The 144,179-nt window shown below is 42.9% G+C and overlaps 1 protein-coding gene across 2 annotated transcripts; it reads right to left on the bottom strand.

The window, feature by feature from the left end:
- Positions 1-77,529: 77,529 nt before the first annotated feature.
- B4GALT5 (beta-1,4-galactosyltransferase 5) lies at positions 77,530-129,426 on the bottom strand. 2 transcript variants are annotated; one of them, XM_083447044.1, is made up of 9 exons: positions 129,190-129,426; positions 93,425-93,559; positions 89,802-89,915; positions 88,370-88,494; positions 87,133-87,249; positions 85,164-85,351; positions 84,848-84,970; positions 84,074-84,175; positions 77,530-80,572 (listed from the first exon to the last, which is right to left on the bottom strand). In XM_083447044.1, the coding sequence occupies exons 1-9, from the start codon at positions 129,203-129,205 to the stop codon at positions 80,425-80,427; spliced, it is 1,068 nt and encodes a 355-aa protein (XP_083303170.1). In that variant the 5' UTR covers positions 129,206-129,426; the 3' UTR covers positions 77,530-80,424. The 2 variants fall into 2 exon arrangements, with proteins under 2 accessions (XP_083303170.1, XP_083303169.1); XM_083447043.1 differs by lacking the exon at positions 129,190-129,426 and adding an exon at positions 125,841-126,368.
- Positions 129,427-144,179: the final 14,753 nt, after the last annotated feature.

Raw genomic sequence — 144,179 nt, 5'->3', positions numbered from 1 at the left:
CCCTATTCCCACTTGCAACCTGCTGATTTCTCACACTGTTTACTCTTCTCCTACAATTTCTTCTTCCGTTTTCCTTCCTTTCTATTTATTACATTTCACTTGCACTTCCATGCTCACCTCCAAACTCCTAGTTTCTCATTTCTCCTCCTCTTTTTACATTCACTTCTTCCTCCTATAACAGCTTCCCTATCTTATCAATTTCCTCTCTATTCTCAGTTATTACTTTTTAAAACATCAACGTTTTATTTCTCTTTCTATTTCCCTTCAATGCCTTTTCTGATCTTTCCCACTTAGGTGAGCAAGAAGAGACTTCCTGGTTCAGCAGGAAACTGGAGTGTAGAGGACTGGACTATGGCCATGGTTGTTGTTGCACGCTGAAACTAGTAGGATACAAGGCAGGGAAGCTAACAGTAGGGGGAGCCAGAGCCAATGACAGTTGGAACCAACTCATTCTAGCTTTGTCCCCATCCCCTTCCTTGTTGAATTCTATGAAGGAGCAAGATGCCGACAACCAGTACCACCCTCTGGACTGGTTGTAAGAAGGCAGGCAGATAGGGGCTGGCTGAGGCTGGGCTGGGGCAGAGCCCCATTCCCCTCTGATGGACAGGCCTGCTGTGGTAGATATGAAAAGGACTATTTGAAACTTGAAGGTCTGAAATCATTCTCCTGTACAGATTCATCTATTTGTGTGTGTTTTTAAAGAAATTATATTCTGCCCTCTTCATGGATTTGCATTGCTAAAAATGACTTAAAACAGTTAAAGGAATAAGATCAAAATGATTTACTAGTATTTAACATTCTGATGCTGTCATCCAGGTGTGCAAACTGGAAAAGTATCTTAAGGATAACAACAATGGGGGGGGGGAAATCCCCCAACTTTTGCATTGTTACTGTATTGTATAGAATAGATCATTTTCTTGTATATGGTATTATCTACTGTCATTTTGATTTGTTTGATTTCTTTTCTTTTTTCTTTTCTTTTTTTTTTTTTTGCTTTGCAACTTGTGTTTTGTCTTCCCAAAATTCAGCAGTTTGAAACTTATGGCTTTTCTGCATCTTTCTCATTTCTGCCTCACACAGTTAGCTACTGGGTGTTATAAAAATAAAGCAGCAGCCTCACTGAGACATTTGTAACACAAATAGTGCATTTGCACATTCATGCTCTCGGATTTTGCTTTGCTTTGAATAGCAGATTTGCAAATAATAGATGCAGCCAACTGGCATCCCCAATATTTTGGCAGCTAAAAAGGATAATAATTTTAACGTGCAATGTGGGGAATTTGGCATGTGCAGATAGCTCAGCAATAAAATATCTTTTTAAAAATCCCATTCACTGCTCAGAAATTGCAAAACAACATGAAGTAGCCCTGCACTGAAAGCAGATTCTGCCCTCAAAAGTACTTTTATAAAGACTTATCTCCAGGTAAGCAGGCAGAACAGAGGATGCCTGTAATTATTATTTTTTACAGTTGTCTCTTTAAAAGAATTTTAGCCAGTTCAGCTTTTCCCCACTTCTGCATTACTTGCTTTATCATTCATAAATGTACATGCTACTTCATATAAAAAAGAAATCTCTAAGTGGTTTACATAAAATATAAATTTTAAGAAATCAATTTGAATCCATATAAAAATACTACAGTGAAATTAAACTTGCTAACAGCTAAATAAAAGCAGAACAAAACTATATAGCATAGATCAATGTTTCTCATACTGAAGCCTAGGGACCATTAAGTGAGGCTCAGCTCACATGTAGGTGGGCCTCAGCACGGCAGTCCATCTCCAGGTCATGCAGTAGCTTTTGGTTAGACAGACACAGAAACATCTCCAAAAGTAAATGCAGTAAACTGGCTTCTGGAGGTGAATCTCAACCAGCTTACACCCACCCTGCTTCAGCCTTGTGGCATCCACTGGTTTCCGAATGCTAACTCCACCGGCTTCCACCCACCAACATCTGCCAGCTGCATTCCAGCTGTGATTCTGCTCTGCAAGTGAACTTGCCTTATTATAATTGTTGGTGGTAAGGGAAAAAATTAGGTATAAAAGGAGAATTCCTGGATGCCAAGATCCATTTTTGGTGCAAGCACTCTTTGGCGAAAGAAACCCAGCAGAGATTAAAAATTTCAAGATATGCAGCAAAGCAAAGCATGGAAATATAGGTTCTTGGACCTTTAAAATATGCCATTGTGAGTTTCAAAGTTTTCCATACAGCATTCAGAATAGGCTGCACAGGAAGTAAAACTTGGTTTGGTTACGGTAGTGAAAGTGCCTAAATTATTGGTATAGGAACTCAATAAAGGCTTATCAGTGCCTTTGGTTGCTCCAAGCTCAGACCTCTTTACACACTGAGCTTCTCTGGTAGATTGGGAGAAAACAATAGGCCTGGTTGCCTAGTTCCTCCCAAGGTGAGCTAAGCCTGGCAGGACAGCTTACTCTATTATCTTAACCCCTTCATACCTTAACTAGACTTAAGCATGTTGGTTATATGGGGCTGGTTATCCTGCAGTTATCACTCCATAGCATCCCACAGCTGATTGCATCCATCCACCTGCCAATTGGCTCTCTCTAAGTGGATGAAAGGGGGGGATCCGTAATGGAGGGAGTGCTGGAAACAGAGAGTATCAGTTAGCAGAAGGGGCAGGTGGAACATGGACAAGCATAATCAACACATCAAGAATAATTGTTGATTGCTATCCAGAATTCCTACCATTTCAAAATGGCTGCCATGTAACACAACTGTGGAACTTTTTCAAAACGTCTGACAACGACACCAATTTTCATTCTGAAGTATTTTTAGAGAGAGATTTTGCCTTTGGAGAGAAAATAACAACAACCACAAAATGGCAAACTCCTCTGTGTACATTTCACCTTTTCAAACTGCAGGCACTACGCACGCATTCACTTGTTTCTTGGCATAGTTGCAAATGCAGTTCAGAGGATCAAAATGTTTGAGTCATTTTGAATGGAAAAAGTGATGCTGAAATTAACAGTGTTTTGTTGTGGACTCTTTCCCAGAGTGCATGCTGGCTGCTGTGGTTCCTTTCTTTGTTTTTAAATTACTGCACAATTTACCAGATGAAATATATATTGCTTCACTTTAATAGTAGTTTCCCTTGATTTTTCTCATAAGGTTCCCATTTGTGGAGGGGAGGGAGGGTAGATTAAATAACTGTGGCTCTGATTTTAATGTCCAGTTATTGACCCAGTCCTGTAACTCCAGCATCGTTTAGAAGCAATTGCAACATCCTAAGAGGACAAGAAAAGCCCGCTGGATCAGGCCAATACCCCATCTAGCCCAGAATCCTATGCTCACAGTGGCCAGCCAGAAGCCTCTTTTATAACTGACAGGCATAGATACCCAAGATAAATTCTTAAAGTCATAGCGCTGCATCCCGAAGTAGTGACACTTTAGTTCCAGTGGGAAACATTAACTATGGATAATAGAATCCCATGGATTTCATTGGTGCTAAAGTGTGACCAGGATCACAATCCCAACCTCCCAGTATTGATGGCTTGGGGGCTGGTGGAGGGGGAGTTAGAGTAGTGTGTAGTGCAGCCAGTGTGGTATAGTGGATAGATAGATAGATAGATAGATAGATAGATAGATAGATGATAGATAGATAGATAGATGATAGATAGATAGATAGATGATAGATAGATAGATAGATAGATAGATAGATGATAGATAGATAGATAGATAGATAGATGATAGATAGATAGATAGATAGATAGATAGATAGATAGATGATAGATAGATAGATGATAGATAGATAGATAGATAGATAGATAGATAGATGATAGATAGATAGATGATAGATAGATAGATAGATAGATAGATAGATAGATAGATAGATAGATGATAGATAGATAGATGATAGATAGATAGATATAGATAGATAGATAGATAGATAGATGATAGATAGATGATAGATAGATAATTTTTTATTACAGTTGGAGACCAGCTTATAAAACACACTTGGGGGTATAGTCACAGAAGGAAAACAAACAATTAAAACAATGTACAACAATAAATTTAAAAACAACGTACAACAAGAAACTACTGCAGGGAGTTGACCCAGAGTCACCCATGGAACCAAGTTTGGGGATTTTCTTAACGAATTAGTTTGAGTTGGGAGATGGTCTGCGCCTACAGGTCTGTACACAGAATCTGGCGACCATCCAGGTCGTCTTCTGATCTTTGCCTAACAGGAAAAGGTCAGATTTTTGCTTTTCCAGGGGGTCACCGAGCCTCATCAGTAGGAGATCAGTGGTCTCACTACGTGCCTCTTCATAAAAGGGACATCTAAGGAACAAGTGTTCTGGGCTTCCTATCTGCCCCCAATGAAGAAGCGCAAAGTCTCTGAGCATCTGGGACCTTTTTAAAGGCTCCTTCCAGGACCAGCGAGGGCAGAGCCGAGCTTCTGGCGAGTGTAAAGGCCATTCTTGCATTTTTAGATACGAGAAAGAAGAGATATGCTGCCGGTGCAGATATATATCTCTCGATTTTGCCAATTTTGTAGTCGGGGCACCTTGAGCAGTCCTGTTGTCTCTCGGTGTCTTTGATCCTTTGCCTAACTGTAGCTTTTGCCTGGCCCAACCCCAGGCTTAGAAGGGCTTGAGGGGCTTGAGTGGTTAGAGTTTCTGATTAGAACCTGGGGGACTAGGGTTCAAATCTCCACTCAGCCATGAAACTCACTGGGTGAACTTTGGTCATCCTCTATTGCTCAGCCTAACCTACCTCACAGTGTTGTTGTGAGACTAAAGTGGAGCGGCGGCGACACCGTATTGCTGCATCAAGAACACATTGCAGAATGACTCCCGATGAAACAGCAGTCATCTCTCTGTTAGCCGAGAGGAACACTGCCACTGTGGTGGTAGAGGCGGTGCTGGGACTCTGCTGGAATGGAAGCTCTGAGCTTTGTCCTGAGCTACCACCAGTGATCCTTCTACTGTAAGTAGTCAGCCAAATGACCTCAAAATGGGGCATACTAGAGTGGGCTGCCAGAGGCTTGGGATCATTGGGCCCCTCAACTTAGTGTTGGTATAAGTGGGAAGGAAGGGAGACTTCTATCCTGGCCAGCAGAGCTTTGGCTGTGGTGGTGAATCTGCCACTCTGTATCTTCCCGGACCCACATTAGAATTCCTCCGTAACCCCAGACTTCAAGAAAAATGCCAATGTTTTTGTGCGCTTAATGCAACACTCTCCAGGGTACATTTTATAAACCTGTTAAGAAGAAAGTGTTGATATGAATGGATCTTAAAAACTCTAAAGCCGTTCATGAAAACCATTCTAGTTTTTTATTATTATTATTTCTTTTAAAGGACAATGTGGCTTTCATGGAAAGGATTGAACTTAAAAATAATAATAAAATACAACCCAAATGTTATTCTTTGAAGGAGAACTACCTGAAAATGATTTATAGATGGTATTCAACTCTGAATAGACTTGCTAAAATGTGTAAATCCAAATCAGGTAAGTGCTGGAGTTGTAACAACGCTGAGGGTACGTTTTATCATATGTGGTGGACTGTAAAAGAGCATTGGGAAATGATATATAATGAATTTTTTTGGGGGGGGAATGCTTAAAAGTACCTTTCCAAAAAAACCAGAGTCTTTTTTTGTTGGGGATCATTCAGAGGGAAATTCTCAGGTGTCAAAAAAGACTATTTATGCATGCTACTACTGTGGCCCATGTTTTGTTAGTCCAAAAATGGAAAGCGAGCAAGGTCCCAACCATTATTCATAAGGTGCTGGTTGCACTGAAGATGGAGATTCAAACCACCAAGATGTCAAGAACTGTACAGAAGTGAATGGAAGCTTTGGGAGATTAGTTTCTGGTACGCTGCAGATAAATATACTTAAGATGTTAACAGAGACTTCCCACCCCCTATCAAAGTTATTTCCATTTTTGTTTGAATTCTTCAGTTCTGCCTATCGTAAACGGCCACACACTGCACACCCCCGTACTGTATATCCCATGATTTTAAGAGCACCACAACCTTATTACCAAGAAGTGTAAATATTTGTCAACACTTTCTTTTTTTTCTTTTTACTAGACCAGTTTTAAAGTTCATCTAGTAGAGGGAAAGTCAGCTAAGTAAAATCCTTTGTTTCCAAGCTTACTGAGGACATGCCTGTTTTTTAAAAATTTTGGTAGCTCACCCAGATTCCTTTATAGACTTTTGACCAGGGATAGGCAGCCTAAGGCCTGGGGGCTGGATGCGGACCTGTCGCCTTCTCAGTCTGGCCCGCGGACGGTCCGGGAATCACATGTTTTTACATGAGTAGAATGTGTCCTTTTATTTAAAACGCATCTCTGGGTTATTTGTGGGGGATAGGAATTTGTTCATTATTATTTATCCAAAATATAGTCCAGCCCACCACATGGTCTGAGGGAGGGTGGACTGTCCCACGGCTGAAAAAGGCTGCTGACCTCTGCTTTTGACCATTTCTGGGAGGAAATGATACTGTAACCCAGAGACCCTGTGGCTCCTTATTCGTTCACAAAATCATGGAACTGTAGAGTTGGAAGCGACCTCGAAGGCAATCCAACTCCCTGCAGTGAAGGAAACACAGTTACATAATCCTTGACAGATGATCATCCAACCTCTGTTTAAAAACCTCCACCTTCCAAGGTAGTTCATTCCACTCTCAAACAGCTTATGAGGAACGTAAGGGAGCTGGGCATGTTTAGCCTGGAGAAGAGGAGGTTAAGGGGTGATATGATAGCCATGTTCAAATATATAAAAGGATGTCACATAGAGGAGGGAGTAAGGTTGTTTTCTGCTGCTCCAGAGAAGCGGACACGGAGCAATGGATCCAAACTACAAGAAAGAAGATTCCATCTAAACATTAGGAAGAACTTCCTGACAGTAAGAGCTGTTCGACAGTGGAATTTGCTGCCAAGGAGTGTGGTGGAGTCTCCTTCTTTGGAGGTCTTTAAGCAGAGGCTTGACAACCATATGTCAGGAGTGCTCTGATGGTGTTTCCTGCTTGGCAGGGGGTTGGACTCGATGGCCCTTGTGGTCTCTTCCAACTCTATGATTCTATGATTCTAGGTTCTTCCAAACGTTGTTGGATTATATCTCCCATCATCACCAACTGGCAAAGGGTTCATGCAATTGGGAGTGCAACAACATCTGGAATGCCACAGATTCCCAGCCTTCATAGGAACATTCCTGAGATAAATATTATGGGTGGCATTCAACCAAGTCATAATCAGAGTAGACCCTTTGATTTCAAAGGGTCTGAAAACAACATTTATGAAGGACTGCACATGTGAAATGGATTTTATATTTATGAAAAGCAACAGAGGCGCTGCATGTAAGGAAACTGTAAAGGTCGGCTGTTAGAATGGACTAACATCAAGAGAAGAATGAAGAGGAGATTAAAGAAGAATGAAGTGGCTACATCAGGAAGTAATGGACATATGTTTGCAACAGGAGCGGGAAACCTGATGTTTTAAAGAAATTGTATTAAATTTAAATAATTTGGACTGATTTTAAAAAATGAAATCAATGGATTTAGGCCAGCAATTACTATCCCCAAACATGCTCAGTCCACATTAGGGCGCTTGGAAGTTATTCATTTTCTGCCCTCTACTTTCCCAGCGGTTGATAGTAGTTAGAGTGTTTTCTGTGGACAGCTCTGAGCACAAATGTATTTGCATAAAATGTTATAAATAAAGAAACCATCCGAGAAATCCATCCCTGAGAAATCATGTTTGGCACTAATTGCTAGTTATAGTCATTGGGTGAGTTAATGTATCACTCCGTGACTGGACGGGAAAAAGCCTAAGAGTAAATGTTTGCCTACACAAGGTTGTCTGTGTTTTGGTCTTGTGGTGGTTCTTTCCCCATAAAGACCATGAATCTGATTCTACAAGCATCCTGCTAAGCAGAAGCGGATGCGCCTCTCAAGGCCACATTTTGCATAAGGATGTGTAAAGGTGGCTGCTGCTGTGAGTATCTGAACTGAGCTGTATGGAGGGAATTTCCTTTTTTAAAACCAAAAAACATAAACCACACTGGCGATTCTGTTACAGGCTAGAAACCAGTGTACTGAATCAGATAATTCATGGAATGTTTCCAGCTTGCAGTCTCAGACAGGAGTCACTGAAGGATCTACACACAAAGGGGAACTGAAGTACCTCTGGTTAACACAGGAGCCTTCTCATGAATTGTGCAAATTCACATCTGAAATTGAAATACAGTGGTACCTTGGGTTACAGACGCTTCAGGTGACAGACACTTCAAGTTACAGACTCTGCTAACCCAGAAATAGTACCTCGGGTTAAGAACTTTGCTTCAGGATGAGAACAGAAATCACACACCAACGGCGCGGCGGCAACAAGAGGCCCCATTAGCTAAAGTGGTACCTCAGGTTAAGAACAGTTTCAGGAAGATAAGATAAGATATTGAAACTGTGTTTGATGTATTTTAAATTGTTTTTGTTTTGTTTTGTTAGTTTAATGTGTTAGTGGTACGTAGTGTTTTTGTATTGTATTGTATTGTATTGTTCTTTTTTCTTTTTTTCTTTTTTCTTTTCTTTTTTCTTTTATCTCTTTTTTGTAACTGTTGGAAAAGTAATAAATATTATTATTTTTTTAAAAAAGAACAGTTTCAGGTTAAGAACGGACCTCCAGAACGAATTAAGTTCTTAACCCAAGGTACCACTGTATGGTACAGAGTCTTCTGGATCCAATGATAGTTTTGTATTGGATGGGAAAAAATTACAGCCCCGAGAGCGCCCAGTTCAGCCTGTCCCACACTGGTTGGGGGTGGGGCGTGTCCCCTGAAAAGATGGGAGTGTGATCTGGGAGGCTCTTGAGGATCAGAGAGCCTGTCCCCCGCCCCCCAAGGCTCCCCAGCCCTGCCTTTCATTGCCCAAGGAAGGCTCAGGAGATTTGGGTTAAAATCTCCACTCATCCATGAAGCTCACAAGACAAACTTAGGCCAAACACTGTCTACCAACCTAACTGACTTTACAGTGTTGTTGTTAAGGTAAAATGGGAGGGGGAGAACTATATATTGTACCCCAGACAGGGGAAGTTGGACCTCAAGGTTATGGTAGAGAGTGCTCCTCTAGGTAGCATGAGGTGGCATCAGAGAGAGAGACTGCACCAGGGGCATTGTGGGAAAATAAAATGGCAGCTGCTTGGCCATCTGGCACTAAGTGACATTTTTAAAGGCATTGATAATGGGCCCCAGTAGTTGCTTTGTTCATGAACATTATAGCCAGTTACAAAAAAAACCCCCACCCTCTCTTCAAATTGTTTATTAAAGGGGACACAACTATTCACCATACAATTCCTCAAACCCTCTAATAAATTTGTGAGTCCTTTGCCAAGGGATAGGGAAGGAATCATGCTGTAGAATGCCCTCAGTCAGAAAGCACTCTGCCATTGAAATGCACAACTTAATCCTTCTCCTTTTGGGAACACACACACACACCGCCCTGCAAACGGCCTTGAAAGTAGGAATGGAGAAATCTGGCAATTTTAGTTTCTCTCACTTTCTTATTTTTTTAGTCTTAAGTTCAGTTCTCCACAGTTCTGAGTCTGCTTGCTTTTTTTTTTTTTTAGTCCTCATAAAAATTCTTCATAATTTTGCAGTAAATTATCTCCTCATATATACATTGTATTGTTATTTATTTAAACATCAACATACACTTAAAATAACACGCAAGAACAAAAGAAAACAGAGAAAAAGAATGGAAACGGAAATTCAGCATACACACAAAAAATACAAATTTGGGTTGCTTCATGCATATTCCTTGGAAAATATTGATTAATCTTGTCAGTGTTTTGGTGGGGGATAGTAAGATTTTTAAAAATATTTGTTTTATTTATAAATATCAGGATATTGTCCTCGAGGTCTTAGTAAGTTGAGAACTTACTAAGAATTCCAAATATTCGCAGAAGGCATTTAAACACTGTTATCACCACTAATATACTGTATATAATATATATATTTGCCACATATTTCGAAAGGCAATTTTGTCCAATGTACAGATTTTTTTTAACCATTTCCCAAAATAAAGTGCATTGCTATATGTTACACACACTTTCCATTAATAATCACATATTTGTTTACATTATTTAGTTGGAGAACTACATCACAAAATTTGGGAAACTCCGAATCTCAGTTGTGTTTCAGCTTGCAACTTCTTTCGTAAAGTGCAAGTTGGGTAGGTTTGCATTAAAATCTGAAGTGACCCAAATTTCTCCCCTATCCATGCTAGAAAGGGGGGGGGGTGTTAATGCTGCCAATTGAACTGCACAATCCGCAGAACATTCCTTGCCCTCTTTTTTGTAAATAATTTTTATTAAGTTTTACATTTTTTATCATAATAATATCAGATAACAAAACATACAATTCCCAAATTATCCCCCCCCCATGACTTCCCTCAACTTCCTCTTCTGGTTTCTTAGCATATAAACTTCCCCTGCTTGTTTTATTAAATCTTAATATTAAACTCCTTAACTTAAATGTTGTTATCCTCTTATCATTCTAACATTATTGGTGTTTTGTATATTTATTTTGCCCATTGTAAGTGTTTACTCAAAACCTACTAGTGAGTCCACTTCTTTGCATTGTTTCTGTAAATACAACTTAAATGGTTCCCATTCTTTTTTAAATTCTCTATTGTCTTTGTCTCTTAGTCTTTCAGTTAACTTTGCCATTTCAGCGTATTCCATCAATTTTTCTTGCCCTTGTTCTTTAGTTGGTATTCGTTGCCCTCTTTAGCCAGTTTGAAAACACTTTGCCAAGAGAGGGGGGAAAGGGATTGTACAGTCTTTCCTGAGAAATTGCTGTATTTAACAGCTAAGCATCCATTTCCTCAGTACTGTATACTGTAAGAATAATACCGTCAGACAAATTCTCAGTTTTTGTGTCTGATGCAATCAGATTACTTGCCAGCTCTTCTGGGTGTAAAGGTTGCAAAACATTTGGGTGGGTGAAAGAAAGTTATTTGAGTCACTGTTTCATTGACATTAGTGCTGATTTTTTTTAATGGTCCATTAAGAAATATTTGACCTACAAAATTAGCTGAAAGTCCCCAATTTAGCAACTGAAATGTTAAGCAAAGCACCTGTTCCTGCAGGACAGGGATACCAACTCCAGAAAGCCCAACACTTCCCCCCAGATTGAAACTATAAATAGCTCCTCAATAGGTAAGGTAAAAGTAAAGGACCCCTGGATGGTTAAGCCCAGTCAAAGGCTATGAGTTGCAGTGATCATCTCACTTTTCAGGCTGAGGATGCTGGCGTTTGTCCACAGACAGCTTTCCGGGTCATGTGGCCAGCATGACTAAATGGCTACTGGCACATGGAGGACCGTGATGAGTGCCAGACTGCACAGAAACACCGTTTACCTTCCCACCACAGCGGTCCCTATTTATCTACTTGAACTGGTGTGCTTTCAAACTGCTTGGTTGCAGAAGCTGGGACGAAGCAACGGGAACTCACCCCGTCGTGGGGATTTGAACTGCCGACTTTCCAATCGGCAAGCCCAAGAGGCTCAGTGGTTTAGACCACAGCGCCATTGCATCCCTAGCTTCCCAACAGCTCCCACAAATCCCCCACTTCTTCTGTTAATCCTATAGATTAGCAGGATTGAGTTCCAGCTGTGACTCTGATTCTACATGTAGGTTTGCCGGCTACCTCCCCACCCCATCTGAGGTTTTGTATGAAACCTCCAAGAGGGACTGAACAGCAAAGCTTGGAGATGTGTGTCATAATAACCATTAACACCATGTTATGGCCAGAATCAACCAAACCACAGGGAATATTTTTTTCTTCACCTTTTCTTGCCAGACTGTCTTTTAGGTCTTGAAAATCCAAAGTTATACTTCACACCCAAAATCACGTAACAATAATAATAGCTTTAAAAAGCTATGGGGGAGGAAGCCAGCGACATTGTCAGAATATTTATAATAAACTTCTCATTTCATTTTTTTAAATAAAAATGTTACTATAGTGTCATCAGCTGTCCAATTGTTGAAGGAAGAACCGTTAATTAGTGACTTCATGCTGCAGTCACCCAAGAAGTAAAGTATTCCTGTCAAATTCCTTTACTTTAAAGCTCTGTTTAAATAAGCTATTGTATTGTTCACAAAACGATCCATTATCAGGTATCTTTAATAAAGAGCTCTTCATTAGCAGAAGAATGCCATCCACTCCCAGGCATGTGGTGAAGAACCAGGAGAGGACAGAAGCCCAACAGAAGTGCTGAAATCCAGAGAGGATCCTGAAATCCAGCTTCCGTTCCTTCCTCATGTCACACCTCCATGGCCTCTTCTTGCAGGGTTTTGAATAAGGATTTATGCTGCGATACATGCATGACTTCAACATTATATAAATATTTTTTTAATTAAATTTTCTAATTTACATTTCAAAATACTCATTTAAACACCTTAAACCAATGACTTCCCTTCTTCTCTTTCCATGGTTCATTTTGCATGCCAAACATCCCTGCATATTTTACATGAACTAAACCATTCAGTAAACCATTGATATATCCATCAAAACCTATGTACACTGTTGAATTTATCTTAATGCTACCAGCATTTTTAAATGAACACAATTTTCACCTATATATTCCGTAAACATTTTCCAGTCTTCTTTAAACGTATATTCTTCTTGTTCTCTTATTCTATATATTAATTTTCACCCATATATTCAGTAAACATTTTCCAATCTTCTTTAAAGTACATTCTTCTTGTTCTCTAATTCTATATGTTAAATTTGCAAGTTGCACGTATTCCATCAGTTTAAGTTGCCATTCTTCTTTGGTTGGGACCTTGCTCATTTTCCATTTTGGGGCTAACAAAACATGGGCCACAGTAGTAGCATGCATAAATAGTCTTTTTTGACACCTGGGCATGACTCCAATATTGTGACCCTCTACAACAACAAAGGTGACCGCCATGACTGTAACAACTACCATGGAATCTCCCTGCTGGATACTGTGAGGAAAGCCTTTGCCCGTGGAGTTCTGAACGGATTACAGTCGCTCTCTTACAGTGTCTATCCCAAGTCACAATGTGGCTTCAGAGCTCAGAGGTCAACATGATTTTCTCACTGCATCAGATGCAGGAAAAATGCTGAGAGCAGACATTACCCTCCGCCGCTAGTCTTGTTTATTTATGTACTTACTGTTCAGTCTTGCTCCCATTACTAAACAACTGAATCAGGAATTGATCTGGAAGAGGAAACACTCAAACCCTAAACATGTGCAATATTAATAAAGAAAGGTGCCTCTGAGCATATTCACAGAGTCTCCCTCTTCCCATTGTAAAATCATTACCAATTCCCAAACGATTGAGATTCAGGAGCACCCAGGCCCAAACTATAAATTATAGAGACATGACTGGGTTCCATTAATCTGCACCTTCATGGTAACATGCAGTTGAAGGGGCAGGAAGGGGCCAGGAACCTGCATAGCTTAACATCATCATATTAGCATTTCTGTGTCATATTGCTCTGCTTCACTGGCTGTTGCTTTTATGGATAAGGAAATGCTAAATGCTGGTTCATACTGTGCCTTCCATCCCCAGCCATACATTTGCAAAAAGATGGAAGGGAGAGGGGCCTCAGTAAGACACACACATTTCTTCATAATGTGCCATTGACATTGAAGCTTCTAAGTAAGAAGAGGTTAGTTGCAGGCAAGCTTGAACCCTAGCAAATAATTTATCTCTCTTTTTTATGGTCACTTGCATAAATCATTTTTTCCCCTTTTTCTTGTTTTTAATCAAAAGCCACATGATTTTGAAGCTATTTATCCTAAGGACACAGTCGGTCAATGTTCCCTGAACCAACAGTTGCTTTTCTGAAAATACAACTCTCCCCCCCCTTCCTTTGCTTCTGATGTTGAAACATAATCCAGATGTTATTTTGGTTGGCACAGACTTAAACTGGAAAAATTGTGCAGAAGTGATGCAGATTTTGGAGTCAGGGTGTGCCCAGCGGGCCGAACACTGTGCCAAGCTTCTTGCATACCAAGTTTGGGGACTGTGACAATTAGGGATGGATGAACCCATTAAAATTTGGTCCATCATGGTCCACAAAGGCGACAGGGCTAAGTCCATTTTGTTCTGTTTCCAGGTGGATTTTTAATGGGAAACCCTTTTTTTTAAAAAAAAACCCCACCCAGAAACACACATTGAAAACATATAATTAAAACAAAAACACACATTTTAAAGTACTTATGAGGTAGTCTGAGGATTGCATACCACCTCTGCCTCTTTCCGCCATCCTCCCCCACCCCTTTTAGAACATTTTAAATAGTACACCTAGTTGCCAGGAGCTCCTTGCCACTGTGCACTTCCAGTGCACATAGAGCAAGTTACCCTGGGAATTATGGTACCTTATGGTACCCTGTCACTCACAGGGGAAGTACAAACAAACAAACAAACAAACAGGCCTGCCCCCATGGAAATACTCCCAGAGAGACTTGCTGTATATATAGCGAAGCACATAGTTTCCTTCTTCTTCTTCTTCTTCTTCTTCTTCTTCTTCTTCTTCTTCTTCAATCACTCGTAGCCAAGTAAGATTGTCTTTCATAAACACAGTTTTAAAAGTGAGTCCGCAAGTGACCGTGGAGGCCAATTCTGGATCCACACATCTTTCACAGTGAGGACATAGGTTTCCAGGTGGGAGCTGATCATGGTGAGGGTTTGCCAAGCATGCCTTCCTCTTAGCACATTTCTCCCTTTCGTCCTGAGTGTCTTTAAAACCTATGACACCTTTGGTAAAGGCTGTTCTCCAGTTGGAGCACTCGCAGGCCAGTGTTTCCCAGTTTTCTGTGTTTATACTACATTTATTTAGATTCACCTTGCGAGGGTCTTTGAACCTCTTTTGTTGACCACCAGCATTACACTTTCCATGTTTAAGTTCAGAATAGAGTAGTTGCTTTGGAAGACAATAATCAGGAAGACAATAATTTGCCTGTCTTCCCAGGTGATGTGTAATTTTTTTCAGAGACACTGTTGATTGAATCTTTGGAGGAGTTGGAGATGGTGGTTATAAATGGTCCACATTTCACAAGCATATAGTAAGGTTGATAGTACAATAGCTTTGTAAACATGCATTTTGGTTCTCCTGCGAATGTCCTGATTCTTTCATCCAGACTGTGGGCAGCTGGATAGACTATTACAGAAGTTTTGAAAGGGGAAAGGATGGGAAGGGAGAATGATGAGGAAAAGCAACCTTCAGACTACCTGCCACACAATAGAATTGGCTATCTGGTGGATTCTGAACTAGACCATTGATCTGATCTGCATCATGCTCCCTCTGGACCAGATTAGGCAAGTCTGTTTTGGATTAGGGTACAATCTTCCATCCCTAGCAAAAATTATGTTATTGGGCAGTTCAAGGGATTTAAAGCTGCATCATGATGCCTCCTTCCACAGATGGGCTTCACAGTCACTTGGTTTGCTGGCGATAAGTCCCATGAACCAGACAGGTGTCACTCCAGGAAGCATAGGTAGAGAAGATGCTTTGGCATCTCCAGCTTAAAGAGTCAGCTAGCAGGTGATGTCCCACTGCCCACCAGAGTAGAAAATGCCAGGCTAGATTGGAGGCAGGGAACTGGATCTGACCAGTGGGACACATCCCTCTGTCCACCACCCTGCAAGTGCCAACACTGAGATGTGGGCTGGGCTTAATTTGCATCTATCCATATAAATTAGCACATGAAATATGTATGCAAATCCATGACCTCTTTTAGCCTCTTTTGAGGCAATGCATTTACTCTCTGATGGATGAGAGGCCACCCCATATGAAAGTTCATTCCTTTATTATCATAGCGAATCACCATTGATAAGCCTTTTCTCCATTAATTTGCCTAATCCTTTTTAAAGTCATCTCTACTGCCTGTCGTAACATTTTGTGGCATGGGATGCTATTCTGTTGCTTGCACATTCCACAAAGAACTATTTCTTGTTGTTTAGCATCTTTCGGCTACTAACCCATTCTGCCAAATGCTCCCAAGTTCTAACATTTTGTGTGACAAAAGAGTTTCTCTCTTTTCAGTGGCACTTCTTGCCATTTATGGTACAATAAACCTCCATCATATTCCACATTAGTCATCATTTTCAGAACTAAATGTAGCAATAATTTCCCACTGTAAAAAAGGAAGCAATAAAAGCCTCAGCGAACCATCAGGGGGAGGGGGGAAGTACCTTCTGCTTAGAAGGATGTGGTGATGCCTTCCCTTCTTAAGAGGACCTCCTTGGACTCAGAAGGGCTGAACAGCTATTCCCTCATGGTTAATATCCCCTCTAGGGTCAAGATGCTCAAGACAGTGGTGGTGGCCCAGCTTCAGGCATGCTTGGAGGAAACTGATTACTTTGATCCAGTCTGGCTTCAAGCCTGGCCATGGCACTGAAACTGTGTTGATAATCTGCTTAAGGGCATTTTTCAGGAGAGAAATGGGGGACTGCAACCATGCTCATTCTCCCTGATCTCTCAGAGGCTTTCAATACTATGGACTCTGGTATCCTTCTGAAGTATCTCATGGAGGCAGGGATTGGGGGACTGCACTTATGTGTTTCTACTCCTGCTTTCAGGGTTATTTCCACAAGGTAGTTATGGGAGGCCACTGTCCAGTGGTGTTCTGCAAGGCTCCATCTTGTCCCCTGTGTGATTTAATATTTGCATGAAGCCAACTGGGAGCTGTCATCAGGAGATTTGGAGTGACGTGGCATCACTATGCAGATGGCATCTATCTTCATCCCTCTGTTCCATTTGAATCAGAAGTGGCTGGATTGTTAGACCAATGCTTGGAAGCAGTAATCATCTGGCTGTGAGCTAATAAACAGAAGCAGAATCCTGAAGAGACAAGGGTGTTGCTCAAGTCCAGGAAATGAGGAAATGGCTGTCCTGCATTCTTCTAGAAGGAACAGGTCCATTGCCTGGGGATGCTCATGAATCCAATGTGGTTACTGGATGATCAGGTGACCCTGATGGCTAAGAGTACCTTTTTACTATACCAGCTGGTTCACCAGCTAGTTTTGGACATCAGTGATTGGCCGCTGTACTCAGTGGCTGAGCTTCATGCTCCGGCACCGGGGACGGAGAACAAGCAGGGGCAGGGCTGGCGCAGTCCCGGGGGCATGGCATGCCACCTGTGGGGGTGTGGCGCCCAGCACAGGCGGGGAGGAGCCGTGATGGCACCCCACCTGGATCGCGTTACCGGGGGTGGTGCGCTCCCACCACACTCCTCTTACTCCGCCAGTGGTTGTACTCCATGCTCCATTCACTTCCAGAAAGTTTAAAATGCCTACAAAGTCTCCATTGACCTCTTCACAAAGGAAATTAAGCCCTGGGATGTTTCACCACTTAGACACTTTCAATGAGTGTAACAGTATCCTGCAGGGAATAGGCCCCTGTCCTTCCATTCAGTTGGTCACTACATACAACTAACAGCATACACTAAGAATGAATAATAATCTTAAAAACCAAGAGGTTTATATTGGATAAGGATCAAACTTCCTTTGGAGAAAATGAAATACTTGGTGGTTCTAAGTGAACATAAACCACTATCTCTTTGTGCAATTAACATGAAAATACTTCCATATGGAGGGTCTGGTTAGGCCATCAAAGACACTGAAAATTTCCAGAGCTTGTCCTAGACAACTGTGATCCTTTTGTCTCCATCCGACCTTCAATTATAGCAGAAACTCTCCTTTGACTAAAAATAAAAATACTTTAGTAATCCAGAATTTTGGTCAGACGGACCCTGAGTACTTGGTTGGATTTCCCTGTTCAGACTGTGCCATTTTAAAAATGAGATATATTGGGTCTTTTAGGTATTATTCTTATAACAGTGGGGTGAAACTTACACAGTTACAGAGATAGTAACTGTGGTCTGCATTCACCTCCAGTTGATTTCTACTTGCAGTGTGATAGATCCCTGATATTTTACTAGTGTGCGTATTTTGAAAATCAAAACCTCCTAGAGCTACAAATGACAAAAGTTCTGAAAGCAAAAAAATTCCATCAGGCCCCTACTTCAGATGATATATAAGTTTAAAAGCACCAGTCCCAATTCAGATTCTTGCAGGACCCCACTTTCTGGGTACCTCCACTGTGAGACCCATTTACTTCTGCTGTATGCTTCTTTGATTATCTTTGATCATCAGTTACCAATCCACAAGAGGACCTGTCCTTCTTATCTCCTGACTGCTAAGTTTACTCAGGAGCCTTTGGTGATGGACTTGGTCAAGAACACAAAAGGTCCAGTGGCTGGGATGAGCAGATGAATAGTAAATAACAATAGCAGTAATAACCTGGTAGACTCCCTCAGCATTAAGCTGCCGAAAATTATGGAGATGTGGTAGCTTTTAGTGGCATGGGATTGGTTGGTTGGCATCAATCTGTCTCAGGGGACAATGGAAGAGTGCTCCTTCAGGGATGAAGTCAAACCATTGGAGAGTTACAGCACCTGCTGTGGCTGTGGATACCAATAGGGAAGAACATGTTTTGTTGCAGCTGGGGCAAATGAAGGCATCTGATTGTGCTGCTAAAGATGCATCGTGGTGTTTCTTCTCTCTGCACACCTCCCAGTGGTCGTTCCACATCTTTTTGTCAGCCACATTGGCAGACATCTTTGTAACACAGCGCTGGTCTGCCAATGGGCCTCAGTGCAAGACTGTCCCTCAAGGCAGCAATAATGCAGTAACGTTGGAGAAGCATTGCAAAACAATGAATAAAGAGGGATGGTGTGTGAATGGTCCATTGTAACTTCACCACAAACACACTATTATTGTGTCAATGACAGGTTGCAGAATACACCTGCAACCCCCTCCCCCCTGCCAAGCCTGGATGGGCTCAAAGTTACTTAATTATCCTTCTAATGAGCAGTTGGAAGGAAGTTCAGAGAACTACCAGTCTGGTGGGGACAACAGCTGGAATCCCAGACTACATCCATCCTTAGCTTGACCCAGTAAGGCAGTTCTTTGAGCCTTATTCCAAGCATGCTAGAATCCACTTCTGTTTTGAAAATGTGTATGGGGAGGTCTGTTTTGTAAAGATTGAGGGGAATTAGGTAAAACACAAATGGTCCATTGGCTTAAGGAGGAAACATAAGCAGCCAAGATAAATTCTTTGAAATGGTGGTTATCTCTAGCATCAGGCAGACCACTAGGAACAAAGACTGTTCCTGCAGTTAGCATACACCCAGACAAAATGTTTGACCATAGCTGGGACCATTTTTCATTCCTGCTTCATGTGAAGTCCAGACTCTCTGAGCAGATTCTTGGAACCATTTATTTTTTAAAACTATTATCAAATATCTCACATCCTGCTTCCAGTTGGGAGGCACATCTTATGCAGAAACCATCTTTTGTTAATTTCAGTAAGTTTATTTTATTTTGGCTCTTTAAAAAAAATGTATCACATTGACTTCCTCTGTAACCAGACCAGTAGCAAAGGCAGGCAGGATATCTAAATTTACATTGAATCAAACAGGAACAACGGGACAGAGTGAAAGCCTTACCCTCCTGGCAGCTCAAATGCCACCTCATCCGTTTCACCCACCTCCCCCACACAATTTGATACCACATTTGGGTAGTAGCCATTTGGGTTTGATTTGCTGTGCAAAACAGTGGGCAGTAAAAGGGTTAAGTGCCTCACCTCCTTGTCACTTCTCCTCTTCCCCTGCCCCTCACCCCCATCTTAATTAGTGGTACCTTGGGTTATAGACGCTTCAGGTTACAGACTCAGCTAACCCAGAAATAGTACCTCGGGTTAAGAACTTTGCTTCAGGATGAGAACAGGAATCGTGCGGCAGCGCAGCAGCGGGAGGGCCCATTAGCTAAAGTGGTACCTCAGATTAAGAACAGTTTCAGGTTAAGAACACACCTCCAGAATGAATTAAGTTCTTAACCCAAGGTACCACAGTAGTTTAAAAATAGAGTCATGATTGCTCAGTCTGCCGCTCAAACTGATCAGTTTCCCAGATCTTCTAGACTATATAGCAGGTCTCAGGATTGATCCCTGTGATTTTCTTGTTTTACTGTCTTCTCCCTTGCAAAACGCGGGTGGCGCTGTGGGTAAAAGCCTCAGTGCCTAGGGCTTGCCGATCGAAAGGTCAGCGGTTCGAATCCCCGCGGCGGGATGCACTCCCGTTGCTCGGTCCCAGCGCCTGCCAACCTAGCAGTTCGAAAGCACTCCCGGGTGCAAGTAGATAAATAGGGACCGCTTACTAGCGGGAAGGTAAACGGCATTTCCGTGTGCGGCTCTGGCTCACCAGAGCAGCAATGTCACGCTGGCCACGTGACCCGGAAGTGTCTCCGGACAGCGCTGGCCCCCGGCCTCTTGAGTGAGATGGGGGCACAACCCTAGAGTCTGTCAAGACTGGCCCGTACGGGCAGGGGTACCTTTACCTTTACCTTTACCTTTACCCTTGCAAAAAATAAAAAATAAAAATCCTTTCCTTCACATGAGCATTGTTCCCCAAGAAGGGAAGACTTCTCCTCCAGACCTCTGGAAGGGAAAGGAGATTGTTAGCAGCTTTGAGACTCCTTAGGCTAGTGATAAAGCGGGATTTCAAATCTACACACTTCTTCTTCTTCTTCTTCTTCTTCTTCTTCTTCTTCTTCTCTCTATCTAGCCCTTTGGACTGCCCCAATTGGCTCTCCCGCCCAGTGGCGTAGCGTGGGTTGTCAGCACCCAGGGCAAGGCAAGTAATTTGCGCCCCCCCCCCCCGCTGCACTGTCCCTCCCCCAGATACTCCCTCGCTCTCTCTCCGCACCGCACCGCATGCCTGGCACCCTCCCCTCCACAGTGGGCGGCGACCCGGCGGCTCGGATCAGATTCGCACAGCCAGCACTGCAATGAGAGAGAGTGAGTGAGCCAGGTAGGGGCAGAGAGCTGCAAGTGCGAGCGCGGCCCCCTCCCATATGTTGCGCCCGGTGCGGCCGGCCCCCCCTGCACCCCCCACGCTACGCCACTGCTCCCGCCAAGTGCTTTAGCTCAGCTAAAGTGTGTTCTTCAACTATGGTAGCATCTCTGTCTTGCCTGCAGAAGCTTCTGACTTTACAGTGGCTGGAGTGTAACCTACCATATAAAGGTAAAGGGATATATATGTTGGGATTTTATGCAGCTGATGCCGCTAGAGTGATTAGTATAAATCACATGAGATGTTCTGAGAAGAGTGTGGGAACGGAAGACTGTCTTATCTCTTCCATCTGAGCGTGTTATTGGAACTGTACTTTCAATTTTGCAGTATGCAACAATTGTTCTGCCATAGCCTGGAGAACACAGACATGATTATGCATTGTCTGTACAGAATGTAAATAAAACGTAGTTTAGATCTATGGATGTTTCTTTCTTCTTGTTGTAAGATGCCAGAAGACTTGTGTGCACTTCTCATATGAAAAGTGTCGCAGAGAGGCACTCTGGAGTGAAGGGACATGCCCTTCCAGAGATGTGCGTACCAGGAGATGCTTAGAGGTTCTGGGGGGGGGTCACTGGCTCCCCAAGAGTGTTTTGCCAACAATATGTACCTCGTTTTGCCTCTGGCTTCACGCACCATTGTTCTGCAAAGTTTCTGTTCTAGGAAGCCTAAGGGTGCTTCCAAACACTTGCTATTTTCAGGTGAGAATCTATCATAGAATTGTACGATTGGAAGGAATTCTGGGGGTCATCTAATCCAATCTCTGCAATACAGGAATCTCAACTAAAGCACAAACCATTTTATGTGTAGCTGAAATTGCTCCACCAGGTTCTTGGCTGTTTATAAAACCAATAAACAAATACTAGGCTGACTGCCAAAAACATGTCCATCTTACTTTGACCTCTCATCACTTGACGTTTCTGAAACAATCTTGCATTCGTGAATTCCCAATCTGAGGCTTGCCATCTCAACACAATCCTGTCCTCACAAGTAGGAGGTGCTAATTTAGTTTTAAACAGGTGCAAATTTAATATGCTCTCTTATGGCTGTAACCCCCAAGAAAGCTGAATGGCAAACATCTATGCTCCTATACGGAGAAGGCTACACCACATGCCAGCTTCACTCAACCTCTCCCTCGCTTATCTTGTGTGTAATCATAGCAAGCTCTAAACTATTGTGAAGGATGGTATGAACAAGGTAAAAAAAAATTATTTCAAAATCTGGATGAGGCTCAGACACACCTTTGGCATTGCATGCTAGTTATGAAATCATCTTCATGGAAAAATTTGTGTAACTTTTTGAGTTCAGTATTTCCAACCTAGGGGTGTCAGTTTTCGTTTGTAGGACATTTTAAGCACACTTCCTATTGTACTACACATTGGCAGGGACATGTAGCAAGATCTGCAGGTTTAGCGGTTCACTAACAAAATATCCCATGGCAACAAAAGGGTTTTGTCTCACTCAAATTATAGTGTTATGCCTGCATGGAAAACAGATACACAAGAGTGGGATATTAAAACTTTCTCCAGACGGTAAATCTTTTCTGCATTGTCTTCTTCTGATGAATCCTTCGTATTAGAATCATAGAAATGTAGAGTTGGAAGGGGACCCTGGGTTGTTTCCATACTTCTGTTCTAGGAAACCTTAAGGTGCTTCCAAACTCTTGCTATTTGCTGGTAAGAATCGATCATAGAATTGTAGGGTTGGAGGAAGAAGAGGAGGAGGAGGAGTTTGGATTTGATATCCTGCTTTATCACTACCCTAAGGAGTCTCAAAGCGGCTAACATTCTCCTTTCCCTTCCTCCGCTTCCAGCGTCATGATTCTAAGAATCTCATGATCTACCATCTGACTATCCCAGGTATGCTTGTCAGACTCAAACTCCCATCAGCCCCAGCCAGCCTGCCTAATGGTCAGGGGTGATGGAGTTGTAGCCCGGCAACATCGGGAGGGCAGCACCAGGCTGCAGGAGGCCGAATTTCGTTGCTTACCCCTTACCCAGGGATTGGGACATTGTGGTTGAACATGCCGCTAAGTTTCCTATTCATTGCTAGGTTGAGGGCTGTTCAATGAAACTGAATGCAGGAAGATTTGAAACGCACAAAAGAAAGTACTTCTTCACACAGCACATTGTCAAACTAAGGAATTTGTTCTCACAAGAGGACACCAAAGTGAAGGGCTTTGAAACAGGATGAGGCGAGTGGGTTGAAACTATGACTGGCTACAAACCAGGATGGCTGTGTTCTGCCTCCTCTGTCTGAGGCAGTTGGTGGGGATCACAGGTGGACAGAGAGGCCTGGGATTCAGGTCCTGCTTGTGGGCTTCCCATAGGCATCTGGTTGGCCACTGTGAGAACAGGATTCTGGACCCGATGGGCCACTGGCCTGATTCAGCAAGGCTCTTCTTATGCCCGTATATACTTTCTAGGGAAAGAAATGATCTGAAAATACTTCCTGGACTCCACTACTACTACTACTGACTAATGCACTTGTAAGTAAAGCCCTGAGGGAGATGAATGATGTCAGAGTTCATGCACTGAAGAAATGTGCCAGAGGGAAATAAGGATCAGAAGTTCAGCCCAAGGAACAACTGTCCTTCTGTAGATGTTCTTTCCTTAAGTGCTTAGCCTGGGGAATTCCCCATGGTTTATTTCATTTCGTAGTACAGACTCTGTTAACGTTTTCTTCCAGTGTTGTTCCTGGACATGAAGCAATGGGATCTGGGTGTTCTCCTCAGCACCTATTAGATCATTTGAAATAATATGATACTTTCATCTCATCTCTCTTTTTTGGCGCTAATGCATCATTTTCTAAGAACACCGGAAATTCCTTGGAAGCCTAACTGGCTTTCCTCAATGAAAAGATTATTTTTAAAATAAAATTAGGAGATGTGCATTGTTTTAAGCATTAATATGACTTTGGAGACTTCAAAACAGCTCACCAATAAAATCAAGTAACAAATCCAAATTAAACAGTACAAAAGACACCCCAATATAGTAGCAATATATAGTTGTCAATAGATAGTTGACAAACTGGAACATGTGCAGAGGAGGGCCACCAAGAAGATCAAGGATCTGGAAACCAAGCCTTATGAGGAATGGTTGAGGCAGTTTGGTATGTTTAGCCTGCATAAGAGGACACTGAGCAAGCTGTTTTCCCCCTGTTCCAGAGGTGGGACCTGAACCAATGGTTTCAAGAAAAGAGGGCCACTGAATTCCACCACCTCCCGCAATGCAGGAATCTCAACTAAAGCATCTAAGACAGATGGCCAGCCAACCTATGTTTAAAAACCTCCAAAGAAGGAGAGTACGCAACCTCCCAAAGTGTTCTTACTGTCACAGAAGGTTATTCCTGATGTTTAGTCAGAATTTCCTTTCTTGTAACTTGAAGCCATTGGTTCGAGTCCTACTCTCCAGAGCAGGAAAAAACCAAGCTTGCTCCTTCTTCCGTTTGACAGCCCTTGAGGTATTTGAAGACTGCTACCTTATCTCTTCTCCGTCTCTTCTTTTCCTTCAACCGTTCCTCATAAGGCTTGGTTTCCAGACCCATGATCATCTTGGTTGCCCTTCCAGGTGTGATCTGACCAAGGCGGAACAGATCTGGACACTGTTGATGCAGCCTAGAATAGCATTAGCTTTTTTGCTGCTGCATCTTAAGGTCATGGGTTCAAGCAAAAGATTCCTGTATTTCTGGGTGTTGGACTAGATGACCCTTGTGGTCCCTTCCAAATCTACAGTTCTACAAGTCTATGGAAAACTGTGCCTATGTAAGTCTCTCAACTAAAAGTTACTTACTTGCCTTACCAACTTGCCGTCAGGATTTCTGGTGCCATTACTGAAAGCCAGGTTGGTTCATAATAAAATCCATGACTTAATAATTATGGATAAGGAGGTCAGCCTGGCCTGAGCCCTGAGTTAGGGAATGTTGCTCTGTTTCTCAGCTATGCCCTCCTAAGTACTCATTTCAGCAGCAGACAAGATTCAAGGTTTGAGCAGTACTAACATTAACTGTTGTCATCTGCAGCAGCTGGTTGCATGATATAAGCTGCAAAGTATAACAAGAACATGCCATCTACTTTAGATAATTGTGTGTGTTTGTTGCTTCATCAGTCTACCACAACCCATCCACTTTGAAATCAGACAAGAAAGTGGTTAAGCACCCACCACACAGGAAAACTTAAGAGGCCTGCTTTCAATCTCCAGAATGCCTCAAGATGACCAGATGAAAAGCACTGTTGATGTTCTGAGTGCAAACGTTATTCAAAGCTGTCCCAGGCAGGAGGAAATCGACTGCATTGCTTTGCACCAAAAGACAGAGTGGAAATATCCCTTCTCTTAAAAATCTACATCTGTGACAGATTAGCCCCAAGTTTTTGGTTATGAAAATGCTGTCTGCTGCAGAACATAAATGAGGCTTCATATCTGCTCTCCCCACAGCCTTCCTTAGCTAGGATGTGACTTCATATGTGAAGGAAACAATGGGCTCAAATGTTTTCTCTTTTGAAAAGAAGGGCTCTGTTTTTGTGTGTGTTGTTTTTTAAACGGAACATTATGAAAATTTGGCACAGCCTTAGTCAAAGCCCCACCTTATGGCCCAAGACATGAAATCCAGATCAAGAGGTAGGCTACTCGTTCCTCTACCAAATATTTATACCAAATATGGTATAAATTATGTAAATAAAACTAGACTCTTCCCGACCACCTCCCAGCACACCATTTCCCTGGTGCAATTCACAACTCAGATTCTGCCCGGGGAAAACGTATGAGCACTGAAGTCGAAATATTTTTCAGGGCTGAGGTAGTGTCACAACTGTTTGCCAGAGTTTAGGGCCTGGCCTGCAGCCTGCACATGATGCGGCAGCTTTGCTGAAATTAAAAAGGTCTGGATCTGGTCTGTGCCCAATGGATTGGACAAATTCATAGAGGATAAGGCCATCAACAGCTGCTAAGCTTGATGGGTATGTTCTACCACCACTGTCCAAAGCATTCTTCAAGAGACAATGGAGAGCACTTCCGGAAGTGAAGCCAAACCACTGGAGAATCGCAGTGCCTGCTGTGGCTGCAGAGAATGGTAAATTATAACAGCTGCCTCCCACATTGTTGCTGCTGCATTAGCAGCACCAAAGTGACCTCCCTGGGATGTGAGCCTAAACAAGGTCTATGGAGGTTCTGGGCTGCCCAGATGCCAAGACTCCCCTCTCGGCCTTGCTGATATAGTCCAATGGAAAGCAGAGCAATATGTTTGGCACCAGCTCAGCTGAAGGAGTTGGCAGAAAGGGTGTACAATATGTCTTGTGAACTCCATTCTGGATTTGGGTAGGATTTACTTCTTCTGAAGATGTCCCACAAGGCAGCACGTAGTCAGAGGCACTATGCCTCTGAATATCAGTTGCCTGAATCATAAGTGGGGAGTGTTCATGAGGTTCCTAGATGTCCCATTCATAAGTGTCTGGTGCTGGATCAGTCCAAAGGCCCATCAAGTCCAACATCCTGTTCTCACAGTGGCCAACCAACCAGATGCCTATGGGGAGCCCACAAGGAAGAAAAACTGCTGTGACACCATCATTTGAGGGCCTTCTGGGAATGTGGGGTCCCAGATCTCTGTTCTGTAGCCCAGTTCCAGTGACGCCATTGAAAAGCAGCCCTCAGAATGACTGGGGGTGGGGATTCTTTCCAGGATGCTGCTATAGTTTACCCCGAGCTTCACCAAACTTCATGCTTTAAATAACCTTTGTTGCATTATTTTCGTTTCTAATAGTAAGGTAATATGGAATGTTGTGGGTTTTCCACTTCAGGAAACTAACACTACCACACCCTCCCTTGTCACTTTCTCGGGTTACCATTCCTGCTCAGCTCAATCCCTCTGTGGCTTTGTTCTATTATATGCCTCTGACATCACACCCGCTTGCTCAACATCTCTTTCCAGCCCAGTTATCCTCCCAATCCTTACAATTCTCCCTTCACTGCCAATGGCTATTACTCTTCTCTCCCTATAGTTCCTTTCCATGAAACATTTCCTATTTCTTTGGTTTGAGTCAGATTTCAAGAGACTTCAATTTCCCCTTTTGCTGATGTGAGTCGACAGTGGCTATGTTAAGAGTCAGGTGGTGTTTGTTTTAGGGAGCTGAAGGCAGCTTGCAGCCAAGATTGCTGCCTGTTGCGTATGTGTTTGACACACTTTCACCTCCAATAAACAGGAATGGCAGGTTTTCATATTATTTCAAAAACATGTTTGAGCAGGGGGCAACAGTGGGGCAAAAGCAAGGTGTGTAGATCACAGGGAGTGGAACATTTCTTAAACTACTCACAGCTTTAGCTAAAAGCTATTGCCTGCCTCCAAGCAAAATTCACAAGCACAAGATTGAGGTATAAGTTTTTAATTTTTCATGGTTGCTACTGAAGTCCATGTCCTGTAGGCATATTGGTTTCCAAAGGTCCAGTTATCTACCTTGGAGTTTCCGTAAGACACTCTTTGTGCTACAAAGCACAAATGAGCAACCTTCAGCCTGCAGGCCATATGTGGTCTTCCACTTCCTCCAATGCAACCTCCAAGACCCCTGTGCTCTGCAACCATCCTTGTCTCCATAAAAAGCCAGCACCTTTGCAAAGAAAATGTTTGTGGAGCACGCAGACGATCCCACACAGGACAAAGACAAAAGTCAGAGGATCCACTCTCATTGCATTCCACAGCGGCTGTTTATTTCTATTCTTTCTTTTTTTTTTCTTTTTTTTCCCCCACGTCCACAAGCTGTTATTTATGTTTTTTCTGTATGGGCCCATGGCCGTAATAAACTTGATTGATTGAGTGATTGATTGCATTCCACACTGATATATGTAGGTTTGGATTGCCGACTCCCAAGGCATCTTATTGGCCAACTACATACAGATCTGAAATGAATAGTGGTCTCCATGCAGCAGGTTAGCATTACAAGGTACTTCTGAGTCTGTAAGGTTGAATATGTTTCATTATATGCATAAGATTGTGTCTTAAGTTAGCTAAAAATTGGTTCCACTGAAATCAGTGCGAAAATTTAGCCATAGCTTGAGTCCTACAGATTTCAATGAGAACTTCCATAACTGATTTCAATGAGAACTTCCATAACTGGGAGATAACCCAGAGCTTTGAATATTAAACTCAAAAGCTACATTGCATCCAGAAGAAAACAGGCAAGACCTTGCAGGGGGGAAAAATGAAATTGCACATTTTAAACCCAAATTCATTTGAAGCAATTTTATCAGTGTGGTGACATTTATAGGCTGTGAGGATCTGCCATTGGAATTTGGAATTCTCCTTGCTTTAGGGATTCTCGATCTCGCAGTTTAATCACTGTGGATTGGAAGTACGGGATGCCTCCAAGCTTTCCAAGGTTGGCTGTAAATTAACGGGTTATGGTGTTTACTGGAAGGGAAATGAATAGTTCTTGAAACACTGAAGGCTGAAAACAGAACCGGTATTCTGGGTGGGGTAGTCTGTAGGCGTGTTATAACCAAAAATGCCAGAGACATTTGTTTGGCATTATGAAAACTGGTCAGAGATCTCAAAATTATTCTCTGTTTGCACATTGGACCAGTTTCAGTTCTCGGTCATGATTCTTAAGCACATCAGAGAGAAATTCATTCCATGTACCGTTGCAGTGCTTTAGATAAAAGAAAGGAATTAAAAGGAGACCAGTCAATGAGGCCAAGCCATATGATCTTCAGGAAAGCTCTGGATTCAATGAGATAGGAGTTGTCATCTGGAACTGATTTGGCCAAATCTGGCCCCACCCCAGTGACACTATCCAGAGCAGGGGTGGGGAACCTCATGCAAAACATTCCAAGGGCCCCATGACAGTGATGAAGAGGGCCAGGGGCAAAAGTATAAGGAACAACAGCTGAGACTCTTTGCAAAATAGGCTATACTCCAACCATGCAAACATCAGAGGTTTCATCTGTCTCTCCAGGTAAACAAGGCACATTATTCAGGGACACTTTCCAATGAGACAAGCTCATCGGAAGACAGTTTGGTGCAGGATAGTGAGGGGCTTAGTCTGGAAGTGGGGAGTAAGGTAAAAGGTCCGCTGGATGGTTAACTACGGGATACCTTAGGAAGGTCCCAAGAGCTGGACAGTGAAGCCTAGAGGGATGCATCCAACCCCCAATCCTGAGACTCCCCACTCCAGAACTAGAATGATTCCAACTGTCAAAACAAAAGGAAATAATGAAGTGTGGATTAGCTTTCTTTGTGACAGTGGGGACTGACAACAGGCATATGCCTCACTGCAAAAACCCTTTTCCCAGTCAAACTTCCTAACAGATGTAACAAATATGTATAGTTGCAAATGGGAATTACAGAATATGTATCGAGAAGGAGATCATTACACTTTATCCGGAATAATTGTTTTGTTTCCTGTTTGCAAAGTCACTTGGGCAATGCAGATGCACAAAAAAATTGATAATACTTTACTAGTGGATAAACTGAACAAAAACAGGATATAATGGGAAGAGAAATGACCAAAAGAGAGTTTGTCTTTTAGCTAAGGTGGGCATTGAAGCATGCAATTAGCACAAACCCAGCAATAAAAATTTGAGTTACCTCAGCAACAATCATGCCAATCTGACTGGTTGCTAGGCAATTTAATAAAAGATATATGTTGCTCGATTGTAGAAATGAAACCCTCGAAGTGGTTTACAAAAAGATGAAATCAATAAAATAAAAAAGGAAAATACTTTAAAGCATACAAAATTTAATGCAAACATGCTGGGAATGTGGACTTGGGAGAACACATCTTTGTTTGAGACTTTGTCCTGCCATTTGATGCCCATAATCTTCCTGACAGCACATGTGGAAGATGTTGAGATAACGCTCCTGGAAGTTGTAAGTTGCCCATGACTCACTTCCATAAAGCAGCATGCTCAACAGTCAAGCTTAGTAAACCATCTTGGCTTTGGGCATTAACATCACATTGCCCCATACCTTTTTGGAGAGGTGAGCTGCCTTGCTAATATACTTGTCCAGTGCAGAGTCAATGAAGAGGTTGCCAGTTATGATGGAGACCTGGTAGACAAAATCATCTACCGCCTCAAGCGTGTGGTCAACAATGCTGATGTATGGAGTGCTGGCTCGCACCTCAAAGATATCTACAAACATGACATGAAGGCTGGTAACATCAACCCTGCCCTGTGGGAATCCATTGCAGATGACTGCAGTGCCTGGAAACAGACATCCATAGCCGTGACCGGAGAAGAAATGACCACTCAGAGGAGCACAGAGAGAAGAAATTGTTAGGATATAGTTCTGTTCCATCTTAAAAGGGTACAGGCATGACTGTTGAGTGTCACATGCTTGTTTACTTCCAGCACTGTCTGCTGGGAACTTCCGTTTGTATATTGCTTTTGCTTATAGCTGTTTTGCTGGACATGAAGGGAAGAAGACATGTTTTCCTTTGTTCCTGAACTGTGTTGAATAAATGCTGTAAATATGCTTACACATTTCTCTGTCCGCCTCTTCTGCTGTGAGAAGATTTATTCACTCTACTGATAGAGCGTGCATGGGTATCTAAACATATCTGAGGCTCGTGTCGCTGATTGATGCTGTTCCAAGGGAGACCGGTGATTGCCTGGATGCCGGCCGGTGGCTGGAGCCAGCTGGGGGCCTGCCTGATGCCCCCGTCTCCCCGGCAGTATCCCAACAGAAATGCCATGGTGCATCCAAAGCAGCACAACAGGACGCATTGATCTGTCCCAGCTGCAACAAAACATGTCTGTCCTGCACCAGTCTCTACAGGCGCTGTAACACTCCAATGGTTTCACCTCACCCCAAAGGTGCACTCCTCCATTGTCTCTGGAGACAGATGGAGGCCAACAACCAACAAAAAGTTAAGATCTAAAAGTGATTAAAATTCACATCAGCATTTCGCAGGTGCTGAAAAAGAGTACAGTTATTAACTAAATGGTCCTTGCTGTTGTACTTCCAACAGTTCCTTCTCAGGTGGTGTTGAATTCTCATTCAGGATGACTTCCAGAGCACCACCAATGATGACCCACAGCCACCATAGTATTTATTCAATCACCTTGTTCATTAAAAAAACCCCTCAGTCAACGTGTATTGACTTGATATTTGTGTCCTGTCGTTTTTGTGGTTCACAAAGATGATAAAGTTGAGCCAAATGGAATAGAATGAGTCTATAGTTGCAATCCCCCATAAGACTTTGCCGGAGATGCTTTCATTTTAGCCACATTATCAAGGACCCCCATTTGCTACACCAATATGGCAACTAGTGATAGGGGAGAAATTCAGTTCAGTTTGCTTTTGAAGGCAAATCTACCTCTTTTGCATTTTCCAAAATAATACATGAACTGAATCACAGCCATCCTTCACTTCTCCATGTTTTGAGATCTAATTCTCCAGTTGCACAACATGTATAAAAATGCAAGGGGTAAAGTATGCCTAGAAACACATATATCAGTGAAAATAACATGCAAAAGATGCATTATACTATGGATCATTCCTTTGCAAAAATGTGCATATTAGGCAAAATTGCAAAACAAAAGTGTATAAATCAGGAGAAATTTGCAGTAAAATGAGGGTGACTTTTCAGAAGGGCTTTAAGCAATTTTTTTCACAAATGATGTTGAACTGTAGAGAACTGAACTTCAGGCTGGAAAAAAAAGAGAACCCAAAATGGTCAGATTCAGCCACCCCCAGCAGCAAAAGGCCTTTTTCGAGGATGGGAAGTGCAGAAATCTAAAATGGAGGCCAACTGGCTGTGCCCTAGAACAGCTGTCATGGATCTAGGCATTTTGGGGCATAACAAATGAGTTATTCAATAGTACGGCACATTGGAGCAAATAAAAAAATACTATTTTAGGTTTTCTGAAAATAAACAAAGGAAGCCAAGGCCCTGGAAGCAGATGTGGCAGACTCTGTCCTGGAAAAAGAATTGGGTTCAGTTCTAGTTGCCATAATTTGAGAAGAATGTGGATGTTGACAACTTCCTCAGGATTGAAAAGAGAGTTAAAAGGAAAAGTTTAAGAGGCTCAGAAGGCAATGAAGGCCTCAGGGGAAAGTGTGTTGATATGTTGTCAGTTTCAAAAGTGTTTTAAAAAGAAAGGGAACCATTGTTCAGCTTGCCCTGAAGATGGGATAAGAAGTAATTGGGTAAATTGCAGGGAAGATTATTTAAATGGGCCTTTAACAATCAGAGCACTGTGGAAAGAAAGCAAGTTGCTTTTACCACTCCCCAAACAGAGAAACTGGGAGAGACCAAGGAAAATGTGCTCCGAGAGAACTACAGTGCAGAAGGATTTGCTGGAGTTGGAGGGGCAGGCCAGATCCTTATCTGTCTCTACCTGACAAGCCAACATTGCCAGTGGTTTGTGTGGGATGTAATTGCTAGAGTGGACATGCAAGGGAATGTTTGGTCCAGCCAGTTGAAACTTCCTGTTCCTCCTGGCCTGGAGCATCCTTCCTCACATGTGACTAGTGGGTGGGCGTGACCTTTCCAGACCTAGTAAAAGGCCAAGGCATGTGACCACTATCTCTCCTTTTCCATCTTCCTTTCATCCTATGAACTGCTAGCCTTAGTCACTAGGTAAATCTCCCTTATGGGGTAAACCCGTTTGTATATGTTTGAAACTTCAAGCCTTAAGCCTGCCTTCAGGGATCACGCTGCGCTCTACCTGACCGTGAGTAAACTTTCTTTTTGTTACTTATGAATAAGGCTGTGGTGTCTTTATTCTTTTAGCAGGGATTCAAGGGGTCTTATCAGGAAAATATTAGAACACATTTCAATCTGGACAAGCCAGATTGAATTGCATATTGTCTTAAGAAACTCACACGAGTTTGCAACAAGTTTTCTCCTGGGTAAAGGAGAATGCACTCTGCTAAGTGAAGGAACTTGCTAGCGCAAGTTAGGAAGGATATCAATAGACATTATATCCTCTCCTGGCACCCTGAACATTCCCACAGCTTGGATGACCCATTTGCCTACCTGGTGTCATGGCAAGACAGGGGCAAAATAGTGGTGTTAGTTTAGCCAGGTGTGTGTATGTGTTGGCAGGGGACAATTGTCTCCTGGTAAATGGAGACATATCAAGCCTATATAGCCATTGGAAATAGCATATGAAGATCAGAAACAATGGAACATTGTGCCTCCCCCCAAAATTAATTCAGATTATGCAAGCCATGTTATCACACAAAAGAGGCTGTGGTAAGGATTCTTCCTCTAGTGAGAAACTGAGCTCACCAATTTGCTGTAGTGTCTGCCTTGGTTTCGCTCTTTGTAAAGACTCTCATAAGGATTGCACAGATGTTGCCTCCTGAATGGCTTTGCTTCAAGCCAGACAAAAATCAACACTCATAGAAAAAAGTAGCATGATGTCTATGATCCTGCAATGATTCAGTCGAGAACAAACCTGAAATGACTAACTGGAGAAGAGCCCAAGAGGAGATTTCTCCCACACAACTTGCCAGTGTGAAGTGCTTACAAGTAGCTATTTCCTCGGTCAGATTTGTACACTTGACCAACACAAACTACTAGAAAATTACAAAACCAGGAATGTAGATAATAATTGCAGACCCGTGGAAATGTATATGTGCAGAAGTGGGAAACCTGAATTAGTCCAGTGTTAATTTCATGGGGTATTATCATTTCAGCTTTTAGAAACATTAAAAGCCAGTTCAGCTTGTTACAGCATTGGTGTTGATAACGCCAAGGTTGCAGGTTCAATCCCTGTATGGGCCAGCTGCATATTCCTGCATTGCAGGAGTTTGGACGAGATGGCCTTCAGGGTCCCTTCCAACTCTACAGTTCTGCAATTCTCCAAATTGTCAAAATCAGTCCTTTTTTCTGGGGGTACGCAGGGGTACACATACCCCTAAACATTTTGTGAATCTACGTTTGGCCTCACTGAGGGGCAGTATTTCAATACGAGCAGGAAAATGAGAGTACCCTTAAACATTTTTTAAGAAAAAGAAAGCATTGGTCACAATGTACAAAAGCTTGATGAGTGCCATGGTACAGGCCATGCACTAATTGGAAAGGAAGCAGAGTGTCTGAATTTTCGCGGGTGCAAAAAGGAACCGGAAGCGCCCTAATACCACCAAGGGCAGAAATCAACATGAATGCACAATAGAAAGGATGTCTGCAGTAGCCCTTTAAGAATCAGTGCCCAATATTGCTGCACTATTTTCTTTGCTACTCTATTTCCACACCTGTCAGCAGCTGCTGCATTATGCAGAACAAGGAAGGGGATGCAGAACCGTTCCTTTGGTGCAGCTACAATTCAAGCACCTTTGGGCTCTGCATCCCCTTGAATTTTTCCATTCCAGCTGGTCAGTAACACCTGCAACTAATAACTTACAGCTGAGCATCCTTTTCCCCCTTCCCAATCCCATTTCCTTTATTGACATGTCCAGGAGTGGAAGAATCTGCCAATTTTGGTTTCCTTCTGTTTTTCATTGTCTCAGTCTTAAGCTCAGTACTCCCCAGTCTGTGACAGTTTACAATTAAAAGGAAAAAAAGAAAACTCAGCCCGAAAATTCATACGCTGTTTCATGTGCATTTCCAATACATTTTCTTACGTAATTCTGCCTAATACATGCATTTTGCAAGCAATTCTCCCAAATACACTGCATTTTTGTATATTATTTTCACTCATCTAAGCATTTTTGTATGCACTTTCCCAGAATATATGCTTTTTGGTCCACCTTTTGGGGTTCAAGAACTGCACTGCAAAATTTGGGGAAGTGTGAATTTTGAAAGATAGACGTGTCTCAGTTTGTGTGTTCGTTAGGGAAATGGAAACTAGGAAGGTCCACATTAAAATGTAAACTGAATGGTCCCATCCCCCATCTCTAGTTGTGTCTTTTTAGACTGGTAAGCCTGAGGGAAGCAACTGTTCTGTTTGCATTGATATGCTGGTCACACTGGGAGACATTTTTGGGTTGAAGAGCAAGAGAAAAATTCTTGGGGGGGTGGAGGAATAAATTTTAAAATTATAGGGATTGGGGAAAATGGCACAGGAGTGGAAGATGGGAATTATCCATCTCTCGCTTCACAACCCTAGCATGGGGAAAAGTAATTGAACTACTATTACGGAAAACTTGCAATCACTCATTGTCACTTTGAATTTCTACTGCTCTTCAATGGTCTTGCATTTTTCTGGCACCAGAGACATTTAGCATCTGTGCCTGGTTATGCTGAGGATAAAACCTTCATTAAGATGGAGCCTGAAGTTAGCCCAAAATTCCTGAACTCCCAAACCATTATTCCACAAGTGCATTTCTCATTTTCTTATTTCTCCATTCCCCCCCCCCCCCCGTTGCTTTGGCGAATCTAATCGGACTCCCTCCCCAAAACATCTGGAAATATTCATAGAGTTTAATAGAGAGATCTGCCATAGATGCAGTATGATTACAATGGCTGTGTTCAGAAAGTGATGAGGGGGTTAAAAGGTTTTGCTTCCACATTGGCTCTTAAGCCACAGTTTAATGTTATATCTGAAAGACAAACTGTGGTTAATATTAACTGTGGTTTGTCGAAACGAGCCAACTGCTTACATAACCCATTATTTGAAGTTGGATTGTTTATAAGAAACCATATTTAATTCTGACCACAGTTTGTTAGATTTGGATGACACAAGCCACAGTAATTAAAAATAAATAAAAAATTGAAGCAAACATTTCTGATCTCAGACACATAGAAAGAGAAGAGACAGATGTGGAATGTACAAGCCCCAAACTCATGCAGGCTCATTCAAATCATGATAGACCATGGTTTAGTGTAGCATTCAAATGCAGCCACTGTCTGATTTTGCTGTATGTAAACTAATAAGAACTGCAATTGTAGAAATTGTCCTGCTTGCTTGGGAGTGAACAGGGGCCATTTCCTAACCTTGCTCAGACCATGATAGGTCATTTTTGCCAACCTTCCTTTTGTCTTGGATATCACTTGCTTAGGGACTTTGGTGTACAGTGGTACCTCACAAGACGAATGCCTCGCAAGACGAAAGAGTTTTTTGTTTTTTGAGTTGCTTCGCAATACGAATTTCCCTATGGGCTTGCTTCGCAAGACGAAAACGTCTTGCGCCTTTTTCTTAAAACTGTCAATGCATTCCTATGGGAAACCGTCAATCCATTTCCTATGGGAAACCGTGCTTCGCAAGACGAAAAATTCACAAGACGAAAAAACTCGCAGAACGAATTAATTTTGTCTTGCGAGCCACCACTGTACATTTGTCTAATGCAAATAAACATAAGAGAAAAATAATCTAAATGAACCTAAGCTCTCAGGACATAATTTGATTTGTTAACTGTGACTAAGAACTATTGATCACACCCATACCATACATTTAAAATACATGGGTGCCCCCAAAGAATACTGGCGACTTCAGCACCCCCTTACAGAATTAAAATTGCTTGCGGCCATAACAAGCTATGTGCCAATTCATTTTGCATTTTCAAAAATAATTGCTGTATATTAATAAATAACAGCCTAGTGATGATGGCAACTGTGTGGGGGATAAGGAAAATTTGTAGTGGTAGGTTTTGCAATATCACATTTTTTCACCCAGTAGGAAGGAAGCCTCATTTATCTCGAAGTAAAACATACCCAATCCAGCCAATTGTGGTTTATATTATACAGAGACCACACCTGGGGAGTACATAAAAGAATGTGGACTTGGAGGAAAGAGCTTAAACAAACATACCCCAGTTCACTGTCAGGTTCTCCTTCTCCGTCCAGTGTCATGCTAACAATAATCACAGCGAGATTCTCCCCCATTGCTCTAGAAATCCCCCTTCCATGTCCCAGGTGGGGTTTTCAACATTTCTTCCTGTGATTGCTTAGCAACAGTAATTAAGTGATTGCAAGCACCTTTAGCAACAGCCGCTTCTCTGCATCTGCCTCTAATAAACCTTAGAATGTGTCCACATTTTGCTTTTTAACTTTCTTTACAGGTGTCCCATTGACTTACTTTTCTTAAAATGAAAGCTTAGGGTCCAGGGCCCATGCCATCTTGGGGCCTGATACAAATGTATCCCCTATCAGCAATGTAGGCTGTGAATGGCCTTAACAAAAACCATGCAATAAAACTACAGGAAAATAAAATGCACTGCTTAATTACAGTAAATTGTTACAAGAAGGTGTTGTTGTTGTTGTTTAGTCATGTCCGACTCTTCGTGACCCCATGGACCAGAGCACGCCAGACACTCCTGTCTTCCACTGCCTCCCGCAGTTTGGTCAAACTCATGCTGGTAGCTTCGAGAACACTCTCCAACCATCTCATCCTCTGTCGTTCCCTTCTCCTAGTGCCCTCAATCTTTCCCAGCATCAGGGTCTTTTCCAGGGAGTCTTCAAAAAGTGCCTGAGTGAATAGATATGTTTTTAATAGACAGCAAAAACATATTAATGTCCTGAACTCCTCGCCTACCTGGCAACAAGGCAGTATGCCAAGGTCAAAATCTGAGGGTCAATCCACACAAAGTCCAAAGGTTAAGAAATGCAGTCCAAGTTTGAGTTCCAGCAATCAGGATAGAGTCCAGAGTCACACCTGAAGCACAGTCCTATAGATGTCTAAGAACATCCAAGTCAAGGTCCATCAACATGGCAGTTGAACAATCGCAGCTCTTCTTCCCTTTTACAGTGGTACCTCAAGTTACAAATGCTTCGGGTTACAAACTCCGCTAACCTGGAAGTAGTACCTCGGGTTGAGAACTTTGCCCCAGGATGAGAACGGAAATCGCTTGCCAGCCACACAGCGGCAGCGGGAAGCCCCATTAGTGAAAGCTCGCCTCAGGTTAAGAATGGTTTCGGGTTAAGAATGTACCTCTGGAACGAATTAAGTTTGTAACCTGAGGTACCACTGTTTACTTTGCATGCTGATTGCAGCATCTGGGTTTGATGAGACATGTGACCTTCACCTGTTCCAAGCCTTCTCCAGCTGAGAAATCACACACCTCCTCCCAGAGCTAGTGAGCCCCACCTGGCCAGCTAGAGAGCTGGGCTGTGGGCCCTTGCCTGCCTCAGCCTCCTAAAGTACCCATACACCTTAGAGCAGTGGTTCTCAATCTGTGGGTCCCCAGATGTTGTTGGACTACAACTCCCATCATCCCTGAGCTCTGGCCTTGCTAGCTAGGGGTGATGGGAGTTGTAGTCCCAAAACAGCTGCGGACCCACAGGTTGAGAAAGACTGCCTTAGAGCCTGCTGTTTTGTGGAGACTGGGGCTCCTCTGGCTCTGGTGATGAGTCCTGCTGCTCTGGTTCCTGTGTAATGACCCCCCCATCCCCTCACCATCCTCCATCACCCTGCGAGAACTTCCTTCCTCATCTCCTGCTTGCCATGGTGTGTCTGAGTCCCAGCTTCCCCCCTCACCAGGAACCTGTTCATCCTCCCCGTTGTCCTGCCAGTTCATGACAATTAAATTGAGGACCTGTCCTATCTCAGCAGCGAGACTTTCCCACAAACTAGGTGCCACCATGGAAAAGGCCTTTCTCCAAATTGCCCCAAGATGGTTCCTTCAGAAACTGAATTATCTAGGAGATCACTGCATTTGGCAGGATTTTTTCTTTGTAATATTCGCACAATATCAGAAGCATGCTCCACAGTATCTCAGAGCAAGCCTTTCGGTGTAGCTCCCCTGTTGTGTAGAAAAGTATTCCCGTCAAGATGTGACAGGTCCCCATCTCCTGTACTTCCCAAAGAAAACCTGAAGACATTTTTTGTTTGGACAAGTAGATTAAAAGGTCTTTCTGCCTTAGGTTTCATTTTGTGTTGTTGTTCAATCTATACTTTGTTGTTTTTGTACTTTTCTTAATGATATGTCTGTACATCTTGGGGACAGACATGTTTTGGGACTTACATATGAAAAGCAATTCACAAATTAATAAACATTGGTGCTATTAATACTTTTTAATTTATTACCTGCCCTTCATCCTAAGGTCACAGGGTGGGTTTCAGCAACTTAAAATATGATACTAAAAACAGTTTCAAACACTTACAATGCAATTACAAAATGCCAGGTGAGTCCTGAAAATGTACATCTCAGATGACAAAGGCTAGGGGAGCATCTATTATAATTTCACTATGTTGTGACATGGCCAGTAATTCTTTTAAAAAAGAAACATATTTAAGTGTATGTAAAGTCATTCTTTATTGTTTGTTAAGACACTATTCCCTCCCTCTTTCCTGGAATGACAATTTGCTCATCTGTTTGCTCATCATTACTGATCACTATTTTTAAAGAGGCTTTCAAACTGTCCCCACCTCCGCTTACAATGTAACTGAATACATTGCAAATGTTTCATTTAGACTCAACTTGTGCTTTCTTTACTGGTTTAAAAATAGGAGCCTGCTTACAAGCTACTGAAGTTTAAAGGGGTTAGGTCACATCTGTTTACTACTTTGGATTGTGTGTGTGTATCTGCAATCATAAATCACTGCTACCCAGCTGAATTTGGAGGAAGAAAATTCCCCAGGATCAGCATCCTGGTTTAGGAGGGTATACAGCTCAGCAAGATTCTTAAGATCCAGCCTAGAAGAAAATGTATCACGCAACAATTTAGCTGTGAAATTTTAATGTAGTGCTGTTTATTGGCAAAAGGTAAGGTGAGTGAGTCACTATTGCTCCTCTTTCACAGCTGCTGAACTGTAAGTTAGCCCCCAACAAGATCCTGAATACCACTCCAGCTATCTATTCATTGAGAAGAAAGAAAGAAAGAAAGAAAGAAAGAAAGAAAGAAAGAAAGAAAGAAAGAAAATATAGGACTCTTTCCATAGATGAATGTATTCAGTAGGAGTCTTTCCATAGATGAATGTATTCAGTAGGAGTTTGGGAAAGACAACAAGAGGCTTTTTTCTTTTAATGTCTTTAAATATATTTATGACTATTACTGACGATATTTGACAGTTACTGTCTGCTCTCATGTAATGTCAGTCTTTCTGGGGCTCATAAATCTGCCCAATGCCAAGTGAATACAACAAGAAGTATAATGTGGTTCCTCCACCCAGCACTGCTGGCATTAAGTACATGACCTCCAATGTACATCCCTTCTGCCGCTTGCCAAGAAAGTGCCATAAATTTCACTAAGTGGTTATGGTTTATTAGCAGTTAGTTACAAGCTGCAAAAATTGGAGTGCATAGCCTTTTAATGGTGCTGAGTATGTGCCATGGCGAGGAGGGAGGGTTAGATGTTTTTATTGTCTCTCAAAAAAACTGAGGACTAACTAGTGATGATCAGTAGGTTACTGAGCTTTGACTCTACAAAGGTTTCACTGGACCTGGACCACAGCAGTGATCTGAGTTCCAAATATGCTATGCCTTTGAGCTAGCCATCATCCATATTGGAAACAAACATACCGCAACTGCAGAGACATTAGATGTTTCCAATATGTTGAGGGAAGGACTAGCCGGTGGAGCTGCCACCGGGGTCTGCTTGGTTGGCACTAACCCATGGCAGGGCCTTTTCAGTGATGGTCCCCTGGTTGTGATGTGTCCTCCTTTGTGAGGTGCACCTGTTAGTATCATTATCAATTTTCAGGAGGAATTTGAAAGCATTCCTGTTTACCCAAGCATTTGGCATCACTGTTCCTGGCAATCATTGGGTAGGAGAATGTTTTTTAACTGTAACTACCTTTAGATTTTGTTTTACTTTTGCTTTTAAATTGTGTATCTGTTTGCTGCTGTGGGCTCCCTGGGAAGGATGCGTGGGATATAAATTCTAATAAGAGATAGGGGGCAGCCCTGTTCAGTGAGATCGAGCTAGAAAACCCACACAGGCTATCACAATAGGGGAACTGCAAATACTTGATTGGTCTGTTTGTCAAGCATTTCTTAAATGGACACATGTCCTAGTCCATGGTGAGGGTGCCTCCATTCCACTCACTTAGAAAGAGGAAGCAGTCCAATATCCAAAATTATACACAGCTTCTATTCATATAACATAGGAAGAACTTCTTCCTTGGCGATCACTCATAGCCGAGTCAGATTGTCTTCCATAAACATGGTTTTCACAGTGAGTCCATAAGTGACTACTGAGGCCAATTCTGGATCCACACGTCCTTCCACAGTGGGAACATAGGTTTCTGGGCAGGAGTTAATCATGGCGAGGGTTTGCCAAATGTGCCTTCCTCTTAGCACGTTTCTCCCTTTCGTCCTGAGTTTGAGCATCTTCAAAGTCCATGACGCCTTTGGTAAAGGCTCTTCTCCAACTGGAGCGCTCGCAGGCCAGTGTTTCCCAGTTGTCTGTGTTTATACTACACTTTTTTTAGATTTGCCTTGAGAGAGTCTTTAAACCTCTTTTGTTGACCCCAGCATTACGCTTGCCATTTTAAAGTTCAGAATAGACAAGGCTTGGAAGCTTTGGAAGCTTTGGAAGATGATAATCAGGCATCCACACAATTACCCTGATGGACCACACTGAGGGTTCCACATCCTGCCTTCTACCTGCAGTGGAGGAAGCCTCTTGGGCACCTGGGACAGCGTGGCCAGGGGTGGGGAGAACGGCCCATAGGAGCACGGTGCATGACGCCCATAAGGACAGGATGGGGCGCTTGGCACCCATAGGGACGGGACAGGGTGCTTGGCACCCATAGGGACAGGACAGGGTGCTCAGCGCCCATCGGGATGGGGTGCTTGGCGCCCATGGGGACGGGATGGGATGGGCACGTGGCGCCCATAGGGGCAGGGTGGAGCATGGGGTGTTTTGACATCTCAGGAGTTGGGGGAGGCTCGGGAGTCGTGTGGGCAGGCAGTGCGCCGAATGTCACATACACACCCCGAGGGATGACACCCCCCTCAGGGATGACACCAGCAAAGCGGCGCAGCTCCCCTCCCCCATTCCCCAGGCTTCCTGGTTCGTTTTGACATCTCAGGAGTCAGGGGAGGCTTGGGAGTCACACAGGCAGGATGACACCCGGGGCACACCGCCCTCACTGCACCCTCTTTCTCTGCCACTGCCTTCTACACTGACCAACTGCATAATGACTGAGCACCCACAACCAGTACATAAAAGCTATTGTCCTCCAGCATCTGGCACTGCCTCTGATAGACAGGCAGCCCTACGCTTTTTCACTTCGAGTGCATCTCTAGGCTTCTGTTGGGATTCTGTTGCCTTCAGGCTAATCTAATTCAGCTCGTTTCTTTCCTGATAGCTGGCAGCATCGCCTTCAAGTAAGCTTCAGGGCAACTGCAAGAAGTAGGAGGGAAAAACATTTGAGGACTAGAGGTCTGCTAGGAGAAAAGCAAATGGGCTTTAAATAATCTTTTGCAGTGGAAACTTTTTAGTCCTCTCCCACTTTCCAGCCAGGGAGATTTATGTGACCCCCTTGGCTGTCGGCAACCTTATGTCGTCAATAGTTTATGGTCTGGACTCCCCTCCCAAACTCTTTGCTGTGGGGGAGGATCAGAGGTATTCCAGCTATTACGTAGGAGAAAATATGGGCTCCAGGCACCAGGAAACTCGCAACTGTGTGGGTTGACCTTGGAATCCATCTAAATAAGGCTGCTTTGTTGGAACTAAATATTATTGTTATCTCTCTTGATAAGAGAACTTTCATCGCAGGCGATCTGTTCACAGTATCAGCTGCAAGCACACTCAATATGGCATGCAGGCCTCCCAGTAGCAAAGGGCAAGTGTTGGAGGGTATGGAGTTATCTGACCCCCACAAGCCGTCTGAAGGCAATCCTGTATAGGGAAGGGTTTTTTTAAAATGTTTAATGTTTTATTATGTTTTTATATGTGTTGGAAGCTGCCCAGAATGGCTAGGGCAACTCAGGAAGATGTGTGGGAGTATAAATAGTAAAAACATCATTATGGAATGGGACGTCCCTATTTTCAACGCTGAAACATTGGAGAGTATGAATGTGCTGGTCCCGAGGGTTGACCGTGTGGCAAGGTCCGAGTCCAGTCCGAGGTTGAGGGTGTGGTATGGAGGCTGTCCGTCAAAGCTGAAGCTGGGTCCAAGGCAGGGAGTTGGGTGAGGTCAGGAACTCTGGCAGAAGAGCAGGACAGGGTGCAGGCAGGAACAGGCTACCAACAATGTTGCTCCCGCAACCTGGAACTGGGGCTGACTGGCTTTTATCTGCTCCAAGGCATAGGGCAGCCCCGGACTCGCCTCTCCTGGCCTGGAGGTGAGCACTCCTCCTGCGGGAACTTAGTTCCCTCCGCCTCTCTGCCCTGAGCCTCTGCAGCTCAGGAGAGGCTGGAGGGTTACCGGACCCAGAGGCAACGTCAGAGGGAGTCCAGCAGTGATTGGGATGGAGGGCTCCAGGCCACAGTGTGTTACCAGCTGGTGGGCCAGGCCAGGTCCAGAGCTCTGGGCCTGCTGCTTGAGGCTGGGAGGCCACTGGCTGCGAGACTGTCAGTCAGGCATCTATGGAACAACCTCCCAAAGCAACTGGGTCTGTAGAGCCACAGCCAGAACCCTCCCATGTGTCTTCCACAGCATCTCACAGGTTCAGTGCTGCATGGAGTGCAACAGCCATGTGGCTGTGGAGTCTAAGAGCTGTGCTCACTGTCAAGCCAAAGGCCTGGCCCTTTAAGAGCCTGAGAGAGGTAGACTGAAGACAGAGTTTGCTTTTTACCTCAGTTAAAGCCAGTTGTGCACTTGCTGCCTTTACAGGGCCAGAACAGGAGAGAAGAGACAATAACCAGGGATGGAGAACTTCTGGTCTGCAAACCAGTCTTGGCCTACAAATCCATTTCTGTCCAAACCACTTGTCAATCCACTGGTGTCTCTGGGTGATTCCAGCTGATGGGTGGGGACGGGCTTCAGTGTTCTGGGGGGGAATGTTCTGGCAAGGTAGACTCTGCACCCAGCAGGCTTGCTGTAATCATGACTCAATTGGAAGATCTCAGAGTTGTGGGTTCGAGCCCCACATAGGGCAAGAGATTCCTGCATTGCAGAGGTTGGACTAGAAGTGTGTGTTGCTCAACAGTGGAAATCAGTGGATGCAGAATGAATTATTAAAAAAGCTAACAAAACTGACCTGTTACCCAATAGGTCAGTATAACTCACAAAATGACGCATTTTAGGAAAATGGTCTCTGTTCATTAATTTTTTGAATGAGAAATTTCAGGATACCCGCCCAAAGAATGTGCTTCCCCTCTGTATTTAACTGCATTTTGAATGTATCTTCATTTTCGATACCTATAAATATTTGTTCTAGTGCATTTATTGATATGAATCTCTGTGTCAGGGTATCAAGTCAATCAACTCTGTATCGGTTCTTACTGGGAGGGCTCAAAGCAAATCTTTGAGTTTTGCTAACCAAAGCTCAGTGCGATGTTCAGCAGTAGTAGCTTAGATGAAAATCTGTTGTTGGGTTTACGTGTGCAGCTCTCTCAAACGGTTGCTGCTTATAATTAACTGTTGCTTGTGTTGTGCATTTGGGGTTGGTAAACTGTATGCCAGACCCCATCTAATCCCTGGAGCCAGCATGTGTTAAAAGCTAATCAAGCCTCCTAATTCTCAGATTAGCCAAGCTAGCTTCCTGGTGAGGTGATGGGGTGATTAAGGGGCTTGTTGTAAAATGGCAAATGGGTGGGCCCTCAACAGACAAAGCCAGTTTAGGGCAGAGTTGGCGGTGAAGTGGGTGAAACGTAAAGCAAGAAGAGAGGCAAAGCAATGTTTGATGTCTGCTTGACTCCAAGGCTGCGGCTATGAGGGAAGCAAGAACCTCTTAGGGTGTTGATGCTGTGAACCCTTCCATCGTAGGAACAGGTTGTATATCTGTGTAAAGAAACCATAAAGACACCACATTCTCTCTTTTTTATATATATATAATTTTTATTACATTTTCTGTTTTACAATTTGAATACAGTGGTACCTCGGGTTACATACGCTTCAGGTTACATATGCTTCAGGCTACAGACTCCACTAACCCAGAAATATTACCTCGGGTTAAGAACTTTGCTTCAGGATGAGAACAGAAATCGTGCTCCAGTGGCGCGGCAGCAGCAGGAGGCCCCATTAGCTAAAGTGGTGCTTCAGGTTAAGAGCAGTTTCAGGTTAAGAACGGACCTCCGGAACGAATTAAGTGCTTAACCCGAGGTACCACTGTATTCATTTAGACAACCTTAAAATATCAATGACTTCCCTTCTTCTCTTTCCATGGTCCATTTTGCACAACATAAATCCCTGCATATTTTATATAAACTAAACCATTCAGTATTCCATTGTTACTTCCATCAAAACTTATTTACACTGTTGAATTTATCTTAATGCTGCCAATGTTTTCAAGTGTACACAATGATCCCCCAATCTTCTTTAAACGAATGTTTGATGTCAAGCAGACATCAAACATTCTTCTTCTTGTATTGTGTAAGTTAGATCCTCAAGCTGTGCATATTCCAACAGTTTAAGTCAGGGGTAGGCAACCTAAGGTCCATGGGCCACAAGTGGCTCACGGGGGTCATTTAACCAGCCCACAAGCCACCCACAAACCGAGCTGCTCACTGCACTAAACCAGCATGGCACGGGGACTCGCTTCCACGGCACTGGAAATCGCATCTGCGCATGTGCAGACGCTGAAAATCGTGTCTGCGCAGATGCCAGAAATTGCGGGCGCATGTGCGCAATCTGGCCCACGTAGGGATCTCCACTGGAGTAAACCGGCCCAGGCGAGGTAAACCTTGTTGACCCCTGGTTTAAGTTGCCATTCTTTTTTGGTTGGGACCTCGCTTGTTTTCCATTTGGGGGCTAACAAAACATGGGCCACCACAGTGACATACATAAATAACCTTATCTGACACCTGGGAATTTCCATCTGAATTATCCCCAACAAAAAGGACTCTGTTTTTTTTTTGGGGGGGGGGGGGAGGTGCTTTTAAACATTTTTTTCAATTCATTATAAATTAGTTCCCAATACTCTTTTACTCTTTTACAAGTCCACCACATATGGAAGAACGTGCCCTCGACCTCATTGCATCTCCAGCACTTATCCGATTCAGTCTTATACATCTTAGCAAGTCTATCTCGACCTGCTAAGACACCACGTTCTCCACTGTGCCTTATTCCCAAAGGAAACATGAACCCAGGGTAGGCGCCCAGAACCCCTGGAATCTCACACTGCTCAGAGATTGGGGTGGTGTCTCAGAATACAATTTTCAGAGATCTTCCAATTTATTTTTATTATTCTCTCTGTCTCCACTCCCACCCTGGAGAACAGTGACTACACTGGTCCTGAATCCCTGGCATACCCAGGGGAGGTGTGGAAAGGACTCCCTGTCTGAAAACATTGGAGAACGGCTGCTGGTCAAGTTCTGTGTATGATACTGAGCTATATGGACCAATGGGTCTGACTCAGGCAACTTCCTATGTCACTAGATCATCATTTTTAATGTTAAAAAGCCCAGTTTTCTGGGCTGCACTGGGGTAGCTGAAGTGCCACTCCCCACATTTGATCCTATTGTTTGAAACTGACATGACCCACCTTGTCTGGGTTCAGCTGAGGATATTGTTTTGATGAAGGTAGTGAACACTTTCAGGGCAGAACTATATATTACAACAGATGCATAGCTGGCTGCTGAAAACAGTTTCTCTGCCCACAGTCTTGAGTAAGTGTAATCATGTGACATCACTGCACTTTGCATTTTCCTGGCCCTGGAATGGCAACACACTTTGCTGTCACATATTGCATTTTCACCTATTAGATTCTCCCGGAGAAGTAAGACTGAGACTCAGCGCATGGACCTTTCAGTGGTATTAAAGTAAACAGAATTCCCATTTAAGCTGGAGTGTTAAATGGAAGGAAGGAGGCGTGCAAGTACTCTGTTTGTTTCAATGTGCAATTTCTTGAGTTCAAGTGAGGTTACTTTGCTTTTTTTTTTTTTTTTTTAAGGACATTGGAAAAAGTTTGCTGTTCTTGCCTCCCTGACTTGAGATATTTCTGGACTCTGTTCCCCTCCCCTCATCCTCTTTCTGATTGATTGATGTTACATTCTGAGTTTCATGAGTTTTGTATATCCATCTTCTGGCTCTATCTAGTGGTGAATGCATGCATCAACTGGTCTACTGAATAGCTCCTAATCCTTTCCCAAAGTAACGCTCTGCACTACTCACTTCTCTGAACAGTGAACATTTCCAGAGATGCAGGTTTGGTTTCCTCTGGAAGGAGGCAACTGGAGTTGCCTTGGTGTCCTGGTGATACTTGCATTCAGCGCTGGATCAGGGCCCTGAGCCAAGGGGTGCACCTGCTGAATGTATGCTTGTTGTGTTGCTGCACAAAAGGTTGGCCAGGAAATATATCAGCTGTCTCCAGTTTCATGAGCACAGATTGCAAACCTTCATGCCACCCTCACACAACCAATGGTTTGTGTGGTTGTGCTAAATTCTCATCTTAAAAGTACTCAGATAGTCATGGCTTCACGATAAGGAAAACAGGAACTTCAGCCAACTCCCTATGTTACGAAGTCCAGCTTACTGACTTTTTTCAGATTTTCATAGCTCAAACTTACCAGCAGGTGGTGCATTTACTCTGTGTTTAAGCTAAAGAAGCCGATCTGCTTTTCAAAATCTGACTTAAAAAAAAAAAAACGGTGTGCAAGAGAGTGTGAAGAATCCTTTCAGAGTACTTCACATGCATTACCTCAACAGATTCCTGTGAAACATTTGGTTCACACCTTCATATTTGTTCACAACAACACCTGAGACCACATACACTAGATCTGCTTGTAATACTTTATTTGTTTTGCCTCTCTTCTTATTTGTTTTCCCTTTTCTTCTGTTATGATTGGCTCCCTCTCAGTGGCTCCCACCTTGGGGCAAGGACCTGTCCCCCTCATAAAAGCACCATGTTCACAGGCCAGAAAATCACAGAGTTGGGAGTGGCAACTTATTCTACAGGCAAAGGTCAGTGACATCACCACTCCTTAAGCAGCAAACCAGAAAACTAGTATGATTTTCTGGAGCCCAATGGCTTGTGCTGACTGGAGAACTATTTACACATATCTGATATCGCAAACTATCTGATTCACAGTAGATTATATGTCCAACCCTCCTGAACTCCGTGCCTGAGCATTGAACAGAGGTCTCTCTAATTGCTCAAGAATGTTCTGCCAGCATCTTTGAGGTTCAGAGTACACTCATCCCTAGCTTATGGGTGTGGTACCCACCTGTCTTGAGCATCATGCAACACACACTTTCGTATGCCTTGATTGATCTAGCCATGTGCTGGAGCATGCCAGAACGTGCTGGATGTTGTAATCAGCAGGCTATTACACGGCTCTTGGCTATGTGCACTCTGTGTGGGGCTACCTTTGAATGTGACTTGGAAACTGCAATTAATCCAGAATGCGGCAGCTAGACTGGTGACTGGGAGTGGCCGATACCATATAACACTGGTCCTGAGAAACCTACATTGGCCCTCAGTACATTCCTGAGCACAATTCAAAGTGTTGGTGCTAACCTTTAAAGCCCTAAACCAGGCATTGGCAAACTCGGCCCTCCAGATGTTTTGAGACTACAATTCCAATCATCCCTGACCACTGGTCCTGTTAGCTAGGGATCATGGGAGTTGTAGGCCAAAAACATCTGGAGGGCCGAGTTTGTCTATGCCTGCCCTAAACTGCCCCGGTCCTGTATAACTGAAGGAGTGTCTCCAGCCCCATTATTCCGCCCGGACACTGAGGTCTAGTGCCGAGGGCCTTCTGGCAGTTCCCTCACTGCAAGAAGTGAGGCTACAGGGAACCAGGCAGAAGACCTTCTCCGTAGTGGACCCTGCCCTGTGGAACGCCCTCCCATTAAATATCAAGGAAATAAGCAACTACCTTACTTTTAAAAGACATCTGAAAGTAGCCCTGTTTAGGGAATTTTTTTTAATGTTTAATGCTGTATTATGTTTTTAATATTTTGTTGTGAGCCACCCAGAGTGGCTGGGGTAACCCAGCCAGATGGGCGGGGTATAAATTATTATTATTGTTGTTGTTGTTGTTATTAACTCTGACGGCTTCAACCCTGGAAATATCTTACAAGCCAGACCCTGACCCAATTGCCAGATTCAGCAGGAGACAATACAGCCAGCCATAGCTCCTCACTACTCTCCCTGCTTCTGATATCTACTACACTTGTTCATCTGCTGTGGAGAGCAGGTATGACTCATGGGTGTTGAATGGAACAAGTGGGAGAAGCAAGGGCTGCAAAGATTGTAGAAGGCAATGTCTGGGTTGTTTGGGGGAAAGCTGCAGCTCGGTGTTAGAACATCTGTTCTCAGGTTCGGTCCCCATCGTCTCCAAATAGGCCTGGGAGAGACTCTCTGCCAGCCAGTGTGGACAATTGTATTGCCCGGGAATGGCCAGCAGGGGGTGCTTCTGCTTTCTTAGTTAATTTCTGTTTGTAAGCTGTGAATTTTGGCTAAATATGTCCTCTGGCTGTCAGTCAAGGAAAACAGGTATAAAAATAAAAATGAACTAGCCATGAACTGGCAGATGCCCAAACTTTGGCTCGTCCTCAGAGCTGACAACATGAACTTTTGCAGACTCACAGGACAGTGGAAGGAGGAGAGCTGGCATGAAGCCTCACAGAACTGTATATAATTCCAAAAGCTTTACAAGATTTCAGCCATTGGCTTTCCGAGAGCGCCTGGCACCATCTATGTGGGGAACTGCTGGCTGATACCAGGATCTCCAGCAGCTGATTCCACAGGATGCTTTGCCTCATAACTATATCTTTGCCTATCATTGCTTTGTATTATAAGTCTATGTTGGCACCTTTTGCTGTTTCTTTGCATATTTTTTAGTTAATGAAGCTTCCTTCTGTTTCTTGTTGGTCTGTTGCCCTCCATTGGGATCCAAAACAACTTGACACTGCTTGGTTTGTTGTTGTTTTTGCCCCTGGCCAGGACAATTATTGAGCTAGCATCACAGCAATACAGAGCTAGATGGACCAACAGTCTGACTTGGTATAATGCTTTGAGAGATGATACACAAAAAGGCACAGGGCTGCTTTGGTATTTAGAAGAGAGTGTCTTTGGCATAGGCATCTGCCAAAATGTCTTCCACAGGCCACACAGTCATTAGAGGTCTACCCGTGCCCTGGCTTTATTTAGAATCATAGGAGGCTGTCTTATACTGAGTTGGCATCCATCAGTCTCAGGAGACATTGTGTCCCTCTTCACCTTGCCAAGGCACACCCTCCTGACACACAATATGGAACACCCACCCAACTCAACCACATCTAGGGATGGGGGAAAAATAAAGACTCAGTTCCCTTTAAAGGTGGACTTAGCTGATTTACACTAATAACACGTCATTCAGCTTAGAGCTTTGTTTCCAGATTAGTCTCTGTACAAAAGGAGTGGCTCTGGTGGTATTCATAAGGTTGAGGAAATATTTCTCCTTTTCTGCTACTAAACAAAGTTTGATGGAAGATCACCCAACCATGCAACATGTTTTCATTACAGTAACGCTTAATAAACAACACGCCATGTTTGCCTCCTCTTTGGGTGCAAACAAGTATTGTAGTGATCAGAATAGTTTGTTGCTAGGAGTAGTGCTAGTGTCAGCAACACAGAAGTTGGAGAGGTCCTCTTTTATGAAAGAGGTTTGTTTGCTTATTCTATATATGAGAGACTGGTAAACATGCATCTCTCTCTAAAAAAAAATAGCCTTTTGCTGCTGCTGGAAAAGCCATCTGGTTACTATGCATGTCCAGTAACAGCTTTGACATTTTAACAGGTGGAGCTATTTGCATCATTTAAATACAGAGAGAGGCCATATCTAGAGGTTGCATGTGCTATTTCCTGTCTTCTGTTGCTCTGAATTTGACTTATATCCTGAGACATTTCTTCCCCTTCAGGTGGTGCAATGGGTCATTGTGTCTGGCGGTTAACCAGAAGATTGGTGGTTTAAGCCCAACCAGGGATAGCTGTGGGCAGGATTTCTGCATTGCAGAGGGTTAGATCCTTCTGGTCCCTTCCAAATCTATGATTCTGTTCCAAAACAAATTTGCACTAAAATGCTGGTGAATTGGCATGAACATTGTGAAAATAAATAAATCGTGCACTGATGCGGAAATGTGGATAACTGAAGATTGGGGAAAAGAGAAAGTGAGAGAACCCAAAACTGAGATTCCCCCATCACTCTGTGCTTGACACCCAGATCCTATCTTATATCTAGCTGTGCCCCAATAGTTTCTGCTCTCTGCCCAGCACTCAGATGAGACAGGTAAATTGATAAACGGCTTTCTATTTACAAGTAGGTAGCCGTGTTGTTCTGCCGTAGTCGAAACAAAACAAATAAATAAATAAATAAAATTCCTTCCAGTAGCACCTTAGAGACCAATTAAGTTACTTATTGGTATGAGCTTTCTTGTGCATGCACACTCTATTGTCTACAATTAAAGAAACTCACTGCATGATGGTTGACAGAAGAGGGGAACAAGGAGTGTCTCCACCCCCATCGTTCAGCCCGGACACTGAGATCCAGTGCCGAGGGCCTTCTGGCAGTTCCCTCATTGCAAGAAGTGAGGTGACAGGGCCTTCTCGGTAGTGGCGCCCACCCTGTGGAACGCCCTCCCTTCAGATGTCCAGGAAATAAGCAGCTATCCTGACATCTGAAGGCAGCCCTGTTTAGGGAAGTTTTAATATTTAATGCTGTATTGTTTTTAACACTCGATTGGGAGCAGCCCAGAGTGGGTGAGGAAACTCAACCAGATGGGCGGGGTATAAATAATAAATTATTATTATAATGTATATTATTATAATGTCAGAGGTTGAGCCCAGGTACTTTGGAATGAAAAGAATGTGCTCTGCTACTGAGAATACCAAACTCAATACCTACACTCTACCACACTCAATACCAATATGCTCACTAGCATTTGTGCAGATTTGTAGTGTGGGCAGGGGAACAAAGTTTTTCTTATGCCAGGGCCCAAGGCTTTGGGTTCATTTGTCTTTTTTCAAATGCAAGTTTCTAGCCCTTAGTGCCCTGCAAGGTATGCTTTCGAATATGGGGGAAATGAATTGATTTTATTTTATTTTATTTTGCTATTCTCCAGAGTCACAGTGGCGCTCAACACGATTTCAAGTAGAAAGAGCACATGTCTTTCAAGGCTCTGCAAAACTCATGAACTCTCCCTGAATCAGAATAAATTATGCAAGTATAGAAATGTTTGCAAATTTGCAGAATTTAGATTTACTCTGTTACCCGGAAGCAACTTCAGAAACAGAGTTGGGGAACCTGTGGCCCTCCAGATATCACTGTGTTCCAGCTCCCATTGACCCCAGCCAGTATGCTCAGTGCTGCGGGATGATCACAGCTGCAGTCCAACAATGTGAAGACAGCCACAGGCTCCCCACTCTACCCATTCTAAAAAAAATAATGAGTGACAAAGACATACCGTATTTTTCGATTTGTAGGATGCACCCGACCATAGGACGCACCTTGTTTTAGAGGGGGAGAACAAAAAAAAAATTATCCCCCTCTCTGCTCAGTGCCCCTTCAGCGAAGCGGCAGGAAAAATGGAGCCCCTTCCATTTCTCCTCCCGCTTCGCTGAAGGGGCGCTGCACAGAGAGGGAAAGCTGTGCAGCGCCTCTCCAGTGAAGCCTGGAGAGTGAGAGGGATTGGTGCGCACCGATCCCTCTTGCTCTCCTGGCTTCAGCGAAGCAACCCGAAGCCTCCGGCTTCAGGCGGCTATCCCTGAAGCCTGGAGAGCGAGAGGGGTCAGTGCACACCGACCCCTCTCACTCTCCAGGCTTCGGCGAAAGCAACGCGAAGCCTCCAGAGCGCGGAGGGAGCACTCCCTTTGCACTTCGGAGGCTTCGGGTTGCTATCGCTGAAGTCAAGGAGCCTACATTTGCTCCTTAAGATGTACACACATTTCCCCTTAATTTTTGGAGGGGGAAAAGTGTGTCTTATAGAGTGAAAAATACGGTATTTGATCAAACTAGGTAGACATAGGCATCTTATCTCAAATGCTGTAGCTCATTGGCACAGCATCGCCAGGCAGTGCTGAGAATACATGGACTGCTTTGGTGCTGTGCATTATTAGATAATAATTACCTGAATTCGGCATCATTAGCAGAGTCAGGCAGCTCTGTGACTAGAAGCACACAGTCACTGGTGGATATATCCTGGCTAATAAAAAGAGGATTATGGCTATTGAGATGTAGGTATTGAAAAAGCTGTATCATGCTTTAGCTGCGCTGTGATGCTTCTCTCGGTGATCACATGGATAACCGGATTAAATGCTTAATTCAATCAAAGCGAGAGGGCTGGAGTTGAGTAGATTAGTTTACAGGAGAGGCACTCAAGAACCTGCAGTAAACCAGCCACAGGTCAGTGTGTGTCTCAAATGGGGCAGGGGATTTACAAACCCAAGAAAGCCTCTGTTTTGCCATCCATTTCCCAAATGGCTGGCTTAGGAAAGACAGTTTCTGTTGAACAAAGAATGTAAATGAACCTTCGGTTGGCAACACAGCTATGGCCATTCCTGGATCGGGATAGCTTGACCGTGCATGGGTAACCCCATGGCTGAATTACTGTAAGGAACTGTATGTGGGGCTATCTTTGAGGTTGGTCCAGAGGCTGCAGCTAGTGGGTTGCCTTTGGGTGCAAGCTACTCCCAGCATATAGCACCCTGCTTAGGGTGTTTCCACAAGCTGCCAATCTGCTACTGCACCAAGTTCAAGGAGTTGGCATTAACATATAAGGCCCTATACAATTCAGGAGCTATAGATTGTCTTATCCTTACTACAGTGGTACCTCGGGTTACATACGCTTCAGGTTACAGACTCCGCTAACCCAGAAGTAGTGCTTCAGGTTAAGAACTTTGCTTCAGGATAAGAACAGAAATCGTGTTCTGGCGGCACGGCAGCAGCAGGAGGCCCCATTAGCTAAAGTGGTGCTTCAGGTTAGGAACAGTTTCAGGTTAAGAACAGACCTCCGGAATGAATTAAGTACTTAACCTGAGGTACCACTGTATACCCAGTGGATAGCTCCAGTCTGTGGAAGAGTTTTTCGCCAAAGTTCCAAAGATTGCTCTGCAGTAAGTCGGAGCAGCGTTCTTAGTATGACCCTGTTCTGTTGAATAGCATTCCTGCCACATCTTGTCCAGATCTCTGGGAAGTTTTTAATGACTGATGTTTTAATGTATTTTTTAATCTTTTGTTGGAAGCCGCCCAGAGTGGCTGGGGAAACCCAGCCAGATGGGCGGGGTATAAAAAATGAATTATTATGATTATCCCATAATCCCTAATCACAAACTGTGCTTACTGGGGTTAATGGAAGTTGGAGTCCAACAGCACCTGGAAGGTCAAAGTTGCCATCTCCATCCCAACTGCACTGCACTGGCTGAACCTGACTTCTGCAAAGCCATGCTGTTCATCTGCATAGCTTAGCCTTCCTTAGCCTGCTGCACACCAGCTCTCATTAGCCTCAGCCAGCAGGGCCAATGATCAGGTTTGATGGGAGTTGTAGTCCAGCAACAGATGGAGGCATAGGCACCAACTCTATGGAGCTGAGGACAACGCAGCCTGCCCACCCCCCAAATATGTGGGGACAGGACTGAGCCCCCGCCTCAAACAAAATATTGAGGGGCTGGGCCTCATCGAGCCTCACAGCCTCCTCCTGACACATGTAACATCACACATGCGACATGATGCGCAAGCAATGAGGACCCCCCCTCCATGTTTGATGGAGGGCTTCAGGTTGGGGAAGGCTGGTCTAGAAGAAGAGGAGGAGGAGGAGGAGGAGGAGTTTGGATTTGATATCCCGCTTTATCACTACCCAAAGGAGTCTCAAAGCGGCTAATAATCTCCTTTCCCTTCCTCCCCGACAACAAGCACTCTGTGAGGTGAATGGGGCTGAGAGACTTCAAAGAAGTGTGACGAGCCCAAGGTCACCCAGCAGCTGCATGTGGAGGAGCGGGGACGCGAACCCGGTTCACCAGATTACAAGTCTACCGCTCTTAACCACTACACCACACTGACTCTAGCTCAGTAAAATAGCAGTGTCTCTCCACCAAGGCATCTGAGCTGGGGGGCCTCCCCTCCTTCCTGAAACCTGTTTGCTGTAAATCCTGGCAACTGAACCTGAGCCCTATGTGTTCTTCTCTCTGAACTTACTTCCTTTGCCCCTGGCTGACTCGGAGCAGCGGGAAGACATATATCAAAATGTCTCCCAAGAATGGAACGGTCTCTTCCTTTGGCAGAAGCAAAAGACTTCCCTCAGCAGCTATCCAAGGTCATTCACCTGTGAGACAAGCCGGGCTCAGCCTCTTTTCGTTAAGCCTGTGCAGATAACAACCTGTGCAACAGGGAAAACAGACAGAATACTTTTCAGATCTGTCTCAACAGCATTTCAATCTCTCCTTGGCCTCTCGGAGGCAGTCCGGATATACCTGTTTGCTGGAGATCCTTTTGCATACAAAACCGCCACCCCTATCCGCATGAGTGAATAGCCTTGATGAGAAGCTGTGTGGCTGTTGATACAGGAGGAAAGAATGTGGACAGTGGCACTTCCGTAATGTTAACACAGGTAAATGAATAGCTCAGGTGCTGTTTACTATTCTGCATAGTTTAATCTGAAGCTTAGTGGATTTGCACTTGGTGGGTGTTTCTCTCCCTCCCACCCCCAGCCCTTTATTAGAGTCTCATTAAGATAAAGGGTGATTGTTTGGCAAGTGAGAAACAGACTTAACTAATATTGGGAAGGGGTAGAAGAGCTCCAACGTTGACAAGGCTGAACAGCGTTTCTGCAGGCTCTCCAACGGGGCGAAAAGTTCCAGAAGCAGCCTTGCCAAAGTTGGGCTCTCTTTGTGGAAGAAACCTCTGGCATTTTTGTAGGATTTGGTTTATTGACAAATCTACATGTAGAGAAAAGCAAAGAGTGCACTGTTCCAACCAGCAAATCTGCAGCCTCAGGAATTCTATCCAAAGAGAGGGACCCAGCCTCTAGCTCACAATTTTCTTTCTCTCTTTCCTTCACCTCTACCTCTCTCAGTCCCTATAGGGGTTCTTCTGGGGTTCTTTCCATGTAACGTGTTGGGTGCATGTGTGTGCACAGGAACAAGTGTGCTGGAAAATCAGGTTTCTAAAGTTAGCTGGCATGCATCCTTCTTTGCAGTGGACCATCTTCTGTGTGTAAGACTTGTCAGAGGACATCCTCTGTTTGAAGTCCACATCTGGTTTAAAGATAAAAAGTCATCAGACAGGAGAGAAGGGGCCTGGAAGTTGTCCTTCAACAGTTAGCAGTATCTGCAGTGCCTCCAGACTCAAGCGCATGCTGGGAAAATTATGCTTGCACAATTTGAATGGGACGAAAGACTTTGGGCTCATCCATAATGTTGTTTTATGTGGATAGCAAGCTTCCTGTACCCCCCATTGATTCTCAATTGTCCAGATGACATCCGCCTCCAAATCATGGCCTTCCCCCACCCTCAGTCTGGATTTTCTCGCACCCTCTCCTTTTCAGAGTATCCCCGGTGTGGGAAAATCAGGAGGGGAAAGTGTGAGGAGGCTGTGATTTGGAGGGGAACATCACATGAGCAATGGGGAATTAATGGAGGAGGTACCAGAAGCTCACCATCCACATTAACTGACTGTCTCCCTAGCACAACCAATCTGCTTTTAAAAAGAAGGTGACTTTTGCGGTTAGGAAAGTGGTTGGGAAATGCATTGAAAAGTATAGAAAGAGCCATGAATGGTGATGTTGGGGTGGAGGGCTAACATGCTCAACTCACACTTGGCCTCCGTTCTTGACTTAAGCAAAAATAGGTGTTTTTAATCACATTCAAACCTGTTTTTTTGTTATTGTGCACACACAAACACAACCCCTCCTCCAGACTCTGATTTCTTTTATTCCTTTGTTTTCATTTCGAGCATTTCACAGAGATCTCTACATCAAGAAACCATTTCCGAACATTTAGCTCACAGCATCAAACATGCTGCTTTGGATGAGAGAGAGCTGGATCCTCTCTATAACTTCGGGTAGCTCACAGGTTCTGGTCCTGTGACATTTGCTTGTTTGTTTGTTGCATTTAGATCCTACCTTTTCTTCAAGGAGCTCAAGGTGGCATATATTGTTCTCTTCCTCCCCCCTGTTATCCTCACAACAACCCTGTGAGGTAGGTTAGGCTGAGAAACTGTGCCTGGCCCGAGGTCATCTAGTGAGCTCCAGTGGCTGAGTGGGGATTTGAACTCTGGTCTGCCAGGCCCTAGTCCAACACTCTAACCCAGGGGTCAGCAAAAAAATTCATCAGGGGGCCGGTCCACTGTCCCTCTGACCTTCTGGGGGGCCGGATGGCAGCAAGACGATGAGCAGCATGCTAAAGGGCTCCGGAGAGGGGCTGTTTTAAATGGGGGCCACTCAAGAGGGGCACTCAGCCAACCGTGGCTCCTGTGTCTTGTGAGCAACAGGGGCTGCAGGCGGCAGTGGGACAATGAGCAATGAGCGAAAGGGAGGAGTTGCTTTAAATGGGGGCCACTCGAGCGATCACGCCTCTGCTGCTGGCACCAATCAAAGCCCAGCCCCCTTTCTCCACAGGGTGGGGAGAAGCCAGGAGGAGGCGCTGCCACCACAGTGTCTGTGAGGGAGAGGGGGTAAATGGCGCAGCCTGAACGATCAGAATCAGATCCATGCCGATTGACACAGCGATTCCTGGACCATCTGCGGGCTGAATCCAGATGGCAGTTGGGCCAGATCCGGCCCCTGGGCCTTAGTTTGCTGACCCATGCTCTAACCACTACACCACCCTGGACCGTTAGTTTAATGGTGACTTTTAAAGGCGGATTTATGCCCACCTACACAGAAGGGACGCGGGTGGCGCTGTGGGTAAAAGCCTCAGCGCCTAGGGCTTGCCGATCGAAAGGTCGGCGGTTCAAATCCCCACAGCGGGGTGCGCTCCCGTTGCTCGGTCCCAGCGCCTGCCAACCTAGCAGTTCGAAAGCACTCCCGGGTGCAAGCAGATAAATAGGGACCGCTTACTAGCGGGAAGGTAAACAGCGTTTCCGTGTGCGGCTCTGGCTCACCAGAGCAGCGATGTCACGTTAGCCACGTGACCCGGAAGTGTCTCTGGACAGCGCTGGCCCCCGGCCTCTTGAGTGAGATGGGCGCACAACCCTAGAATCTGTCAAGACTGGCCCGTACGGGCAGGGGTACCTTTACCTTTACACAGAATACAGTATTGTTTACTCAGACTTGCCATGGTTTTCCAAGATGCCGATCCCAACATTTTTATAGCAAAAGCTGGATTTTAGGGATAACTCACAACATTAGGAGATATTAAAATGGAATTAAAATGAAACATACAAGAGTTACTATGGAGGAGGAGAGATTAATAAAGAATGTTCACTCCTTCCAGGGTGCTGCCCCATATGCTCAACAAGGGCTATGGGTTGAGCACATTAGCTGTATTTGGTCAAGTGGAAGGACTGAACTTAATGATGGAACATTAAGTGTATCTGAGTGTTTTGATTCATCTTGGCTTTCCTGTAAAGCAGTGCCATTAGCAAAAGTACATTGGAACCAATCCACACATCAAGGGGAAACCTGCTACCAAGTGCAAAGAAAGTATTCTTAACTGAACTCAGTGCCAAGAGCAAGAGAACTCCGCATAGGCATCTGTCCTCTAGTTTTACTGCAGTTGTCAAGGCCCTCTATGCTATCATTCCTCATCAGAGTGTTAAGGGGAATGCAGATTGATTGGTTAATGTGCATAACACCCAGGCATTGTGCACATTCCCCAGTCCTTGTGGAGAATGTGCATAAAACCACCAACGAGGAGGGAATTGTGCACATTTCTTGGTCAATGGACATAATCACAAAGAAGCCCTGGGAAATGTGCATATATCAGCATAATTTGTACATTTCCTTGTCATTAAGCATAATTCCCCACAGGCTTTGGGAAATGTACATATCTTGACATCATTTTGTACATTTTATGGGCAATATGCACATTGTTTGATCAGTGATCAGGAACACGCTCTACCCACCATATCTAGTTGAGAAGTTTGAAGTCCACACACCACTACCTTGGTCTGCTTCTGAACCAGAGAGAGCCAGGGTGGTGTAGTGGTTAGAGTGTTGGACCAGGGAGTGAGTGTAGTGGGAGATCAGGGTTCGAATCCTCACTTGGCCATGAAGCTCACTGGGTGACCTTGGGCCAGTCATTGCCTTTGTCAACCTCACCTACCCAGTGGTGGAAGAAGCCACTCGGGCGCCCAGGGGTGGGTCACACAGGGCCTCTGGAGTCTGCCTGCCTCCTCCCACTCAGCCACCCTACAACTGGGGGGGTGGACACACAGAGAGCGGACTGTTTGGAGCCTGCCCATTCCCAAGCCACTGTGTCTCTCCCAGGAGAGATGCATGGCTCGGGCGCACTGCAGGCCCCATGGTGAGTGCCGCCCAGACTCCCCTCAGTGGTGACACCCTGGGCAGCCTCGGTCCAGTATATCTGAAGGAACGTCTCCACCCCCATCGTTCTGCCCGGACACTGAGGTCCAGCACCGAGGGCCTTCTGGCGGTTCCTTCACTGAGAGAAGCCAAGTTACAGGGAAGTAGGCAGAGGGCCTTCTCGGTAGTGGCACCCTCCCTGTGGAACGCCCTCCCACCAGATGTCAAAGAGAACAACAACTACCAGACTTTTAGAAGACATCTGCAGGCAGCCCTGTTTAGGGAAGCTTTTAATGTTTGATGTATTACAGAATTTTAATATTTTTTTGGAAGCTGCCCAGAGTGGCTGGGGAAGCCCAGCCAGATGGGCAGGGTATAAATGAATTATTATTATTATTATTATTATTATTATTATTATTATTATTTTACCACACACACCCTTCCTCTGCCACTGCACTACCTCACAGGGTTGTTGCGGGGATTAAAGGTGGAAGGGGAGAACCATGAGCTCCATGGAGGAAAAGGTGAGAAAATAAATAACTACTGCCTAATTATACGTGACCCACAACATTCCTTCCCACTGATCAGCCAACCGGGGAAAGAAGGTGTTCAGCTCTAGGTGAGGATTAACATTTTTTCCTGCAGTTCAGCCTCCTTTTCAACCCCCTCAGCTGCTCTCCAGTCAGCTGAGCAGCATTGGGGGATCACAAAGGGGAACAAATGGTCATTATGAGAGGTTTAGGACCTCTTAAAGTTATCAAAAATTAAGAGGACATTATATTAAGAAACAATTTGATCTCTGTTCCTTTAGTGTCAGAATTCCAGATGTGATGTCACTTTTGTTATATATAGCTGACTCTATTTTGTTATATAGAGCTTGTATGTGCTCCATTAACAAAAAGGGAAAAGCATCAAAGAACACTCTTGATCACGGTGGAAAACCTACTTTAAAATGAAGAAAGGTCAGTGCAAACTGCAAATCCACCCTGAGTCCTTCAGGAAGGAAAGCTGGTCATGTGTTTGCGGTGCCTTGCAAAGCCAGCCAGGAACTCTTCTGTATCCCAATTGTCCTCTGAAGGAATCACATGCTGAACCAAAACCCCCGGCAGAATGACACTGATTGTTGAGGAAGGGAGAAGCGGGTTAGCGCATGTTTGGAAGAATATACCGCAAATGTTTCCCTGGAATGGTTTCCGGAACTTGTGACTGGCAGGACGAGAATCGGAGACTCAGAAGCATCCTGTGACTTTGCATGTGATCCGAGCTCCAAACTAAAACAGCGGGCTGGAAGGCATGGCTTTTCCTGTTGGAGACTTTCTCAGATAGTGCCTGAATCATAGAATTGAGACAAGCAAATTAGGCAGAGGTATAAAGCTGCTGGAGGGGATTTTGCCAGGGTTGCTGCAGAGACGGGAGAAAATATCAAGGCATGATTGGAAGGAATGCAATATAGCCATTTTGCTAAATCATAATATTAACTTATTTTTATATTGATATTATATTTATATTCCACCTTTCTTCCCAGAAACAGGACTCAAAATGGCATACAAAAATTGAAACAATACAGGTGAAACACAGAAAGCTAAAAAAGAGAAAGATAATACTTTAAAAATAATTAAACTATAATAGAATTAAAACAACATAAAAACAAATCTAAGCAAGCCTGTATATTAGGATATATATATGTATATATTAGGATATATATATGTATATTAGGATATATATATATATATATATATATATATATATATATATATATGGAGATATTTGCTTTCGTAGATTTTCACGGGTACAGGAATGCAGGTTTTGGTGTCCTCGGGTGTCTTCCCGTGTAAAAGTTGGGGTGTCTAGGCGACGTTTCGACGAGGTCTCACTCGTCATCTTCAGGCTGGTGCTTTCGGCTTCTTGTTACTGGAACAGGCTGTTCCAGTAACAAGTAACAAGAAGCCGAAAGCACCAGCCTGAAGATGACGAGTGAGACCTCGTCGAAACGTCGCCTAGACACCCCAACTTTTACACGGGAAGACACCCGAGGACACCAAAACCTGCATATATGGAGATATATATATATGTATATTAGGAGATATATATATGTATGTATGTATATTAGGAGATATATATACATATATGTATATTAGGAGATATATATATATATATATATTAGGAGAGATATATATATGTATATTAGGAGATACGGTATATATATGTATGTATATTAGGAAATATATATACATATATGTATATTAGGAGATATATATATATATTAGGAGATATTTGCTTTCGTAGATTTTCACGGGTACAGGAATGCAGGTTTTGGTGTCCTCGGGTGTCTTCCCGTGTAAAAGTTGGGGTGTCTAGGCGACGTTTCGACGAGGTCTCACTCGTCATCTTCAGGCTGGTGCTTTCGGCTTCTTGTTACTGGAACAGAGCAGGATCTCAGTGTTTGAGTTCCTATAAATACTGTTGAGGAGGTGTGGTGTATAGCCTCCAATGTTCTGGGCAGAGAGGAGGTTCCCAGGCTAGTGTGCCTTTTCTTCTTTTGTTCCTTAATTACTTGAGGGATATCTTGGGTGATTTCTTGAGTGATTTCCTGAATCCCACTTAGGTGGGTCATTAGGTGTGGATTAGTTGCTAAAGCCTTCGTGTCTTGAACTCTTGAACTTTGTGAAGAGTTTTTCTGAGAAGATGGCTGTACTGCACTTGGTTGTGCTCTGGCTTGGCTTCGTGTATAGGGGCGAGCTGTGGTTTTGTGGCCTGTGCCAGCCAGATCTGTGTAGGGATTGCAGGGGGGTGCAGCATCCGGAGGTGCCACCCTGGTTTGGCTACTGGATGGTGTCTGTAATTTATCTGTGGAGAGGGTATGGGTTTGGGTCTGGTGTGGTTGATTGGTGATGGCGTTCTGTGTGCCTCTGGATCTGGTGTCAGATTTTGTGGGGAGGGCTAATTTCCAGATGTCTGGCAAGCGGGATGTGTCGTCACGCTTGTTCATGTTGTGAGGGTGTTTCTCTATCTCGATGGCTTCCATGATTATTCTCTTGTGGTGATGTTCCATGTTAAAGAGCAATTTGGAATCTGCAAAATTAATTTCGTGTCCTGTTTCTTTCATGTGTTGGAAAAGGGAGGAAGTTTTTTCTTCTTTTTTGACGGCATTCTTGTGTTCTGCGATCCGTGCATTTATTCGTCTGTTTGTTTGTCCAATGTACGTGGCTGGGCAGACTTTGCAGGGTATTTCATAGACCCCTTGGTTTTCCAACTGAATTTTATCCTTGGGGTTTCTGAGGATATTGGCTATTTTTTGGTTGGTGCAAAAGGCTGTTTTGATATTGTGTTTATGGAGGATTTTGCTAATTTTATCTGTAGTGCCCTTGATATAAGGAAGGAGGGCTATGCCATTGTTTTCTTCTGTGTCTTGGTTTTTGGGGGGTGTTTCTTTTTGGATTAGCTTCGTAACCCTGTTTTGCTGGTATCCATTGGCAATTAACACATTTGAGAGATTCTGTAACTCAGTTGTCAAGTGGTCTTCGTCAGCCAGGCGTTTGGTTCTGGAGATGAGAGTCTTGGCTACGGAGTTTATTTGTGCAGGGTGGTGGTGTGATTGTGCATGTAAGTAGCGGTTGGTGTGTGTTTTTTTCCGGTAGATAGTGTGTCCTAGGGAGCCATCAGGTTTTTTGTAGATTAGGACGTCAAGGAAGGGAAGTTGGTTGTTGGCTTCTATTTCCATAGTGAATTGTATTTTGGGGTGTAGGCTGTTGAGATGTGTGAGGAAGCTATCCAGTTTTTCCTTCCCGTGTGGCCAAATTACAAAGGTGTCGTCAACATATCTGAGCCAAAGTTTGGGTTTGTGTTCTGACTTGTCTAAAGCATTGGTTTCAAAGTGTTCCATGTACAGGTTAGCGATGACCGGTGAGAGGGGTGATCCCATAGGTGCTCCTTCTATCTGTTTGTATCTTTGTCCATTGTGGATGAAGTACGTGTTGGTTAGGCAGTGGTTGGTCAGGTCCAAGATGTATTCGGGGGGATTGTATTTGTTTTGAATGGCTGTCAAGGCTTCATTAATGGGCACTTGTGTGAAGAGAGATACAACATCGAAGCTCACAAGTAGGTCATTGGGTTGTAGGTTTTGCTTCTTTATTGTTTCTATGAACTGGAAGGAGTTTGGAACGTGTGAAGAGATGGATCCCTTTTCCAACACATGAAAGAAACAGGACACGAAATTAATTTTGCAGATTCCAAATTGCTCTTTAACATGGAACATCACCACAAGAGAATAATCATGGAAGCCATCGAGATAGAGAAACACCCTCACAACATGAACAAGCGTGACGACACATCCCGCTTGCCAGACATCTGGAAATTAGCCCTCCCCACAAAATCTGACACCAGATCCAGAGGCACACAGAACGCCATCACCAATCAACCACACCAGACCCAAACCCATACCCTCTCCACAGATAAATTACAGACACCATCCAGTAGCCAAACCAGGGTGGCACCTCCGGATGCTGCACCCCCCTGCAATCCCTACACAGATCTGGCTGGCACAGGCCACAAAACCACAGCTCGCCCCTATACACGAAGCCAAGCCAGAGCACAACCAAGTGCAGTACAGCCATCTTCTCAGAAAAACTCTTCACAAAGTTCAAGAGTTCAAGACACGAAGGCTTTAGCAACTAATCCACACCTAATGACCCACCTAAGTGGGATTCAGGAAATCACTCAAGAAATCACCCAAGATATCCCTCAAGTAATTAAGGAACAAAAGAAGAAAAGGCACACTAGCCTGGGAACCTCCTCTCTGCCCAGAACATTGGAGGCTATACACCACACCTCCTCAACAGTATTTATAGGAACTCAAACACTGAGATCCTGCTCTGTTCCAGTAACAAGAAGCCGAAAGCACCAGCCTGAAGATGACGAGTGAGACCTCGTCGAAACGTCGCCTAGACACCCCAACTTTTACACGGGAAGACACCCGAGGACACCAAAACCTGCATATTAGGAGATATATATATATGTATATTAGGAGATATATATCCCGCCCTCCCAGCCAAGACCAGGCTCAGATCGGCTAACATCAAGTATAAAAACAATTGATTAAAATACAACTTAAAAACAGGATTAAAGTACAACTTAAAACGCAGCCTCATTTCAGTGGAAGCCCAGATCAAAAACTGTTTGGGGGGAGAAAACGTCAAATCTTCACCAAGGCCAACTGTCCAGACTGGTCCTATGTGGGCCCGAAAAAAGCCAGGGAAGTCCCCTAATAGGGGTTCCAACACAGAAGGAAAAGGAAAGAGGGGGAAGGGATCAGGCTGATTCTAAGCCAAAGGCCAGGTGGAACAACTCTGCCTTACAGGCCCTGTGGAAAGAAATCAGATCCCGCAGGGCCCTGGTCTCATGAGATACAGAGCGTTCCACCAGGCTGGAGCCAGGGTTGAAAAGGCCCTGGCCCTGGTTGAGGCTAATCTGACTTCCTTAGGGACCGGGACCTCTAGAGTATTGCTATTTATGGACCTTAAGGTCCTCCGCGGGGCATACCAGGATAGGCGTTCCTGTAGGTACGAGGGTCCTAGGCTGCAAAGGGTCTTAAAGATATTTGCAACAAAATGCTGGTGTGTTTCCTGAGGACTTTTCAAAATTAATAAATATCTTGCAAACTGATGTGGAAATGTGGAGAACTGAATGTATGATTGGAAAAATGAGAAGTTAGAAGCCAAGGCCTACATATTTGCCCATCCCTACATCTGACCCTCTCACCCCAGTTTCCTCTGGGCCCAGGGTGGATATTTTGAGTTCCCCATTGCCATGATCATGCTCAGAAATGCTCAGTGGGCAGGCGACTTAATTCTAGCTCATATGACAAGGCAACTATTAGAGGGCGGAGGGTAATTTAGAAGAGCTTTTGTTTATTTAAGGGAAACATTAACTATAAGTAGATGAAAACTTCTGAACTTTAAAACAGCTTTTCTAATTCAACTCAATTCTGCTTCAGCTTCTAACATCCCAGAACAGCAGCACTTGAGCTAGTTTGATCAAAGGATTTCAAAAGGTTCTGTTGAATGAAAACACTGACTTCTCGTTCCTTTCTTCAAAGCCCTGCCTAGAGAAGGCAGCTTTCCCCCCAGGGGAACTGAAAGGCTATGTGAATTAGTTGTGAATCTACTGACTTAGGCCCGCTCCCTAAACCCTAGTCCAGGCAGGGTTTTCAGTTTGGTACTTGTGCAAGGCAGGTGGGAACCGCAATGAAATGTTGCAGCGGATCATCATCCTTAATTGTGGGTTCTCCTGTGCAGAGCACCAGCCATGTCCTCTTCCAGCATACTGTATACAATAACAGAAATGTAATAGAAGCTGCATGTAGCTGGAGCAAGCTCCTTATGTTTCTATCTTCCTTAATAAACAGACACTTATGTTCCATGGCTACTGAACCTTTTTGTTTTGGGGGAAGAAGGAGGTTGCTTCCCCCTTACTGTTTGGATTTTTTAAAAAATTCATTTTTATTGCACTTCCACAAATCTCCAAATTTTCCTGAGAATGCTGATATTTTCTTTACGTTTCTCCTTGGACATCAATCCACCCCTCGATTTTTCAATGCAGGCAAATTCTAGCACAGTTCGTACCAAGAAAACGATGCCTGGGAACAGAACACAGCGGCTGCATCCTGCCCTGAACATCAAATACTCATCATCTCCTCCCCTCTTGGCAGGTGATATTTTGTTTGTCTTCATTCATCATGGAGGGGGGCCACACCCCTTTGGCTAACGTCCCTGCATCAGCCAAGTACCTCACCCCAATTTTCCAGAAACTGATGAAGGACCTATTGTTCGGATGGGAGCGTTATATAATTAGTTTTAGGGTAAACAGAAATAAAAGTACGGGTGAGTCTGGGAACCCCAGCACACGTTTGTGACAATTCAGGGAGCTATGAGGCAATGAAGAATAACTGATCAGCTAGACTGGTGACTGGAAGCTGCCGCTGGGACCATGTAACAACGGTCCTGAAACACCTACATTGACTCCCAGTATGTTTCTGTGCACAATTCAAAGTGCTGGTGCTGACCTTTAAAGCCCTAAATGGCCTCGGTCCTGTGTACCCAAAGGAGCGTTTCACACCCATTGTTCAGCCCTTTTATTCAAATAGCCTGGGACAAAGTTTCTGTGTGTGCATCACCCAAACTCCCAGAATTCAGAACAATTTGCATGGTGTTACAGTGATTGGCCACCCTCCTTTAGTAAAAGGCCCAGAATGAATGAGTGCAGGTATGCACCTTAAACACAACTGTCAGTTTGATACTGAACAAATGGGACAAAGCAGGTGACTTTTCTGGGAGACACACATACACAGCTATTCAGTTCTGTGACTAACTAACCCAAGTAGTTTACATTTGAAACTGTACAATGCAATCTAATCAGCCACATCCAGTTATTAGATTTACTGTACCTGGGTAAACAAGAGTGTATTTAACTTCCAGCGGTAGCTGTTCAGCCTGGGCACCTTTCTGATCTCTGCTAGGAGATCATTTTGCAGGGAAGGTGCCACTAGCAAGGAGGTCCTCCTCCCCAATGTGGCCAGATGAGGATTTGTGCAATGTCAGACAGTCAACAGAGGCTCCCCAGAAGACCTTGATGGCCTGTAGAGGTGAAGGAGGTCTCTCACAAACCTGGGTCTCAAGCTGTTTATTGCAGGCCAAGACCAGTAAACTGTCAGGCCCTGCAGCTCATTCAGCATAAGGGTAATTTGTGCTGCATGGAGCCCAATAAAGGAGCCAGGCCACCACCTTCCGCAGCAGCTCTAAGGGAAACTCCACATAACATATGTCACAATGATTAAATGGATCACAGTCGCTGGCTACCCTTTGGCAGGAATGGTCACTATTGCTCTTTGCTATCAAGGCCACTTGGGCCTCTTGTGACAGACATGGGTCAAAGAGTTTCCCCAGACTATGTACCCGTCCCTCCAGAAGGGAGTGAATCCCTGGCAGATGTCTCCATAATGGAGTTAGTGGGTGGGAAACCGTTCAGAGCTGGCAAGGGAAAGCAAGACAATAATGAGCACATGGTGCATTCCGCTTTGGGACAGAAGCGAAGGCCCCACCCAGCAAAAGGAAGAGCCCCACCACCCCATGAAACTGGGCTGGCGATTCACATTTTGAAATATGCATTGCCATGTAAAGAGCAGGAACACAGGAGACTCTCGAATTCAGAAACTAAAATTACCTAACAGTGCCACTTGTGACAAATGAAGTAACTGGCAGGTTGTTGTCCTTTGACGACATTCAAAATCAGCTGCCTCTGGCAACCACCTCACGCCATGTAATGGTAGGGATGGCTCTATCTGGATGTTTGTGTGAATGTATGTGCCTGTGCATAGGGATGTGGGTGGCGCTGTGGTCTAAACCACTGAGCCTAGGGCTTGCTGATCGGAAGGTCGGCGGTTTGAATCCCAACGACGGGGTGAACTCCCGTTGCTCAGTCCCAGCTCCTGCCAACCTAGCAGTTTGAAAGCATGTCAAAGTGCAAGTAGATAAATAGGTACCGCTCCGGTGGGAAGGTAAGTGGTGTTTCTGTGCATTGCTCTGGTTTCACCATGTCATGCTTAGTCATGCTGGCCACATGACCCAGGAAAACTGTCTGTGGACAAATGTCGGCTTCCTCGGCCAGTAAAGCAAGATGAGTGCCGCAACCCCAGAGTCGTTCGCGACTGGACTTAACTGTCAGGGGTCCTTTACCTTTACCTTTTTATGTGCCTGTACACATGCTTGTTTGTCGCTAGTAACAGAGACCAAGGTCTTATTCAGAAATTTTATGCACTGTTAACACCAATATACAAGTGGGAAGCTGGGTAGAACTTCCCCTTGGCAACACAGATGGGTGAGAAGAGCCTTATCACAAGCAGGTTTCTGCACAGTCTGGAACCCTGAGTAATCAGGGTTCTAGATCACAAGGGTACACCAAGGGTGCTCTTTCCTTTCTGATACAGTGGTACCTCTGCTTATTCATTCCGGAGGTCCGTTCTTAGTATGAGGCGCACTCGGAATATGAGGCGCGCTTTCGCTAATGGTGCCTCCCGCTGCTGTTGCCCTGCTGGCACGTGACTTCTGCTCGCATCCTGGGGCAAAGTTCGCAACAAGGGGCATCTACTTCCAAGTTAGCGGAGCTCATAACCCGCAGCATTCGCAAGGAGGCCAGTACGTAACACGAGGTTCCGCTGTACTTGCATTTGATGCATAGCCGTGGGGGAGTAACAACTCAGCCTACATGAGAGCCAGTTTTCTGCAGTGGTTAAGAGCGGTAGATTTGTAATCTGGGGAACCGGGTTCGCGTCTCCGCTCCTCCACATGCAGCTGCTGGGTGACCTTGAGCCAGTCACACTTCTCTGAAGTCTCTCAGCCCCACTCACCTCACAGAGTGTTTGTTGTGGGGGAGGAAGGGAAAGGAGAATGTTAGGCGCTTTGAGACTCCTGAAGGGGAGTGAAAGGCGGGATATCAAATCCAAACTCTTATTCTTCTTCTACATGTTGGTGCTAACTATGACCAGAGCACCCAAATAGTGGTGGAGAGAGATGCTGGAAGCGCCATGTGAATGGAGTAGCAGATCTGCTGCATGGTAGGAGCACGTGCGTCTCTGCTTACATTCTGCTTGCATGCTTGTAATTAAACCAAGCAGCCTCTGCACCAACGTAGACTTACCAAACTAAAAGTTGTCCAGTCACAAAAAAGCAGATTTGAATTCCTCACAACCACAACCCCTCACTGACGAAATTTTCAAAAATTAAGTTTCACTCTCTAAAATGACACTTTCTCCCCTCCCCACCCTGGAATAACTCAACCATCAGGGAAGTGGGCAAATGTTACAGTATGGATGGAACAAGAGTAACTGCCTAAATATGTGACTTGGATCTGCGCGTTCATAGTTCAGTGCCTGAGCCCATCTTGTTTTGCATGCACAAGGTCCAAGGAAAGAATGCCGTGCATAAAAAAAGAAAACACCTCATCATTACATTACTATGAGCACATCTGCGCTGTCCATAAATCCGATTGCTGGCTTCTTGCCACTTTCGCCATCAAATTAATCAGAGGTCCTTGTCCTTTCATTTCTCCTCTCTGTGTACCTCAGCTCCTGTACCCTTTTCAGTCTCTCCCCTAAAGATCATCAATAGCCACTTTAAAAGTCTTCTCCTATCCTGGTCTCTTATCTAATATCCTTTGTATCCCACCCCTTTTGCTGGGAGTTCAGGTTGGTGTATATGGGCTTATTGCATGTGTTCCAAAGCTGGCAACAGGTTCAATGTCACCTAATAAGCTTCAGAGCCTTTTGCAAAAAACAACAACTGCTTTTCTTTTAGGAATAATTAATAATTGGTGGAGAAGTACTACTGAATGGGGGTGGGGTGGGGGGAGCTTATGTATGCTACCACAGCTGCTGAAATGATTTGTGCCCAAAGATGGAAGGAAGAAACAGTTCTGACAAAGGAAGACTTGCCATTAAAATTAATGGAATACACAGAAATGGCAAAACTGACCAGAAGAATAAGGCATCAAGAGGAAAACTTTTTAAAATAGAAAGGGGAGACTTTATTGACCATTTGAAGATACATTGTAAACAAATCCAAATATTAGTGGGACTGATATAAACATGTGCAGTAAGAGAGAATTAAAGGGAAGTTAGGGGGAAATTAGTAAATATATTTGAACAGGATATGCAGTAAAATAAATAAATAACCACAGAAAGCAGGGGAGGGAAGTCAAGGGGAAGGTAAATTAGATTTGCAAAGGTTTTGCTTTTCTTGTTAAAATATTTGTAAAAGGTAAAGGTGAAGAAGACTCAGAATCAGCAGCAGCAACAGCAACAGCTTCAGAGCCAAATTGGGATCTGAAGCCAAAACGTAGGGCACAGAACCATCTTTTCTCACACTAACCTGTTAAGAGTACTATCCGAGGCCTTTTTCTGGGTCCTACTGCCACTCCCTGCCTTCTTAGATTAGATGGGTTGTGACTGTGAATACCTGTAGTGCTCCATTTATGAAATTCTGTCCCCAGGGCTGCTCACCTGGCACTTAATGATTTTCAGGCCCCAGGGAAATATGTTTTTTCACTTTAGCCAGACTTCCCCCACCCCCCAAAGTTTACCACATACATACAACCCCCACAAACCTCCTGTTGACCTTGTTCTTTTCCTATTCTTAGTTTCTGGCCCTCTTTCTCTGCATTGCAGTCTCAGCACATTAGTGTTGCAGTCTCACATTGCAGTCTCAACACATACATTAGTGTTGAGGTGCTGCGTGGACCAGTGTGGCCTGGCGCATGAATATCATATCAAGAGAGGCGCAACATATGTGACATCACATGCATGTGATGCGCGTCGCACATGTGGTATCAGGCCCCTCCCCTCCAATGCTGGGTGCAACTCGGTGCCTGTGTGTCATGAACTGGCAGGATTTGGGGGAGGAGGGAGAGGATACTGGTGAGGGGTGCAGCTAGGAGTGGGTCACACAGGATGGAGATGGGGAAGGAGAGGTTGGGGTAGCCAATACTCACCAGATGACAGACGAGGGTGAGGGGGGCAGGGACTAGAGCACAGGAAGCCAGAGCAAGAGAGGCCCCCACCCTCACAAACATGGCAGGTCCTAAGGTGCAGGGGACAGTGGGTGGGGCAGTCCAGGAAGCAGAGGTGGGCCAGGGCTTGCAACCTCATTCACTAGCTGGCCAGGTGGGGAAGGAGACATGAAATTTCTCAGCTGGAAAAAGCTGAGAGCAGGTGAGGGTTGCATGCCTCATGAAGCCCAGATATTGAAAACAGCAGACACAGTATAAGAAGGCAGCAGAGCCCATGTTGAGGGACCTTGCCTGGGATTCTCCTTGGACCTTCATGGATTTCAACTTCGAGATTGAGCGCTGAACTTGTCTTACTTGGGCTGGACTGCATTTCCTGATCTTTGGACTTGGCTTGTGTGGACTGGCAAATCCACACTTGGAACTCTGCTGTGTGGATTGCCTTCTGGACATGGAGCTTCGTCTTGGTGCACTGTTGGCCAGGGGATCAGGACACTGTGCCACCTTGGAAGCTTCAAAATGGAAAAAAGTAGAAATAATAAAGTAAAAGCAGGGGGGAAACGTCCTGTGAAAATCTAGACCTTGCCTGGAGAGGATGGGAGAAGAAAGAAGCTCAAGGAACTGTCACCCACCAGGAGCAGGAGTTAAGGACAAGTCAGCAATGAAACACCCGGTGTCTGTGAAGTCAACTCTTTATTCAAAGAAACTAAGACAGCACAGACCAAGTGATCACAGCAACTATTCTCAGTAGGTCTTGCCCCAATGAGGCAGTTGCAAGGACTGAAGGTCCACACTTTCCCACTGCTCTCTAAGTCTCCTCCCCCAGTTCTTTCCTCAGCATAATAAAAACATCAAACATTACAGTCTTCCCTATGTTGTAACACTCTGTAAGGTAGGCGTGTATTGTGTGCATTACATATAAACTCCTAGTGGCTTAGTGCAAGATGACCCAAAGAACTGACAATAGGAATGAGATTTGTACTGCAGGTTTTCCTCTTTACGTCACATTGGTATTTTCCAACCACCAGTGCTATGCTGTGGTTGAAAGGCCACCTGGGGTTTTCCATCTACCCCTGCCATTCATTCTGAGTCACCTTGCCCTGCCTCACAAATGCCGGTTAGCTCAGTTAGCTTTAGCTGTAACTGAATTAGTCATCGGCAACGATGCTCCACCTACTTCTGTCCGTTCTGGAGTGACACCGCAAGTCTAGTTGCAGAGAGATGAAAAGAGGGAAAGGAAAGCGAGTGCAGTTGTGACATCAGTTCTCAAGAATTTCTCAGCTTATACAGAGAAAGTGATTTCAAAACCAGAGACCAAGTAAAACATGCAGATGGTCACTAAGTGTGGGAGTAAAAAAAATGTGTGCAGGTTTCACTGGGTGGCAAAACTAAAATCATTTTCTGTTTGCAGGAGTGTTTCACTCATGCAAGCAAGAGAACATGCTCAGCATCAGTACAGCAAACTCAGATACGGCTCTAAGTTGAACATAGCCATTCAGTCTGTTGTGTTTGGTTCTTGTGCTTTATGAAATAAAATAGGGCACAGATAGGGACCCTGTGGTCCTTCAGTCATTGTCGGACTGCAACTCCCATCATCCCGGACCATTAGTTATGCTGGCTGGGGCTGGTGAGAACTGAAAGTCCAGCATCATTGAAGGGGCCACAAATTCCCTACTCCTGACCTAGGATATAGGAATGTAGGAGTTGCCTTGCTGAGAAGGCAAACACACTGTACCTTTAAAACACATCCAAAACAAAACACATCCCACAAAGAATTATGGAAGCTGTAGTTTAAACTATCATGCCCAGAATACTTTGAGGGAAAGAATGTGTTTTAAAGGTACAGTGTGTACGCAGCCAGAGTCAAGCCACTGATCCATAGAGCTGGCTATTATCTATCTATGCAGACTGGGAATGGCTCTTCGGAGTTTTTCCAAGAGGAAATGCCAACCAGGGATAGAATCTGAGGGTTTTTGGCATCCAATAGTGGCTCCCAACAGACAAGTCAATGGGGAATATATTGAAAATGAATATATTACCACGGAACCCTTTACTATAGCAGGATACTGGAGCATATGCCAAGCCTGTCTTCCACTTAGAAACTCCTCACCCTTTGAAGGAACCCTGTGGTTTGCAGGAACAGTTTGAAAACAAATAGTGCAGCCGTTTGTCTGGAATGCTGGTTTCCGAAGCTTAATTTCACTAAGCCCAGCTACCTTTGCAGAAGAACCACTTGTGCTTTCAAAAGCTGGAGTGGTGGAATTAAATGCCCTGTCAGGACACACTGCACATCTTAAAAGTTATTTCTGCTATATAGTTGTTAAAGGCCAAAGAGCCACCTTAGCCAGTATTTTATCCACCCCACTGCAGAAATGATCCGGTAGGAAAAGGCTAGGCTGGCCCTAGCAAACATAGTTCTATCCTGAGTAATCCAGATTGTTTCACAACAGGTGGAGGAAGAGGGTGCAGCTGCTTGTATTCAGTAACTTACTAGTTAACGAAGCCAGTTTTAGCCACTTGTTCATACATATCAATAAATAACTTCCTGCATTAATGCCATTTTGAACCACAACCCACAAGCAGCAGCTTAAACTCCTTCTACACCCATTATTATATGGAACAGCAGCAACAACAAACCAACAGCCCATCGTGCCTAACCAAGATCAAATATATCAGGATGCATGGCATTGAACACAGCATGACAGAAGCCTGCTCTCCAAGGAGCTTACAATCTAAAATGGAATACAGGAGAAATTAAGAGAAGGGTAAACGGAAAATATGCCATTGCTTCACCTACACACACTTAGGTCTAGATGTTGCAGACTAAGTTATAGTAGGTTATGGGCCTACTGTGTCCTATATGGACCTATAGTTCCCACCATTCCTAACCACTGGCCAGTCCCACCATCTGGAGGGCACCAAAAGTAGGAGAGGTGCCATCACAAAGGTGTTCTGGAAATACTTGGAAGGCAGAAACCCTCCAGAGCAGGAAACCCTCCAATAAGTTGGAGGAGGAACATTCATGGATAGGGGTGTGTTGAAATATAAGAGCAAATAGAAAAGGGGGGCAAGTCCCAGGGAGGGAGCTTTGAAGATAATGACAAGGAGTTTGTGCCTGGAACCAGGAGCTGATGGGAAACCAATGTCAGAATTTAAGAGATCCACCATATTATCAGAGATGAAATGTAGATGGTTGGTTGGGCTGCAGGCAGAATGCGGGATAAAATTCTGGGTTCCAAAGTGAGACAATGGAAAAACAAAGAGAGCAAGGCCGCAGCAGCAGTCTATGTCACGGACCAGAGTTTTTGCCAAAGGGACAGAAAGTGTTGTTTCTTCTTTCAGAATATTTGAAAAATACATTACGGAAAATCAAGAACAAAAGTACAGAGTCCAATATTAAAGCCAAGTCTGTGTGCTTGTTCAAAATGTGTGAAGAATGCAAAGGCATGGATGGAATAATGAGAAGCTTGGTTATGGGCATGCCAAGTTTGAGATGATGGCAAAGCAGCCAAACAGAGGCATCAGGGAGGGCATCTGAAGATGCAGGACTGGCTGAGGATGGGATTCCTCTCATTCAGGGTGTAGGGCATGAAGAGTACCAAGTGGCATCTGTGCATAGGCTGAAAGCCAGGGGTTTTTGGTGAACTCGCCCAGGGACCATGTGTAGAATGTGAAGGGCAGATTCCCAAGGGACCCTAGTGAAGAAAGAGAAAGGTGTGGAAAACCTTCCACCTATGGAAAAATTGAACTGTCCCATTCAGCTACGCTGGCACTTCTACAAGGGGATCAGGCAACTGTTAAGCATCTCTAAAATCCATCCAGCAACAAAAAACATTTACCTTTATCAGACTCAAGAAACTAGAGAATACAAGCAGCAGATCACCATGTTTTGAAGAAGAGAAGCTGCCAAGTATTTATCTAGGCCTCTCTTATTTTGTCATAATGTTGCCACATTGCCAATGATAAGCAGAAACCAAAAAGAGTTTAAGTAGGCATTCATTCATTAGCTTACAAAAAACTTGTTTTTCTAACTCCCAGATTTTTGTTGCTAATCACATTGGGCTATGAGTCCTCCCTTTTGCTGATGCAGGTACAGTATATAATTGGATAGAGCTAATATTGCTCTAATAAAGTCATTGCCTCTGTTAAAGATTAAGTACTGGCCAGACTCAAAAGGCTATTCCTTTTCAAGGAATATGATTCCTACAAAACATTTGAGTATCACCAGCTAAAGAAAAAGGATGTGATAGAAACAGGCACTTCCTCTGCAAGTTACCAGAGACTAATTATACCCGTATCACAGGATAATCTGATTAGTTAAACTCCTGAGCATTAAACAGCATCTAGCCTGTTCCCTTGACTCCTTTATCATTTCTGAGGACTGAACAAGAGCTTCTACGTGAATAACCACAGTTCTGATTTGTATCTCAGGCTTTGGCCAATTTCAAGTTGCCCTCTAATTTTCACAACAGATATTGAATACAGAAGCAATTTTAGATTGTTAGTTTAGAGATGGAAATATCTCTTCTACTGCCAATGATCAAGCGGTAAATAGTTTTGTGAAAACACGTTATAGTTCAGTACTTTATTTTTGCCATGTGCCAAAAGGACTTGAGCAAAGGGAGGCTTTAGCAGTTTGATAGGAAAAATCTCCTCCTGAACAAAAGCTGGTGTGTGTTTTCAGGACAATGCTACATTCCAGGTTCAACATTAGCTTATCTCTACATTCATTTTCAAGGGGCCTGGAAAAGATGCAAGCTGTATTGCAATACAGTGGTACCTCAGGTTAAGTACAGTACTTAATTCGTTCCGGAGGTCCGTACTTAACCTGAAACTGTTCTTAACCTGAAGCACCACTTTAGCTAATGGGGCCTTCCGCTACCGCCGCACTGCTGGAGCACGATTTCTGTTCTCATCCTGAAGCAAAGTTCTTAACCTGAAGCAATATTTCTGGGTTAGCGGAGTCTGTAACCTGAAGCGTATGTAACCTGAAGCGTATGTAACCTGAGGTACCACTGTACAGTCTCTCTTGAACACTGAGATGTCACAATAAAATGTGGCATGTGAATTAGCTTAATTCCATGAAGACTGAAAAGCAGCTCAGCCTCTGTATGAGATTGGTCCGGGTTTAATGAAACTATTGTATCTGAGGTTTCTGTAACATTGTGATTTACTGCTAACAATTTTACTAAGCTTTGGACGTAGAATCATAGAATCATAGAATCATAGAGTTGGAAGAGACCACAAGGGTCATCGAGTCCAACCCCCTGCCAAGCAGGAAACACCATCAGAGCACTCCTGACATATGGTTGTCAAGCCTCTGCTTAAAGACCTCCAAAGAAGGAGACTCCACTACACTCCTTGGCAGCAAATTCCACTGTCGAACAGCTCTTACTGTCAGGAAGTTCTTCCTAATGTTTAGGTGGAATCTTCTTTCTTGTAGTTTGGATCCATTGCTCCGTGTCCGCTTCTCTGGAGCAGCAGAAAACAACCTTTCTCCCTCCTCTATGTGACATCCTTTTATATATTTGAACATGGCTATCATATCACCCCTTAACCTCCTCTTCTCCAGGCTAAACATGCCCAGCTCCCTTAGCCGATCCTCATAAGGCATTGTTTCCAGGCCTTTGACCATTTTGGTTGCCCTCCTCTGTACACGTTCTAGTTTGTCAGTGTCCTTCTTGAACTGTGGTGCCCAGAACTGGACACAGTACTCCAGGTGAGGTCTGACCAGAGCAGAATACAGTGGCACTATAACTTCCCTTGATCTAGATGCTATACTCCTATTGATGCAGCCCAGAATTGCATTGGCTTTTTTAGCTGCCGCGTCACACTGTTGGCTCATGTTAAGTTTGTGGTCAACCAAGACTCCTAGATCCTTTTCACATGTACTGCTCTCAAGCCAGGTGTCACCCATCTTGTATTTGTGCCTCTCATTTTTTTTTTGCCCAAGTGCAATACTTTACATTTCTCCCTGTTAAAATTCATCTTGCTTGTTTTGGCCCAGTTCTCTAATCTGTCAAGGTCGTTTTGAAGTGTGATCCTGTCTTCTGGGGTGTTAGCCACCCCTCCCAGTTTGGTGTCATCTGCAAATTTGATCAGGATGCCCTTGAGTCCATCATCCAAGTCGTTGATAAAGATGTTGAATAAGACCGGGCCCAAGACAGAACCCTGTGGCACCCCACTAGTCACTCTTCTCCAGGATGAAGAGGAACCATTGATGAGCACCCTTTGGGTCCGGTCAGTCAGCCAGTTACAAATCCACTGAGTGGTAGCATAGTCAAGACCGCATTTTACCAGCTCATGGTACTGTATTTGACATGGGCAAATGTTAAGGTTAGTTTTGATGGTCTGAAAGTCACCGTATCATGAATTTAAGGCAGCACTTTGTTAAGTAACCCACAGAAGAATCACGTGTTTTCCAAAAGAGATTCTGGAATTAGAAGAACAAAGAACACCTGGCTCGCGATCCTGGAGAAAATTACCCAGGCCACTTCTCTGAACAATAAGGGACAGTGTGCACATGTTCTGTCTAACAGAAACAGGTTGACCGTCTTCAGTGATTATAATGTTCAAAGTTCAGATACTATCTCATGGAATGTAATGCGGGGGTGGAGAAGACTGAAAAAAGTTGACTTTTAAAAAATAGCCATCTGGCAAGTTGTTTCAACTAACTGTACCTTTAAGGCTTGTCTGTGGTTTGTGCTACATAGAACCTGCAGGTTAAACATTGTTTGATAAATAATGTGACATCAATAGTCTCTTGGTTCTTGAATATGTATTCTTTTTACTGAAAAAATCATTCATAAATTAACATACAAAAATGTACAAACACATGGGTAAATAAATGTAATGACACAAAGGATTGCTTTGCTGAAAATTGTGTGTGTTTTAAAACACTATAGATTTCAGTGCAAAAATGTACCCCTGGCACCTCATAGAAAACATAAGAGCAAGCTCAAACAATAGGATGGAAGGAAGCTACATGTTGTTCAATGCTACCTTTTCCGAGCAGGTGTTTGGAAATGCATGGTGGTTGCTCAGCTGGTAAACTCTTTCAAGAAGAGGAGCTGTTTTTTGTTTTTACAAAATGTAGTGGCTTTAAAACAAATGTTTTAGCAAATAAAGACCCACATGGCTCATACAAAAAATAATAACAACTCGCATTTTTATCATAGTGTTCTGCCCCCAGCAGTGTTAGCCAACCGTGCTGATGGAGATGGGGAGCACTGGCCTTGTTGAAATTTCAGCTGCCAAAGTATGTACAGTTTTTAAAATGATTTTCTTTTACACTATAACATCACATGCGCTTGACATTTATGTTTTCAACAATTACATTTACTATATAGTATTTGACTTAGCTGATAAGAATAACAGTGCACATTTCAAAGATATTCCACATTTTAAAAGAGGAAAATAAAACAACTTGATTGGAAAGAACAAAATAAACCAAAAGCCATTGATTAAGGAGTAAAACTGACCCTTTCATGCTAATCTTTAATGCCTTTCTGAGCAGAGGTAATTCCTTTTCTTGTTCAAGAATAGGGGTTCTAGAGGGATGGCAATCTACTCAAAAGCTTGAGGGTTTGAAATGCCACACAGCCCAATATCTATTCGGGTGTATGTAGATGTGATGGTGAATTCAGACAATTTGAAAATACATTCCTCAACTGAAGCACCATTAAATAAAGATGTTGTTTTCTATCAGTTTTCTAGATTAAAAAAAAAAAGACAAGCAAGAAAAGGGTATGTGTCTTATCTACATCTGAAAAAAGTCAAAATTTAGAAGTCTTTATTGCTATATGTGCCATAAAAAAATAAAAAGACACGCAAATCCTTACCTCTGCAGCAGCCATGAAGGGTTCCCCTTATGAAATATTTTAAAGCACACTTACCAGCATTCTCAAGAGCAGACTTGCTGCCTTTCATATGGGCTGATAAGACAGACACAAACACACGTGCGAGCACACACACACACACACACACACACACACACTTTCATAACTCTTTTGAGACGTAAGAAAATAGGCTTGGTCAGTCACACCCACAACAAATGTATATGGGGGATCATACATCCACCGAACCAAAGAAACTAAGTGTAAACTATCCAAGTTAAACAAATTGAAGGCAACAATGCAATAAAAGAAATTAAAGTACTTCTCAGGTTAAGTACTCACAATCTGCGTCTATAAATATATATTAGAGCAATCCAAGAAGACATTTACCAGGGTTATAAGCCCTAGTAAAAAAAAAAAGTTTGTACATACAGTATGAACAGGTGGATTAGTTTTTGAAAAATGAAACAAAAAAGGCACAAATCTAAGATGCCCATTTAAACAAAAACCAGATCTGTGAAACTGAATGGAGGATATGGACCAAGCACTTGTGTCACAGAGACTCACATTCTGCCCCCCTGAACTAATCTCAATGCCCTTCATTCTTTTAATTATGATTTGGAGTCTGGATATATTTATCCCAGTATTTGTACTTGTGCAACACCTTCTCAGTTAACTGTAATAACCAAGAGTTCTAACCTACAATTTTAACCTAGATTAGTTCAGTGTACAGTTTCATTTACACAATAAATATATCAAAATACTATAACTTCCCCACACCCAAAGTTCAATTACAGGAATCACTGTAGACTTTGCAAACTTAGTCTCAACCAAAAATGTGTGGATATGAGGGGTGAGTGACGACCTACAACTTTTTGGAGAACCTGTCCCTTGCAAAGGCGAAGCCGATTTAGAAGCATTTCTTCCTGTGTTTAGCTTCCACTCTGAGATATATGGCAGAATGTGATCAATCAGCATAAAATTTTGAAAGGCTATCCAACCACAAAATGCTTGAGACTGGTCTTTGTTCATTAATGGATGGAATCCCTATTTCCAAAGTCAGATTCCACCCCCCCCCAAATAAGCACTGCTATGGCTTCCATTTGTTAAGCTTCATAACCTACTAGCAGAGTCCCAAACCTGCAAACAGACAGGTAAGTAGCTCTGAAGAAAATTACTCACATGAATGTCATCTGATGTTCTGAAGTGTTTGCACAGGTGGGGGCTTACATAAATTATCTTATGTTGTAAACCTTCAGCTTCAGTTTGGGATCATAAAATAGTTATAAAAAAAGCAATTTCTACAAGCTTATTTACACCTGCACTTCTTTAAGAAGTGATTCTGTTCTGTGTGTATGTATATATATTTATATACAGTATATAGTCTTCAAGCAGTTCAGTTAAAAAAAACCAATAGAAACACAAATGTAGAAGAATGATATCATTGTAAGTAGCAGTTCATCTCCCAATAGGGTCATTGCCTCCAGATAAGCTTCTGGCACCCAAAGTCAAAAAGCCAATGGCGTCCTTTTTAGCCAAACTGGTTTGATGAACAGGAAAGCACATTCAGTCACAGTTTGGTATTGAAGATTAAGGAGATGGAATGCTGGAACAAAAGCAGCAGGTCACATCACTGTTCTTTAAAAAGAGAAATCAAAAAGCAAGTGAAGTCCAAGCTCGCTGCACAGTCTTGAGTGAGTTTATAATCTGACGATCTGTGTGCGTGGAGTATTATTCTTCAAAATTACTGTGATCCTTCATTAGACACAAGATTTTTCTTGTCCAAGAGATACCTACAAAATAATATGTTTTCTTCTTTTCATCTTCTCAGTATTCATTCACCAGAGCCAGCTCTGGCGTCAGATTGACAGTTATGTTTTTATACAAGGCGTCATATGTAACATTTGGAAAGTAGTTCAAGTTATTGAGGCCATCTAATTCTTGCCTCTCTTTGGACTTCCTCAGCAGTGCATACCTATTGGAATAAAAAGTTGGGAGACATTAAGGTAAATGTTCAAAATTGAAAATGAGAAATTAGTGTATTTCTACTAACAGGATGCTTAGTACGATAGACTTCTGTCCCTAAACATATTACAACAATTCAGAAAGTAATGATCATAAGAAGGACACTGGGATTTCAAAAAGCACACTGAGAAATATTTTTAATTTGCAATTAGATTTGCATCAGACATATTGTGGCATGAAATGCAACATAATTTATTTTCAAGCCTAACCTCCTAAAAAAATCTATTCTGCACAACTGCAAGACTGCTTTCCATATTTCTATATTGTGTACAGGGCTGCCACAAATACCAGGCCCAGAGCCCTATGTTCTTAGCTTTCATTTAGAAAAAGTAAGTCAATCTGACATACCTAAAGAAAGTTATAAAACAGTGCAGAGATACATCTCTAAGGCTTTGACCTCAGCAGGCAGCACTATTGCTGAAGACAGTAAAAATACTTCATCGCTGTTGTTAAGCAATCAGATGAAAGAATGTTGACCACCCCTACCTAGGACTTGTGATTGAATGATTTGGCTGCGCTCCTCCAAACACCTCTTTGAACCATGCTGCAGATTTGTTAATTGGGGCAAATCCTCATGAGAGTTTAATATAGCCTGGGGCTATTTTCAAGGCCAGGGCTTAGCTCTGAAGTCATGTGCAGAGCGGCCACTCTCCAATGGGCTTCCCATAGGCATCATGGTGAGAAACAAGAACTTGAACTAGATGGGCTTCTGGACTGATCGAGCTGGACTTCAGTGACGCTCTGCCCCACATATTTGGAGTTAGAGAGGAAAGCCTGCTAAGCTGAGGGACATTACCTGCAGGCAGGTTTAATTCATGGCTACTCTGATTTTAAATGTTACACACAATCTCTGCCTGCCAACTGCAGCAGCAGAATGAAAGCTGGGAAGTTAAGTGAAATAATGCATCAAATGGCTCATCAAGGCAAAGGAGAGATTGGAAAACAGCCCAGAACATGCACTGCAGACTCATTCTATGCGTGAGTGTGCAGTTAATTTAGAGAGCATGCTGCAATACACATACAATATGTGTGTGTGCTTTATGCAGGGCTGCCCTTTTATCTGGTCTGGAACCTGCAAGAAGTACAGAATGCAATGGAAACGCTTACAACACAGGAGTAGGTTACCAACAACATGCCACTCATTTGCTGAAAGAACTGTACTAGTTGCCTATTTGCTACCAGGTCAAGATTCTTGTGTTAATTCACATAGCCATTAAAAAAAACAAAACAAAACAAACCCTTAGGCTCCAAGTACAGGCAACTGCCCGTTTACTCAGGAGTTGCATTCCAAGGAACCACACGTTTCTGCAGGATGTAAGCCCCCCTGCCCTGCCAAAAATGTTGGGTGTGTCAGTGGTCGTACATGTGTCAATCGCACACCAATGGGGAGTTGCCTGTACCTTAAGGACTTCCCGATCCCTTACACTCCATCTCTATCACAGACATCTTCTGTTAGGACACATTTGGTTGTCCCCCATCGTCCTTACGTTCAGCCAGCCTTCACCAGGGACTGAGCCCTTAGTGTGACAGGCTCTGCCCTTTGGAACTCCTTGCCAATGGTCTGGCAAATGTCATTCCTATTTTGAAGTTTTTACCTTGAATTGACATGCTATTTGTGTTTTTATTGTAATTTTTGTTAGGAAACTAGCATTTATTATTCAAATAAATAAATTATGCACACACAAACTATATAACACTTAGAAATTCCTGTTTACTTCTTTATCACAATTTCTGTTATTTAATAGCAATTGGCATTATCCTGCAAGAATAGCCACTACCGACAAAGTTGCCAAGTCATCCTCAACATCTTTTTCTTAAAGCAAATGTACAAAATATCTAGCTGCCTGTTTGTGGAAAGTGGTGGGGAAAGCCTCATTCAAGTGGAGAATACTGAACTCATCAAGTTATTTACATTTAAGTGCTTGGATCGCTTTTAGATTTCTGAATGTCATGGTTCAGAATAAAGTAGCAGAAGCATGTTTTAGAATAAAATAGGAGAAACATTTTTCCCAAGTGCAAGCATTAGTAAATCCTCATTTGTGGCAAGACTTGCTAAGGCAGAGAAAACCATATGAGCCTCTCTCAAGTATTGCAATGGCTGCTGGGTATGCCCCTGATTGTACCCATGAAGCTGCCTTGTACAGAATCAGACCATTGGTCCATCTAGCTTAATACTGTCTATACCAACTGGCAGCAGCTCTCCAGGGTTTCAGACAATGGGTGTCTCCCAGACCTACATGGAGATGCTGAGGATTGAAAAATTATACGTCTACATGCAAATCAGATGCTCCATTGAGCTATTAGCCTTCAATATATATATATTAGTCAATATAAATTAGTGTGTCAGCTTCTCCTGCCCAAGTCCCATGCAATGAATATGTATAGCAAAATAATGGCATAGCTATATTTCAGTGAGGCGTGGGGAAAAAATCATGTGGATTGTCCATGATCAGAAGTTGCATTTTATACATGCACAGCTGAAATTAATTTTATTGTAGCTGGCATACTGAAAATGGGTGTCTCCCAGACCTACATGGAGATGCTGAGGATTGAAAAATTATACGTCTACATGCAAATCAGATGCTCCATTGAGCTATTAGCCTTCAATATATATTAGTCAATATAAATTAGTGTGTCAGTTTCTTCTGCCCAAGTCCCATGCAATGAATATGTATAGCAAAATAATGGCATAGCTATATTTCAGTGAGGCGTGGGGGGGAAATCACATGGATTGTCCATGATCAGAAGTTGCATTTTATACATGCACAGCTGAAATTAATTTTATTGTAGTTGGCATACTGACGTTTCTGGTGATGTTACAGGGCTGGATGAGCACTGCACAAGAATCCAGAATCTTCACACTTGGTAATCCAATTGAAATATTGGGCAGGTTTGGGCAAGGGCTGAGCAAGGTATTTTTATTCTATTTACATTAATTGGGCAACCAATGTGTTTACTGGAATTAAGACACAAGGAAATTGTATATGAATGTCTGGGTTGGTAGGTTTGATTCAGCACCACCAAAGTTTCTAGTGCCACTACATATATTTCTGTGATAGATATAACACGTCAGCTATATGCTAAAATCATCTGCATCTCTCAGGATGGCTAAGCATGGAATCAAATGCTAAGGAATCACAGAGGCGCAAGCCAATATAATCTGTAACACCAGACAACAAAGCTTCAGATCCACATACATTTCTGAAGAAGTGTGATAATACCAAGCTTAACTATGATGCTGGAGAATGATGTTGAAGAATGTAAGCAACAACACCCCACATATGGTTTAAAGTATCACACTAGAAGCTTTTAAGTCACTTGACTCCACCCTTAGTTTTTAAGGTGGCAGAGTTTTAGTGTTTGAGATCAGACAGGTTAGCAACAGACACATGCCTGAAGTGGCAGGAAATCAGTACTCTCATGAGTATTTCTCTGATAAAATTTGACTTGCCTTCCTAAGAACTGCACTTCTCCTCTGTGATGATGAGGAATAGACTTGTATTTCCCTGTATCTCCTTCTGGCCGAGTCACCAAGTAGCCTGCATAGTGCACTCTGGAGGGGGGGGGGGGAGAGGAAAGAGAAAAACTTTTTAGCGTTTTTGACTTCAGCATTTGCCAGGACTGCACGATCTGAGGAATAATCCCCACAATATGGTTTGTAAGCTAGTGCTCCTGACAATCTTATGTAACCAAAATGATCATATTTATACCATGTGTAGGTCAAACACTTAACTGAACATTATACTTTAGTTAGGAAATACAATGGGCAATTGGGGGGCGGGGAGAGAAGCAAGCATTTGACCCTAAGTCCACCACCCCCTCCAGAACTGCTAAGTAAAGAAAACCCATCCCACAGGACATTAAAATGTTACAGATCCTGGAAGATCTTCCTTGAAAGTCATGCAGAGGGGGGTGGGAGTTGTCTAAATGTTACTCTGAAAGACTGGAAGTCACAGGCACATGGCCAAATTACACAGAAGGGAAATGGGCAATGCCTATGGGCAGCTTATACTGCCAAGATAGGTGTGTGTCCCAGAAGAAATGTCACCAATCCTCAAACATTCCAAAGCTAAGCCAGCCCTAACCCCCATGCCACAATGTTTTATATCATAATTCTCGTTATTCATCTGGCACAGTGGGAATTGGATATCCTATGGGGGAGTCATAACACAATTAGAACTTGCATGTAATACACCCCCTCCCACCTATTTTGCAGGCAATTTACCTGTTCCAAAGGTCATCATCTTCTCCGCCCCAGCCCCAGAAGGCATTTGGAAAGCCATTGATTTTTTTAAACTGTTCCACTGTTAAGCCACTCACTCCTCCAAAGAACTCATTGTAAGGGAGGCTGTATAAAAAGAAGTTTCAGTCAAGGTTACTATGAACAGAACTTAATACAGGTAAGAACAAATTTGACTTCCTTTTCATTGCCTGTCATAAATAGCACTTTTCTAGGATGCAAACTGACACAGAAGTGTCTGCCTCTGCTTACTTTAACCATTTTAACTTGAAAAGTAAAGCACATGATTGTAGTTACTTACAGATACATATATTTATCCAGCTTTGCTGCAAAGTGTCTTGGCATCTGCCCACATCCATAATAGTTACGGTCATTTTCAGGTATATGGTCCACATCATGGAAGATTAAACAATCCCAGTCCAAGTCCTTCATTGCTTCCCGAAAGCCAACATTGAAAAGCATGGCGCGGTTAAAGGGTTGGTTACCAGCCTGAGAGAGAATCCCAACAAATTAATTACATGTGTTCGTTCATTTGCTTACAACACTAAAGATGGAGAGTTCACATTTAAGTGCTGACCTAATTCATATCACTTAGCATAATGCATGGATCAGAATGCAGGTCTTGCACTTCTCAAAATTTTGCAACAGTTTTCAGCTCAAAAAAAATGAAACATGTAAAAAAAAGGTGAATATTTTGGGATAAAATTAGAAATGTGTGTATTGAGATAAATATATTCAAATACATTGCAAAAGAATACATATTTATGTATTTAATACAATTTTAAATACCTATTTTACTTTTTTTAGAATCACAGATAATGCAAAAACTGAACAGACTTTTCTACATGTACATGTGTGAAATTGACATTGACTGGAAAAAACCTGATGTGTCCATCCCTACCAGGAACTTTAGGGATACAAAGCCTATGCTGTACCACTCAGCTATATCTCATTAATTGCCAATGTGAGGACTACAGCTAATTGGCAGAGTTCATGCTTTACAAGGTTTCAGGTTCAATCCCAATCATCTCCAGTCAATAGAAATTCAGGGACTAGGTGTTGGTAAATACTTCTGACTGAGATCCTGAAATCTGCTGCACACTAGGACAATGTTGAGCTAAATAAACCAACCACGTGGCTCAGGCTGACAGAAAATTTTGTTAGAAAAACAAAATGAGTAGCTAGGGATAAGTAACTGTCTCTCTTTTTCATAGAATAACTGCTTAGAACTAATTTCAGGAAAGGCCTGAAGAAAAATACAATCTAAATCAAGGCAGAAACATATTTAGAAGGTATACAAAAGATGTAAGGGCTTTTGGAATTAACTTGCAACACTGCTTGAACAGGTTAGGTTTCTTCTAGATCCCATTTGCCCAATACTACACAGACTGGCCAGTTTGGATTTGTAGCCTGGTCATTTTCCGCAGCCTGGAGGCTAGAAGCTCTACAGGTCTCATAAATACACTACAGATATATATACTGACTTTCTAACAGTTAATTACCTCCCAGATTGGATGAACAACTAGAGTAACTGCAATTTACTTCAGCTTGACAATTACGTCAACAATTTTCTTCCTTTTCTTGCCTCCCCAATAAATTCTGCTTGCTAAATAAACATAGGGCAATTCATCACACTTGTCTTTTTCAGTCACATAGGCTACGAACTACTAGTGCCAAGCCCTGAGGAGTTCACATGCACCTTTAAGGGCAGCATGGCAAATAAAAAATAGTTACGATATGGTATCTCAGTTACTTGCAGAGAGTTTAGTTATAGGAGCATTTCACTGCTGCACAGCAATTTAATATGAAAAGTTCATTTCAAAACCAAGGCCAAAATCAGCAATATCAGCTAAAAAGAACTTACGGGATGATTACATCAGCTTTCAGAGCAAAGTGTGACACCAGAAAATAATTTAAGTTTAATGGTACTACATGTTTGGAGAGGTTTCATAAAAACCTGCTGGATTGATTACAGGGTAAAGTGAAGTAGTATTTGGGTCCCAACTGCTGATCACAGAAAGAGGACATTCACTACCACACGGGGAAAGCTAACATGGCATGCATTTTGGCATCACTAACTGCAGGCACATTCTGGGCACATTTTAGGGATTTAATGCAGTATGCAAGAGCCCTATGGAAAGCACAGTTTACTGTCTTTCTCTCAATGTCTATTTCAGAAAGAAAACCATTACTAGGTCATCTTATTTCAATGTCTGTTCTTCTGAAGAGAAATTAGATTGGGGGGCAACAATACACATAAACTAACTTACTTGCTCAATAACATAAAATGCAAACTGTAAACGTTGGTGTTGCAGCATTGGAATAAGGTGTCTAAAGAGGACTGGCAGATGCTCATAACGGTTGCGGAATGGGATAAGGATTGCCACCTAGAGACAAAAAAAAAAAAAATGACCATTATTTCTTTCTAGATCTTGGAAGCAACCTAAATTTTATCAGTTCACAGGCTACCAGCACAAAACACCAAGGACATGTAAATCAAATGGATACAATCTTCAATAATGTAATCTGCAAGAATGGGCAACTGGCTAAACTATCCCCATCCCTCGAGAATTTGAACCAGGATTTCATAATCCTTCTAGCGTTTTAAAGCCTGCTGCAATGCAAACTTTTGTTATGTACAGTGGTACCTCTGGATACGAATGGGATCTGTTCCGGAGCCCTGTTCGCATCCAGAATCAAACGTAACTAGCAATGGCATGTCTGCACATGTGTGTATCGCTTTTCGCCACTTCTGCGCATAACATCATTTTGAGCGTCTGCGTATGTGGCGAAACCCGAAAGTAATGCGCTCTGTTACTTCTGGGTTGCTGCGGAGCGCAACTTGAATGCGTTCAACCTGAGGCGCATTCAACCCGAGGTATGACTGTACTCAAGAGTTACAAACAGGGATTTCAGAATATTAAAGACACGACCAGACAGCTCCATGTTAGGGAGCAGGAGGGTCTGAACCTATTTAATTCTTTTACACAACAATAGAAGCTTCAGCTGCCACAGGTACACACTTAACAACATAGACCAGGCTAGACTGTGCAATTCATATAGCCTGAGGAAGAGAAAGTTTGTATGGGTGTGCACCCTCCAGAATTATCTATAGCTGTGGAAAGCAGTCCTTTCTAAACTGATTTCTTCTTCAGGACTAAATTAGATGTGTTAAAAAGGAGGCTCTTTTCCCCATCCCGAGTTACTATAATGGGGAATGTAAAATGGCTACAACTTTTTTTCTTTTCACAGAAGTAGATTAAATGTGCAAGCTCAACAGTCCCTCCAGAGTGTATTAAGCCTCCCAAACTGGGGGCAGATACATCTGAGGGATTTTGTGCAGGCACTTTGGAAGTTTGTTTCTTTAAAAAACAAAGGGGAAAGTATTTTTCATTTTCTGCAGGAACTGGACGTAAATTAGCTATGCAAGCCTATTATTTTCCTTACGGTATAATAATACTATTGTTTGAGAAAGATAAGCTTCAGCTTTCCCTGTCTTTACATTACCTTCCAACGAGGCAAACAGTCTTTAGGCTTCCAGTGGCCTCCTAGTTTGATAGCAGGGTCTTGAGAGAAGAGCTGGTGGATCTCTTCCATACTGATTTCACTCATATTTACATCAATAGGGCCCTCTGCGTACATAGTTAAAAAGAAGGTTATGAGAAAAAACAAGTACAGCTCTGATTGAGAATATGCATTTACAATTCTTGAATTTCTTTACCCCATCATATTACTGCACAATTCAATTCTTACATTTTCATAACTCCCAGTATGTCAAGAGCAATTGATTTCTATATATATATGGGGTCATAATTGATTTTGAGGTGTGCTTAATATGTTTTGTAGAATGTTGACTTCTCATATTAAAGGAATGATGCAGCTGAAGTTCAACACTTTGAATCAGGGGTCAGCAAACCTTTTCAGAGGGGTCCGGTCCACTGTCCCTCAGACCTTGGGGGGGGGGAGAATTTTTCTTTTTTGGGGGGGAATGAATGAATTCCTATGCCCCACAAATAACCCAGAGAAGCATTTTAAATAAAAGCACACATTCTACTCATGTAAAAACACCAGGCAGGCCCCACAAATAACCCAGAGATGCATTTTAAATAAAAGGATACATTCTACTCATGTAAAAACACGCTGATTCCCGGACTGTCCGCGGGCCAGATTTAGAAGGCGATTGGGCCGGATCCTGCCCCCCCTCCCCGGCCTTAGTTTGCCTACCCTTGCTTTGAATTCAAGCTTCATTGAATTCAACTGTAAAATGTTCAGCAGATAGACTGTCTCATCAGGTTTAGGATAACAACATGGGAGGCTGTAAAAAAATTTGCACTTATCATGGTTACAATCCTTATCCCTCTCATGGCTTGTTGGTATGTTTTAAACAGATTTTATATATGTATATAGTTTAAATTCTATCTCTGTTTAATTGTATTTTAGTGATATATTTTTCTGTGTTTTTAGCTTGAATCTCATTAGGGAAAAAGGTGGGGTAATAAAGGTGGGGTAATAAATAATAATAATAATAATAATAATAATAATAATAATAATAGCAGCTTGCATTTAAAGTTTTTAAGAGATTCACACAGCAAATGTTCAATGTGGTATCTAGACTGGTCCTTCAACTCATCTAGCCTGAGTTCATATTTGAATCTGAGTATTTTAAGACCAGCAATACATGGAACATGCTATCTCATCTTTGGACTGAATTAGTGTTACAACCTTCTCAATCACTCAACCAGTGAAGCACTCTTTACTATTAGAAAATTGAGAATTCTTGAAGAACAATGAAGACTTCAAATACACCACGAAAATAAAGAGTACCTCCTACTTACTCATCCAACTGGCTCTGAAGCCCATAAAGATGATGAGGGGCTACGAAATGAAAGGAGTGATGAGAAAGTAAGTCAAATTGTTCTGCATGTCCTTCGGTACTTACTCATAGAAGGGAGTCTTTCAGGGCAGGTATGGTTTGGAAAGTATGTAAAGTCTTCAGGAAGAAAAGTTGTTGTTTGCAGAAATGTTTCACTGTGGTTCAAATCAAGAGGATAATCTGGGAGGTGGGAGGAGAGAAAAGAAGAGCGCTATTTAGGCTATTAACTTTGCAATCTCTTTTATTCATCAACAATATCTGCCTCTAACCACAACATTTTTAGAGTACTTCACTGCTTCACCATCAAGTGCTACAGAACACAAATAAACATGTTCCTAGCATTTAATTCTATTTTAAGCAATAAAACTATGGAATTATTAATGGGTTACAACTCTATAAAGCAACTAAGGCACTGCTGACAGTGTTTTCCCAGAGAAGCCATACGGTTCTCTCATACATTTGAAAAATTCCAGCCACTCATTCTAAGGTTTGTCATGCTGCATCTCTCATTTTGTACAACCTCAGTGCCTTGAAAGATATTAGTTATTATTTCATTATTAGTTTGAAAAAATGTGATGCACAAAGCAAATTAATTCAACTATGTAATAACTGTTCTGGCTGTTATCCTTTGCCCAAATCTAATCTGGTCAGGTAGGCTTTGCTCCCCTAAACCAGACTCCTACAACTGCCTTGTTCCCTTCAACCACAAGAACCTACTAAGACACTTACGGACACCTAGCTCAAACAAAAAATTTTCTTTACAGGATGCTGCAGCTGAATCTTAAGCTGTGCAAATTCTATGCAGTTATGGTATTCTTGGTTTAACAGGAATATGTCCTAAGGTTCTTCTGGGGACAATAGCACAGGTACAGCCTTGTGCCTCTCTGCCTAATCTTCTCCATCTATTTGGTTTTTTCCCCTAACTCCATCTCTGTCCAAGGGCTGTAAGTTATGCCTCCCCCCCCCCCCAGTCAGTTGAACAATTCACAGAGCATTTTTAAAAAAAAAATAAAAAAAATGAAATGTCAAGTCACAAGTGCTTATTTGCATTTTCAGGGAATAATTCACTAGCCCCAAGCTATCAAGTGAGTCAGTAGGGCCTGCAAAGTTAAGACAGAAAAGGTATTGCAATTACAGTCTAACATTAATAATTACCCCTCCATCATTTCAACTCATGCCATAAAGGTCAGCAGTCATAAAGCTTATTGTATTGGAACATAATACAACCGAAGCTGACATGCAAATCAGCAATGACAGTCCAGAGGCACCATTAGCATCTGGATGAGCCAGTTTATCATGCCTATTTGTTATGGTCATTGCCATATTTAAATAAACAAATTTCTATTAAAATCAGGCAACTACATGTTGTATTTCTGCTTGCTTTGTTCTACTCGTCATGCTTTTCATGAATGTTACTATTTTAGTATAGCACAGGGTTCCCTGCTAACACACTAAAAAATGCTAGAGAGTTTAATAGTAGTACTACTAGCAGAAGCTTCATTTAATTCCTGGGATCTTGCACAGAGCTGTTGCATTCAGGTTCTACCTCCAGGTTTCCCATTGACATCTGACTGGCCATTGTGAGAACATGATACTAGACTAGACAGGGTCTTTGGCCTGATCTGGCAGGGTTCTTATGCTCTTTCCATAAATAAGATAGACCTTCACTCCACTCATATTCACTGCAATTCTACCAAAGTTTTAGCTTGTTTGTCTTTTCTCCACAGGTGAAAAGAGAAAACTACTGAAAGGTATGTGGATTATTCAAATGTAGCTGAATGACAGTCCCTCCCAAAATACAACATCAATAGTGCATCCTAGGACCAAAGAACCCTTGGACCAACTGCCTGGATTGCATGCCAGGTTTCATAACTTCCTCAAGCCATCTAAAAATAGCATTAGGAAAATGAGACAACTGGCATTTACAAAGATGACTGGCTTAGTTGTGTAATCTAAAAAACTGTGACAGATGTATAAGGTTATTAAAGCTTCCTTCTTCCCATATGCATAGGGAAATCCATATCTTTGAGCTCCTCCTTCATTTATCCTCCCAGAAAGAGAAAATCTGCAGTAGTTTCCACCTCTTGGGTGTGGTAGTTAAATGGAAATTAAAATGACATTATTATTGCCAAACAATACTGAGCAAATGAGACTAAGTTGATTTTGCAACCAACTGTGATTCAAGGATTGTGTGTCAGCCCAAAATGATGACAATTTCTATGAATGAATGTATGCTTGATGGTTTTGGGTTCAATATAACACTAACAGCAATGAGAAGACCAGTGCAGTACCTAATTCCAGCTCAGAGTATTTGAACAGCCTAGGACTTAGAACAAATAGACATGTAAGGTAAACAGAATTTTCTGGTTGTATATCTGCTTTGCTTTTTGCATCATCATCATCATTTAGTGCAGAAACAATGAGCCTACTTCTCCCCATACTTGCTCAATGTTCTGGGAATGTAGTGAAACTAGATGGCTTTTCCTAGGTTTCAGAATGAGTCAAACTAACACGTCTCCAATGAGCTTTTGGCCTAAAGGTAAGGTAGGCTATACCTTCTTGTAGATAATGAGCACTCAAGGTGAGATACTGTTATTTAACTGACTACAGGCATCCTTCTAAGGGTCCACAAATGGAGCCTAGGTCCAGAAAAGAAACTATTGAGTTTGTTCCCACAGCTAGACTGGCTTGTTTTGTCTGCGGTACTTCAGGAGAAAGGGAGGCGCACCATGGGAAGGACTGAGAAGCATACACAAGCATGAGGCTGGTTCATATAAAACCATGTTTGTTCTGTACTATAACTTTATATGATGTGCAAACAAGGCTAATGTGCTGTACACTTTAGCTCATTCAGTGTGAACTGTTCATATAGCAATGAGCAGTGATCAAAAATGTTATTTGGCTATGTATTTGAGACAGAAGAGTGTCAACTGTGTCATCAGCAGGCAAAATCACTGTGCAGTGGGCTACTGGTAAGACTACTAAGTGACTTGGGTAACCATCCAGAAGATGGCATAAACTGCAGAATCACTTCTGGGTTTTTTTCATAGAAACACAGGAAGCTGCCTTATACTAGGCCAGACTATTGGTCCATCTTGCTCAGTATTGTCTACATTGACTGGCAGCAGCTCTCCAGGGTTTCAGGTAGGTAATCTTTGCCAGCCCTGCCTGGTGATGCCAGGGACTGAACCTGGGACATTCTGTGTAGCCTAGGCAAAACATCTGAAAAAAGACCTCTGGCAGATCTAATGTATTAAATAGATGCCCAGCTGAGAAGAGAGCTATAATGCGCAGCTGAACTACTGGCACCATATGTGAGTTCATTAAACATAGGGAACAGGCATTTTATTCAGGTCATAGTAGAAACGGTGTTAGTTAAGTGAAGTGTGTTATATATTAGTAACAGCCCCGTAATCGAATCAGAGTAAAGCTTGTAAGATTAAAATTCAAGTCAGGAACGTGGATGATTACTATCCAAGATATTCAAATAGAAAACAAGGTACTTCAGTATCCTTATAAATGCCACTATCATACACTGGTTCCACTGGAAATCTCAATGCAACAGCTTTCAGTCTACTGTGTCTAAAAGCTGTTCAATGCTTCTTGTGATAAGGTCAGATAAAGGGAAGTTCCCCACTCCTACCTGAGATGGTCTTTTTTACCTTAGGAGAAAGGTTTATTAAACATACCTGAGTCATTCCCACTGCTGTTCCTCTTGGCATAGGCACTGCGGACCACCTGTTCATAAACCTGAGCTCCTATTGTTCTCATGTTTTCACGAATCATGATGCCTTGGGCTTGCATCATGAAGAGGTAGGTGTTCACTGCAAGAAAAACAAAGGTTAAATTAGTCACAGCCTTTTTACAGAAAGAAAACAAGTTCTAAAATCTTTTAAAAATTATTTCTTTTCCACTGGTCACTACAGAATGTGTCTTATGTATATTGCTTCTCAATTGCTGTGTATTTTAAATGTGTGATATATACAGGTTTTTGTTTTGTTTTTGCTTAAACTCACATGCACTGGAACAGGTTTGTGTGCTTTGAGGTGAAGAAATTTAATAAAATTAGTGAAAGCAGGAAGAGACCATAAGGGCCAACCTGCAATGCCAATACTCTGCAGGAAGGCCCATCTCTTCTCACCCTTTAGAAAATGAGCAAAACTAGCTAGACATGCCTCCCTGGGCAGGAAGTTTTTTTTTGGGGGGGGTGCCACTACCAAGAATGACCATGAAGTGAGAAATAAGGTAGCACACATATGCTACACAGGGCACCAAAGACAGCAATTAGGTATGCTTTACAATCATGCTATGTAGTGAACTGTGAAGACTAGATGCACATTTTCCCACAGGCTATGCAGGCAGGGAGATAAGTAGTACTGGAATTTTTTCAGATGTGTTTAAGCACAGAGTTTGTTAACTCCAGGCCATTGCTTTTATTTTGACAGAAGTGGAAAATAAATTCCATCCAGGCAGAATGTGCAATGTCAATGCAAGTTGACAAAAAACACCAAGTTTTTATTCAGTGAAGGGCTCTCCTATTTGGAAACAAAGGCCCCTTGCAAGTTTACACTACAGAGGAGAATGCATGAAGAAATTGTTCTAATTATTGAATGTTGGAAAAGTCCAGTGGGGCGAAAGACCTGATCAATACTTATTCTCACACTGAGGTTATTTAATGCAACACACACAAAGTGAACCATGTATTTCAGATACTAATGTATGAAAACTGTATGAAAATGCCCTCGATTTTTACTTGATGCAGTACTAAAAGGTTGGCCTGCAAATAAAAAGAAACACAATGTTCGCCTTAAACACATACATCAAAGAGTACCACACAAAGGGCTAGACTCTAGATCGTTAGTCAGCAAGAAAAGACTGCATCAAGTTAGATCTGAGGAAGCTCATAGATAATAAATTCATTTGATTGTGCCATGGCTCATCAGACGAAAGCAGGGAGTCACTTTCTCAGCAAGATTCTTTGTCAACCATCCTGTGCAAGAGACGTACAGTTTTCCAAACTACAGTAAGCCCACAACTTACACACATTTAATTTGTGCTCATTCAGCTTTACGTACTTGGCAAAAAAATTAAAAGAGGGCCATCCAGGAAAAAAATATTTTGGCAATCTCACCTGCCATTTGAACCCAATGTGTTTTGACTATACACACTTTTGGCTTTAGATGCAATCCCCACATAACACCCACATAGGTTGCAGACTTGCGGTTGGTAAAAAAAAAAAAATTCTATGCTGGGCTTTCACAATAGGTCATATGGGAAAGGGGTGGTACTCACATGAATGCTCTTCCATGAACAAAAATAAATATATCCATATATTCAAAAAAACTAGATGTGAAAGGAAAGAGTTATAACATTGCCTTCCCCCAGACAAGTTAATTTTATATGGACGGAGTGGGGTTGGGCTTTGGAGGAAGATTCAATAATGTGAGAGCAGTCTGACATGGTACAGCCCAGATAAAATATTCTGATACAATCTTTTGCAACATGCTTTTCTGAGAAGGCAGATCCAAAACATTCCTCATGCACCCTCTACCCCAGTATCTCAGCAGCAGCAGGGAGGGAGGGCATCTAATCTACATATAATTGTGCTAGGCAGTGGATGATGTACAGATAAATACACCAACACAGCTGTCATACAAAAACACCTAACAAATTGCTAGAAATTTCAACCAGGAGTAATGCGAAGCTATTATCCAAACAGTGTTGCCTGAAAACTTCCTTTAAGTTGAAGATAATGAATCTAAATTACTGGGTGGGCTCCTGGAGGCATTCAGGGCTTGTTCACAAAATATTCTTAATAACTATATTTGAATATTCTGTTTAATCAGACATTATCCTTCATCAGACGTTTTGCAAGAATATTTGAGTTTGCTTTTAATGGCCAACTCACAGATATCTGTCATGCTTTTAATGCATTTTTACAATGCCACTGGTAGCCATGGTGGAAATTTAGTAAAATTGCATTTCTTATTAAAATCTTTTAGACCTTGCAGGGTAGTTTTTATAGTCATGTAAACCAAGGGGGAAGAAGGACTCCTCCAAGACATGAATATGGCAACTATAAATAAATTGAATCAACAATTAGCATTATGGAATAAAGTACACAAAGAGTGGTAGTGGCATCCTGGCAACAAGAAATGCACAAGCACAAATATTCAAGTATTTAGAAACAAACTCAGTCCCATTAAAATGCTACTTAGCAGGGGTGAAAGTACAGCATTCCACTTAAGCAGAATACAGACACTAGAGTTATTTTTATTTTTTCAAGGAATAAACTTTACCAAGCTACCAGTACTTCTTTCACAACAGCATTTCCACTTAATTATATTAATCAAAATGATTCCATGCTGTGTTATTTATAGCCTTACCTTGGCTAAAAATTACAGTATAGATGCTCTAAGTAAATAAAGGGTTTTCACTCACAGCTGCCGCATTAGGTTGGTTGAGTTAAAGAAAGTTGGGCTTCATAATGTTCAGCTCAATTTGATCAGATACTTCTATAAAGCAGCTTTCTATGAGATGAGTTCCATGGTAAACATTTGTCTGCTTTAGAGGGCCTAAAGGTCACCTGAACTCTCTAGCCCTACCCACATCCTTCTGAAAATTTGCAGGTTATTTTCCTAGAGGCACTTATATGATATATTTCATTTTCATAATAAAATTGTTCATCACTAAACCAGAGAAGGGGAAAGAAGTCACTTAACAGTTTTACAGCTTAGGAGATACCACAGAGAATTCCCTCTACTGCATCAACCCCACTCCCCAACTTCTGAGGGCAGTAGAGCTACCTAGAAGACATCCTCTGATGCTCGTAACATCCAAGAGAGTCTGTCAGGAAGGATGTACTGTACAGGTGTAATGATGTATAGGTAAAGGTAAAGGGACCCCTGACCATTAGGTCCAGTCGCGGACAACTTTGGGGTTGCGGCGCTCATCTCGCTTTATGGACCGAGGGAGCAGGCGTACAACTTCCGGGTCATGTGGCCAGCATGACTAAGCTGCTTCTGTCGAACCAGAGCAGTGCACGGGAATGCCATTTGCCATATTTTTTGCTCTATAAGACTCACTTTTTCCCTCCTGAAAAGTAAGGGGAAATGTGTGTGCGTCTTATGGAGCAAATGCAGGCTGTGCAGCTATCAAAGAAGCCAGAACAGCAAGAGGGATTGCTGCTTTCACTGCGCAGCGATCCCTCTTGCTGTTCTGCCTTCTGAGATTCAGATTTCCCCCCCCTTGTTTTCCTCCTCCAAAAACTAGGTGCGTCTTGTGGTCTGGTGCGTCTTATAGAGCGAAAAATACGGTACTTTCCTGCCAGAGCGGTACCTATTTATCTACTTTGACGTGCTTTCAAACTGCTAGGTTGGCAGGAGCTGAGACTGAGCAACGAGAGCTCACCCCGTCGCAGGGATTCAAACCACTGACCTTCTGATGGGCAAGCCCTAGGCTCTTTGGTTTAACCCACAGCACCACCCGCGTCCCATCTAATGATGTATAAGAAAGAGCCAAAAAGTGCAATTCCATTTAGGTATCTATAAAATATTTGTACTCTCTCAAAGGCTCAGATAAGGTGTTTTGGGGGTTTTTTGGGTTTTTTTAAAGCACCTGCACATTAAGGGGTATGGAATTCTGCTCCTAAAAGGCTCAACAAAAACTTTTCTATTACAGACTTTTTTTTCTTCAAATAATCATAGCTTAAATATCAGGACAAGGGTCCAAACCTGAAGAAGCACACAAATCTTGGTACCTCTCAGGAGTCAGGACAAGAGACAACTACATATAACTCTCATATTTGTTTAAGCTGATGGGTGCAGCAAATGCATACAAGGAAGAGAAGCAAAACCCAATATGTAAATATTTAGTTCCAAAAATAATCTGCATATCCACATTATCATAGCAAATGGGATGTGCAAAATATTTTTTTCTGGTCTGGGTTGTTTTGCCCACTGCACATTTATGCATCAGAATGTAATGGTTTGCAACAGCTACCTCCAAAAAGCACTCAGCTGAATAATTTCCACATATGTCATACAGTTTGAAAATACTCTAGTTGATAAATGAGATTATCTACAGATTACAAATTATTATTATGCAGATTAATGGGTTTATCTAGCCTGGTGGATTTTTGAAAAGGGTAAATATGAGATCCAATCCAATTTTAGTGTGGTGGCAAATTTTGACATCTGAGCCCCTGCAGACCTAAAAGCAGAAGATTAGCCTGCTGAGTGGCAGTAGATTGCCAGCTGCTAACAAACAAAAATCTTTACAACTCCATACACAAATAGTTGCTGACAAAAATGCAAAACATTAAACACTTGTGCACAGTCTTTAGAAATGGTTCTAATGGCACCCACATTTCTTCATAGTCAGTCATCAGATGGCAGTTTGTCTCAAGTTCTGATAAACTCTCAGCAACTAAGAAGCACAATCCAATTAGGTTTTGCACACAAAATATTTAGAAACTGGTGGTTACGTCAGTCACTTGCAAGAATGTATCACTGTAGTCCTGTCTGCCACAGGAAGAAGACATTGTTGCTCTGTGGTAGATAATGTGTTTTCCTATGCAGGAAGCCCCTGGTTTATTCTCTGCTTTCTCCGGTTAAAACGAATCTCAGAAGGGAGGGCAAAATCAAAAACCACAATGAGATACTGCCCAAAATAGACAGTACTGTGCTAGATGGACCTTTGACATAATTGTGCATAAAGCAGATGCATACGTGCATGTCACTTGTCCCATTTTCAGACCCTGGGATCAACCAGACTCTCAGACTGGCAACTGCAAGGCTTGATGGGCAGTGTAGTCATTGCTGTTTCAGCAGCCCCAGCACTCATGCCAACTGGGGCAGAAGTTGGGAGGAATAACCATTTGCTGCACCAGCTCTTACTGATGCAAGGGAGAGGCTTGTATCAGGCTTGTTGTCATCATGTGACAGCAGCAGGGTCAGTGCAGGATCCAGTAGATCCTGGGCTAACTTTGCCCCACAAATGCCCTATTTAGGTGGTTTCCACTGCCTACCACAGCTATGCATGCTGCTGGTAGCAGTTCCTGCCTGCCATTTAGGAAAGCACATTGATGTGTAAGTGGAGCTGGGCAGATGGGACTCCAGCAGCTAGAGGTGGTAGACTGCTCTGCCCCATGCCACAACAAATCCCACTCCTCACAGAGGAAACTTCAATTGCAGAAGTGAAAGCTCCTACACCATTCCACGTCCCACTGTACTGCTGTTTATTATGGTTGTTGATTGTAAATTAACTTCCTATAGAAATCAAACTCTTGTAAGTCACCCTGAATGCTGCAAATGCAGTAGAAAGTATTTGGAACAAATTAATAAAATTGGCTTGCTTTCTCAGTACACTTATTCTGAGGTCCACTTATGACATGGAATTCAGACTGAAGCCATAACAATGTCACATTTTTCCAACTTGTGATGGATACACACAACAAATTTCAACTTTCTAGATGTTGCCAAATTATCTTCACAACATGCCTGGCAGTGGGGAGTGAGTCTCAAAGCATCTTTATATACACAGATTAGACACCATATATGAAAAAAACTGTAGTGCAAAATAAACTGCAATATATAACCGGTATATAGAAATTATAGTGTTATAGGTAAGTGTTTCATTCTCATTTGGAACATAGGAAGCTACCATTTACAAATTCAAACCAATGACCCATCAAGCTCAATGTTGTCCAGAATGCTGATTGTCAGTGGCTCTCCAGGGTTTTAGCCAGTGGTCTTTTCAAGCCCTATGTGGAGATATTGGGGGCTGAACCTGGGAGCTTGTACAAGAAAAGCATGTGCTGTATGACTGAGCTATGCTCCTTCCCTGTACACTGTATGAACTCTGAAGTACTCAGAACTTTCTAACTTTGCATGATGCATGAACAGGCTTGATTCTGCTTGCTGTGTGGCTGAGCAACTACAGAATGGGTTTAATGGCATGGAGCCAATAGATAGACAAGATATTTTCTTCTGTTTTTAGAATTGGACCAAATGATAACATCTGAAGTCAAATTATGTAATTTGAAATTCAGTTTGTATTTTGCTATTCAGCAGAGACAGCCATGCCTAGTGAGGTGAGGTGAGGATATTCTCAAAAATGAGAATATTCTCAAGAATATTCTCTGCTAGAAAATGTTCTGGAGAATATTCTCTACAAACTGTAAATTCTAATGTAAGAACCAGTTTTACAATGCACATTTAAAAAATCTAGTAAACAATAAGTCAAACTGTGATATTGCCATTGTAAGTAATCAATAATGATTTTTTTGATCCAGTTACATTACTGGGCATTGTGTCATTCACCATCGGCAGTTCTGAAATGTGTGCTACCGAAAACTTTTTTTTAGTTTTAAAAATGCCATTCGTTTAATTTGATGAACATTTGAATTCATATGTATTTCAACTATATGTAATAGGCTTTTTTTCTATTTTGGTGTGACCTTATTCTTAGCATTTCTATACCCTTGGCCATACAGTGTGATATAATATGATATAATATAATATATAATAATTATATTTTATATATATACACACACACACACACACACACACACACATGTGCACACACACACACACACACACACATACACACACACACACACAGAGAGAGAGAGTAGCTTTAATGCTTTATATACTTAAAATACCTAGGCCTATATAATTATGTGTAACAGCATGTGAGGTGGCCTTGATTTAAACAGTTGACCTTTCTGTATTTTTATTTAGTGCCAGTAACTGGTTTTTGCAGTGCCATTCAATGGTACAAGGTGCCATTTACCAGAGATTGACATACTGAAATATATTAATATTATTATTAAAGTTATATCATTTTCAATGCATTAAAATGAATATTCTATTTTAAATGAAAATTCTCTAATATTCTCATTAATCGAGAATATTCTCCAAAATATTATTGAGAATTTAACATCACTAGCCATGTCACACTGCATCATATTACTTCAGCTGAGATACTTGGATATTCCTCCACTGAGAAATTACAGTACACATGTAACAAAGCTTATATAAAGGTTGGGTAGACCTGTCCCTTATAATGGAGCAGACTGTACAGTTAATACAGACTGCAGAAACTGATGTAATGGGCCTGAAGAGAATGTTGTTCTGTAGCTTCTAGGCATCTTCATAAGAGCTTGAAGTTGGAGTAATTAGCACTCCATTAGAAATCTCACTCAATAACATATTGCCTGATTTTTGCTTCCCTGAATCTTAAAAGTACCATTTCAGATGGCATTTTAGCAATTCTTTGAATAAATGGGTTAATACAAAATCTAAGAAATGTCAAGGGCCAAACAATAAGGCAAGTCATTTTACTATGTCCGTAGGTAACAGTGTAAGTCACTGAATACTGCAGACATTTTAAGGACCTTTAGATCTGGTAACCAGCTTTTGACCATTCTGACTGCTTCTATTCCATGCCTGAAAGTAAACTTTCCTCATTAGCAGCCTTGGAGACAAGCACACCAAAGCTCTGCGAAGCAAGTGGGAAGGTTCACTGAGTTAATATAAAGCATAAGACCTTATCTTGTTTGTAAGGTTGTGCAAGCTCTGAGAGAGAACCGCCTGACACTGCATGGGTACAAGGGCACATACTTGGCACATACCTCTCTGCCAAAGTCACAGGAAAAGAGCCTCATCACACTACAAGTAAGATTAAACCACCTGATGCTGATCCAAGGAAAGACGAGGTGTTTCAGAAAGATTCCTAAGATACTTAAGTGAAAATTTAAAAATCTACATTTTTAGTGAGAAGATCCCTTTGATTAAATACAAAAAGAAAAGACTCATAATAAGGATGCTTCACTGACAAAATCAGTTTGAGCACCAATGACCGGGGGGGGGGGGGGGCACAAAAGCTTGGCTTCTGGTTACAATTGTGTCCTAAAGCACCTAGAATTGAGGCTAGAGATTTTCACCCAGCAGAGAGTTAATATCACTAGTATCCAGGGGGGGGGGGGCATGTCTCAGGAATCAAAAGAGGATTTGCTGTAAACAGAATGCAATTTCAACATACATATATATTCCTGAAAATCCTTGAAATGACTCAACAAAGTTTCTATTTCTAGATCTGCTACCAAGGATTGCACACGTTATCCTTTTCATTTCTCTCATCCTATCCAAAATACAAATTTATAAAACAGGCGGTGGTCAGCGGTAGGAGGGTAGCAGGAATGGACACAGCACAAGTAAAATGTTCTACTCATAATAATCACCAAGCACACAGTGCCTGTAAATTCTAGAAATTTCCAACTGTCTTGGAAATCCCACTTTTCTCTTAAAAGGAACACATGCGGCCAAAACCTTGGAAGTTCATTGACAAGGATCAGACATGCACTACAACATCTTGGGTATCATTTCTATACACAAAACTTTATTTTGAATAAATCTTTGGTCTGCAAATACTTGGGAGCTAGTTGTTAAAGTAGTGGCCATTAATGTTGCTGACTGGAAGATTCCCAACATATTAACACTGGAACATGAATACTAGAGAAACATTGTATACTGTATTTTTCGCCCCATAGGACGCACCACCCTATAGGACGCACCTAGGTTTTTTTTGGGGGGGAAATAAAAAAAATTATTCCCCCCCCCCCAGGCACGGGGCTGGCGTGGGGGAAGCCCGAGCTTCCCCCAACCCCAGCCCTCAGAACAGCCTATCCGCAAGCCTAGGGAGCCGCGCCGGTCTCCCCAGGCTTGCGGACAGCTGTGCGAAGCCTGGGTGCGCTGAAGAGGCTTCAAAATGCAGGCAGCTCTGCGCAACCCTCCGGAGGGTTGCGCAGAGCTGCGCGGACCCTGGGAGGGCACGCAGCTCTGTGCGACCCTCCGGAGGCCGGCACGGCTTGGCACCAGGCTCCGGGGGGTCACGCAGAGCTGCGCAAACCCCGGGAGGGCAGGCAGCTCTGCACGACCCTTTAGATGCCGGTGCGGCTTGGCGCCGGGCTCCGGAGGGTCGCGCAGAGCTGCGCGGACCCCGGGAGGGCAGGCAGCTCTGCGCGACCTTCCGGAGGCCGGTGCGGCTTGGTGCCGGGCTTCGGAGGGTTGTGCAGAGCTTCCTGAAGCCTGGAGAGCGAGAGCGAAAGCCTGTATTTGCCCCATAGGACACACTCACATTTCCCCTTCATTTTTGGAGGGGGGAAAGTGCGTCCTATAGGGTGAAAAATACGGTACTTCTTTGGTCTTCTCTAGTCACTCACTCACTCATTCATTCATTCATTTGGGGGTACTTTTACTCCTTTTGTATAACCAAATTTCTCAAGGCATCTTGCAGTATATTTAAAATGCAGAAAAATAAATTCCAAACTTGCCAGGAGCCCCTTCCTAAAAGCACATTACCCAAGAAATAGTTCACAGCTTAAATGACATTTAAAAAGGAAATGTAACCACAAGTTACAGTCTATTAACTGCTGCGCTCAGACAAGTACCACATAAATCTAAACATAGCACCCAATTCTACTGTTCTGAATATTCATCCCACATCTGGTCAAGAAGCTGACATCCACATAATGATTGTCTTTTTAATAATTATCTGCTTTCTTGGTAGGTTTTTAAACACAAAGTCATTAAAAATATTTAAGTAAATAGGTGCAAGGAAACAAAAAAATATATATAGTACAAGCTATCTCAAGAATTCATGTTAGCAGTAGTTTTATTAAAAAAAAAACTTACTGAAATCAAAACAAAACAAAATCTTCATACGTAGTACACATAGCCTCCAGAAAAATTCTAGTATGTTCATGGTTGCAAGTCCTCACTCAGGGCTTGGAAGAATGAACTCAGCATCTTAATCTGGATTAAGATTTTCAAAACTGCTATTTCCATCTGCCTCTGAACACTAGTCGCATTGGAAAATGAGATTTGCTTTATTACTGGACCAGAACCTGCTGTACTGCTTATATAAGAAAATGAGCTCAGACATTAGCGACAAATTTACTGTTGTTGTGTTCAGTCTCGGAAGGTGCATTTGGTATTTTACTCTGCATTATTTAAATCCCTTCCCTACCTAGATTCAGTTTTTGCTGCATGAAGTACACACTTTAATTTGTCTATCTGTTAGTGAGCCTTTATTTCATTTTCTTTGCTTGGGGCTGCTTTAATTGCTTTCAACTCTCTTGTTTTCTCAAGGGATTGCCATTTACATACAGCCACCTCCTTAGTGGCCAGGTGTGCCTGTGTCAGGTTTCAAACCAATTACAATGCTAGGTGTATTTAAACAAAGCAACTCCACAATCCTTGAACAGGGTTAGAATACAGCATTCACCAAGACACACAACTAAAGTTCAAATACCTGAAGGCTATGAACCTATCTGCAGCCTTTGCCTGACTAACATAGCAATCCTATGTACAGGAAGCCACTGAAACTTATACCAGTTTCAGTTAAGCCAGTGCAATAATAATTGTGCTCTCTTGTTCCAGAAGCACATATACACACAAATAGCATGTTAGACTTTACTTACAACATATTGGCCAGAAAAGGTAGCCACTACTAAGCAAGGCAGACCACTGATTTCACTCAGTGCTTTGTCCCTTTATTTGAAAACTGACCCACTGAGATTATTTTTAAATCCCAAAGCCATCTCCTTCCTTCCTACCTCCTTTATTAAAACATAGTCGTGCCATCACATGGCAACTATCTGAAAGCTATTTTTGAATGGTAAGGAAGGTTGATTCATTTCAAGTAAGCTGTGAGCTTATCCTTTGATTAAATTCAGAGCTTAATCCACCTAAATCTTGTTAGATCGCAACTAAATCCCTTGACTTATACGCTTATAGGTGTATAACTACACCAACTCGTATTTTGCTGGTATGAAAAAAAAAATCACAGATAATTTTTGTGTCTAAAACCACAGCTGAGAAAGCTATTTGTATATTGGCACAAAGGAGAAAGTGCTGAGCAGACAAACTATTATCACAAACAAAAATTCTAATAAAGGCTGAAATAGGATAAAATATTCAACTTAAGTGCAACAGGGTAAGCTAATATTGATTAGAGCATCTGACTCTGGTTTCTTTTAGAGACCTGCAACTGCAGCTTTCTCCCGATTGGAGTGCAGTGTGTTTGAGGACTAGGATATTTGCAGGGAAACCAAAATGCTTGATTACAAAGCTATTGTACTACCAGCCTTACTGTATGCTTGTGAAACATGGGAACATATAAACCCCATCTCCAACTCCTCGAAAGATTCCATCAACGGAGTCTCTGAAAAAATGCACATATCACCTGGGAAGATAGGTGAACTAATGCCAGTGTACTGGAGGAAGAAAAGGTCATGAATGTCCAAGCAATGATTCTTCAACATAAAGTTTGTTGGACTGGTCATGTTTTTCAGATGCCTGATTATCGTCTTCCAAAGCAACTACTCTATTCTGAAATTAAACATGGAAAGCATAATGCTGGTGGGACAACGAAAGAGGTTTAAAGACTCTCTCAAGGCAAATCTTAAAAAATGTAGCATAAACAACAATTGGGAAACACTGGCCTGTGAGCACTCCAATTAGAGCCTTTACTAAAAGTGTCATGGACTTTGAAGACGCTCAAACTCAGAACAAAAGGGAGAAATGAGCTAGGAGGAAGGCACGTTTGACAAACTCTCAACCTGATCAACTCCTGCCCAGAAACGTATGTCCCTGTGAAAGATGTGTGGTTCCAGAATTGGCCTCCAGTGTCACTTACGGACTCACTGTTAAGACCGTGTTCATGGAAGACAATCTTACTCAGCTAGGAGTGATCACCAAAGAAGACGATAACACAATGTAAGGGAACATGATCAAATTAATTTATTTTGTACATACACATTTTATTCTAAAGTGCCTTGGGAGGTTTATACCAAAGGGTGGCATATAAATATATTAGATAAATTAAATAAACTTTGCAAAATGCTTAAGTTTTATGTTGGTCATATTGTCCCAGACATATTGCAGGAGCTAACAATCTCATTTCACTTTGGTAGCATACAAAATTTATTCTTGCCAGAAGGAGAGGACAGGATCTTCTGACATTACTCTAAACTTGAGACCTAGCAAAATTGAGCAGGGTGAGTCTTAGCTAGGAGAGGGATGGGAACTTGTCACCTATCCAGTAAGCTTCAGGTTTGAGAAAGGAGCAAGAAATCTCTGAGTTTTCCAAGTGCCACTGAGGCTTAAAGCAACATCCAGGAGAGCTCTTCCCATACTTCAATGCTTCTGAACTTAGCCAGGCATTGTGAAGAATCCTCATGATTTATTTCCAAGGCACACAAGAGTGGGAACCACCCTTGAGTCTGTGCTCTTGCCAAATAGAAAGTGTACTTGCCAGGCACAAACTAGCAAGCACATATGTAGATCCTTGCAAGTGTTGGTGAGAAAAGGCTCAGAATGAGGGTGAAGACACTTTTCCTAACTAGATAGCTTTGTCTTTTGCATAGGATGGTCATATGGAACTTCCTCTTGCAAATCAACAGAGCATATTAGCACTTCTACAGCAGTTGACAATTCATTCACTCAAGAATGAAATTTTCATTCATCAGCACCAGGATGAAAACTAGTAGAAAGTAATTTTATCAATGCTAATAAGAGCAGGAACTATCTACCTATTCTCTTCTGGTACAGTGGTACCTTGGCTCTCAAGCATCTCAGAAGCCAAACGGTCTTCTGGAACCAATTATGTTCAAGAACTGAGATACCACTGTACATTCACATATGAGACAAGCAAAGACAACAACATAACATGGGCTTAAGTAGATTTCTATAACTCACATTCTTATGATTTGGAGAGCTTATTGTCACTATTCACTGCCCTCAGTTAAAGTCTTTTCCTGTGTTATATAGACCAGTTTTCCCCCTCTTTGAGTAGCCATTATGCCAAAAATGTTTGTTTCTTTTAACCATGCATGACAGCTGTTTTGTAAGCCAAGTAATCTTTACTACCAGTATGGAATTCACACAAGCATATAACACTTAAACCTAGTCAACAACTAATGGCACACTAAAAAAATATAATTAGTCAATCATGTTGGCTTAGTAAAACTGACAGGAAATACATTGTTTGATATGCTATTTGATATATATATGTGCAGTTTCTGCCATAACTCATCAGATAAGGCTAAAGAACAAATAATAGACGGGATATTAATGCATTGGTTATATATTATTGCAGATAAAACAGATTTTTTTAAAAAATGGTATAAAATGAAGAATATTTTAAAATGGAGGTGGGGAACCTCTTTGGCTCCATGAGCCAGATCCTTGGCAGGATCAGCCTTGTGGATCAAATCTGACATGCGGGCAGAGCAACACACCTCTCACAATCCTTTATGCAAAGTTTTCAGACACCAGGCAGCCAGACACTTGAGAACCTGCAATGTCTTCAAAGCCCCTTCACTGTTTGTAAGCAGTTTAAAGATGGCCTCAGCACTCTTGTGTGAGCCTCCAGAGCATCAAGCAGGGGCTGTCTGAAATCCTTTTGCAAAAGCACTCTTTAAAGCAGCACCCACCCCTCCCTTTAACATTGCATGAGTGGTGTTTAAAGGAGAAGAGGCTGCTTCAAGAGTGTTTTCCTAAGCATTTTAATACAGTCCCTGCATTCAGATGGGAGTGCAGGGATTGTCTTAAAACAATTGGCAAACACACTCTTTGAAGCAGCTGGCCAGCCACACATTGTTTAACCCCTGGCCATAATAAGTTTAAAGTGTCACAAGACACTGCTGTCTTTGCTGCAAGAAAGTTAACACAACTAGCCTTCATAACACAGTTTAACATATATATATATATATATATATACACACTATCAGCTACTCTGGGTTCCTTAAAAATTTTAATCACTTAGTCATTTTCAACAGCAAAGTGATATCAATAATCTCTTATCACCTTGAATGAACCAGACACAGAGGAAAAAGAATGTAGTTGATGACATATACAGTTATGCTTCAAATATTTATTAAGAAAGCAGCAATCTGCAGATAAACTCATTCCCCTCTTCAGGCATATACTAGATGGAAATCTTAAACTAAGATCATCCACTCTAGATGTACAATACATTCTTCAGTTACAAACTGGTGAAACAATCCCATTCTTGTTTGGCTTTTCAAACCAGGACATCTTTAGCAAAGACTTTCCTGCAGAGCAGATGTGCATAACAGATGACAGCACAACAGCACTGCAGGAGGATTTCATTGCTTTCTGCTGCTCTGGAGGCTGCTGCTGTAACAATCTTCTCTGACTCAGCAGCTGAAGGGGATGCTGGGAAGGCAGCGACATAAAAAAGCCGTACATTATTAATGTGGACTCTGGCAGTGGGCCATGAGTCAGAAAAACACTGAGAAACACAGGACTGTGGACAGAGAGGCAGCAAGGCCTTTGCCTAGTTAAGCATTTCACACCATTCTGTTTACATTTCCCATTTGGATTCTGGCTGCACTTCACATTTCTGTCTCAATAATTGGCCAAAGGTGTGGGGGACGTAGTGGAAAAACTTCAGGGGAAAAGAGCACTCAGAACCCTTAAATGGGGACTTCTCCCTTCTTTGTGTGCTTCAGAGGGTCTTTTCACTTCTCTCAGTGCACACCATCTTTACTATGGCTGTGGGACATGAAACCCAATTCCTAAAGCATCCAACAGAGCTTCTTTATCTGAGTAACAGTGAAAACGCATTGTTTCCCACATTCAATATATTGCTGGTCAGGGACTTCTTGTTTATGCTATTTATGCTTAAACTCAAATGTAGCTGGGACACTGAAATTGTGTTTCCCGATATACTACTCTATCTAAAGAATTGCCTTCAGCTCTGGATTTCTCACTAACCTCCCAGTCTTACTTGACAAGCCATTATTACATTTCTGGCTAAAGGAATGTGTTAACGCACACTGAAGTCAGCTTAGAGTTGGTATTTAGTACTTGCATGTTTAGGCCCTGATGGGGGAGTAGGTATGTAGGCAGCTTCCCAGATCGAAAACTACACTTCTAACTTGTTCCTGTCAGGGAAATGTTCTAAAGGTGGTTTCATTGTAGCCTAACTTAGTATTGATTGTTTTTACATCATGAAATCTCCATGGTTCCTGGAATTGGGTTTACAGACATACTTCAAGTAATCTATTATTAGATCCTGCAAACTATTGTGAGTATAACCAAGTTACATATTAGGAGAAGGGGTCTGAAACTGTAACAGTAAGTGCCTTGCCTAAGGCCATAATTAATTTATGGTGACGGTGAAACTTGAACTAGTGATCTTTCCTCTCTTGTTGTAGTGCTATGACTTCCTTGCCCTAAAGATCTTAGTGATTAGCTATTGACATGTACTTAGACTACATTTTATATACCGTTTCAAAGGAAGACTCAGTGTTGGTAATCAACTTCAACGAGGAATGAACAATCAACAGCATGCAAGCCACAGCTTGTGCAACAAGGAGCCAAGGACAGGTGTACTATGATACAGGGCAATTTAACACTGCAAACACCACCTTTGGAATGTATTTATGATGCATTTCTAGAACCATCAGCAGCTTTGTAAATGGTGATGTGGCCCAAAGTCTACAATTGTGCTCCTTACAAGCATGAAACCTTGGCAAAAGGCATTTAAACAGTTTTAGGACCTCTTACATTTGACATCAAGTTTTCATAACACTCACATTAAGTGACTCCGCTTGTCTACAACTTGTTTAGAGAGAGAAAATAAATCAACTAAGTAAATCCTCATGAATTCAGCCCTAGCTTTTTCCACTGAACTTTTCATTGAGAGGCTGTACATCAGTTAAGAAAATTCTTCCAGCTTTGGTCCCTTCTGATGTTAGTGACAACTGGCCAAATCTTCCCCTCTATACATGGTGCCAAGAATTCTGGAATCTAAAAATAGCTATCTAGTGTATACTGAAAGGTGCAACTGGAAACCATCCAAAGCTAAATTACACATATTTTCAAGATGCTGCTGAAGACTCTACACATTTTGGTTTTGGCTCAGTAATCAGCCATTATTTGTGGTCACCACTACCCTTCCCTGAATCCACAGAGCATTCTCTGACCATGTCCCAAACTCTGACATCGCTTTCCTTTTCCCTGCCCTTTTTCTGCCATCTAGTTAAGAAATTAAAGAAACAGATATGTTATCAATTTGCGTGGTTAGATTTTTTAAAAGTTTGACCTAATACTTTAGCTGACTTCTATCTACAGATGTTCAGTTATACTACATGTTCATGTATATACTATGTTATACCATGTTCATGGAACATAATCTTTCTCGGCTATAAGTGATCGCCAAAAAGGACAGTAAATTTTTTCATGCTATATTATTATTTTGTTTTAAGTATGTAAAAAGGCAGACTATAAATGTTCTATAATAAAAAATTAAGTTGTTAGTATCTTGTGTTGTGCTGGACTTTTGGGAACCTTATATTGTTTCTGCCCAGTATGCCAATGTTCAGCACAATGATACTCCTACTAACCTCTCTCCAAGTGCTCTCCCTTTGGGATAGGTTTTGCTTGCACTGTTTTTGACTTTTCTAAAGCACAGAGTGACAATAACTCAAACAGGAGGATCTGGGGTGCAGCTAGGCATCCTGGCTAAGGCAACCCTGGTGAATTTATATTGTACATTTTGCTATCTACTTTTTGAGTGGGTGGGGTGAATAAAGCTTGCCTATACCAAGATGGAAAGTTATGTTTCCATATGGAAATGACAGGTAGATAAGGAATAAGAGGCCATGGAAAGTGGCAGAGAGTTTTCCAAGAGCTAGCCCACTGACTATTGCAGCCCCCCACCCCATTCATACTTTCAACTAGCAAAAGGTAAGGGTAAGGTACCGGTAAATAACAGTCCAGTCAAAGGTGGCTATGGGGTGCGGTGCTCATCTCGCTTCAGGCCAAGGGAGCTGACATTTGTACACAGACAGCTTTCCAGGTCATGTGGCCAGCAACTAACAAATTTTTAACAAACCAACAGCCTGTTCACTATGTGGGCTGAAAGCTTTTTAACTAGACTTTAAATAAACCCACAAAATTAAAAACATGCAAAACATGTTTAGTAGCCTAACAGGCTGTATTTCAATGTTGGCTGAAGTATAAAGGAATCTCACTCTTCCACAGTCAGCATGCAAACACAGGCTACTTGCCTCTCAAGAAGGCTAGTAAAAAAGCCTTATCTCAAGCAGATACCTCCTCTGCCAATCCACTGCAAACTTGCTTGGTTAATATGATGGCCATAGAGAAATGGGATTTCATTCCTCTGCAGCTAAGCTAGCATAGCTAGCACAGCAATTACGTGAACTGACCAGAGGAGGGATAGAGAGATTTGACCCTCCTCCACCTGCTTAGTTGCCTGCAATGAATTCCACATACTTGTGTGCATGGAATTCCTGGTTGCCTATGGCTACCAGGCAAGCTGTTAAACATGGCTGTCTTAAACAAAACATCAAGTCTCATGGGATTCTATTCAAGGTATACTCCATATCTTATTCCCTGCTCGGCAGGATACTGAAGCTTCATTTCATGAGTGAAAGGCAGGAAGGATTTTTTTATATGGACAACTAAAAAGACAATAGTCAAGCCTGGGTTTCCTCTACTTACAAGAGGATATGTTATTTTGCTCTCTGCTATAACTACAGTATCTAAACACTCCAGAGCTCTCTTCTGTTGGGAGTCTGCTGTATAGGGAAGCCTTTAATTGCTCCTGGGGCTGTGCCAGTAAAAAAAGGATCTTGAGTACATTTCTCCAGAGACACCTCGGATGGGAAGATAAATCTAAAGAGAGATGTATAGTATAGCTTTTTCTCAAAAGCAACACCAGTTCCAAGAGGGAGCAATAATAATTGAAAATGATGATTTATCTGATGCACCATTTTATCTGAGATTCAGAACCACCATTTAAAAAAAAATAGTGGCACTAATCATATTTGAAGAACTTAAAATTTGCTTCCCAAACAGAGCGTTGTGGCACAAAACAAGGCAGAATGTCACTTTCCTGACACAAACCCAATTAACACAGTATTGCAAATAAAGACTTCAGTTTCTATTCAATATTAATAATCCCCAAGGTAAACCCACTGAAACTAATGCTGATTTAGTCCTCTTAATTTAAATGAGTCAACTCTAAGTAGAACTTAGTTGGATAAAATCCTAAATTTTCCAGCTTATGAAGGTTTTCAGTAGTCCACCTGCCCACATACCTATCTTGATAACTAGTGGCCTAAAGTAAAGAATAACTGCTTTAGTAAAGCTTCCCTGCTTAGTCGCCTAGAACCAATTAAGCAAGTGACCATTTACAAGCATGAAATGAGCTCAATGAAGTTTCATAACTATTTTTATGAATTGATGGAATTTTTTTATAATAGAAAGGAAAGTGTTACATCACATAGACACCATGCATGCCTTCTTATTCCCTATCTTTTTACCTTTGGTTTCCACAACGTCAAAACTTGCATACATGATGTATGTGTTGGTTGGATAAGCAATTAGCCCTTTATGCAACTCTGAGATTAGTTGAAGTCTCTTGTGTACAAGGAGACAACATCATATGCAACTAAACAAACCTAGCAGGAAACCAGTATTCAGATCCCATTGTAGAAAATGGCTGAAGTAAGAGTTACCAATGCCTTGACATGATTTCCCTTTGCTACTTATGGCTGTACAACAGAGGAACATGTGGAAGAGATGGCCTTTTATGCCACAGCAGCATATTAAGTGGCCAGAAACTCACATCCGGAACTTATGTGTGATTTAATGCTATGACAAAAATGAATTAAGTTCAAGAAAAATTTAAGATGTACCGTACATACTAAGAGATTATGAAAAGCTGTGCTAAAAAGAAAGCTTTCAGAGTTAAACAGCAAGTGGACTTCCTATATGGACTCCGGGATTCAGTGACCTTGGGAAAGAAAGCAGGAAAATGCTGATGGCATCAACTCTGGCAGCATTGTCTATATGAAAAGGAGGAGCAGGAAGTCTGTGTAGAATGAACTGGATGGCCTTATGAACTCATAAGGTGAAAAAAAATGTGATTAAAGATTTTAAAAATGAACTCAGGGAGATAACAAAACATTTTTTGCCATCAACAGGAAGCTGATCTGTCAGAAGCGGATGTAAAGGAAACAGGTATCTTTGGGTTAAGAACATCAATGTGATACAGCTATAGGTGATCAATGCGGTTCTAAGACATATTGTACAAAGTCTTTCAGGACACAAACAATCAGATTGATGTGGAAGGCACTACTCTTGAGTACTGTGTTCCATTTGAAGAATAATTCTAGACTGAGAAGTCTAGTGTTTTGCCTACATAAACCTTTGCTAACCAGGTTAGAAGTATTATCAAAAGTTGCTTTTTTTTTCTTTTCAGGATTGTCAAAGACTTTTGGGAATGCCAAAGAAACACATATAGCTTAGCAACATCATACTTTATCACTTTACACAACTTGACGCATCCCCTGACAACCACTGAACAACTTCCAAATAAAAATCGATTAAAAAACCCAAATTCCTTCTTTCTGAAAAAGGCAACAAGCAAACAGCAGTGTTTGGACTGCTGGAGAAACTCATTCCTTTCTCTTGATATAGTATTTCCACAGGTTACAAAAAATAATTTTATCAGCTTGTTTATCTTTAATATACTGCCTTATTATATTGAAGACTAAACTACATGTTTGCAGGAGACATTGTTTTGTTTTTACTTTAAAGGGAACCAGAGGGGAAGTCAGAATTTAATCACATCACTGGGAGAGGGGACCTCTAAGACTTCCCACCATATCATTTCCCCCCAGTCTAAACCCTTTCCCTCAAAACTGATGTTAGCTTAGCCAGAGGTAGGGAAAAGCACATCATCCTCTGATGCCAATGTCTGGTCAAATTCAGAGCACTTCACAGCTGTTTCAAAAACAGTGTTGAGCGATAAAATCACATATATCCCATGTAACATTTAGTTTGGCTTCAAGTTAGATTTCCAATTCTCTGTTGAAGCTGATAATCAATTTAATATCTTTATATCAGGGTGGCCAGCTTTTCATACCAAGTCGACTGCAAGAGTACTTTGACACAGAACTTGCAGGCTGCCCACTGCCTTGTCACATGAGGCGAGAGGGAGTGAACAAGGTCAACATCTGATGCCGCCCCCCATCCTCATGCTACTTTCTGAAAGCAGGGTCAGCGGGCTTCGGAAAGGAGGCATGAAGCTTTGGCAGGGTCCTAGAACCCTCCCACCTCCTCCCCAAAGCTGGGGGGAAATGGTAACTAGGCTTTGGGAAGGAAGGCAGAGGACTCTGGGACCCTATCAGAGCACTCACACCTCCTTCCCAAAGCCCAATGCCTTGCTTACCCAGCTTTGGGAAGGTGGTGCAAGGACTGAGGGGGCATCAAATGGTGCTGAGTGCCACCAAAAAGGCATCGCAGGTTGCATGTGGTCCTTGAGCCATACGGTGTTTACATGTTGAATTACCTCCCAAGGAGAAAGGTACCTCAAATTACAAATGAATTTCAGACTCTCATTTCCCATTTCAACCTCAGTTTCACAGTGTGTCGGATTCATATAATCTGTCTCTATTGCTTTAACTGATGGATCCAAGGTGGTCTTTAAACATTATTAATGCCTTAAACAATGTTTGAAATCCCCTGGGCACCCGTTGCAGAACAAACATACAAAGTTCCAGTTCGGGGGGGGGGGGACCCACACAAGTTGTGTGATTTTGCAAAGAATGAAAAGCATAAAACATTAACTGTAACTGGCCTAATGAATGCAATATATTCTTAATGTAATAAATTGTTTGGGTGCAAGGGACTAGACTTTCTTCATTTTTTAATATAAATTTCCGAACACCTTTACTACCACTGCTCCAACATGTTTGACCACATTCATGGAAGACAATCTTACTCGGCTATAAGAAGAAAGAAGATATGAACCACATTCAATATTATCATCAAAATGGCCACCATTCAGCAGCAAGGAAGAAAATCACTGTTAACAAGCAAACTGGCAGTGACAGGTTGAAATAGCACCAAGGATGTATAAAATTGATCCATTATATCAGGTCGTGTCAAAACTGAAGGTTTGACGTGATAGCTCAATCTCATATTTTCCAAAGAATATTTACAAGCCTTGCATTTTCAAGAGATGTTTTCACCACTGTCTCATTTAAATCTGATCAGAACAGACTGAACTGACAGAGCACACTTAAAAATTACCACTGCAAGGAATCCAAGCAAGACTTAAAGGACCACGTGTTCAGAAAACTGAATGTACAGTTGCACCCATCAAGATCTGTATGCATAAAAAGCAGTGACTGGTTACTTATTGCTCTAGTTGCATATAATATAACGGCACACAAACCATATTAAAATGCCCCATTGCATAGATTTTGGTGAGATTCCAAACACAGTTCTCCATTCAATACTATCATTTTTAAGGGCTTTGTTAACTATAGAAATGGCATTCTCTGTGGCACTTCCTACGTTATGGAGCTCCCTACGTTATGGAACTCCCTCTCCACAGAGGTGTGGCACACCTCTTTATAACAGCTTTTCATACCTGAGATGCATACGTTTAGGACCCATTTTACTTCCATAAATGAAAAGTTGTTATAAACTGTTTTTGATATTGTGTTTTAATTGTTGTAACTTGCTCTGGAACCTTAGGGTGAAGGGCAGGTAATATATTGTAATATTGACGCTGTGCGGCAATTAATGCATTGCAGGGGGGTGGACATGACCTTCAGGATCCCTTCAAACTCAATAATTCAATGATTCTATGGGTCAAACTGAAATAAGAGATAAACATATCCAGTATAAAAAAGATTCACACGCATGCAAGGCTTTATTGCACTCTGAGATCCTTGCTTGATTTGTTTTCAATCAGGATTAATATCCAAATGTTCAAGCAGTTACATCTTGATTAGCCTCATAGAAGCCAATAGGCTGCCTGATCTATACAGCTCATAGATCAGGCCACCTATTCAGATAACATGGAAGGGGGAATCATAGAATCATAGAATTGAAGAGTTGGAAGGGACCAGAAGGGTCATCTAGTCCAACCCTCTGCAATGCAGAAATCCTGCCCACAGCTATCCCTGGTTGGGCTTAAACCACCAATCTTCTGGTTAACAGCCAGACACAATGACCCATTGCACCACCTGAAGGGGAAGAAATGTCTCAGGATATAAGTCAAATTCAGAACAACAGAAGAAAGGAAATAGCACATGCAACTTCTAGATATGGCCTCTCTCTGTATTTAAATGATGCAAATAGCTCCACCTGTTAAAATGTCAAAGCTGTTACTGGACATGCATAGTATCCAGATGGCTTTTCCAGCAGCAGCAAAAGGCTTTTTTTTAAGAGAGAGATGCATGTTTACCAGTCTCTCATATATAGAATAAGCAAACAAACCTCTTTCATAAAAGAGGACCTGTCCAACTTCTGTGTTGCTGACACTAGCACTACTCCTAGCAACAAACTATTCTGATCACTACAATACTTGTTTGCACCCAAAGAGGAGGCAAACACAGCGTGTTGTTTATTAAGTGTTACTGTAATGAAAACATGTTGCATGGTTTGGTGATCTTCTATCAAACTTTGCTTAGTAGCAGAAAAGGCGAACTATTCCCTCAACCTTATGAATACCACCAGAGCCACTCCTTTCGTACAGAGACTAATCTGGAAGCAAAGCTCTAAACAGAATGACATGTTATCGCTGCCCCATTGCTTTGAGCAATAAACCCATTAAAGCTGAGGAGTTATAGAGCCAAGCAATATTCCATTTAAAGACTGACCCTACGATTTGCAGATCATGCACTATTCAGCAGCCAAGAATACAAAGTCCAGTCAGCAACAATATACAAGGTCACTTCCACCATGTGGAAGGGGTGTGTATTAGGGGATTGATCACCTTCATTCAAACTTGAATGCTCTACACTTGGGATTTTAAGGAAAATTGACATGGTAAAATAAAGGCCATATAGTAAACTGCATTTTTAACCACTGCAATATGGATCCACTGTATTGAAGATATGAAGTATAAAACTAACTATTTGTTAAATTTGGTAGCATAATGAGGCACAGGCAGAAAGAAAATTGGGATCTACTTGTAGATCTAAATGTTTTGCTGGAGATCAACAAGGACTTCAATTTCCAATTGTTTTCCAATAGTACATTGCATTTTATGCCGAGGTGCCTTTGAAGATGGAAATGATAGCTAGTACAGCCTTCAGCAGCCGGACTGCTGACTGGGAACAGGAGGGCTAATTTTACAAGACCAATCTTGGCCTGAAAGCATCAGCTTCTGATTTCATTCGGAAGCTGTGCCTTGGTTTCCGAATGTTTCAGAAGTCGAACGGACTTCCAGAATGCATTCTGTTTGAAAACCAAGGTACGACTGTAATTTTCTGCCTCAATTCAAGGTGCTGGCTTTTACTCATTTATACAGCTCCAGACCACAATACCATAGGGATCTCCTCTCCCTACAATGTCAAGGGTGTCCAAACCTTTTTCAAAGAGGGCCAGATTTGATGAAGTGAACATGCAAGAGGGCCACCCAAAGTTGATTAGCCTTTTTTTAGGACTTTACCCCAAGACATATACTGCCATGGGGGCCAGCTAGCAGGCCGGATTAGGCCCCCAAGACAGACTTTGGATATGACTGCCCTACATGGACCTACCTAGACCCTGAAATTGTCAATTTAGGCTCTTCTTTGTGTGCCCCCTTAGATGGGTGTTGAAAATGGCAACCTAAGCACAGGCTTTTCAGTGGTGCCTCCCCAATTGTGGAATATTCTCCCCAAAGAGATTTGCTTGGCACCCTCATTATCAACTTCGAGGTGCCAGGCAAGGATGTCCCTGTTCTTCCACACATTTGGCTCTTAATTGGGGTTATACAGTATGATGATACCCAAGCCTATATTGGTGTTCATCATCCTTTTTATGTTATTGCAGGATAAGCACTTTTAGTCTTATCTCCTTTTAACTTTTGATATTTTTAAATTTTTGTATAATGCATGGGTTTTGAATTACAAGTTGCTATGAGACATTTTATGTATAAGTGATGAATAAATGTTATTAATAATAATAGGTTTGTCTTAAAATGAGGAAGGCCTAACTATCCATATTTCTTGATCCGATCCAAGAAGGATCCCCTCCTCACAGGCAAGAAGCTAGTCCAAAAACACTGCAAGAAACACACAGCTCAGAAAGATCTTATATTTATAGATCTGCCTATCACTCACTACCCGAGTAAAATATACAAAAGTCTGCAGCCAGTTTGCATAATGTACAAAGATACAATTTGCATGAATATGACATCAGGTCATGATTACAGATACATTTTCATGCATTCTGTAGCTGCATACATATGTATTTCCATTTTTTAAAACCCATTATTCTTCATAGAGATAAGAATGAGCCCCAGATTTTTTTCTTATGATAAGCTGCAGCCCAAGCTTTTGAAGAGCTGACTCTTTTCAAATTGTGGGATAGAACCCTGCTGGGAAACAGCACCGGAGTCAACTAGTGAAAGACAATTATTCATATGTCCCTGTAAGTCAGGAAATGAAAACAGCAGCAGTGTTATATGGCTCAAGTGGTGAAAAATTAGCTGCACTTTCTTACAAATGTGAAATGTGTAAACCAGTCCATCTGGCATTTCCCATGTTCATGCAAAATGGTCACCATGCATACAGGCTGGCCTGGTAGCTGTTCACCATTTCCTGAAACAGACACAGGCAGCCACCCTGCTGCCTGTATGTAGAATGCAGGAGCTGTTGTAGCCTACAGGATTCAAGGTGTGCTTCTGAATGGGTGCAGGAGGGACAACTCCGTCATGTAAACATGCATTCAGCACACCCTAGACCCATTAAGTCAACCCCACCCAACTGAGGCAAGGGTCAAGAGAGCAAGAATCTGGTTACATCATTTTGGGAGTGCTATCCGTATCACAAGGCCGCATGAATTGTAATTTATCCCACTGGGGAGGAGCTGCATTGGAAACTTCAACTGGAGTTGCCACAACAGTGTTATCTAAGCCTAAGGCACTACAAAGCGGAATGACTTTATCCCCAAAGTGCCATGCCAGGTATTCCATTGGGAATCTAAATAAATGTGATAAGAAAAGGAAGATGTGGTCCATGTGAAAAACTTTTTCTAATTCACTTAGTAAGATTTTCTGACAACCAGAAAATTTAAAGAATATTGTCAAACAATGACCAGCATGTAAAAAAACCTGCAGCTTAGCAGCTACTGCGCATGCGCAAGTAGCGAAACCCAGAAGTAACCCTTTCAGGTACTTCCGGGTTGCCACGGGACGCAACCTGAAAAAATGTAACATGAAGCAAACATAACAGGAGGTATGACTGTATATGAAATAGATGTAGCCCTTATGTACTGCCAATACCGCCTGAGTACAGAAACCAGGCTTGGCTTTAGACTGAGAGAAAGACAAGGGAACAATGGAACAAGTTTGTTCTCTTAAGATAAATTTTAACTAGTCCAAACTTTGGTAGAAAATTAGTGTATACAACTGACAACTGTTTGTCTAGTGAGACCCTGAGAAGTATACCTGTTAGGAGCTAATGTTTATAACAGTGTGCTTTGTAGCCTACTAAGACTATGATATTTCTCAAAGCCAGCCAATGGTTTCCTAACTACAAGTGAGTTCTCTCTCTTTCTGAAATCTAGGTATCAAGCTAGGAAAATAGTTTGCACATTCCCAGTCAGCAATTGCATGAACTGTATTCAGTTCACATTAACACAGTTCAAGGAGGATTGCAAGCTTGAAATAATTTGTAAGAAAGGATTAGGGTCCAAGAGAAAACCCAGCTAATTAGGCCAATCCCCAGCTTGAAGACAAGACCCTCTTCCCTGATCCACTAAATGATCACAAGTGGGAGGCGGGGGCGGGGGGGAGTCTGGTGCTTTTTATTTATTTTCAATATTTCACAAAGTTGTTAGAGCTTGCAGAATGAGACTAAAGTAAAACATGCACTGGGTAATAAAAACATGATGGAGCTTTTAAAAAACAAACATGAAGTGCAGGATAGAAAATAATTTTTTTAAAAAAATCTATTGCCTTTAGAAGGCATGGGGAAATAATTTGACCACCTAGGGCACAAGTACATTGAAAGTAGGCACTGTGAGCTCCCTATGGAGGTCACTCAGTTCTGGGGTGCCAAAACTGAAAAGGTCTTTTTACTCATAACCACCTGTACCTAACCTGGCAGGAACACACAAAGAAGGGCACCCACTTACTTACTCAAAGGAGCCCAGGGCAGCAAACAAGCAATAAAACAATTTTAAAAACATATTTAAGACATCTAAAAAATGTATATATAAAAAAGAAAATTCATTGTTAAGTGGGTACATATGAAGAAAGTAGTTATTGGTTGTAATTTAACCTACTTTTCATCCATTTGGATGGGTGATAAAATAGTTCCTTAAAGATGCATCTGTCACACAAAAATTACTAACAAAAGATCATATGAAAGCAATTTACAATCATAAACAAATTCAGTGCAGCAATAACAACATACCAATGGCTGCACTCTAAAAATATATTTAACTCCCAAAAGTTTGAAGGAGAGAGCAACATTTGGCACCAGAAACCTGCCAATGTAGGGGACAAATGCATTTCTTTTGGGCAGGAATTCCACAACCAGGGTACTACTACAGTGGTACCTCGGGTTACAGATGCTTCAGGTTACAAACACTTCAGGTTACAGACTCCGCTAACCCAAAATAGTACCTCAGGTTAAGAACTTTGCTTCAGGATGAGAACAGAAATGGCGCTGCGGCAGCAGCGGGAGGCCCCATTAGCTAAAGTGGTACCTCAGGTTAAGAACAGTTTCAGGTTAAGAACGGACCTCCAGAACGAATTAAGTTCTCAACCTGAGGTACCACTGTACAGAGAACTCGCTGTTCCAAATTACTGCCAGTGTGCTACACTAATTAACTGGACTATGAGAAGGGCTTCCCCCGCAGCTCTCAAGGTTTGGGTTGGCATTTTTCAATAACATTTTAAGCTACCCTGAACATAGGAAACGACCTTAAACAATTGGTCTATCTAGCCCAATGCTGTCTACTCCTTGCCCAATACTGTCTTGCGCTGCCTGCTCTTAAGGATCTCAGTCGCAAGTCATTCTCATTAAAAGAAGAATTTGTGCTCTACCAAGTTGCTAAGCACAGTACACCATTAAACCTATAAATACAAACCTGCTTTGCAGAAAATGCAGACATGCAAGCCACAATATATGGTTCATGGGCAGCATTTGGCTTGCAATTCATACATTGTATAGTCCTGCTTTAAGCACATCATATTCTATTTAATGGGGGAGAATCCCCTTCAGCTCCCTTCAAGCTCCAATTCTAGATGTAAACTTTGGAAAACACATGATGTGAGTTAGCTATTAAACCTAGTTCTTTTGCCATCATGAATTATTTTGCTTATCCATTTCAGGACTCTGAAATGTCTACTGCAGCACTAATTCCAGAGTGTAACCATATTACTCTATTGCCGTAAGAACAACATTTTGTGGTCTTTTAAAAACAAGCTTACAGACTCCATGTATCACATTTTGTTTGTGACCGTGGAAATATTCCTGTGATATATTTCCCCTACTAGAACTGACTTTGCCTCAAAGTACATAGCCTGAGGAAGCCAAAGCTCACTGCCAGCAGCAGCATCAATATTGAGAATTATATTAAGAAAAGCAAGTCAAAACTTTTAATGAATAGGAGTGTCTCTAAGGACAACACATCTAAAATAAAACCATGGGACAGAGAATTGAACTATCTTATGATACTGTAGGAAAATGTAGTTACTATGAAAGGAATTGCTTTTCCATATATGTAACAGATAAGTCTATAATTTAGACACCATTGATAGTCAACCCAAATTAGCATTCAGCACTGCCCCAACCCTCTCCCTAGAAAATGTTGATGTCTTCAGTGGAGAGCTTCCAAGGACCTGTGCAGCTATGGGTAGGATATCCACCTACAATCTGAGTTGATTGGGGGACATATTGCCTTCCCAGACCCTCTGAGACTATGTCTGAGGTAAACAAAATTACCCCATTCTTCTTCACACTCATGAGAATGGTAGGTGATCTCACTAATGCACTCAACAGTGGCAAGTTGGTGAATTCAATAGTGTGGACTGTTGAACACATCTCACATTACATTTTTGAAGCTATAAGAACAAGATTAATAGCCCAGTCCTATGTATGCTTTTCCAAAAGTGCCAGTGTATTCAATGTTTACTCCCAAATGCAAATATGTACTAAAAGAATAATGCATACAGGACTTGATGTTCATTTAGCACAATCTGTGAGGCAATGCTCACAATCAAGTCTTCCTGGTGTTGCCTCTCTGGGATAAGATTGCCGTTACCACATAATAAAGACTTTTCAGTGTTGGTACTATGCTTACAGAATGTCTTACCATCTGAGATCTACACCAGGGACCTTTTAAAAGTGCCAATATATTCTTTTAAATAGATATAGTTAGGCAGGTGTGTTGTTGTTAAAAGTGTTGGTTTTATAGCAGATATTAGACTGTTTGGTTATTTCCTTTGCCAAATATGACTATTATGAAGTGTTTATTATTAGATTGCTGTAAAAAATGTGTTTTTTATTTTAAAAAACTAATTATTTTCAGTGCACATTAATAAAAAACAATTTCCTGATAGTTACGCAAACTGATAACTTACATGGCCTATGCAAACCGGGAAGAAAAATCACAACCTTGCTAAATTGAACTGCTTGCCATCAAGTTTCAGTGGCTCTAACATTTTACTGAGTGGAAGGTACAGTGATTCAGATTGTTTTCAAACTACTCTTAACAAGCAATAAATTCATTCTTAGGTTTCTGCAACTGCAGTATCACTAGTTTACTTAAAGTAACCAATGACTAATGCATTCAGTATCAATTGACATTTAAGCTAGCTACTCTGTGTGACATTAAACTGGCAGATATGCCTGCCATCTCCGCTATAGGTGAAGCTATATCCTAACTGTTGCTGGCCAGGGGTTGGGGTTGTAGGACTGTGGGAGGCAGTGTTGACCATTTTTTTGCCTTTCCAATGCCTTCAATTGGGTGATTAATTTATGTTGGCATTTTTGGTGAAGCGCTTGGGACCAGAGAATGAATTTAGGACGACATGTAACTTTGTTTATCCCTCTCCTCACCTGTAACATGCCCATTCCCCACTCTTTACACCAGCATAACTTTTGACAGAGGGTTTCTCCTCATGGTAAGTATGCCAGGACAAGTTATTTATGTTGCTGAATAGGGGCAAGAGAGCAAGGGGGAGAGAAGTGCCACATCCTAACATCTCCCAGCTAGCAAATCTGAGGGTTAGGATTGCACCACACTACTGAAGCCTTTAGGTTCAAAAAGCTAGGTTTATTACATTGTTTTAAGGGTCAGGTGCCTCATTGTACAATAAATGAATATTACATGTTACAAATGACAGGCTTCATACTGCAGGGAAGGTACCGAAATCAGTATTCAATCACATTAGAAATTAAATATTACTAAAGTTTGCACCCAACATTATAAGGGGGACATAAACCTGCAAATTCCTTGGAAAGCACTACAGTAATAAAGAAATGTTTTTAAAGAATTTGATCATGAGGTAGAAGCCATTTCTTCTCTATGTGTCCAGATATGTCATATCAGAATACTAACATAAGGATTTCTAGGCTGTTACTGCCTTGAGGTAACTGTTTATTTACATCTGTATTTCCCAAACTTCTGAGTTCACTGACCCATTTATGAGCATATAAAATTGCCATTGACCCCAACCAAAAATCTTAACAATATAAATGAAATCAGGTCAAGAAATATCAGTAAGCAAACACCTTTTAATCAATCACCACTATTAGGAAGCATAAAATGTACAATATAAGGAATATTATTATAATCTGGAACCACCTTATTAAATGCTGAGACTCCTCACTGGCAAGGGAAGGGCACTCTGTATATATTCCCATGCCCTTTACTTCTGAAGCTCATAGTTCCTAACTATTTTTTTCAAACTATGTTGTGAATTTCTTTGCAACCCAAAGAGCCTTTTTCAGCCCCTAGATCTTTGTTCATCCCCTGCACAGTACCATCAACCACTTTGGGAAACACCAATTTAGACGGGTCAGATCATGGTATCTAACTGAAATAATACCAAAATTCTGTCCTAAAGCTTGTATACAGGAACATTCACATACTCAGCGAACCATTTCTGTGATATAAAAGAAATTGCTATTTAGCATTAAATGAATACATTCTTACTGCAAAACCATCCAAAGTATCCCTCAAATTTCCTAATTGTATGTAAATTCAAACACAGCCAAGACCTAAATAAATACTGTTATTCTCAAGAGGAATGATCTGTTCCCAAACTCCATTAGACAGTAACAGTAGCAATGTGGCAGGTGATCGAAAGTATAATAAAACTTTGTTTCACTCTCACCAGACATAAAAAGACCACAAACATGACAGCACAGAAAGTAAAATCTGCAAGGAGATAGCAATTAGATGAACTGCAGTAATTTTTGCTTAAGTGAACAGAAAAATGTCCCTTATAATAGATGTTTAATAATAGGTATTTAACAATCAGCAGAATATGAGCTTAACTACATAAACAGCAGTACCTTATGGTATTTAGGAGCGAGGCAACCAACATCACTAATTATTCATTCAATGCTTTTTACTATCACCACCAAGCATTTGAACCTCCTGCCAAATCTCTACCTGGAAGGCCCAACCTGCAAGTTTTACCTATGCTTTTTAACATATCCATTTGGGAATTACTCAGGTGGAGGTCCTAACCAACCAGACCAATTCCCTCCATTATGCCCTTTTTAAAAGAGGCACCAATGTCTAGATTACAGGAGGAAAGGAAGAGGAAATCTACACTCAATCACTCTTCACAACCTCCCATGAATATATACCTAACATCTTCCTTCTGTTTGTATGTAGAAGGGGAGAGGATAAAATGGTGAATTAGTCAAGGTCAGGATACAAAGGGGGGGGCGGAGGGAGGGAGAGAGAGAACACAGATGAAGGAAGAGATAATTCATAGCCAGGAGGGAGGAACTGGTGTCAAAAGACTATTCTTAAAGCACACACAGGGATATATCGAACCCCCATATTAACTATAAGCCCCCAAAAATAATACTTGCAAGAGTGTCGGTGCCTACCAAAACGCACGGACTTTATGTTTTATAAAGAGGAATAACACTGTGGACATGCTGCAATATAGATCCACACCAGAGACACGCTACAACAACGCAAAGTATACCTCAACCACCCCCACCCCCGCTTTCCTATGCGGGCGCAAAGGAGAGGGAATGAATGCCTCGGATTCTTAGAACGGAACCGGGGAGGGCGAGAGCGGGAAAAGCGGGCGGCGAGGTGTACTGGAGACGGAGGAAACTAGCCAGGCCCAAGCCAGGCCGGGGGGGGTCAGTGTGTGTATGTGTGTTTATAGAGGTGGGTTAGGGGTATCCTCTCGAAGTTTCTGTATTTGCATATAATATTGTGGGGTGGGGCCGAAGGCTACGAAAATGTGCTGTTTTACACACAAATCTCAAGGCACACACCTTTGGAGGGGAGGGGGCGAGATATTGCTGTGGGGGCGGGGGGGGGATGCCTGAGATCCCGCCCCAAGGCTGCGGCAGTCGAGACCACGCAGCTTGTCAGCCGGGCCTGAGCAGCATTGGGGGGGGGGGGCTGTTCGCTCCACATCACCGGCAGCAGCAGCACCCCTAAACATCCGGCTCGCCCCCTCCCCTTTCCCGACCGTTAGGAGGGAAGTGGTTGTGGGAGGGGGGGAGAACCCTCCTCGCCTTTCCTCAAAAAAATAAACACCCATCCGCTCAGGCGAGGGGGGGGGATGAAGAGGCGACCCCCCCCCCACAATGCTTCTCCTCACAGGAAGGAGGCAGGGGAGGCTCTCCATCTTGGGGCTCCCCCCTCCCCACATATATGAAGCAGTCGTCACCCCATTTTATGCCCCCCCTCCACACACGGTCACTTTCAGGTCCTGAGGCGACTGGCCCTCGAGAACGCGCCCGCGCGCGCTCCACCCCCCCCCCCCCCACCACCCTAGGTTTCCCTCACGGATTCTCCCGCCGGGCTTCGCCCTTCTCCTCACCGATGCCGGGCGCCACATAGACGAAGTAGAGGAAGGAAGAGGAGAGCGAGAAGAAGAAGAGGGCGGCCAGCAGCGAGCGCCGAGGGAGCCTCCAGGGCCTCCGAGGGCTCCGCTGCCACCGCATGGTCCGGCCCCGCCGCGCCCCCGCCGCCGTTCGCGGGAGGAGGAGGAGGAGGGCAGCCCGGCTGAGGAGGAGCGGGAGGGCTGAGGCAGGCGGCGGCGCACTGAGGCTGCTCCTGCTGCTGCTGGCTGTGGAGCGGCGGCGGCGGCGGCGGCTCCTCCTCCCTTTCCCTCAGTCGCCTCTCTCTCGCTCCGTGCGCGCCTCTCCTCGGCTCCGACGCCGCCGCCGCATGAATGAAGAGCCGGCCTCCGAGGGCGCCTCATAAACACCCTCCTTTCCCGCCCCCCCTCTTTTCCCTCCCCCGCTTCCTCCTCTTTCTTGTCCTCCTCCCTCGCCTCCCCTTTTCTCCTCCTCTGTGGTCGCGGCCGAGGCTGGAGCCGGCGGCGGAGAGAGGCTGTAGGGGGCGGGGAGTGGGAGGCGCCAGCGGGAGGCGGAGCCAGGCCCTCACCGAGAGCGCCTCACCTCACGGCCCAAAACGGAGGAGCCCGGAGGCGGAGGCGGAGGCGTCGCCCCTATCTCGCTCTCCCTTCGCCCAAGCTGAGCCCTGGTGTTACACCGGTAGCTTTGGACCTCCCTCAGACATTTTTCTTTCTTCCCTCAAAATCAAATTTAATTATACAATCTATTAAGGTACAACCTTTCACAAGCGTCGTCGTTGTTGTTTTTTAATTAAAAAATGGCATCAGGTATACACGCCACCCATGCATTTAAAAACGAAAACAAAAAACAACAACTATGCTTGCAACAGGTTGTTTACCTATTAACTATCATCTTCCTTTTCATTATTCCTCCACTGCGTTTAATACAGTACTGGACACGTCAAGGGCAAACACATAGGTTGACGTAAAAAAAAAAAAATCTGCACTTAAGACGTATGCCTTGCTGCCTTACTCAATATATTGTTATATTTTTAATTTATTCGTTACATTTGTATACCACGCTTCGTCTTAAAGATCTCGGGGCAGTTCGCAGCATCAAGGTATATAATAGAAACAAAATACATAAAACACACACACACGTTTTGATTACGTTTATCATGTGTTTTGTGCTTTTTATATTGTACCTACGGGTATTGGGTGGCATACAAATAAATAAATGCAAAAGCAGGGCTCCTCTGGCGAGGTTGGCCCTTCATCCCAGTGACACACAAAGTGTATGATGTGTGTGATGCCCTGAACGGGCAATGTCTAGGTGGAGAATTGTTTGAAACATCGTGTTCCCAGACGTCACTCTGCTTTGAGCTGTTTTCTTTAAAGAGACTTCAGTCCGAACATCAGCATCCTGGTCCAGGGATAAGAGTTCCTAGTCAGCCTCCTCGGTCTCTGCTAAGTAGTCTGAATGTAGGAGGAACTTGGCGCCCTTTAGTCAAGTTGCCTCAGCAAGCTGAGATGCTGGAATGGAGCGTGTTGCTTGGTCGCTGGATTTTGGTTGGGAGGAACATATTGCCATGATGCATGTTCCAGCTGCGTTGGCCTTCTAATACGCTCCACCCTGTTGCTCACATACACATAGAACCTTGTTTTCTCATTGTGTATGACCTTTCTGTCTGTGTAAAAGGTCACACTCTCAAATTGGAGGCCCAATTCCTTTTCTATCAACTCTGACAGTTCTACTGCCAGCATGGCGCCACACAGCTCAAGCCTTGGCATGAAGTGTCCTTGGAGTGGTGACAGCTTGGCTTTTCCCAAGACGAAACCCAAGTTGAGGCAATCTTCAGCAGGTTGATGGCCTCATCTGGAGTGAGTACAGACTTCAGTCCGTCATCCATGTAAAAGTCTCTTTCAATAAATTGGTGCACATCTTATCTAAACTTCTCTTCTACAATCTTTGCAGTTTGGTACGGTCCATAGTTTGCAATAGCAGGGGATGGTCCATTTCATGCAGTATTCCTGGATGTCTGCTTGTCACTGTACCATAAGAAGCACAGATAGTTACGGTGGTCTTCTCTCATGAGAAAGAAGTAGAACATTTGTTGGATGTCAACCATGACAGCTATGCCTTCCTTTCTGAAGTGGAGGAGACCTCTGACCAGCCTGTTGGTCACGTCCGGGCCGATGAGGAAAGCCTTGTTCAGTAAGAAGCCCTGGAACTGGGCGCTGGAGTCGATCACTACTCTGATCTGCCCAGGTTTCTGTGGACGGTACACACCAAAGAATGGGAGGTACAGAATTCTTCACAGTGGTGAAGGGTTCTGCATGTACGTTCGCTAACATCTTGTCCATGAAATCGACAAAATGGCTTTTCATCCCTTTTCCCTTGCCTCATGTGCATGTACTACCACTCAGTAATGTTTTTAGAGTCTCCGTCAAATTCCAGCATTTAACAGTTATATCTGACTTGGTTCTTCATAACTTAATCAGGAAATACTGCTGAAATTTGTACAGACCCAAATTTGTGAAAGTAACATAGATCTTTTTACCATAATGATTTAAATATCTTGTCTCACAGTGAGGCATTGGATATATACCGTAGATATGTGAAGAAAGCTTGACTTGTTGTTGTTTTTTTAAATAAGTTGGCCTCTCTTTGTTTATCACTGCTAACTGTCCTGGTATCCGAATCTTTCAGTGGCTCGTTCTGTGTTCTTGTTTATATGGAGTTGTGTCTAAATTTTTTACGGAGTTGAAAGGGGTGGGCGCCACTCAAGAAGGTTCCCTGTAACCTCACTTCTCGCAATGAGGGAACCACCAGAAGGCCCTCGGTGCTGGACCTTAGTGTCTAGGCTGAACGATGGGGGTGGAGATGCTCCTTCAGGTATACAGGACCGAGGCCATTTAGGGCTTTAAAGGTCAGCACCAACACTTTGAATTTTACTCGGAAATCACAATTTAAAATGACAAAGAGAAAAAATAAAAGCAATTTAAAAACAAAAACAGAGCCCTCCCTGCCCAGCAGCCGTAGAAGCACTCCTATATGGAGCCTGTCAGGCCCCGCCCCAAGCCAGGTGGAGAGAAGCAGGGCAGGGCCCTTCAGGCTCCCAGCAGGTCAGTCCTGGCTCTGGACACCAGCGCACATATTGAGAGTGAACTGTATCTGTTTCCCACCCAAGCTGAAGAGGTCAGAGAACTCTGGTCTAGCCAGGGTTCGGTTGCTTTGCCCATCCAATACAACATACATCTTCACAGCCTGCTCCGGATGCCCTGCAATGAAAACCTTGGCCAGGCTTACCTGATTGCAAGACCGGCCACCGTTTTCCACACCACAAACCTGAGTGCAGCGGACACCCACCTCTGTCCTGGCTCATTCGCAGCTGGTTTTGGCATCCTTTCCACTGCCGCTGGAGCTGCTTCAGCTGAAGAACCTGAAGAGTGTGCCGGAGGAGAGCTATTTGGGTGTAAGTCAGTTGGGTGCTTCTCCCTGCTACATTCACGACACCTGACCTTGGTCAGACGGTCCTTTGCCATGTGGTCCTTGGTCCTTTAGCAAGGCTTACCGCTCTCCCAGTAGCTCCTCCCTGAACTCTCTGCATTTGTTCAAAGGGTGTGGTTTCTTGTGCAATGGACAGGCTGACTCCGTCGACTTCTCCATCTTGGGCTTGCTGGCATCGTCTAACACGTCTGTCTTCGTCACTGAAAGCACTACTTTGGGTGTGATGTCCCTAGTGGATTTATTCTCTTTGTAAGAATCTCCATAGAGGGACGCGGGTGGCGCTGTGGGTTAAACCACAGAGCCCAGGACTTGCCAATCAGAAGGTCGGCGGTTTGAATCCCCGCAAGGGGGTGAGCTCCCGTTGCTCGGTCCCTGCTCCTGCCCACCTAGCAGTTCGAAAGCACATCAAAGTGCAAGTAGATAAATACCTTCCAGCGGGAAGGTAAATGGCATTTCCATGCGCTGCTCTGGTTTGCCAGAAGCAGCTTAGTCATGCTGGCCACATGACCCTGAAGCTGTACGCCGGCTCCCTTGGCCAATAAAGAGAGATGAGCGTCGCAACCCCAGAGTCAGTCACGACTGGACCTAATGGTCAGGGGTCCCTTTACCTTTACCTTTAAGAATCTCCATAGAATCCAGCCAAGTCAGTTTGTGGGTCACTTCTTTCTTTCGTGATCTGTGTGACAAATGGAAAAACGGTTGTGAAAGGGGGATAGGCACCACCATGCTTTTCCTTGTAGGTGGTGACCTCTGTACCCCACCTTTCGTGTAGAGGTAGCGGAAGCTTAGCTGTGATTTCTTTCTGGGACATGTGTTGATCAAGACACACAAGGCCAGGAAGCTGTTGATTTCTTTTAGCTGCTGCCAGCCTGAATAGTATGTCTGCCAAGTCCCACAGTTTGATCCCTCATAGTCAATTTTGGAAAAGATTGAAGTCATGGCACTCCTAAACTTGCTGGAGTGCTAGTCTTTGTTCATCCACTAGAGCTGCATGGATGCATCTTGCCTGATCTGAGGAAGCAGACCCTAGCCATGTGGTCAAAAGGGTCAGTTCCTCCTCTCAGAAGGCTTGCAGAATTTAGAATATTAAAACCGCAATAGCAGTTTTGAGCCACATGGTAACACTGCTTCCGAAAGTCCTTGACTCTGTTAGCTGTGGCAGAAAGGATAGGAATATCTTCCTTAAGAAGTTTGCTCTTTTTTTAACCCCTGCTTTTAGCTGTGCCTTTTTCTGTAGAGTTTTATTCCTGTAATCTTCCAGTTTAGCTGCTTGAGAACGTATGTGAGCTTTGCAATGGGGAATTAGCACTTCCATGGAATTGCAATGGAGAAGGCTTCCTGGGTGTGGAGAGTTACAGAGTTGCATAAATTTGCTAGGAAAAGCAGGGTGCACTTTTCTTGCTGATTTAGACTTTAAAACATTGTTTGCATTTGTAAATTGCTCTGGGAGACCAACAGGGCTAGTTTCACATGTACAAAGGGAAGGCTGATTTGTAAACCACTTTCTTCTTTACACATGCAAATTCTTGTTAGAGAGACTGTCCTTACGGTACCATCTGGAGATTTTGCTCTCTTTCTGGATAGTATTAACAAGACTCCCCAAAGCTCTCATACATAGATTCATTGAAGATAATCAAGGCATATGAAGAAATATTATCCACATTCCAATAGGCTGTTCTATAGCTCTGAATGAAGATGGTTAAAAGCTTTCTGTGAAGTTCTCTGTGGAGCTCTGTAAGGATGAAGTGAATTCGCCCTTCATTTTGGGTTTGGGATAACTAGACTGCCACTAGATAACAAAGGAGGAAGGGATGTTTCTTCCCGCTCTGGCCACAGCCAATAGAAGGGAGATATTTTCCCACTCTCTGGCAGAGCCAATAGAAAGTAGGCTATTGCTGTGCCTACATTTCCCAACCTGCCTTGGGGTCCAAAAAGTGGGAAAGGCACTATCTTTTGTGAAAGGGGCAGCATTGTTATTCCTTCTACCTACTACTAATACACAGATTTGCTATCACTAAATATCTGACCAGGGTGTGTGTGCAGAACAGTTGGGCTGCCCTGATATAGATGTTAACCAGCCAAAGGCTTGGTTGAAGAGGAATGATTTCACCTGGCACTTAAAGGTGTATACAGTGGTACCTCGGGTTACAGACGCTTCAGGTTACAGACACTTCAGATTACAGACTCTGCTAACCCAGAAATAGTACCTCGGGTTAAGAACTTTGCTTCAGGATGAGAACAGAAATCGTGCTCCGGCGGCGCAGCAGCAGCAGCGTGAGGCCGCATTAGCTAATGTGGTGCTTCAGGTTAATAACAGTTTCAGGTTAAGAACAGACCTCCGGAACAAATTAAGTTCTTAACCAGAGGTACCACTGTACTTGAAAGTGTCCCCCCAAACCTCCTTGGGGAGAAGATTCCACAAATGGAATCCAACCCCACATTGAAGGTTCCATGGGGCTGAAGAGCACTCTCTGAGCATCACCCTCTTGAAACAATCATCTAAGTAGCACTGGAACCACAGCAAAGCAATGCCACCCACCCCTAACTCAGACAGCTGCTCTGGAAGGATACTGTGGTTGATGGTATTGAAAGCAGCTGATAGGCTGAGGAGAATTAACAAGGACACATTTCCCCTGTCTCGCTCTTGACAGAGGTCATTATGCAGGGCAACTAAAACAGTTTCTGTGCCAAAACTGGCCTAACCCCAATTGAAATGGAGCTAGAAAATCAGTTTCATCCAAGACTGCCTGGATCTGATCTCCCTCCCCTGCCCCCCACTCAAGAATCTTGCCCCAAAGGGGGGAAAGCAACTGACCAATAGTTTGTTAGATTTTCCAAGTCCAGGGAGGGTTTCTTAAGGAGTGGTTCTACCACTGCTTCCTTCAAGCAGGCAGGGACCACCCCTGTCCCAGCCAGCTGTCCCTTCCTTGCTAGCTTTTATCAGCTAAAACATGCAAGGGTCCAGAGTGCAAGCTCAACAACTTTTGGGGTGTCCTGGTTTTTACTTGTTGAAATATGGCGACCTTATCTTTGCTGTCTTCACTGCCACTAGGTAGTTCGATGAAGAACCCTCACCAGTGTTTGATTGGGTTCAAGCAGAGTTTCCCTCCACTCACATTCTATTGGAAAACAATGTTTTAATGTACTCTGCTCCGGAATCAAATTTTGTAAACTTCCATGGAACCAAATCTGACTGAATAAGCATAAACATAACCCATAAGTATTTCCTATGGGGCAAAATAGCAGCTGCCGGGGTGTGGGAAGAGATTTACAGTGGAAAGCAACATGAGAACAGGAAGGGGGAGAAATCCTCATCTGAATACCCACCACAGTATGATCATATATCTTAAATAGTCTATCTATTTTGCGTGCACACACATATCTGAAGGAAAGGGCTGGCTTTGCCAGCAACTCAGTTCTGAAACTGCTGCCTGTGAAACTGCTGGGAGGTGCTGTTTACTTCAGCGTTTATTTATCAATTACATTTTCCCCTGCATTTCCTCTAAGATGCACAGGGCAGTGTGTGCATCACCCTCTTGTTATCCCCATAACAACCTGGTGAGGTAGGTTAGGCTGAGTAATCGTGACCTGTCAGTGTCACCCACTGAGTTTCATGTCTGAGTGAGGACTTGCACTGGCATCACACATGCCCAGAAATCCAAGTCCGGCCCCCTGTGTGGTGTCTGGGTTTGGATGTTGCCAAGCCTGACCTGGCTGCCTGTTGCCAAGAGCATTGTCTGGCCCAGGCAACATGATTCATAGAGGTGCAGTACGGTTGTTAGAGGAACATATACACATGGGCACTCAGGTGGAATTAAAGGTAAGCAGAGACTTAATTGCTACTTTACACTGTGTTCCTCTTTTGACCTGGATTTCCAAATAGGGCATCGTTTTCGTACCGGGTTCACTTTGACCTTGTGCAACCAAGGGCTTCTGAGATTGTAGGCTGACTTCAAAAGGAACATGAAGGTATAAAACAACAGTGTTGAGAAGATGAAAAGTAATTCTTAGCTAAATTCATGTGGCAGGGAAATCTTCTGTCCAGATGTGTAGCAATAGAGCCCTTTGATATAATCAGTTTGTCTAGTGATAAATGTGCCCTACATGATGTAGGCATTTTTTAAGGAAGTGCTTCTCTAGGTGGGGTTATCTAACTTCCCCAAATGTCCAGCCTGCAATATATACTGGTAATTTCACTCTGTAGTTCTCTCCAGCAGCAGAGAGCTGCAGGACAAATTTACAGGGAAGATTCCTCCTTTTGGAGGTAATACCCGTTTCATAGTTTTATAACTGAGCAGGTATGATGACTGGGGTGCAGAAGCAAAGCACACAGCAGCCTGTGCTAGATTCACAGCACTATCACTTTCAGGGCTGATGCAGCATTACTACAGCTGGGTCCAGAAATTTAGGGATGTAGTGGTTAGAGTGTTGGACTAGGACCTGGGAGTGCAGGGTTCAAATCTCCCCTCAATGGATGACCTTGGGCCAGTTACTGCCTCTCAGTCTAACCTCTCTCACAGAGATCACAGGACAAGAAGGAGAACCATGTATGGCACCTTAACTTCCTTGGGGTGAAAATTTGAATATAAAATGCAATAAACAAACAAATTATGCATCTCCCATCCCTAGTTTGTGAGGGCATCTTTAAATCAATTCCCCAGGCAATAGCAGTGATACAGAGAATATTCCTAGAGGAAAAAGTGGGTTGGAGTGGACAGGACTGTGGATAAGAGAAAGTTTAGTATTAATGCAATATGCTCTGTTTTTGTGTATATAACAGCTGGGTGAGTGTCGAGGTGAGAAGGCAGACAGTCAATGAGAACAGAGAAACAGAAAGGCAGGAAAAGTCTTGTGGGGTTGTTGTTTTTTTACAGAGAAGAGGCAAGTAGTGAATATTAATGCAGCCAGAGACCACTGCCTTTTTCTGCCACCCCTGCTTCCTTTTCATTCGACATGCTATTGCTCTGATTCAATTTCTTCTGCACTGTGAGCCCATTTTCCTGCACTCTACACCATTTGCCTTGTACGTCAGTAGAGTTCCCTTTCACATTATTAGCTAGGAAAACCACCCACTGGCCTTTGACTAACATCTCAGAGCCAAACTAGATGCGATGTTAAATGCATCTTTGCATTTCACAATGCACAGGTTTTTTAAAAAATGTCACTTGCATCATCGAGGGAGGGAGGCGATAATAATTATCAGGATCACAGCAGGCACAGGAGAGCAATTTGACCTTTTCTTCCTTTGTTTTGGTCCTTGAAGAAAATCCCTCTCCTGCAGATGGCATTTACACTGGGAGGAGATCCCCCTTCAGTGCCAGTAGCAGCTTCAAGGGAGGGATTTTCCTCAGGACTGAAGCAGAAGAGGAGATTGTTATGTTCCACTCTCATGCTTGCTGCAAACTCAGTAACCCACTCTGGATTGTATTTGCACTTTTAAAAACCTCTATGTTAAATGCAAATAGGCATTTAATATCACATCTAGTTTGTTGCTCCAAAGGAGGGAATATTTTAGGAAATATTTGGATTTTTTTGGTGCAATGCGGACGTTCTTTGCTCATCTCTTCCATTTCGCACATTATCTTTTAGGTGTACCCCCAAAAAGGTAACACATAGATGAGACATGAGGTTTCTATCTCCCATATAGAGCAACACAGGAGAGAGGAGCAAGCATGAGCTGAATCACCCTCCCTCTAATGTTGTGTGTGCCCCAAAGCCCCTCATTCCTGGCATCCTTCCCCCCCCCCCCCAAATATCTGTTGGTAGGGTCCAGGTCCCTCATTGTTGAGAGGACGGAGGAGACCAAACGCAGATCCAGGTGTGGCATGGCTTCAGTGATCAGCTCCAGAGGTGTAGGGAGGTCAGGTGGTACCCGGTGTGGAAAATTTTCTTTCACCCCCACATTGATTTTTTTTTTCTGCCTGGTTTTATATAATTTCATATTTTCTTACAAAGGAATGTGGATTCTAGGCTTCTGATAACAAGTAGGTGACTATGGACAGATTCTTAAATCTACAGGATGGATTGTGTTTTGGCTTGTGTTATTTAATTTATATTTATTGTTTATTTATTTAATAAAGTTTCTCTTTAAAAACCTGCAAAGTGGTTTACCAAAACAAACAAACAAACAAACAAAAATACAAAAAAACCCACAGCAGTAAAATCAAGAAAAACCGGCTGCGTGCAAGGGGCTGGGTGAAGACAAGGCAAGGCTACTTGGCCTAGTCTCATTTTCTTCATATTGGCCAACTTTCCAGGACCCGGGAAGCCCAGCGGAGGGTAAGGCAGATGGGTGGTTCATAAAAAACTTTTTTTTAAAAAATGCCTGCTCCACAGGTCTTATCTTACTAAACTAGAGATCATATAGCTATATCTGAAATTTCATGCATATCAGTTAATATCTTGACCCTGCTCCACTGAATTGAAATTTCACCCTTCACAACATAGGAAAATGGCCAAGTAAACAGCTATTTTCATGGAAGAGGGTCAGGATATTAACTGATATGCATGCAATTTCATATATAGCTATATAATCCCTCGTGTAGTAAGATAAGACCTTCGGAGCTGGCATTTTCAAAAAAAAGTTTTTTTATGAACTGCCCTAATAGGGCAGTAATTGTTCCTTGATAATTTGTCACCCCCTCTCCATGATGGCACCTGGGGCGGCCTCCCCCCCTTTCCTACGCCCCTGGTCAGCTCCTCCTGAGCACGAGAGGAGGAGCCACCGGCCATAGAACCCATAGAGCTCCACACTCGGCCCCTCCTGATTCAATGTTGTGCATGCACCGTGCTCATGATGTCACACGCAGGGGATGTGCTGGGCGCCCTCAATCTTGGGCGCAAGTTGGCTCCGCTGCCAGCAGATGTTCACGCAGTACATATAGGGGATCAACTTCTTGGCATAAGCAATACTGAAAAATAAAAATGCTGGGGCTGCTTGGTAAGATATTGCAGCTGTATTGCTTCACACAGGAGCTAGAGTACCTGAAGATAACCCAGGAATTATATGGAAGCATTCCTACCCAGGGAATTCCTTATGGCCTCTAAGATTATCTCCCACCACTGATCAACTTGTTAGATGCAGTCTTGTCATGTTCTACAGTGGTACCTCTGGTTATGTACTTAATACGTTCCGGAGGTCCGTTCTTAACCTGAAACTGTTCTTAACCTGAAGCACCACTTTAGTGAATGGGGCCTCCCGCTGCTGCTGCGCCGCTGCTGCACGATTTCTGTTCTCATCCTGAAGCAAAGTTCTTAACCTGAGGTACTATTTCTGGGTTAGCGGAGTCTGTAACCTGAAGCGTATGTAACCCGAGGTACCACTGTATTTGGGGCGAAAAAAATTCAACCAGATCTTGGTACAGTGGTACCTCGGGATGCGAACGGGATCTGTTCCAGAGCCCCGTTCGCATCCTGAATAGAACGTAAGATGCGACGGCGCGTCTGTGCGTGTGCAGGGCGTGTTTTGCCGCTTCCGCGCATGCGCGTGACATCATTTTGAGCGTCTGCGCATGCGCGAGCGGTGAAACACGGAAGTAACGTGCTCTGTTACTTCCGGGTTGCTGCGGAGTGCAACCCAAAAGTTCTCAACCTGAAGCACATTCAACCCAAGGTATGACTGTACTGTGGTTCTTGCAATGGATGAAGAAAGGGACACATCTCTGCTTGAAAACAACAGAGTTCAGTGTTCTTTTCCATAACTGTATGTTCTGAGCATGTGCAAAACGCCTACCCATACAACCAGTGGCGTAGCGTGGGTTGTCAGCACCCGGGGCAAGGCAAGTAATTTGCGTCCCCTAACCCGTGGAGCTAGGTAGGGGCAGAGAGCTGCGAGTGCGAGCGCGCCCCCCCCCCCAGATGTTGTGCCCGGTGCGGCCGGCACCCCCTGCACCCCCCACGCTACGCCACTTCATACAACTACCCAGCTCCTAACTGCTGGACATTTGTGAGAAAGGCTTGCAAGGGGTCCCCAAGCACACTTAATTTTTAAAAGCAATCGGTGGGGGGGAAATGGGCTGCACCTCTTACTCTACATGCATGCTTTCTGTTGTGTTATGTGTGCTGCCTGGATAGCCTTGACATCTTCCTTGAAACTGATGTCTGTAAAAAGCAGAAAAAATAGAGGTACTCCTGTCACTTATCAAACCCAGTAGCATTCCTGCTTAATCTCCTTGTTTTATTGTGCACCTTTTACTGCATGTGAGTGAAAGTAGTACTGGCTCAGTATTAACAGACCTGAACAAATATTTAATGCATTCTGCTGCCTTGTTAAACAGACAGCTTTAATGAGAAGCATTAATCGAGCAAATGCTGAGCACAAGACTTTAAATGTCTGACATAATTTGAGCTACGGGGAAAATGGCCACTTATGCACACCTGTAAGTGGCAAATCTCATTGGGCCTGTCTATAGTTTAAAAGAAGGGTGGCTAACCAGTGGCCCTCCAGAAGGTTGTTGGACTACAACTCTCATCAGCTCCTACCACTGGACCACCAATAACATCTTTCAGGGCCACAGATTCCCCATCCTTGGCTTGATTTTTATTATGATTACAAATATGAATATGATTTGCCCAGGGTAAGGTTACAACATTTAAAACACATCCTCTACTAGCGACTGCATTTTTGTTAGGATAATTAGCTGCTAAAACAGCAGAAATGCACGATACGTAATTGAAGGTGAAATTCTGCTATCAATGTGTGTACAAAGTACAAGAGACCAGGTCCCTGCCCTGATGAGAAATGTAAGAAGAAGAAGAAGAAGAGTTTGGATTTGATATCCCGCCTTTCACTCCCTTTAAGGAGTCTCAAAGCGGCTAACATTCTCCTTTCCCTTCCTCCCCCACAACAAACACTCTGTGAGGTGAGTGGGGCTGAGAGACTTCAAAGAAGTGTGACTGGCCCAAGGTCACCCAGCAGCTGCATGTGGAGGAGCGGAGACGCGAACCCAGTTCACCAGATTACGAGACTACCGCTCTTAACCACTACACCACACTGGCTCTCATAGTAAGTTGCTATGAGACACTTTTGCAGAAAGTGATGAATAAATGCAGCTCACTGTAGCAGGATAAGACATCAGTGGAAGGGGAAGAAGAAGATGAATGCAGAGGTAAACAGAGGTGGATCATACACCTATATATCTGTGCATGCTTAGGCTCAGTTGGAGTAGGCGATAAGAGGGGAGTTGAGGAAGGAATTTAAGGAAGACAGATTGCCTCACACTTGTTAGATCTTTCTGGACATATGGAGCAAGGAAGGGAGAAGGGGAAGAGTCAGCTGAGTGTACTAAGAGATCTTCAGTTGGCTGAAGGTTCTGGAGAAGCAAAGGACGCTGTCTGGGGATACAAGAGTGGTGTGATAAAGGCAGGAGAAGGGTAACAGAGAGCTTTGAAGATAAGGACACAGAGTTTGTGCTGAATCCAAAGGCGGACTCCAGAGAGGGGAATCACACGTTCAGAGCAAGAAAGGAAAGTGAACGATTTGACAGCAGAGTCCGGGATGGAAGCCTGAGTGGGCTGAGACATTCCACAGCATGATGATAATAATAATAATAATAATAATAATAATAATAATAATAATAATAATTTATACCCCGCCCATCTGGCTGGGTTTCCCCAGCCACTCTGGGCGGCTTCCAACAAAACACTAAAATACAATAACCTATTAAACATTAAAATCTTCCCTAAACAGGGCTGCCTTTAGATGTCTTCTAAAAGTTTGCTAGTTATTTTTCTCTTTGACATCTGGTGGGAGGGCTTTCCACAGGGTGGGGGGCGCCAATACCGAGAAGGCTTCTCGCAGCAAGGGAACCGCCAGAAGGCCCTCGGCGCTGGACCTCAGTGTCCAGGCAGAACGATGGAGGCGGAGATGCTCCTTCAGGTATACTCGACCGAGCCTGTTTAGGGCTGCACCCAAAGGGCAAAAAGGAACGATACAGTGAAACCTCGGGTTACAGACACTTTAGGTTACAGACGCTTCAGGTTACAGATTCCGCTAACCCAGAAATAGTACCTCGTGTTAAGAACTTTGCTTCAGGATGAGAACAGAAATCATGCGGCGGCGGCGCAGTGGCAGCAGGAGGCCCCATTAGCTAAAGTGGTGCTTCAGGTTAAGAACAGTTTCAGGTTAAGAACGGACCTCCAGAACGAATTAAGTTCTTAACCTGAGGTACCACTGTAAATGGAGAAAAGTGCTGTCCTTTCAGGGGTGGCATTTTTTTCCTTATTAAACTGCTGGCTGTATGTACTCAGACATAAGCGCCAGTCAGTTGTGCTACTTTGCCCTGGTGCAGCACCTTTGCCCTGGTAATTAGCAATATTGCTGAACTGCATGATTCCATTTTCATTATTTTGTTTGTTCCAGCACTTATCGCGGCTGGCAATGGCTGATGCAACAGGAGCAGGTTTGCACAAACAAATGCTCATATGCATGTGATATGAGCTGCTGTTGCTTTTATTTAAAATCAAGCAAATGGGGAGGAGGGGAATGGCTTTGACAGGGATAACACCCATCTGTAATACATTACCTGTTTCTTAGGCTTCAAGTGACTGTGAGGATGTAAGCTGCGGAAGGTTAAAGGGAACAAATTGAATGAGTAAAGTCTGTGGGGAATAAACAGGAACACAACATAATGGAAAAGATCGCAGGAGAATGCTGCTCTAGGGATATTAATGCACCGTAATGGCACATTTTCCTTTTAGTATGCCTTGTATTAGTGTTCTGAATCTACCAAACAGTCTATGTTTATATAACTTTCTTCTGAAAAATCCTGCTTGGCTCTACCATTTGGCTTCAAATTCGACACCCAAATTCTGGTCCTGCATCTTTTTTATTTTATTTATCTTCATTTTTTTTAAAAATAAATAAATAAACACCTGTTACATACAAAATTTACATTCCTCTCATACACATGTTTTTGGCATCTGTCACAATGGAGTACACCAAAAGTGACCTCCCTGGGACGCATGTACCTATTTAAACAATATTTCCTATATTACAAAGGATAAAATAAAATGGATTTTTTAAAAAAACAAAACCTAAAATGGTGAAGGATAATTTGTAGTATCTATGAGGGTGTGCATATGTGACTAGAATAATTTTGAAGGACTAAATCCCCCCTCCCCTGTTTTTTGGCAAGCAACTGGGGGTTTCTCATATTCATTATTCTAGCATCCTTACATTTGGCTGGAATCCGAGAATTGCAGATACTTGGGTATTGTGCTGGAATCATATTGCCATTTCTGTTTATATTCATATGTAGAATAATATAGAATAAAGTCTGGCCACTCACTCAGAAAGGAGTCTTCTTTTATTTGGCCTCTGCCTAAAAGAAGTTTTGGGGATAACTTTTCTGCTAGCAATGTTATCCTTACTTGATTATGGCATTCTTCCTTAGTAATCACTTCTGGTTTAGTAAGCACTCCTAGTTATTCGTACTCATCAGTCTTGTGGTTGACTCTTTAGCAATGCTAAGTTAAGCAGCGAGATGCCCCATTAGCTAAATTGGTACCTCAGGTTAAGAACGGACCTCCAGAACGAATTAAGTTCTTAACCCGAGGTACCACTGTGCTTCTTTGCATTTAATTCCCACTTGACCCCACTGTTAACAATGTTTCCCTTTACACTCATGTAGACTCAACGACCAAGAACAACTGATCATGCAATAACACATTGACAATAACAGATTGGGGTGTTGTAAACAGTATTCTTCAACCTCAGGTCCAGATTTTGTTGGACTACAACTGCCACCATCCCTAACCATGGTTGGAGCTGATGTGAGTTGGAGTCCAACAACATGAAGGGCCAAAGGCTGGCTATCTATGGTTGGAAGCATATTGTTATCAAGCCAGTTACAGAGATCAGATGTACTGTGTTGATCTCAGAATTCATGTCCTCTAGTACAAATGGCAGACAAGGAATAACAGTCTCAGAGAGACTGGAACAGTGCAGAGGACAGAACGATGTGCACAACAGGCTCAAAATCCATTCATGAGATGGGCTACAAAATCATAAGTGTCTTCAGTGACCACTGTCTCCCCCTTGTTGAGAAATTAAGACTTTCTTATATTTGCTATTGATAAAACTATTTTATCTGGAAGCAGTTCCCTTATGAAAACTCTGGGGGCTGGAAGGTAGAGCAAGGCAGATGGAAACAACCGGCCCCCTGATGGCAAACCCAGAGTCTCTCTCTCCTCAACTCTGATCTGAATGGTCTTACTCAGGCATCCCCAACCTGCCATCCTCCAGATGTTTTGGCCTACAACTCCCATGATCCCTAGCTAACAGGGCCAGTGGTCAGGGATGGTGGGAACTGTAGTCCAAAACACCTGGAGGGCCGAAGGTTGGGGATGCCTGGTCTTACTCTTTAGAACAAGGGTAGTCAGTGTGGTGCCCTCCAGATGTTATTGAACAACAAGGCCCATCAGGCCCAGCCAGCACAGCTAATGTTAAGGCATGATGGGAGTTGTAGTCCGACATATGAAGGGCACCATGTTGGCTACCCTGATTCTAGATGGCAGATTACTTCAAAATGTGTAATATGCTGTGTTTGGGGACCCTCCTGCTCATTCGGTTGAGAAGGCCTTGCCCTGATAGCACCACTATAAAGGAGCAGGTCTGCTCAATCCCCTGATCTTTTAAACTGCCTCCCCACCTTTTCCCTAGCTTAACCACTGACCAATCCATGATCAGTATGCTGCTAGCCTTACTTATTTACTTTCCTTAATTGCTTCCTGAAAAGGGCTCTGACAAAAGGCAAGTGCAAATATGGCTTTGGGAAAGGCCAAATCAATAATCTCTGCTATTCTCCTTTTATCTTTTTCTTAGATGCCCCAAGAAGCTTTCTCCTCCCCTGGGAAATTTCAGGAAAGGACAGTACCTGCCATATGGTGCCTGCTGTGGCAAAGAGAATTAGCTGTCCCTCCAAGACATTTGCTGCTGTTTTTCGGCTGAGTCCCGGAGATGTCCACTCTGACAGAGGGGAAATGGACAGAACAGAAAGAGGATGACTCTCAGGAAAGCAGAGTTGGTCTTAGTCTTTGAGGGTGGGGTGGGGGGACACCTCACAAACTCTTAATAATTGAATATGCCTTTCAGCCACAAGCTACTTCTGAGAGGGGACAGGAAGCTCCTTTTAAAGCATTTCAATTTCTCGGTTATCTTTCCTTGTGACTTGATCAAAAAAGGAAGAGCAGAAAATACTAAGCATACCTTCATCCAAAAGGGATTGTGTGAAATCAGGAGATTTCTAAAGCCATAAATATTGATGCGCAGTTATTTCCATTGACTTCTGACTTCCCGGTGTTGTCCTACTTGTGTTTTTCCTCCTTCTCTTTATGCCCTTTTCAACCAAGGCTGATTAAAGCAACCTTTAATTTTTATTTATTTTTAAATAGACTTTAGCAACAAGAAAACAAAGTTTCAGGTGAGGTGAGTACAGCAACTTCCATTTGCATTGCTCTCAGTGTATCTGCTTCTTGGCGGCATTGGCAGGGTTGACATCAGACCCAGAGGGATTCTGTGGAAATGAAGATTGCAGCAGCACTCGCCTGCCACCTCTCACCTGCCACCTCTCTGCCTAGTGCCAGGATCAGGGAGCACTGGCCAGCTGGAGCTGCACCAATGTCTGTTCCCACTCCTTCCCACAACCTGCCATGCCTTGCAAATGGTAAGCTTGCTTGGAGAACAGCACAGTGGAATCCTTCTCGCGACCTCCTGAATAGTTCAGCCTCCATTGATCTCAAAGCAAAGAGGGTGCCTGGGATAGAACTGGGCTTTAAGCCAACTAAGTGTTGACCCATTGAAATAAATAGACACAAAGAGAGAAGACCTTGCCTCTCTCTTGAAGCCCTCCATGCATGACAAAGAATATGGGGTCTTCTTCTTTGGCGATCACTCGTAGCTGGTGAGATTGTCTTCCATGAATATGGTCTTAACAGTGTGTCTGTAAGTGACTGTGGAGGCCAATTCTGGATCCACACGTCCTTCCACAGTGGGGACATAGGTTTCTGGGCAGGGGTTGATCACGGTGAGGATTTCCAAACGTGCCTTCCTCTTAGCACGTTTCTCCCTTTCTTCCTGAGTTTGTGCTTATTCAAAGTCCATGATGCCTTTGGTAGAGGCTATTCTCCAATCAGAGCACTCACAGGCCAGTGTTTCCCTATTATTCATGATTATACTGCATTAAAAAGTTTTGACTTGAGAGTGTCTTTAAACCTCTTTCGTTGTCCACCAGCATTTTGCTTTCCATTCTTAAGTTGGAAAGAGAGTAGCTGCTTTGGAAGATGATAATCAGGCATCCAAACAACATGGCCAGTTCAACGAAGTTGATGCTGAATGATCATTGTTTTGGCACTGGTGATCTTAGTAGATTGATGGCCACCATAAATAATGTCTTGCAAGTCAGCTGAGCCAAAAATATGTGGAACCCTGATTAGCATTCATGCACATACTTACAGTGCTGGTACCGTGGGCTAACCGAGAGGCGAGGTCTGAGTCTAGTCCGAGATCGAAGGTGCAGTATGGAGGCAGTCCATAAAAGCTGAAGCTGGATGCAGGGCAGGTAGTCAGGTGAGGTCAGGAGCTCCGGCAGGATAGCAGGACAGTGTTCAGGCAGGAACTGACAACCAATGAAGTTGCTCCCACAACTTGGGACTGAGGCTGGCTGGCTTTTATCTGCCCCGAGGCACAGGGCAGCCCCAATCCTCAGGTGACTCACTTCTCCTGGCCTGGAGGCGAGCACTCCTCCTGCGGGAACTTAGTTCCCTCTGCCTCTCTGCCCTGAGCCTCTGAGATGCAGAAGGGAGTCGTAAGTGAAGCAGTGCGAGAGGTAATAGTAACACTGTGATGGGAG

The sequence above is a fragment of the Podarcis tiliguerta genome (genome assembly GCF_965153285.1).
Source record: "Podarcis tiliguerta genome assembly, chromosome: 6".
Lineage (NCBI taxonomy): Eukaryota > Metazoa > Chordata > Lepidosauria > Squamata > Lacertidae > Podarcis > Podarcis tiliguerta.
Note: the sequence above shows the minus strand (reverse complement) of the source record. Positions and strands in the feature narration are given on the sequence as shown.

What these genes read in the sequence shown, in the direction of transcription:
- B4GALT5 (XM_083447043.1), bottom strand. Translation starts at nt 125,964, where the DNA reads ATGCGGTGGCAGCGGAGCCCTCGGAGGCCCTGGAGGCTCCCTCGGCGC. An exon ending in CAGCAGTGGGAATGACTCAG is followed by an intron (nt 89,916 to 93,424) that starts GTATGTTTAATA and finishes CCCACCTCCCAG; the next exon opens with ATTATCCTCTTGATTTGAAC. An exon ending in CTGGATAAATATATGTATCT is followed by an intron (nt 84,971 to 85,163) that starts GTAAGTAACTAC and finishes CTTTTTATACAG; the next exon opens with CCTCCCTTACAATGAGTTCT.